Here is a 121,896-nt window from a genome sequence, read left to right on the forward strand (position 1 = left end):
ACAACGGGGAGTAGACCACACGAAAATAATCAGCAAAACATTCCACAATCTCACCAGGGTCAATCACATCCACACCGTTAGAATTCTGAATCACAGGGATAACACGATTCGCTGTCTCCTTCTTATCGAGCCAGGCAATCAGTTTACCCGCCTTATCCCCAACATCATACAATCTACCTTGCTGTTCTCTGTACATCGTTTTGGCGGCCTCCGTCACAAGGGATTTATAATCAAACTGTTTCAAGCTAAGGGCGTGGAGTTTGTCCCGGGTGACACCCGTGTCCAGGTCATCCTCTAAATCCAGTATTTCAGACTCCAGACTTTCGACCTCCCCATTCCTAGCTTTCTTAGTCTCTGCTATTAAAGATAGGGTTTGTCCACGAATAACAGCCTAAAGGCTTCCCACAGGGACACTGAGGACGAGACCGACCCCTCATTCTCCAGGAAGTAGTGGTCAAGCGACTTCATGAGGCTGGTGCGGGTCTTAGGGTTATGCAAGTGCCAGGGATTGATAGGGGCGACCCGCCCCGCAGAGTGCAGACCCATATCAAAAAGAAGCAACACAGGAGAATGATCCGAAATACCCTGGGCCAAATGGCTATCTTCCCCTATGTAGGAGGACTGGACAGCGGGCATAAGGAAATAATGTAGCCTGGAGAGACTGCCATGAGCACCGGAGTGAAAGGTGCAGTGACGTAGCGTTGGGTGCATTAACCTCCAGCAGTCCACCAGACCAAAAGTGTCCAGGAACCCACCAAGCCATGATTGAGACGCAGGAAGGTCCCTGGGGGGGTGACGATCCAAATCGCCGGAAAGTACCGAATTGAAGTCCCCACCCATAAGGAGAAGACCATCAGGGAGCCCCAGCATCATCCGACCAACATCCGAGAAAGTAGAGGTCTGGAGGCCTGGGGGTACATAAACAGTAACCAAGGAGAGAGTCTTGCCCTCCCACCTACCGGTGAGGGTGGCGTAACGCCCTCTGTCATCAAGAGTGACATTATCAATCTCAAAAGGGAGGGAAGACCGGACTAGAATACCAACCCCTCTAGAACCAGTGGTGAATCCGGAGTGTGCAACCAAACGGTAACCCCACCTGTTCATAGCGTGACACACATTGCCAACTAGGTGTGTCTCCTGCAGAAGTACCACATCCGGGGACAAACGCCGTAAATATTGCAGTACAACACCCCGTTTTATACGATCACCCAAACCATTGACGTTCCAAGATATGAGCTTCAGCCCACTACCCCCCATTCCCAAACATGCTGCATGGGGCTCCCCACGAAGAGTAGGACATCAGGAGCAGAGAAAGAACCAGTATGCCGCCTTGAGAAAGGAAAACACAAACACAAACACCCCTTCCCACCCCCCAACTAAAACCCGTTACAACTCCCCCCTCCCTGCACCCCTGCAGAAGACTAAAAAGCCACCCCAAAATGCAGTGCGCCTGTCGCCCTAACAATCCCATTCTACAAAAAGACCCCGGAGGAGGAAAGAGGCCCGTCCCCACCCGCCACCCAAAAGTGGACTACTACAGGGCAACATACACAAGAGAAATAGCACCCAGCTGAGCAAAGTCCAATGTTCAGAAATCAGGGACCGAAAAGTCACTTTTGCGTAGGCTCACCACCATCGGCACCGCCAGGGTGCTCCGTCCGATCGCCTCAGCCCGGCAGGGAATCCAACCAGTCACTCACACTGTCCGGTCGATCGAAAAAGAAGGTCCGTTCCTCATATTCCACTCGAAGCCTGGTAGGGAAAAGCATGGCGTACTTCAGGCCCAGCTCCCGGAGACGTCGCTTAACCCCGAGAAAACCCATCCTTTGTCTTTGCACAAGTTGGGTGAAGTCCGGGAAAAAGTTAACCGAGGAGTTTTCAAATTTCACCGGGCCATGCACTCTCGATGCCTGCAAAATCGCATCACGATCTCTAAAATGGAAAAGTCTCGCAATGATAGGCCTCGGAGGGGCGCCCGGCTTGGGTTGACCGCCCGGGACACGATGGCACGCTCCACAGCGAAGAATTTACTCAGGCCAGAAGGGGCAAGATGGGTGAGGATCAGATCTTCGACCAGGAGGTCCACCGAGTGAGTCTCGGGGTTTACCGGAACGCCAATGACGCGGATGTTATTGCGTCTTGCCCTGTTTTCATAATCCTCCAGCCGATGGGACATTTGGTCATTCACTGATTTCAAATTTCCAAGTTCGGTTTGGAGTTCCACCACATCGGCCGTGAGGCTGGAGGTCTTCAGATCCAATGATTTGACTTTTTCGTTTGTTTTAGACAAGTCGGCCCTGATCAGAGTGACATCTACGGCCACCGTGTCGATTTTATTAGCCAGGGCCTCATATTGCTGGCCGATGGTTTCCCTCATGGCGTCGATGGCGCCCACAATGTCCTGCAGGGACAGCTCAACAGGAACAGAAGGGTCGTCTCTTACGTCCTCCGGGGTACGACTGGAAAGCCCGGGGGAGCCTTTGGCTTGAGTATACCGGTCCATAACATTTGTCCGGACTGGTCCACCACGAAGAGACGTCTTAGTCTTCCGCCTCTTGGCGTCACCCCTGCCCGCCATACTGGAGACTGCTCACCGGAGGGGCCCACGAGACCTGGTGAAAATGGCCGCCGGCAATCCGGGTGCCAACACAAAACCACAAGGGCTGGCTCGTATGACCAAGAAAAAATCACAATGTGATCCAAAAGAGATGAAATGAGGAGGCAGTTCAGACACTAAGTTGGGGCTGGATTGGTCCCCAGCCAGGCGAAACGGTCTCTCAGTCAGACAATGCGGGGATCCGGAAACGAAACCGAAAGTAGAGATGCGGCCACCAAGGAGGCCCCACTGCCGTTGTTGTTCAACTCCGTCCCAGATCCGCAAGTAGCCAAGGCCCCGGCACAGCCTCCAGGTGGGCCTCGAAAGTTCAAAGTGCCGTAATTTTGGTTACCCAAGTCCGATTTCAATTCTGAGAAGAGTTATGGACTCAGTCGAGGTTCATCTTCAAAGAGCCGTCCAAGAAATCAGGATATCCTCAGGATAAATTGCGAGGAGTGGCGAGGGTCCGGGGAGCCCTGCGCTCACGCGACCATCTTGGATGCTCGCTAAGCTCCTCCTGTGCTACTAGGTTTTTAATACTTTTTACATTGTATATGTGTGGCTTAATTACTCTGTGCTTTTTAACAATTTCTTCTACCTACTCGCACTCGTACTTTACTTGATTCTGCTTGTCTAGACCTCCTTAGCTGCTCCGATTCACATCTCGCTTTTCCTCCAGTCCTGGCCCGCTGCGGCTAACACGCTGATTGTGCAGAGGGCTGGGACTACTATTGGGCTCCTCACTTCTACCCACACAGTTTCTGCTTCCTCAGCTGCGTTAGCGATCCAGTTTGCATCATAGGCATTAGCCTATATATTCCCTATGCAAACGGATGCGTGCAGCTGACAGCGGTAGGATTTAGTGTTTCCTGTCCTGCTACTAGGTTTGAATTCTTTTTAAATTGTATATGTGTGGCTGAATTACTCTGTGCTTTTTAACAGTTTCTCCTACCTACGCACAACTTGCACTTTACTTGATTCTGCTTGCCTACACCTCCTTAGCTGCCCCGATTCGCATCTCGCTTTTCCTCCAATCCTGGTTCGCCGCAGCTGTTACACCGATTGTGCAGAGGGATGGGGCTACTATCGGGCTCCTCACTTCCGCCAGCACAGTTTCCGTTTCCTCAGCTGCGTTAGCGATCCAGTTTGCATCATAGGCATTAGCCTATATATTCCCGATGCAGAAGGACGCACGTAGCGGGTATCAAAGGCAAGCCCATCTGTGCCCGTCAGCATCCTTGAGGCTTCCGGTGCCGGCCATGCTGCCCAGTTCAATTCCAGTGCGTTTCTTCCAATATATTACAATAGGGAAAAACTGCTTAGCCTTAGGCGGCTACCATTATGTCAGTGATCAGCGGCTGATCTGAGCTTTGAGGTAGACTTTCGCTCCTCAAAGAGGTCAGCCCCACCAACTCCATGGTTTAACCATATCCTCAGATCTAGCAAAAGAAATTGTAGAAAAAGGGAAGGGAAATGGCCTAAATCCTATCTACCTGAAGAAAGGAAGTTGTATAAAGACACCGTAAAAGCTCATTACATTCTCGTGAAGGCAGCCAAGAAAAACCTTTTTCAAATTTCAAACCAAGATAGAAAATGCCCAAAATAAGAGTAAGGAAATCTTTAGCATAGTTAAATCCTTTCCCACCCCGAAAGCCGGCACAAAGGAAGGGCCATGCATGGAAGAATGGTCTAAGCAAATAGCTCAATTCTTCCACCAAAAGATCTCCGTGATCCAAAAAGCCTTCACTAATGTCTCAGAGGAAGAACTGACCATTGACCTTAGTTTTAATGGCACATTTCACCTCTTGGATCCTCCATCTTTTACTAGCTTTCCCTGAGTTTCATCTTGAAGAGTCACTGACCCTTTTTCAAAGCATTAAGTCTGGCTCTCCTACCGACCCATGTCCAGCGAATATCCTGAACCTATTAGCTCCCACCATAAACCCCACGGTAAACCAGCTCTTTAATGCTTCCTTCTCCAGAGGCAACGTGCTGAAATTATGAAAGAATGCAAAGATTCTTCCACTGACAAAAAAGGCTAATGCCAAACCTATGGACCCCACCAACTACAGGCCCTCTCCAAAGTATTAGAGAAGGATGTAAACAATGCCCTCCAAAACCACAGTGAAGATGGGAAGCTCCTTCATGAATCCCAATCTGATTTTAGGGCTAACTACAGTACGGAGTCCGCTTTGCTGGAAGTTACTGCATTTCTCAAGGGTATGCTGGACCAGGGAGGCAAGGCTGTTCTGATACTGCCCGATCTGTTGGCAGCCTTTGATATGGTCCCACATGAGAGGCTCCTGGAGAAACTTCCTAACATTGGCCTGGGGGGGACATCCTTCTTGGCAAATAGATCACAGGACATTTGGCTCCCCTTCTCTCATCTCCGGTTCCGGCCATGAATGCACGTGTCCCTCAGGGCTCCATTCTCAGTCCTGTCCTTTTTAATATATATCTATCCCCCCTTGCATTTCTGGCAGAGGAAGAGGGTACCAAAATTGTTTCCTATGCTGATGACACTCAGCTGATTTTTACATGTGACAAAGGAACTGACTTTGACAGGACAATGATTAGGTCTTTCCTCACAAAGTTTTTTAACTGGCTTAAGATCAATCAGCTGAAGTGCAATCCTGTCAAAACTGAAGTTGTTTTCTTTGGTAATCCAGAAACGCCTGACTGGAGCTCTTGGTGACCAAAAGATCTGCCACCCCCGTGGTTCAAAAACTTAGGAATTGTCATAGACAAGACACTCCCCATGCACTTTCAATATCAAAATCTATTTGGCGCTTGCTTTGGCATACTCTGGATGCTAAAAAAATTCCTGCCACTGTTACCGCTGGAGAGCAGGAAGATCGTGGTGCAAGCTCTGAGGACATCAAAACTTGACTATGTCAACAGCTTGTACCTCGGTCTTCCCAAATCCCTTATCCAGTGCCTACAAGTGGTACAAAATGCGGCAGCCAGAGCCATCCTGAGACCTAAACCCAGATCTAGTGTAACCCATATTCTTAAGTCTCTACACTGGCTCCGCATAAAGGACCCGATCAACTTCAAAGCGATGATCATCTTCTTTAAAGCTTTCCACAGCTTAGGAGCCGGCTACCTAAATAAGTGCGTTAATCGCTACACAACATCTCGACCCCTAAGATCTTCCAATGCAAACCTTGCCATTGTGCCTAAAATATGCTGTGCCCGCACTAGAGGCAGATCCCTCGGCTTTCTAGTTGCAAAATTGTGGAATAGACTCCCTGAATCTCTGAAACTAACCACAGGCCTACTATTTCAGGGAGAACCTAAAAACCTTGCTTTTTAATAACTGATGGGTCTTTTATGCGCGTTTTCCTCCCGTCGCCACGCGCCAGGATAGTTAAGCATGAGTAGCTGCACGCTTTATTAAATACACTATTTCATTTCATTAGGTCCCTGACAGTGCAAAGAAACACTCGTCCAACTTCTAAGGGCCTTGTTTATGAGGCCTTGCTTCACTTTTATGCCGCTAGTACGTCCCTTTTTGTGACGCACCGGCAGCGTAAAAAATGTGCCATGTTGCGCCCTATTTACAAAGTGACGCATCTAGGCAGATGCGTCACTTTTTAAACCCCTGCACCACATTTTACCTGTGCCAGGTATAATGTATGCAGGGTGGGTGTTCCACGCAAAAAGCCTCATAGAAGTGGCGCATTGAAATCAATGAGAACTCAGTGCGCCACTTCTAGGACGCCATTGCGTCAATATCTTGCAATTGCCTCACAGCAGGTGTAAGACTGATGCAGCCCCTTTCACATGGGGCTTGCCCCATGTGAAAGGACACATTGCTGGAGTTGCGCCCATTTTTAGACACACCCCAGCAATGCATCACTTTTGCGCCTACAGATATGTCAGAAATACTGATGTATCTGTAACTCCTTGCAACATGATGCATCATACAGTAAATATGACGCATCCATCATATCGCAAGGAGGGCGCACTAAGAAGTGACGCATCCCTGTTTTCACACAGCGATGCATCACTTCTCATAAATAAGGCCCTAAGTATGTTTACATCTAATATACAGGGATAGTTATGTGTGTTTTCAGTATTGTAACACAGCAGCAGCTCACCAACATTACTGCAAATAATCTCTGTGACACCCTCCCATTTCTTATATGTTAGGCCTTGTTTTGATCTAAAAGAAACTTTTTTATGTAAGTTACATGAAACATCAACAAAACATTTCTCTGTAAAATGGCTGTACTTGACTCTCACACATCAGGTACATACAAAATAAATTAAAGGAAAACAGTAGTTAAAACAATCTGTTTAAGAAATATTAAAGGTCATTAGGGCAACACTCCGGAAAATGGAGCTGACCTTGTCAGGGGGCCCCCTGAAAGGCTGGGGCCCTGGGCCAGAGCCCACTTTGCCCATGCATTAAAACGTCTCTGAGTCACACTCCTGCACCACGCAGAACTCCATATCTACCTGATTTAGGAAAAAGATGAGTTAAGAACACAGCAGCAGTACTTTTAAACAGGTGATTGAGCCTGTAGGCCTCACTCCAGACACACAGGGTAAAAAGGTCCTGTTCACTACTACCGATCACTACACTGTATGCTGCCAGCCCTGCTCTTGTGCTGCTTCACTCCTGGTGAAGGCGGTAACCTTCCACCACTATGCAGGTAGCACTTGGCTGCCGCGGGCACAGGGCATTTCCCTGGTGGGTAGCCGGGGCCGGGCCGTTTTGGGCCCCTGGGGGGGCGATTTTCTTACACAGCCGTTTTTGCCACATAGCTGCAATATCGGCTGCTGTAACGAAATCGGCCGAAACCATACCTGGCAAACTGCTCAGCCGCACCCAAAACCCCCCCAGGGGCCGGCCAAGCACTTTGCCAAGGCCAGTTTTGGTTCCCAGTCCAGCCCTGCCATCCCGGGTTGATGCGATATGTTTTATGGCACCCAGTCGGCGCTGTAGCAGTAGCCCCACCTCCCAGCAGACAGGAGTCCAAAGCGGGCATCTAAAATGTGGAGGCAACACAATCTCCTACCTTGTCCTTTTGACCAGTTCACTGATATTTCATCAAGGGATAATGCTGGAAAATCCACCTACATGTTTCTTCCTCATCGCAGGACTTCAGCAGGTGCTTTCATCCAATAACACATTTAAATCAGATTCCTGAATCTTCATTAGAAGTCTTCCCGGCGGTCACTGTTGTCTTTAAGGCCAGCACTGCTGCGAACCAACAGGGTTTGTCTTAACATGGCCACTGGCCACAACGGCTCACATTTCGATCAAACAGTGTGGATGATAGTGACACTTTCGGTAGCAATCATTTTTTTCCTTTATTTTCCTATTTTAACCAGTGCACAAGTCCTATAAAAAGTGGGGAGATTAACCCAGCTAATCAGAATGCAAGTGGCATCACAACGCATGACATCACGGCGTGTGACATTGCGGCGCGTGACCTCACAGGGAGTGGCATCATAAGAAGTGACATCAGCTCTTAAGACCTCACATGTATGTTTAGAAGGCCTATCATGAGTACATTGGAGCACATTTCGAGTACACAGGGAAACCCTCCTGATTTAGGCAGATGATTCACAAATGCTGCCTTTTGTCAGCGTAAACTTCCTCTACCCATAGTGCTTTACAAGAAAAATAAATTCTTTCAAGGCCTCCTCAGGGGTAGTAAGCACTATATAAATTACATATATTTTGTGTAAATACAGGGAAAGACCAATGCATCTGACATTCTTACAGTGCATGCGTATCTCCTAAACAGGGACTGAACAAAGTGAAAAGCTGCCTCTCTTAAGTATGTGTGAAGTGCTAACAAGGTGTGAGCCTTTGTTTCCCCTCCGCTTCATTGGCATCTAGGGTTAAGGCTCCTGACTGCTCCCAGCCAAGAGACTGAACAAAAGGAGGCCCGATGACCTCTCCAATTGGCCCTTTGTTATGGCCCCAGCAGGAGTCCGAACTAAGGGGCTCAATATGATGGCGGGAGGATCGCCGGCCCAGCGGTGGCGATGCTCCCGCCATCACAATGTCACCGCCAAATTAGGATGGTGGTGGGAATCACATTGGTTCCGCGGCAGACGTAAAGTCCATCCACCATGGTCCCGCAAGGCGGCTCTTTTCCGCCCACCTTAAGGAACCCGGAACCAGGACATCATTGCGGCGGAGCCGTGCAGGCACCGCCATAGTGATTAGGATGAGCCCTTCCGCCTGTCTTTTTGCAGCAGATATCCCGCCACAAAAAAGACAGGTGGAGGCTTTGGGGGAATGTTGAGGGCCTCCTCTGTGGGGAGGGGGTGCACTGGGGGGTACCCATGCTACCCCCTACATTTACATGCAAAAGGTGGCAGGCACCCCGTGGTGCCTGCCATGTAGTGCATGGAAATGCACATCGTGGCATTTTCACATTGCAGACGGTGCTGCAGCCACATCACCTTTCGCAATGTGAAAAGGCCAGGATTCCAGTGTGGCGGGCGCATCCTAATTGGGCTGGTGGGACCGCCGCACGTCTGGCGGGCGGTCCCATCACCGTTATGTTGGCGTGCGGAATGATGTCCGCCCGCCATCATAATGAGCCCCAAAGAAAGCCCCTTCCCAGACTGCACGTTGTTGCGATCGAAAACAGACAACAACGTGCAGGCGCTGCTGAATGTATACAGGTGTTTGCAAGTTACACCGTGACAAATTCAGCCTATTTTTCAGCGGGGCTCAACTTCTTGGCAGGGTGGACAGCGTCTACCCTGTGAAAAAAGTGGGTCGACACCGTCAACCCGTGTGTACCCCAGACTCGTGCTCTGATTTTAATACACATTAGTAGGATAAGAGCAAAGATTTTACTGTTTTAGTACTTGCTTAACTCCGTAGAATGTAAATGTAAATGTATAGGCATTTATATAGCGCACTACTTACCCGTAGGGTCCCAAGGCGCTTCGACCGCTGCGAAACCCTTCCTGGCTTCCCTGAGAGATGGTCCCTTAATGGGTATCTCCAGGGTGAGACCAGGCATCCCCGGCGGTCTGGTGGGGCCGTTAGTGCAGATGAGGCAAGCTAAAGCCCAGAGTTGCCGAGTGTGATCGCTGATCAGAGTGGGCACCGAGGCGAGAGAATTATCGAGTCCGCTGACCCTAGTCCAGAAACCTGCCGCGCCGGGTTCTGTGATCGCTGATCAGAGTGGGCACCGAGGCGAGAGAATTATCGAGTCCGCTGACCCTGGTCCAGAAACCTGCCGCGCCGGGAATCGAACCCTGGTCCCGGGCCGTCCCTCTGCTCTCGGGTCTGCCGCCTCTAACCAGTGAGCCACACTACTTGTGAGAACAGCAAGCAATAACTGAAATGTGCACAACCTTATGCCCTGTGCAAAGGATCAACCACTATGCGGCACCACTTTTGAAGCGTTTAAAAATCTAATGAAAATAGAAAGATAGAACATTTGTTAAAAACTGCAAATTATAATGCAGCAGATGCGAATTTATATGGCAAATGCCGTATATTAAATAGGTGAAAACCGGCGCAGCAGCAGGGTCACATATTTACAGGGTCCCTCACTATCCAGTCCTTTTTCTGATATGGGCCTTTTTTTTGCATCATCTGAAAGGCACTAGTGGTCTCATTTGAGAAGTGCCCACAGGGGCGGCCCTTGCTCCAATCGCCCCCTTGGCGGGACGAAATATGAGGCCCTTGCTGATGAAAATGCGTCAGCGCGTCCTAATCACAGGTCAGCTGCGGCAGAGGGTGGGGGTTTACTGGGAAGGCAAGGGAAGGGCTGAATGGGTGCGAAAAATACATTGATTGCATAACGTTAAGAACGGTTGAAAGCACTTTAAACAAAACCGCTCGAGCCAAGGGAGGGGCTGAATGGGTGGTAAAAATACATTGATTGCAGCACATTAAGAACGGTTGAAAGCACTTTAAATAAAACCGTTTGAGATAAGGGAGGGGCTGAGTGGGTGCAAAAAATGCATCGATTGCAGCACAAAAAATGCATCGATTGCAGCACGTTAAGGACGTTTGAAAGCACTTTAAACAAAACCGCTTGAGACAAGGGAGGGGCTGAATGAGTGCGAAAAATGCATCGATTGCAGCACGTTAAGAATGTTTGAAAGCACTTTAAACAAAACCGCTCGAGCCAAGGGAGTGGCTGAATGGGTGGTAAAAATACATCGATTGCAGCACGTTAAGAACGGTTGAAAGCACTTTAAACAAAACCTCTTGAGACAAGGGAGGGGCTGAGTGGGTGCGAAAAATGCATCGATTGCAGCACGTTAAGAATGTTTGAAAGCACTTTAAACAAAACCGCTCGAGCCAAGGGAGTGGCTGAATGGGTGGTAAAAATACATCGATTGCAGCACGTTAAGAACGGTTGAAAGCACTTTAAACAAAACCTCTTGAGACAAGGGAGGGGCTGAGTGGGTGCGAAAAATGCATCGATTGCAGCACGTTAAGAATGTTTGAAAGCACTTTAAACAAAACCGCTCGAGCCAAGGGCGGGGCTGAATGGGTGCTAAAAATACATCGATTGCAGCACGTTAAGAAAACCGCTCGAGCCGAGGTAAGGGGCGTTGCTGGACTTTTATGCAAATAGTTCTATCTGCCCCTCTGAAGATGAGCGCCCAGCTCACCCGTGCAATGCCCTGCCATGCTCATGCCATGCCAAGAGCCAGCCATAGGTCCATAAGTAAACAATTGTGCAGAGATGATGTCTGTGCCCATCTTTTCACTTTATGCGCATTACAGGATGAATAGAAATAGCTTTCACTGATTGATGACTTTTGCACACGCTTTTCACACTAGGTCCTACCTCTAGGGAATTGTGATGACAGGAGAGTGCTCTGGGAGAGGCAAAAAGCCTGTTTTTGTGCTTGGTTTACAGTTATCACTGAAGAACTACTGAGGGGCGAAAACTGACCTGCTATGGTGTGCAGACGGTATTACAGCCATCAGTACCTCCAAACCGGGATCAGAGCTGCAGACTGGGTTCACTTTGTGACGGCACCGGAATAATACGCTTGATAAACGTGGTTTACAAAAAAGGAAATCCCAGGAATGGATCCATGTTTAGGGAATGAGGAGTGATCTGGATACCTTCAATGTCAAATATGTTTGTGGCAGTGATGCAGTTTCTGAATGGTACTGCTACTTGACTATTATTACAGCAAAGATGTCAAAGATGGCATGGGCATTCAGAAAGCACGCTACTGAAAGAGGCCAATAATGGAATGGGCATGCAGGGCACTTTGCATTGTTACCTAGGGTAATCATTCAAACGTGAGCAAGGGTTGGATAGGCAAGGAACAATTAATTATTATTCATGCTGTGAAAGTGATTTCTCTGTTGAGAGACCAAGGAATGTATCAGTCTTGCTGCCGCACTATTCCTTCCACTTCGAATATTTTCCCATCAGCCATTAAATAATAAGAGAACGTGAAGCCTGAATCTTCCTTGAACAAGTTATGCACCAGTCCCCGTCAGCCCAGCCCTCTATGATGATGTATTATTTTAAGAAACATGAAATATGACTGTAGGTAAAGGGATCCTACTCCCATCATGGCCGCTCATTGTCTCCCTGTACTTCTCAGAGGCCCAGAGATGTACCTTTACTTTCGTAATACTATTGGTGTCAAATGTATTAATAGAAACCTGTTGTGAAATAATTCAATTTACAGTTTTCTAAAGGATGCTCAAATAGGTATTTGTCTTTAGGTTTTTGCCAAGCGCTGTATTACCAGAAAGCATCATTGTCCTAAGAGGTAAATAAACGTGCTCCTCTTAAAAAGGTAAAGCAAGGCCTTTTGTGCTTCAGGAAAGTTCAGAAACTTGGTCTTACCCCAGTGGGTGGTTGCCATCACCGAGAAGGCCCAGCCACCTAGCACGGCTAGCCTCACCTTTGAGATTTGAAGGATACAGGGATTTCATGACTTGAGAGCTTGAGGGTGCTGGTACCTGGTTACCCGCAATCTGAGGGGAGCGTGCAAAAAAACATTTAAGGTTTTATGTACCAAGAATAAGGGGTTTGAAAATCATTCATTGCTTAACAGGGAGCTAGTGGAGTGAAGATAAGGCAGGAGTCGCATGGTCCTGTCTGGACGAACCTAACTCCATTCTGGCCCCAGAGGTTTGGACCAGCTGCACAGAATGAAGGCAACAATCTTTAAGACAGAGATACCGAGCCCCTGCAGTGGCCCAGCTGCGAAGAGATAAAAGGGTTCATGATCTGAACTTAATGAAAGGAGAAGAGCAAAGAATTAAAACAAGAGCTGGCTATTACTTTCATTTGTGTACTGGCTGTTAAAGCATTGCCCTTCTCAAGTGCCAATGTTCAGAGGGCCAGAAAATCTCCAGCTATATTTCCCGAACACACTATACTTATGCCCGAGATACCAAGAACCTAGCGCAACCTTTCTCCACATGTTCTGGAGCTATCTGACACTAATCTTATCGGAACACAATACACACCACACTGCGCTCAGTGACAGGGCTCGTAGATGCTGTAACATGGGAAGCCTGTGCATTAGGCATATTCAATCACCGTAAACTACACAAAGTAGAAACGCGATTTGCGGCTCTGGCTATCCTGCTAGCCCTAACAGAGCGTCGCCATGCACTGGAGAACTGGAGCGGGACCTCCTCTGGCTGCCAGGAGGGGAGCAGTTATAAAGTGGGGAGCATCGAAGGAAGATGCGTTACGATGTGAGGAAGTCCGAGGCATTCGGAAACGCCACATCTCCATGCAGTGGACAACACTGTTACACACCTTCAAGCATACCGCACCACACTCTTGAGTCCCTTCAGTTAACACCAAACTCCCCGCAAACCCCTCAGGAGGAATCTCATTCAGGGTGCGAGCAGCATGGCCATCTCATCACTCATAACACGCAGGGCACGATACAGGGCATATATGAGCACCAAGGCTAAAACCTTACCAATGCACACACTCCTGAGGCCTGTTTCATAGTAACATTAAACTAAAACTCTAAGCAATGCTCGTCTACATCTAGAACCATACATTTCTTCATACACAGTGTAACCCCAGTTTTGTTCCACTCCCCAGTTTAGTTATACTCCCCATTGCAGAATTGAGTCTTACACTCATCAATGTCAAATACTGCTGTAATATTTACGGTGAAGCGACATCCTTTATCATAGACCAAAACAAGATCAACTTTTTGGAGCAATATGGAAGACTAGAACAATGTCCACAGCTGACATGATGTATCCAAATGCATGTACAAGCTTCTATGTAAATTTCAATTGGTGACGATGTTGTCCTATCACATGTATGCAATAAAAACCAAATATAAAGAATATAATAAAAAAAGAGCGTCAGTTTGTGCCACCATTCCTGCGACACTTTATGATGGGCCCTCAGCATGGATCTTAGGAATGGTCTGGTCTGTCCGCTCCTTGTCTGGTGTGTTATGCGGCTCCTCTGGTGACTTATGATCATCAATTTCTGGTACCTTCATCTCAGGCATTGTTGGTGCAGCTCTACATGTTGTTTCGTTGATACATTCAGGGCATCCGGTCACAGTCTGTGGTCCAGTCCACTTAGAAGTAAGAGAAACATCTTTTATTTATTCTCACCATAACCATGATTCCAGAGTTTCTTTTGCAGTTCTTCCTCTCCCCCAGGCCTGAACCTTGGGGGTGGTATGGGGCATGCAGTTTCCACTCTGTTCCCAAACAGTCACATATCTTTTGCATAACTGCAGCCAAAAAGTCACCCCTCTATTGCTATTCATGCCCTAGTGGACCCCAAACCTTAGAGTGATGGCTATCATGAAGTGTACCACAATCGTGGCTGGTTCTCTTCCTTGTGGGAACTCCCCCACGTATTCTGGAAACACATCCACACACAACAGCAAAAATCAAAGTCATTCAATAGGAAGCAAATGCACCTTCACCCCACTCCCCCTTGTGCAATAATCAGTGGGTCTATGCTCAAGTCTTGTAAAGGAAGGGAACATACTGCGTGGGGCCACAGGCCTCTCATTCCGGTATACCCACAATCCCTCGTCATTCTGCTCACATCCAGCATCAATCCACGCTCTCTGCTCTTCTGCTGTAGCAGACCATTGTGCTTCCTTCACACCAGCTAGCAACAATTGTCTCTCAATGAGCTGAATTCTTGGAATGTTTTTATTCATTAAAGGCACCATCTGTACTGTTTGTAACATGCCCTCTCTTGCTGCAGTGTCAGCCATGGCGCTACCGCTGGCTATCATGGTATTAACTCCTGTGTGGGCTTCACATTTTCATTACTGCTATCCTGTTGGGTAGTAGTATCGCTTATAACAAGTGCTTTATTAAAGGGCCATTTTGAATGAAACGCCCGACTGCTGTTATGAAACCCCGATACTGCTACAGCTGGCCTAATTCATCGACAATTCCAAAGGCACAGCGTGGGTCAGTGTACATGTTAACCGTTTCCCCTCAGCTAGGATGCATGCTCTTGTTACCGCATACAGCTCAGCTTACTGGGCAGATGTACTAGATGGCAGAGGTGCACTTTCAACTATGGTGTCAACTGTTGTAATAAACAGTAATTACGGAGCAGGGTTTGCTATCAGTCTGCTGGAGAAACCATCAGTGTACGTCTCATCGTCTGCCTTTTCTAATGCTGTCTGCTGTAAATCTGGTCTTAGTGTGATGCAGTTTTCTACAATCTCAACACAGACATGCTTAGGGGTCTCATCAGAATAACCTATTGCAGGTAGCACTGTTGACAAATTAACAGATGTGTAACTTTTAAAGATGATCTTAGCTTTAACAAATTAAGTTGACCTCATAACCTCTGTGCCTGCCAGCAGAAAAATGTTGTGTTGCTCCAGATGACAACCACGGTACCTAATATGGCACCTACACAATACAAGTATAGGCCGAAACAATAGTAGTCGTCTTCGCCCCCATCACAGCTGCCAAAGCCCAGTCACTGCTGAAGGCAAAAGTCACATTGTAGTATCCCGCAGGTCTTTAAGAGCTGTGCCAGCACACCACTTGCAATGCCATTTTGCTCTGACACAGAGATAGAAGGACAGTTTGTAGTCAGGCAGCCCCAATGCTGGTACAGTACATAATGTCTCTTTCAGTTTCTTGAACAGTTTGCAAGTTCATTAGTCCATACAATGCTGTTGGGTGCATCTTTTAGCATACTCTGTCTCAACATGGCTTCATAGCATCTGCATTCAGGGATCCACTGGTGACAGTAGTTCATGATCCCCATTGAAGGAAGTAACCCGCTTAGGGCCACCCTGGTCACCACAGACCACCTCTCAGCCTTCCATACCAAACGAAGAGTCGGAGAAACAGTGGAGAATATACACCAATAACCATTTATTTGTATACGCTCAGAGCGGGGCTCCGTCTGCACAGTCTCGTAAGAATACTACAGAGTGAACTGAAGACCAGTAAGCATAAAGATGCATTATGTACACTGCATGGTTAGTTAAGAACACACCCACAGTAGAATTTTCCAAGCAGATGTGGATAGACAGCGAAAAACGAAAAAAAAGGTTTCTTCTCTCGTATCTTGCACAACACAGTACATATCAAGGCCGTTTCACCTCGGGCTGCGATCAAACTGCCAGACAGGTGGGAGAGGCCTTTATCTAGTGGGAAAGCTATGCACTGACACTAACAGTTCTTTGTTGCAGAAACGAAACTGAGCAAAGGGTATTTCTTGGAACTGGAAAAGATTAGTTTCATTATACATGGCATTACGTGAGCATCAACAAGCCTCATCTAACACCATGAAGGACATCAATCCTTTCTTGGTGGACGGGGGCTGCATGCCCTGAATCAATGTTATTCTGTCAGGTGCCCTGCTGCTTGTACCATGGGAAATCACATAACTCTGGGAAATCACCAGTTTTTAGGCAGCAGCTCTGGAATGCTGACCATGAGTCTTTTGTGTTCTCTCTCCCAGAGGTTGTTCAGGAGGGCTACAATATCTTTTTCACAGGCCGCAAGTGCTGGAGATGTCACAACAGTGCACTGCAAGACAACGCTACCTCCTTCCAGGTATAGGTGGTCCAAGTCTCTCTTTAGTGCCTGGGTATTCACCTTGGGAATCTCAGGGAAGGAAGTGTACTATGTATCTTTTAGGGTGAAGGCAAAGAGGTCCTCGCTTGTGGATGGACTTTAATGCTGAAAAAACAAAGAGGAGAGAAAAATACTCAACCTCTAGTCTACGGGTATAGATCAGGGTTGTCCAATATCTGTCCAAGAGGGCTTGATCATGCCAGATTTTTAGCATATCCACATTTAGATAACTGAGAGGACCTTATAAATCTGGCTTGGATCCGGCCCTCCAGGACCGGCATTGGTGAACCCTGGCATAGATGGTAATATTGTATTGGTGTCGGGCACAACAGGCTCTAAGACATCCACAAGTTCTTAAGGTAACTCTTTTATGCAGACACATGTTTTCAACAATCCACTCTCATTTTTTAAGTATCACTTTATGGAAAGGGCATTTATTCAACAACCCAGCCTCCTTTTTGTGTTTTTCCCAAACCTCTCAGTTTGCTAGTTCTAGAACCTTGTTTGGGAGGGAGAGGGAATGTGAGAGACAGGAGGGAGAGGGACGATGAGAGATTGGAGGGGGAGGGACGCTGATAGATGGGAGGGAGAGGGATGATGAGAGATGAGAGGGAGAGGGAGGATAAGAGGGACGAGGGACGAAGTGAGATGGAAGGGAGAGGGACGAAGAGAGATGGGAGTGAGAGAGACAGTGAGAGATGGGAGTGAGAGGGACGATGAGAGATGGGAGGGAGAGAGACGGTGAGAGATTGGAGGGAGAGAGACGATGAGAGATGGGAGGGAGAGGGACAATGAGAGATGGGAGGGAGAGGGACGATGAGAGATGAGAGGGGCAATGAAAGATGAGAGGGAGAGGGATGATGAGAGGGACGAAGTGAGATGGAAGGGAGAGGGACAAAGAGAGATGGGAGGGAGAGGGACGGTGAGAGATGGGAGGGAGAGAGACGATGAGAGATGGGAGGGAGAGGGACAATGAGAGATGGGAGGGAGAGGGACGATGAGAGATGAGAGGGGAAATGAAAGATGAGAGGGAGAGGGATTATGAGAGGGACGAAGTGAGATGGAAGGGAGAGGGACGAAGAGAGATGGGAGGGAGAGGGACGGTGAGAGATGGGAGGGAGAGAGACGATGAGAGATGGGAGGGAGAGGGCCTGTGAGGGTGGGAGAGGGAGAGGGACGATGAGAGATGGGAGGCAGAGGGACGATGAGGGACGGGGGGGAGAGGGACTGTTGGAGATGGGCAGGGGAGGGACAGTATGAGAGATGGGAGGGAGAGGCAAGTTGTAAGAAAAAGTTGTTATTCCATTCAAAATAGCTGTGGTACAGGGTATATTGAAGTAATTCTAGAAGATTGTTAGCTCTTGCTTAATGTTATGGTTGATTAAAAATGATTCTATTGCTTTTATACCTCTGTTGTGTGGAATTGATGTGTAAAGGGCACATACACGTCGATGGTACAATGCCGTACACAATGCCGAACTATACATGAAAATACCTCAGGACCCAACAGGAGAGTTTGCTAAATCGTGTCAACAAAGGGATCCATTCATGAACCAACGGGAAAGTATATAGACGCTGTTGCTCTCTTTGTTTTGCGCGCTGTCTCTCTTTGTGTTCCTCTCGCTCTCTCTTTGTGTCGCTCTCTCTTTGTTTCGCTCTTGCTCTGGCACTCTCGCTCTCTCTTTGTGTCGTCTTGCTCTGGCACTCTCGCTCTCTCTTTGTGTCGCTCTCGCTCTCTCTTTGTGTTGCTCTCGCTCTCTCTGTGTTGCTCTCGCTCTCTCTCTGTGTATCTCTCCTTGTCGCTCCAGCTCTTTGTGTTGCTTTCGCTCTCTCTTTGTGTTGCTCTTGCTCTCTCTGTGTTGCTCTCGCTCGTTCTCTGTGTATCTCTCCTTGTCGCTCCAGCTCTTTGTGTTGCTTTCGCTCTCTCTTTGTGTTGCTCTCGTTCTCTCTTTGTGTTGCTCTCTCTCTGTTGCTCTCCCTCTCTGTGTCGCTCTTGTTCTTTGTGTTGCTCTCGCTCTCTCTTTGTGTCTCTCTCGCTCTCTCTTTGTGTCGCTCTTGCTGTTGCTCTCGCTCTCTCTGTTGCTCTCGCTCTCTTTATTTTGCTCTCGCTTTCTTTCTGTTGCTCTCTCTCTCTCTTTGTATTGTTCTCTCTTTGTGTTTCTCCCTCTCTCTCTTTGTGTTGCTCTCGCTCTCTCTTTGTGTCGCTCTCGCTCTCTTTGTGTCACTCTCGCTCTGTTGCTCTGGCTCTCTCTGTGTTGCTCTCGCTCTCTTTATTTTGCTCTCGCTCTTTCTTTCTGTTGCTCTCTCTTTGTATTGTTCTCTCTTTGTGTTTCTCCCTCTCTCTCTTTGTGTTGCTCTCGCTCTCTCTTCCTTTCCTCCTCCACATTTTCCTTTTGATAGACAGCCGCGTCTGCAGAGTTGGCTCCTCCCCACCTCCGGGTGAGCGCCTGCACTTCTTTATCCCCATTTAAAGTGCTGAAACCTTTATTTGACAGATATAGTGACCCTCTTTACAGTAAAAGTAAACGTGCTCATGCAGGATGATTCCTTGTGTGTGCGCACCTGACACATGTCACAAAGATGCATTTTCATACTTCCCCTCAGTGTGAGGCGAGGGTACAAATCCTGTGAGTTTACATTTCCTCCTGAGGGCTGCGACCGTAGACAGACGGTTGAGGGGCTCTGTCTGGAGGTTTGGCATCAGCTGTGCAGATGTTTAAGGCTGCATTTATTTTACCTTCATCCTGGGAATCTGTACACAGTTTAATGATGTCACTGACATCATGGGATGTGGATAATGGTGGCAAGACACATTTTTGCCCCTCCTCCTTCAGTTGTGACTGATATGTTCATATGACCCATGCCTTAAAAACAGATAGCCCTACTCCCTCGTACCTCTCACAACGCCTGGACCTTCATCTCTCAATCCTCTTTATGTCCTCAGTCTGAAGTCCTAACCTCGTATGTACCTCTCACGACACCTGGACCGTCGTCTCTCAATCCTCTTTATGTGCTCAGTCTGAAGTCCTAACCTCGTATGTACCTCTCACGACGCCTGGACCGTCGTCTCTCAATCCTCTTTATGTGCTCAGTCTGAAATCCTAACCTCGTATGTACCTCTCACGACGCCTGGATCGTCATCTCTCAACCCTCTTTATGTCCTCAGTCTGAAGTCCTAACCTCGTATGTACCTCTCACGACGCCTGGACCTTCATCTCTGAACCCTCTTTATGTCCTCAGTCTGAAGTCCTAACCTCGTATGTACCTCTCACGACGCCTGGACCTTCATCTCTTACTCCTCTTCATGTCCTCAGTCTGAAGTCCTAATTTCATATGTACCTCTCACGACGCCCGGACCCTCATCTCTTACTCCTCTTCATGTCCTCAGTCTGAAGTCCTAATTTCATATGTACCTCTCTCGACGCCTGGACCATCATCTCTTACTCCTATTCATGTCCTCAGTCTGAAGTCCTGACCTTGCTGCCTCAGATGCAGCATCAATCAAAGAAGGGGTCAAGGCTGCCCAGGCAACGTACTATTCCGACAAAATCTTGGCAGCCAGAGCAAAGCCTAAAGAAATCTTTAACATAATAAAGCAATGCACTAATGTCCCCACTGCTCCCCCTCTAACCAAGACTAAAGAGCAATGTAATGAACTGGCGGAATTTTTTCACGACAAGGTGCTGAATATATACTCCACCTTTCCAGCTATGGCCCTGAACCATGAGGTGCCCGACCCGCCCAACTCGGTAAATTTCCCCTGCTCAGGCCTGTCCACTACCGCGCCGACTCTTGACCATTTCCCTCTCCTGGACCTTGTCACTTTAGATAAAGTGGCTCGCCAGGTGAAGTCGGGCTCCCCCCGTGACCCAGCCCCCACAGATATCCTGATGCAGGCAGGTGAAACCATCCTCCCTGTAGTGCTGGAACTGCTAAACTCATCTTTGGCCACTTGCACAGTTCCCACTGCCTGGAAGCAAGCCTCTGTACGGGCGCTCTTAAAAAAACCTAATTTGGACCCTGACGACTACTCCAACTATCGCCCCATCTCATTGCTCCCGTGGACTAGCAAGGTGCTGGAAAAGCACATAAATGCCCTCTTGGTCCAGTTTTTGGAGAATCACTCCCTACTGCACACCTCCCAGACAGGCTTTAGACCTGGCCACGGGACTGAAACCGCCTTGCTAGCAGTTACCGAAGAGTCTCGAAGAATACTGGATCAAGGAGGATCAGTGGCAGTGATCCTCCTTGATCTAAGTGCTGCCTTCGATACGGTCAGCCATGCTACTCTGCTGAACCGTCTCCAGAACATCGGAGTCTCGGGAAACGCACTAAGGTGGTTCAGTTCCTTCCTGGCTGATAGATCTTTCCAGATCATTGATGGGAACACAACATCTACCAGCAAGCCTCTTAGCTGTGGAGTTCCGCAGGGCTCATCTCTGAGCCCTGTACTGTTCAACGCATACATGAAACCACTGGCTGGGGTAGTAGAACCGTACGGCATCAAAATCGTGTCGTACGCCGACGACACCCAGCTAGTGGTTTCATTGGCCCAAGAGAACGGTTGGCAAGCCTCAGCCGGCCTGCTGAACTGCTTGGAGAGCGTGAGGGAATGGATGACCAACTCCTCCCTCAAACTGAACGGAGGAAAGACTGAACTTATGCTCCTGGGTCCAGCCTCACCACTATCTTTTTCTTCCTTGTGGCCCGCTGGCCTAGGGGCACCTCCTACCCCCAAGGACAGTGTCAAGAGCTTGGGAGTCTGGTTAGACCACAAACTCTCCTTCTCCACTCAGGCCACCAAGTTGTCTGCCACCTGTTTTGGACTATTAAGAACGCTGAGGAAGGTCTTGCCACTTCTACCTCTGGATGCCAAGAAGGTGGCGGTACAAGGCCTCATCCAGTCCCGTTTGGACTCAAACAACGCCCTATACCTAGGGGCGCCTGAGATGACTCTCCGAAAGCTACAGGTGGTACAAAACTGCGCAGCACGTACCATACTCCAAATCCCACGGTCTCAGTCCGTCAGACAGGGACTGAAAAGCCTACATTGGCTGCCTGTGAGACAGAGAGTGGCATTCAAGGCTCTGTGCATCACACATCGGGCCTTCTGGAAGACCGGATCAGCAATCAACGCCAGCCTTGTCACCCCCTACCACCCTAATAGGAACCTCCGGTCTACCGGTGCTTTTCTGGCAGCAGTACCCAGAGTAAAGAGAGCCAGGTCCGGGGGCAGGATGTTCTCGCTGAACGCCGCCAAGCTTTGGAATGCCCTCCCCCTTGCTCTTCGATCCACACCCGACCTGCTGTCATTCCGCAGGAAACTGAAAACTATACTATTTATGAAGCCCCTTGAGTTCCTCGTGTGCTCTGCCACGTCTCTGTCTATACTCAGCGCTTGGACGCCCCTGGGCAGCAACTGCGCTTAACAAATCGATAAATAAATAATAAAAATAAATCTGTAAACAGCCCACTCCAAAGTCCTTTGCGTTCAATCCCAAGTAAACCAATGATTTTCTCAATATTCCCAAAAGATTGGCTGCAGTCACTCTCTCACTGTCAGTAGGGTAAACAACCTCATCTCCTAAACACACGTGGGAACTGTAAAATGTGTCAAAAGTCCACCTGCCTCTGTCACAAGCCCAGTCTTCAACACACCCCATCTCCTGAGCCCTCTCTGATCTGTTTTGCAACGCCTCAGCCATATTTTCAGAAACATATCTTCCAGCCCCACCTCTTGTCTTTTTACACCTGGGCTATTCCTTGAGCCCACAATTCAGACACCATAAAAATATCCATAACAGGTAAAGGCTAAAAGATTTAAACTTCAAAATTGTTATAACAGCAAAACCCCAACACCCAGAGTAACCTCGTCAACAAGTGGAATGGAATCGTTTCCCATAGAATGGATTTCCTTCCATTCACTTTTGACCAACCCGCTAGTACTCATCTCAACAGTTCCCCAGCCGCTGGGTCATATCCCTAAAATAACTTCACATATAATGACAAACCTCCCTGGTTCCCAGCAATGTTAAGAGCTGATACGCTCCTGTCAATCAAAGATAATCAAAAATGCATGATGTCCTCGTTACTCAGTTCCGGACTTTATCACCCCCTTTCTTCCTACCTCAACCATATTTAAACTCCCACCAAGCCTTTCAGTGGGATCATCTAGTAGTTACTGATACAGAATGTTCGGCAAGATCCAGCATTCTCATTGCCCCAGTGACCAGATGTCCTGTGACAACTTGGTTGTCATCTCTTCCGTTTCCAGGGCGAAACTTCGAAAACTCTTCCACTGTGGACAAGATGAAGTATCAGCGATGTCATTGCTCGTTCCAGGAATATGATTTGCTCTAAAAGCAATATTGAAATACAGACAACGCTACAACCCTTCCACAAGAGCCACGAAACGCTCAAGTCCTTCGCATTCTGTTAAACAACTCAACCCCTGATATGTTATCCACGTTGAACGTTACTCTTCTGTTCATCAGTTTCACACAACACACCACCAAAGCAACTACCAGTGTAAAAGTCATTGTTCTGCCCCACCATCCATCCCAGAACAAGCCACAACCAGGGGCCTCTCTGCAAAAAACATGCTTACTCTGTTTAAATTCTCAATAACATGCTGGCATACATGCAGATCTGCACGAGGAGCAACTGCCATTCACCCTCTATGGTGCAGTAAATCCACCCCTGACATGACAAAGCCCAACCTTGTGTAAAACATTCTGCCAGCCATGACCACTCTGCATGCAAAACTGAGAGGCACCAACAAACATTTAACCTTATGGAGTGCCAACTTCCGCTCTTTGCACACCTCTTATACCAATAAAACAATCTATCGCACTTTGTCTCCTGGCAATCTCGCCTGCATCTTCTTTGTGACAATTCTGGAAAAAATCAATATAGTACTCAGTCCCTCTGTCTTTCTGGGGCTAAGGGCACCCCAAAAACCTCTGCCAAGTACTGAAAAATGCCTAACACTTCTCGGTAATTAAGTGAACCTCCTTCTCAACAAACAAGAAATCATCCATGAAAATTAGCCGATGACCAGTTCTTGTTGACAAACCACATTATAAGAAGGTGCTGAAAAATTCAAAAAGAGGACAAGAAATTGCACAACCCCTGGACAAAACTCCGTCTACATATATTGTCCCTTCAAATGACATCCCCAGCAAAGAAATCTCCACTATATGAACTGGCATTATGAGAAATGCTGACTTAAGGTAACATTTTACCTGTTTTAGTTTCAAATGTATTTTATTGGGGTTTCCAACAGGCAGAAACAAAGACATCGCAGCATATCGGAAAGGCAAGAGGCATATACAGCGGACGGGACAGACAAGCATGTCTTCCCTAAAATTGAGTAGTAAATTTAGACAAATACGCCTAACAGACAGTTTGACATCTTGGAAGCAAATGACCTGCGGTGCAATAAAATAACATAAGAAAGACAACAACAACCAGAAACTCCCATCCCACCCCCCCCTGATCCCCCCTCCCCCGCCCGTCCAGTGTGCCCTGTAGTGCCAGAAGGTCCGTCAACGGGCCAGAGAGGCCTAGAGCCCCTATTTGGGAAGTCACTGAGAATCACAGTTAACATCGGTAAAATGTAAAATCTTAAGGTATTTGGGACATGTGACTTCAATAAATTCCTTGGACAGGAGGGTCAGTAGTGGAAGCCATGTTTTTTTAAACCGGTGAGTGTCGCCTAAATGCGCTCCATCCCAAGCGTAAACCAAAGTTTATGGAGCCACCCCGTGTGTGTAGGGCTAGTTGTGGAACCCCACAATGATAGTATATGTTGCGTGGCTGCTTGCATGGCAATTCCCATCTGTCGACCCCTCAATGATTTTATGGGGAAGGTTAGTGCATTGGGGAGGCCTAGTAAAGCGTATGCTGGGAACCTCGGGACTTCAGTTTTAAAGGTGGAATCAATATCGTCCAGGACTATCTTCCAGTAGTCTCCGAGTATCGGGCAATCCCATAAGAGGTGGGTTAGAGTGCCCTTTTCCCCACAACCCCTCCAGCAAAGCTCACTACGCGCCGGGTTCCCTTTGTGTGGGCGAACTGGGGTGAGGTGCCAGTACATAGCCAATTTCACTGCAGCCTCTCTCGCTTTTGTGTTGCGTGTGGTGCGCGTAGCCCTATAGTAGACGTAACCCCATTCTTTATATGACAAGGCTCTACCCAATTCGGCCTCCCAGCGTTTCTGACTTGGTGTTTTCTCCGAAGTGTGTGGTGGTGTGAGCATGCTGTAGAGTTCTGATATAAGGTGTTTGTCCGAATCCTTAGTAAGTAACCATTTTTTAAAGGTCGACATGGGGCGACCCACCAGTGCCACGGTGTCCGGGGCAGTGAGCCAATGTCTTAGTTGAAAATATTGGAAAAGGTGAGGGTCCTGTATGTCGTACCCCTGCTTGATATCTGTGAAAGGAAGAAATCCCTGCGGATCGAAAAGGTCGCCCACAGCACGACATGCCGTGCCTCGCCATTGGAGGAATGCGCCTGCGCCATTGCCTGGAGGGAAATCCGGATTATCTAATATGGGAGTGAAAGGAGAGGGAAAGGTTGTTAAACCGTTTTTGAGCGCCACCCTGTCCCATATCTGCAAGGTTGTGCGTGTGATAGGAGATCTCAACATGTATCGTGGTCTGTGTTGCCGGGCGAGGAATGGAATCCGCCAAAGCGGCATCTGTGCCATAGCTCTGTCTTGGAAGAGCCATCTTTTCTCCGACTCAGGTCTGTACCATTCTACTAGGTAACGGAGTTGAGATGCCTGGAAATAGCGCATCAGATTGGGGACGCCAAGGCTGCCCTCATCCATGCTCCTGTAAGCCAGCTGTTTGTGGACCCGTGCTCGTTTCCCCTCCCAAACAAAGTTAAGCAGGGAGTCCTGTAAGTCTTTCAAAGTGCCAGCGGGGGGCATAACCGGAATGGTCTGGAAGAGATATAGGATACGAGGTAGTATAGACATTTTCACTGCTGCCAACCTCCCCAGCAGGGAAAGGGGCTGTTTAGACCACCGTGCCAGATCCGTCCGGATCTGGGTGGTGAGAGTCTTATAGTTGGTCGAGACCGTTAAGTCCGTTGAGGAGGTTAGGGTAATTCCCAAGTACGGAACCTGGGTAGCTAGCTGGAGACCGCTCCCGTGGCCAATGGCATGGGCTCGCGGGCATGCATTTTTACCCAACTGCAGTATCAAGGATTTGTCTATGTTAATTCGGAACCCTGAAACAGAGCTGAATGAGGCAAGTTGCTCCATAAAGGCTGGTATAGAGCTATTAGGCTGGTCCAGGGCAACTATGATGTCATCTGCATATAAACTGATTGTATGGGGTTCATGCCCGAAATTAACACCCTTAATTCTTGGGTTATCTTGGACCTACTGCACCAACGGCTCTATATACATGGCAAACAGAAGGGGGGAAAGGGGACACCCCTGTCTGGTGCCGCGTTGAATTTCGAATGGACTCGAGCGCAGGCCTCCCAGGCGGACCCCAGCTTGCGGATGATGGTAACAGCTTGCTATTCGAGCGCAGAAGCGGTCGCCTAGGCCAAAGCGACGCAGGACTTGTTGTAAGTAAGGACTTGTTGTAAGTAAGTCCAATTCACGCGATCGAACGCTTTCTCCGCGTCTACAGCAAGTAATGCGGAGTCCGAGGCCTGGAAATGCGACTTATCGATGAGGTGAAGCACCCTTTTGGTGTTATCGCTACATTGCCGGGTGGGCACAAAGCCTGACTGGTCGGGCTCTAAAAGTCCAGGAAGGCAAGGGCAAAGGCGCGCGGCAAGAATGCCCGTAAAAAGCTTTAAGTCAAGATTCAATAATGAGATAGGGCGAAAAGTGGAGCAGTGTGTAGGTTTCTTACCGGGTTTTGGAAGAACCACCAGCTCCGCGGCCAGCATGTCCGGAGGAATGGCGCCCAGACCCTCGAAAGAATTAAAAAGGCGGGTGAGCACTGGAGCCAACTGCCGGCCAAAAATTTTATAAAAGCCCGCCGAAAAGCCATCAGGTCCCGGGGATTTGAGTGGACGTAGACCGGATATAGCTGCCAGAACTTCATCCTGACGGATAGGGGCATCCAGGGCTTCCGCGTTATCCTTGGATATTTCGGTGAGGTGTGTCGTGGCCAAGTAGGCCCCAATGTCTTCAGAGGAAGTCTCCTCTTCACCATACAGCGAAGCATAGTAGGAACGGATTGCCTCTGCTATCAGGGTATCGTCAGCAAGTACCTCCCCATTGGCGCCCAAGAGACCGTTTTTTGCTCGCTGGGCCTTGGCCTTCAGAGCACTGGCGAGTAAGCGGCCTGTTCTATTGCCTCCGACATAATAAGTATGTCGAAGACGGAGAGCCGCGAATTCCGCCCTGTCGGTATCAAGGCTGGCAAGCTGGGCCCGCACTGCTTTTAGCTGCCTCCAAACGCGTGGAGTGCAAGTGCGGCTATGGACTCGCTCCAACTCCACTACGCGTGCCGTGAGATCGTCCCTTTTACTCTTGCGGTCTTTGGCCTCAGCCGCTGTTATGGCAATGAGTTCACCTCGAGTGACCGACTTCAGGGCGTCCCAGAGAGCTGTCATGGATATTCCGGGCGTGTCGTTGGTAGCTAAATAGTCAGTGATGCGCTCGCTAATTTGTCTAGTGACATCTGGTCGTTGCAATAGAGTTTCGCGTAGGCGCCACGGGCCCCTGGGCCCCTGGGCCCCTGGGTCGGTGGGCCGCGCGAGGTGTGAGTGACAGTTACACTGCATCATGGTCAGAGATGGCTGCTGGCACTATGGTGATCTCCTCAAGGTTCTTAAGTAATTCAGAAGAACCTATGAAGTGATCAAGTCTGGCATATGTGTGGTGCACGTGCGAGTAAAACGTGAACTGCGATGTGTTCGGGTGTTTAGCCCTCCAGAGGTCTACCAAACCCCTATCTTTCAGCCATTCACGACTATTGGGCGAAAGGGCACCAGTCCCTCCGTAGCGGTGTCCCGATCTGTCAGCCTGCGCGTCCAAGACGATGTTGAAATCCCCACCCAAGAGTAGGGGTGCATGTGGGGTCTGAAGCACCTCCGAGATCGCGCCTTGTAGGAAGGCTTCTTGTCCTGTGTTTGGGGCGTAAAGGGAGCCAATCGTAAGGTGTGTGTCACCTAACTGAAATGTATGCACCAAGAGGCGACCCTTGATCTCCCCCACCCTATTCCCTACCTTTCCCTGGAAGCTTCTAGATATTAAAATCGCTACCCCAGCAGTTTTCGTTGGGAGAGAGGAAAAGAACTGCTGTGGGAAGGCGCGGGAGCGCATTCTATGCCAGTCTTTCTGCAAGAGGTGTGTCTCTTGTAGCAGGCAGATATCTGCCCCCGAGTTTTCCAAGTAGGAAATAATAGCCCGACGTTTAATGGGGTTATTCAGCCCTTTCACGTTGAGGGTCAGTACCTTAAGGGTCACATCAGGCATGGTGCAGTGGGTTTATGGCACAGCTCAAAACAGGTGTCCCATATGTCACATCGCAGCAGCGCAGCAAATCTCAAGCCTTGACCCTCCCGGCAACCCTGCGGACTCATCATCAGACCCTGTATCCAAGCGAACGACAAACCTCTGAGTCGGCACAACGGTGACGTATCACCCCCATCAATGATATAACCGGACTGGCACACTGGTCCCCACCCTGGAACCTCCCCTAGCCCAACAAGCCCACCCACAACAACCCAAAACCACCATTGGCTGCATCGTTGCTTATGTAAGCGAAAATCATTGTGAGCGGAAGCCTTACAACTACCCCTACCCCCCAAACTCCCCCCTCCCAACCCCAACTCCCCGGAAATACATAGTCCCAGTCCTGTTAGTCCACACAGGGCCGTGGTAAAGAATACTGAAGGGGTCATCTCCGATGGCGGCCTCTCCGGTCCCCCCGCCCGACCCACCCACCGCATGAGCAGAGCAAATGCAATATGGAATCTCTCTTGTAGAAGTGCCTAACATTCTGGAGAAGAAGTTTCTTTGGTCACCTCCGCCAGTGCAGTCTCGCGTTCTCGGGAGATTACAGAGGCATCTGGCTTAAGTCGGTGGGGTGGTGATCGTTTGTAATTCACAGTCTGCCAACCCCCTCTAGATGTCCCTTGGGAGCTTCTGAACACCGGTTCAGTATCGACCTGGTCAAGACCCAAGATTGCACAGGTGTCCTTAAGTGACCGCAGCTGATGTAGCCGACCATTCCATTTAAATATGATCCAAAATGGGTGACCCCTTGAGTAAGGGATCTCCTTCTGCCTTAGGAAGTCCGTCACAGGTTTGAATTCTTTCCTCTTTTGGAGAGTGATGGAAGAAGGATCCTGGTAGAGAGCAATGGGGTGGCCTTGAAATTGAAGGGGCTGGGCTCTCCGAGCCTCTCTGAGAATCCTCTCTTTAAGGGGGAAATCCGGGAGGAACGCCAAAATGTCCGGTGGTGGGGCCGGAGCCCGACGGGGCAATCCAACCCTATGGGCCCTGTCGATTCGAATGGCAAAATTCGCAGGCTCCCCCAACACGCTCCTGAAGAGGGACTGCAAGTAGCCAGTGACATCAGCCCCCTCTTCCTTTTGAGGGACCCCCGTACCTGTATGTTATTGCGGCTGGAACGGTTCTCGAGGTCCTCCGTGTGGGCCTGGAGGTCCAGCTGCTGGTCAGTGAGGCGCAGGAATTCCTGCTGAATCTGCTCAATTTCGCTGCTTCTGGTCTGGTCTGCCTCCTCGATGGTAACCACGCGTTCCCCAAGGCCCTCCACATCACGTCGGAGCTCCCGGACCTCCCCGGCCACCTCTTGCTGCAAGGATCGGAAGTCTTCTCTAAGTGAGTTAAATAAAGTTTCTAGGAAAGACCTGGTGATTGGCACCTGGTCTTCTGTTGATACTGGCGGGGATTTTGCGTTCACCGTGGACGGGGGTCTTTGTTAGCTTTGTGCAGTGACTTGGCCAACATTTCAGGAAGCGTTTGGGATCCCCGCTTTCCTCTCTGCGCCGCCATTTCGTGGGCAGCCCCTGCAGAAGCGGATGGCAAGTCTCTGGGGTCCCGGGGGGATGTTGCAGTGCTGTAGCGTGTCACCAGGGGAGTCGCCGTGCAGGCGTAGGGTACCTCACCCTCTGCGTTTCTTATGCTGAGGCCGTAAGCCCCATCAACTGCCCACAGGCCCGCGAGGAGCGCGGCAAAGTCAGTTCTGCTGTGGCAGACCACAGGTCCCAGCCAGATGATGTATATCGGGGCTGAAGGCCACGGTCCCCAGTGCCCCACAGCAAGCAAGCAAGTCTCCGGTGGCACCCCAGACCCAAAGTGCAACCCAGCTCAAGGCTTATCTGCGGCCCCACACCGGGGGCTCGATTATGCCCCCCGAACTGCCCAACGCCTCCACCTCTACCCCAATTCTCCTCACCTCCGTCTGTTGGGCACCAGGAGCGGACTCCTGCATCAGGCCCGGGCTGCTTGCTCAGCGATGGCTGTACCGCCAGGCGTGGCTCGGCGTCGCTAGACTTCAGGGCCGTCTCGGACCTCGGTGGTGTCCAGCACGCCACCCGGCGCAGATCTCAACGGTCGTGGGGCCGTGCCGTCCCCCGCTCTCCAAGCAGGATCCCCTTCAGGTCCGTCGGGTGATTAGGGTGGCCGTCTTAAGCGCCGCGGATGTCCGGGCCGCAGGCCCGAAGCCGGGGCCTCGATTTGCAATCCCCTGCCCGGGTCCCCTCGATCTCCAGCCGGAGCGCTCAGGCTGTGCGGTGCCGCAATGGGGCTCATGGCGCAGGAACCGCAGAGGGGACTCGCCCTCCAACCCCGTCTTCCGAGCTAACCGTCAGATGGGTTGTGCTCGCCGGCACTGTCGGCGGGCTCTAGCTCGGCAGCGAGGCCGCCATTACAGGCAGTAGTGCAGCATCTCCTTTCGATTTACGCCTCCACAAGACGAGCAGACCGATGGCGCTGTTTCAGGGCCCCCTTTGTCGTCCGGCACCCCTCCCAGTGCTTTTGGCTTCCTGTGGGGAGAGATTCGGGCGTTTAGTGCGGCAAACGGCGGGATCGGGCAGGGAGACTCGGAAACCTGCGTCCGATCACGCCGCCATCATGGACACGTCCCCCATTTTACCTGTTTTGCCCAAAACTAATAGTATCAACGGATGCATCACACTGCTCTGTTGCATCTTCCCGAGTCTTGCATCCATTCACTTACGCCCCCTCTGGCCACGATAAATGGTGAATTAAACAATATTCCCCTGGGGTTTTCTTTGAAACTACCCCCAAAAGTGGCAGCATCAAATCTGGCAATAACCCCTCAAACCTGGACCTGCAATTCTTTCTTCCTCCACTTCTTTCTTTGGTTTCTCCTTCATCACGGACTAAAGCTGAACAGCACTGTTGTCGCGGGCCTTGATATCTCAATGGAAAACCACCACTGAACCCCCCTTTGAGTCTGATGGCCACTTCCCTCTCTGGATCATTTAAGGCTCAACCTGCTGCACCCGGTCCGGGACCACTCCTACTGTTCCACCACAATCAACAGCCCAAACATTGTGTAAGCAGGTGTCTCCACACACAGCCACAACATTCATACCAACAGCGGCAAAACTGGTGGAAGCACATTCCACAGTTAAATCCGTAACATGACATTTTTGGGACCACGGCTGTCCTCTTCCATAGCTTCCCACCCTCCACAAATGGGACAAGGCAGCAAGGGCTGGTATGAAATCGGCATACCACTTGATGCAAGTGCAGCTGGCACCGGTTGTGGTAAAGATGTGCAACACCCATTGGCAGCTTTTGTGATGGACTGATCACCTGTTTAGGTGCATTACTTCATGTCAGGATTCTAATACACTGGTAGAGCTGCCAGGGCTGGTTTTACAGAGGTCTCTGCAAGTTGGAATTGAGGGGATTGGCAGAGTTATGTGCGGATCCCTAGTTCATAAGGGCAAGAGTGTTTCGGGTCAGTTGTGAAGGAAGTTGAGGGATGTGTGTACCTAATATTTTTAAAATGATAAGATGCTAGGACAGGAATGCCCCCCGATAGTCACTGATGGTTTTTTGACTCACTGTCAGCCTTTCGTGCATTGACATGACACACAGATCGTTAAGGTCCGAGTGGGAAGGGGGGCACCCAAAGTGCAACCCTCCTGGATACAACTATCACCATCCTCTCACTCTGCTTCAAGAGACTGGCCCTGGTGGCAGCATCTCTGCTCTTGCCCCTTGTTAAATTTTCATTACTGCAGTAGGGTGGAGGTGGGGTAGAGTTCCTACACCAGCCTCAGCTTTGCTGCTGTGTCCTTGGGGGGTGTGGGGTATGGGGGTGGGGGTGTGGAGGGGACAGCTACTCTCATCTGGTGCAATTTAACTGGGCTGCCATGATCCTCAGGCCGGGGCACCTTGGCGCTAGCTTACACACCTGTTCTTCCATAGGGTCAAGCTGGGCGAGTCAGAAGCATGGTGTCCTCTTAATGCAGATCCCAAGGGCCCGGGTCACTTCAGTCCATCACAGGTGGTGGGAGCCGGACAACCCTCAGACGTGCAGCTCCTTCATCTGAGCAGACACTCGTCCTGTAGACCGACTGCTGGCAGTCTCTCTCTGTTTCCCACCACCCACCCTCTTTCTCTATCCCATTCTTTCTCCACTCTCTACCTCCTCCTCCTGTCTCTCTTACACTTCTCGATCTCTCGCTTTCTCTCTCCACTTCCTTCCTATCTCCCCCTTTCTTTCTCTCCACATTAGTGTATCTCACTCCCTTCTCTCTCTTTCTCCCTCTCCTTTCACTTCTACCACTTTCTCTCTTCTCTCCTATTCCCCTCCAATGTCACCACCCTCTTGCCCCATCTCTACCCATCACTTCTGCCACACTCTCTCTCTCGCCCCTCACCTGGACTGGAGACATGCGTCTGGGCACCAACGGGGATATGTGCTCAAGGTAGGGCCAAGGTGGAGTCAGCCTCGCTGCCCCAGGAGCTGTGTGTGAGCACGTGCACTATTGGAGGGGCGCCCCCTGACGAGTCCAGTGAGAACGCCCTCCAGTGAACTAGAATTAAGGGACAGTGTGAACTGAGACCTTGTAAGAAGGAACCACCACAGACATTGGCACCATTACAGTCCATAACTGGCACAGCCCATTCCAGAAGGAAAGGGGGGGGTTAACTACAGACCCAGAGAGAGCGAGCGGTGAGAGCCTGAGGACCAAGTCCTATTCAACCTTCTGTCATATTGTATAACTGTCCTACTGCATAACTGTCCTCATTCACAACTGTCCTACAGCACCTTCAATGCGCAAGCACAATACTGTTATATGCCTGGATGAGGCCTATGTAGCGAAGCTGCTCGTTTCTTACATTGTCCTTTTTTTCACAAACATTTCTGCCTGACCTTCTGCACATATTTGCGTGCACGGCAATGTTGGACTAGTTTCTCTGAAACTGCTTTGTTTACACATCTAGCTTCACACAACATTAACACAATGCCTCGAAATTCATGTACAAGGCCCTTCTACGCACTAAGTACAAATGTTGTTCTATCTTCATCCACTGGGGGACAGGACTGTCTACATGAGTGTCCCTATGGAGCACCCCCCAACCTCCAGAGTATCACTAGGTGCATCTGTCTGACCCCTCTATTTTTTGTGTACAGTCCTGAGTTGTGTGTTGGTGATTAAAGCACCTTTCATTTTTCGAGTAAAAGCACTGGCTGGACAATCATTTAACTGTATTCTGCTTTAGAGAGTTCTTGGTTTCTAACCTCGCACCTTCTCCTTGAGTAAGCCTTGGACAGCTCAACTTCACTACTCTGAGAGTCAAGGGGTGAGGGGTTCACTTGGTGCTCAGTCTTGGACCCCACGGTAAAGTGAACCCCCCGACACCAGTGGTAACAGGCTCTCTTTGTTATAGTTTGAGTCCAGTTACCCCAGATTGACACAGAGCTCCTGAAAAAAGTTCGACAATTGCAAGTATCTTAAATTGATCTGTTTAGTATGTTTCTGCAAAATGTTTTGCTGTTAATATGAATCTATCTTCTCAACAACAAATAGAGTTTTATAAGAAAATCTCTGAATACAAATAACTATGGTGCACGTAGTGCCCAACCAAACTGGGACATAGGTAGTCCTTTAAGAAGACCCATCACTCACCAACCTGGTTGGTGACATGCTTCATCATCGGGGTCCCACCCCGAAGGCCGAGTGCCAACAGGGTGTGCTACGACACCTGATTACAGTGGAGCGGGTATTTTTCTTTTATATGTACAGTGGAATGTTAACGTAAGTGGTTTAAAAAGTGTCCAAAGGTACTCGTAGGCTTTATTCTGGAGTGATTGGACACCAGATAAAAGTAAAGTGAGACACCTTTGTCTAGTTAGGTAGGCTTTGGTGTTACATAGACGTGTAATGTATTAAAAATTAGCGTCGTGTGTTATGTGTTTAAAAATGAGGTCTACATGTTTCAAATATGATAGTATTATAGGTTTTCGTCAGGACCATGTGGGTGAACTGGGTGGTACACACACGCTAAGGCGTGTCCAGTCCTCGATCACTATGTTGAATGGAACCACAAAATCGTGGTTCCCGAAAAGTGGGTTGTAAAAGTCTTCCTCCAGATTTTGGAAAAAAACCTGTGAATTTAAAAAAAAAAAAATGTATTATTTAGGAAGGGGGTTGGGACCACGTCAACAGTCGCTCACACGTGTCGCACGTACAGCATACAGAGTCGTGCTCTTAGCGGTAACATCTGAGTACAGTTGATCGTGAGGTGGATGTTACTAATTATATGTGCATCGTAGTTCGTGCACTATCAACTTGTGTTGATAGTGCATCGTAGTTCGTGCACTATCAACTTGATGAATGTCCAGGGCTCGGAGGTCCATTTCTCAGTGGAGTCAGCTGCAGCCATTGGTAACAGCAGGAAGGTTTATATTAATGATACAATACAGGACAATCATTGGAAAGTCAGAGAAGTCCCTGCCAGGTGTTTTACCTGTAACGTCTAGATCATGGGTCTTGCAGATGTGCCTCAACCTACTGAGCTACCTTATAAATGGACGTCATGACACTAAAGCTGAAAGAGAACATACTCAGCCCACGTCTTACTCAAGAGACAAGAATTACATCCAATCTCCATGAAGCAGAGACTCGGCTATTAGGAAGCAGAAACCCCTAAAGGGATGAAGAGGTGACGAGTGTTACACAATATTCCTGCTGTCCCAGGAGCAGCATTTAAAACTCGTAGCAAGATCATTCTGCTTGGCTTGACCTGGTGTCAAAACCTCACTCCAAGTGACCCGCCACCCAACCCCTGATGTTTTGTGTCATTATAAATTTTCATTTTCGGACATATGGTTTGTTGCTTTCTATTAACTACCTTTTTATCTCAGTCCCAGCATGCACTGGCGTCGGCTTGAAAGGCAGGTTTGCTTCCGGGGATCACACATGTAGCTGCTCTTCTTAAAGTTTCATAACAAAAATAGATTCTACTTTTAACCCAGGACGGCCTGTAAATACACAATAACATCTGGAAAAAATGTTGCAGACAAGTTAATTCTACCTAATATGTTTGCAGGACCTGGAAATGTTTGTGGAGTCATGAAAGCCCTGCAGGAGGCTATTGTGTTGTATTTGTGCTGGAATATAATCTTATTGCAAATTGTTTACAGAATCTGCATATGTTTGCACAACACACATTTCAAAAACAGTGGGTTGTGCAGCATGGCAGATGTTTCATAAGAAAACAACTTATACATGATGGTCTGTAATTGTGATGGAAGTGCAGTTTAGGAACTGCAATATTTAAAAATAGTTCTGTATTGTGATATATCTTCACTGGCCTCGTCATGCTCACGTTACAAAAATCCACAGAAAGAAGTTTTAAACCCTTGCAAAGAAATATCAGCTTGATTCACAAGTGATAGATTACAAAAGCATTAACATTTAAAGGTAAAAAGGAGAGACAAATAGATACCCATTTAGTAGATAATTTGTCCAAAGGGAAACTAGAACACCTGGATTAATTGCGGCTTCGCCGTGTAACCAAATTTTGTGATCCAAGACACATATTTGACGTCACCAATCGTCCATTTTCTTCCCTATCACATATGAAAGCACCTTCAAAACCGTGAGTTTAGAATACCAGCGCTACAAAAACCTATTGCGTTTGAATTAATGGATCGAAAGGACTCTGGGCAGAGCTGGCTTTAGAGTTCGGGGCGCCAGGTGTGACAATATTTTTTCGCGCCCCTCCGCCATGACCGCCATTTCCAAATATTCCCTCACCCCCACCTTCCAACAGTGGCACTCATCTCTACACAGCTCCTCTCTCACATGCATGTCTTTTGTTTTATAGCGCTATTCATGCCAACTCTAGGGTGTCAGAGCACTTTACACCAAACATACCTTATATAGAAGCAATGAATCTTAAATGTGTTAATAGGTCTATAGGAAATGTTACACAAACCAATGAGGATTACTGTTCTGTGATCTGCATGTACACGTTCATTGCAACCGGCATATTAACCCTCTGCGCTATTTTCTGATGAGCTGAAATTGTGACAAGACAAAACTTCCATCTCTCTCCAGCAGAAACATTAATCACCCGTGTCATCTTGACTTTTTATTGTTGCCTGAAACCTGCTGGACACACAAGGAAGCAGCAGGTGCTTTTAAAACCTAAAGTTATTTCTGCACACAGCGCCGCTCCCAGGTTAGCCCAGGTGCAGCTGCACCGGTCGCACAGTCCTAAAGCCGCCCTGAATCTGGGTTAGATACAGGGTGCACGTGACAACTGTCTTGCGTCTGAGGTCACTAATATTAGCCATGTAGCAGGTGCGGGGGCAGGACTGGTTTCTAAGTTCATGTTTAAAAACAATCACTTTCAATAAGTCCTTCTCAGCGCAGCGCTATAATGTGTATATTAATGTCAAAGCTCCACGTGTGAAAGAAATACACATTTTTGAAGTTTAAAGAGACTTTTTCATATGTTACATGATGTCTGGTGCATGATTCACACGGCAAACATTTCCTGCCCTTGTTTTAAAAAATGTACAAGGAAAAGAGATATGTAGCAGTCAGTTTCACGTGAGGCTTCTGGTTGTCATGGCAACAGGTGGGAGGGTCCTTGTGAAGAAGATTCTTTGGAATGTTGGTGTTTGAAGATTCTTTGGAATGTTGGTGATTAAACTGTAGATGACAGTTGAGGGGGAGGAGTGTGGGGTCTGCACATGTGGTCGTCGTTTCCAGTCACTGGAATTACTGCCCACCACCCCCTCTCCCAAGGGACTTATCCCCAAAGGGAGTGTTTTATTATTTAAAAGCGTCTCTGCTTGTGCCCCTGGTAACATTGTTATCACTGCAGGGGGGTGGGAGGGAAGGATGAGGGGCTGAAGATCCCTGCAGCTCTCACACCAGCCTCAGCTCCGCTCCTCCCCTGTAGGGGGGGAGGGAAGGATGAGGGGCAGACGCTCCCTGCAGCTCTCACTCCAGCCTCAGCTCCGCTTCTCCCCAGAGACGGAAGAACGGGAAGAGCCTCTCTGTGAAGGGGGCCTGCGGGTAGGAGTAGAGAAGCTCCATGGAGTCAGCATTGTACAGGGACAGCCGCCCCCCCTCGTAGTCCAGATACACCCCCAGCTTCAGGCGCTTCTCACAAGGGGACAGAGGGGTCTCAGGGGAGGTGAGAGCCCAGTACTGACCATCCAACCCCCGCACAGCCCAGACTCCCCCCTCAGGTGACCATGTGAAGCCTCCCTTCCTGTTCACAGACTCTGCTGCGACCCCCACATGCCACCCTCCCCCCTCCTGCAGCAGCTGCACCTCCCAGTAATGTCTGCCGGAGGTGAACCCCTTGCTCCCCAGCACACAGGGGTAGTAGGAGGTAAATCTCTTGGGGGTGTTCGGCAGGGGCTGTTCTGTGTCCGTCCGTCTCACTCGTTTCCCCCTCTCAGACAGGAAAAGCAGAGGATGAACCGTGTCAGGATCCAGAGTCACCATCACTGAAGAGAAGAGATTCACAATTATAGATTTAATGACACAAATAAAGGCTGTAATTACTGCTTCTGTTTTACATAGGATTAATTTACACCTGGAAGGAGCACACGGCGCGAGAGAGTGCGCGGCACTAGACTGCTCACTACACTAAAGCGCGCAGCACTAGACTGCTCACTACACTAAAGCGCGTGGTACTAGACTGCTCACTACACTAAAGTGCCAGCACTAGACCGCTCACTACACTAAAGCGCGCAGCACTAGACTGCTCACTACACTAAAGCGTGAGGCACTAGACTGCTCACTGTACAAAAGCGCGAGGCACTAGACTGATCACTACACTAAAGCGCACGGCACTAGACTGCTCACTGTACTAAAGCGCGAGGCACTAGACTGATCACTACACTAAAGCGCGCAGCACTAGACTGCTCACTATACTAAAACACACCAATACACAAAAACAGCACTAGACTGCTCACTACACTAAAACACACAGCACTAGACTGCTCACTACATGAAAACGCACAGCACTAGACTGCTCACTACATGAAAACGCACAGCACTAGACTGCTCACTACAGTAAAGCGAGCGGCACTAGACTGCTCACTACACTAAATCGAGCAGCACTAGCCTGCTAACTACACTGAAGCGAGCGGCACTAAACTGCTCACTACACTAAAGCGCACAGCACTAGACTGCTCACTACACTAAAGCACAAGACACACGACTGCGCACAACACGAAAACGCACAGCACTAGACTGCTCACTAACACAGCACTAGACTGCTCACTACACGAAAACCCACAGCACTAGACTGCTCACTACACAAAAACGCACAGCACTAGACTGCTCACTACAAGAAAACACACAGCACTAGAATGCTCCCTGCACGAAAACACACAGCACTAGACTGCTCACTACATGAAACGCAGTAGACTGCTCACTACATAAAAAAGTGCAACACTAGACTGCTCACTACACTAAAGCGAGGAGCACTTGACTGCTCACTACACTAAAGCGAGCAGCACTACACTGCTCACTACACGAAAATGCACAGCACTAGACTGCTCACTACATGAAAACGCACAGCACTAGACTGCTCACTACACTAAAGCACAAGACACACGACTGCTCACTACACTAAAACACACAGCACTAGACTGCTCACTACACGAAAACGCACAGCACTAGACTGCTCACTACACTAAAGCACAAGACACACGACTGCTCACTACACTAAAACACACAGCACTAGACTGCTCACTACACGAAAACGCACAGCACTAGACTGCTCACTACACTAAAATACACATCACTACACTAAAGCGCGCTGAACTAGACTGATCACTACACTAAAGCGCCAGGCATTAGACTGCTCACTACACTAAAGCGCACAGCACTAGACTGCTCACTACACTGAAGCGAGCGGCACTATACTGCTCACTACACTAAAGCGCACAGCACTAGACTGCTCACTACACTGAAGAGAGCGGCACTATACTGCTCACTACAATAAAACACAAGACTGCTCACTACACTAAAATGCACAGCACTAGACCGCTCACTACACACAAGCGCGCTGCACTAGAATGCTCACTACACTAAACCAGGTATTCATCTAGAGCACAAACTACACCGAACAGCACATTACACTACATAGGACATTCTACTACACACTACACTGCAACACGCAGCCCATACTACACCACACTATCGCACATAAGGCATACTACACTATCCCTCACAAGGCGTGCTACACTAGACCACACTACCATACATGAGGCATACTACATTACACTATATAGACAGGACATTCTACTACACACTACACTGCACCACACACCATACTAGACACAGACACTGCGCACACTGAACCACACCAAACACTGCACCAGATAGGGCACTGTACTAGTCAGTACACTGGACTAGATGGCACAGAGTGGTAGAGGTACTCCAAGGTATACAATACTAGCCAGTACACTGGATTGGATATTACAGAGTAGGAGAGCTAATTGAATATATATTCTACTAGTCCGTACACTGCATTAGATAGTACAGAGCAAGAGATCTACCAGAAGGTGTACTGTACTAGTCAGTACACTGTATTTAATGTGACAGACAAACAGAGCCACTCCGGGGCATACTGTACTAGTCAGTAGACTGCAATAGATAGCAAAGAGTAACATAATTAGTCCAAGGCATACTGTACTTGTCAGTACTGTATATTAAATGGTACAGAGTACCAGAGCTAATAGAAGGTATACAGTCCTAGTCAGTACATTGCATAAGATGGCACAGAGTGACAGAGGTACTCCAAGGTAGACAGTACTACTCAGTATAATCCATCAGATGGCACAGAGTGACAGAGCTGCTACAAGATATACTGCACTAGTTAGTACACTGTATTACATGGCACAGAGTACGAGCTACTAGAAGGTATACAGTACGAGTAAGTACACTGCATTAGATGGCTCAGTGGTACTAGAAGTGTACTGTACTACTCAATACACTCAATTAGATGGTACAGAATGACAGAGCTACTCCAGGGTATATAGTACTAGCCAGTACACTGCATTAGATGGTGCAGAGTAGAAAAGCTACTAGAAGGTATACAGTACTAGTCAGTACACTGAATTGGAGGGTACTGCGTGAAAGAGCTGCTGGAAGGTATACAGTACTAGTCAGTACACAGTATTAGATTGTACGGAGTGAGAGAGCTACTGGAAGGTATACAGTACTAGTTAGTACACTGCACTGGAGGGTACTGAGTGAAAGAGCTACTCCAAAGCATACAGTACTAGTCAGTACAGCGTATTAGATTGTACGGAGTGAGAGAGCTACTGGAAGGTATACAGTACTAGTTAGTGCACTGTGGTACAGAGTAAGAGAGCTATTACAAGGTATACAGTACTAGTCAGTACACTGCATGAGATGGCACAGAGTAACAGAGGTACTGAAGTCTAATGTACAAGTCAGTACAAGATGGTACAGAGTGACAGAGGTACTAGAAGGTATACATTATACATGTACTGCATTAGATGGTACAGAGTGACAGAGTGACTTAACTAGTCAGTACACCGCGTTAAATGCCACAGAGTAACAGAGCTATACCATGGTATACAGTAATACTCAGTACACTGCATTGGATGGGGAAGAGTAGAAGAGCTACAAGAAGGTGTAAATGCCAGTCAGTACATTGCATTAGGTGGTACAGAGTGAGAGAACAGGACCACTGACCATCCTGGTCAGTATCACTGCTCTCCCCTGCGCAGCTCCACCACTGAGGGACTGCCTTTGAGCCTGAACTCTGTGCAAGGCAGGTGTTTGAGGCCCTCGTCTACCCGCAGGCTCCTGCCTGCACCTCATCCCTGGTGGTCTAGTGGAAGAGCACTCTGCTCTTCTGCTATTCTGCTCGGTTTTCGGTGCCGGTTTCCCTCTTTCTGCTCTATCTGTTTTGCCCTTTCTCTTTTGCTCTTCTGTTTTGCCCTTTATCTTTTGCTCTTTCTGTTTTTGCTTTTCTCTCTCTTTGCTTCAGTTTTTGTCCCTTTTCCCACGCTCCCTGCCGCTGCTGCCCCACGGCTCCGCGGCCCCCCCCCCAGCGTATTACTCCTAGCTGACCACCCTCCCCCTACTTAATAGCGGCCGCTGCCACCGCGCAGACGTGGCACTGCTGGCACACCAAAGGCAAGCCCATCTTCTCCCGTTTGCGACCAACGCCAAGGCCCCTGGTCCCCCGACTTGCCGCCGGTATGACCCAAGCTCCCTCCATGCTCTTAACCCCAGATGCAGCAACAACTCCAAGCTCTCAATGCCAAGCAACACCCAGGGCCCGATCTCTTGCCGACAGTGCTACCGCATCTTCACCTAACTCCGGGCCCCAGCATCAGCCCCCTGCCCACCGGACACCGGAGCACACAAATCACTGAACTGCATCCCTATCAACCTGCTCTCACTGCACAGTCATGATATGGAAATCTGGGACCTCCTCAACACTCACACACCCGACGTCATAATACTCACAGAGACCTGGACCAACGCCAGCTTCACACCCGACCTCGCAACCGCCATCCCCGACAGATACAAGATCCTGAGAAAAGACCGCCACCAGCCCAGGAGGAGGTATCACCATCATCCACAAAAACTCCCTCCGCATAACAACCAGCAATCCGGACAACGCCTCGCCCACCATGGAACATTTCCATTTCCAGATCCAGACCAAACCCAAAACGACGCTCCATGGAACCCTGGACTACAGACCGCCTGGCCCCCTGCGCTCCGTTCACCAACATCATCGCTGATTGCATTGCACCCCACACCCCCTTTCCTCCACGGACTTCATGCTACTCGGAGACCTAAACTTCCACCTGGACAACCACGACGACCCCGACACCACCGCCCTCCTACAGAATCTCACCAACATATGACTGAAGCAACTTGTCTCTGGCCCCACTCACACAGCGGGACACACACTCTACCGAGTCTTCGCAGGAGGAAACAGCGTCTCCTTCATCCACACCACGGAGCTACTCTGGACTGACGACCACTGCATACATTTCTCCTTTAGCAAACCCACCACAAACAAGCACGCGTGCCGCATCTGTGGCAAGCAACATCCACTGATGGATCACCAACTGCGTCAACACACTCGCCCCCCTCCGGAAGACGTCAGGATGACGCAACAAGAAAGCAAGCTGGTTCACCACGGCACTCCAAGAATCCAAGCGCTCCTGCCAATGACTTGAAAAAACTGGGAGAAACAGCAAAACTACGGAAACATGCACAGCCTACAGATCAGCCACCACAGCACTCCCCCAAGTCATCAAAGCCACAAAGAAAAGTTTCCTCCAAGACAGAATCCTCACCAAACTCCACAAATCCAAAGAACTCTTCTCCATCATACAAGAATTTGCCAAACCAGGCAGTGAAATAACAGAAGTCCCAATCACCCAAGACCTCTGCAACAGACTCAGCTCCTTCTTTCACCTCAAGATAAAGACACTCCACGATAACTTTGAGGAACAATACCTCTGCACCACCTCAACTCCCACCCCCAGCAACACCACAGAACAGACCTCACATACCTGGACCCTGCTCACGTCAGAAGACACCTTAAAGATTATGAAGAGTACCCACATAGGGGCACCCTTAGACCCATGTCCGCCCCACATCTTCCACATGGCCACCACAGCCATCGTACCCGAGCTACGTCAAGCGGTCAACTGCTTCCTCGAGACTGCCACATTCCCCGATGAATAGAAGCACACTGAAGTCAACCCGCTCCTCAAGAAACCCTCCGCAGACCTGACAGACCATAAGAACTTCAGGCCCATCTCGCTGTTTCCATGTGTAGCAAAAGTCATCGAAAAGGCAGTCAACACCCAGCTAGAATGATTTATTGAAACCAACAATGTCCTAGACACTTCCCAATCTGGTTTACGCAGCCACCACAGCACCAAGATCACCTTCCTCAACGCCACTGATGGCATCTGCACCCTCTTCAACATTTACATGGTCCCCCCTCGCTACCATTGTCAGAAACCAAGGGCTCAACACGGGCTCCTAAGCTGATGACACCCAGCTCATCCTCTCCCTCATCAAAGAACCCAACATCACCAGTCAACACTTCCAAGATGGGATGAAAAGCCATCGTAACCTGGATGAAGAACAGCTGCCTGAAACTAAACTCAGAGACATCAGAAGTTCTCATCCTCTGCTCCACCCCCTGAAATTGGGATGACACCTGGTGGCCCCCTGCCATTGGAAACTCACCCACCCCACAGACCATGCACGTAACCTCGGCATCAGACTGGATTCATCACTCACAGTGATTCGCCAGATCAACACCGTCTCCTCACCCTGTTTCAACACCCTCCACATACTCTGCAAAACATCAAAACATTGAAACGGATCCCCTCCGAATCCAGAAAAGCGGTTGCACATGCCCTCATCACCTGCAGACTAGACTATGGCAACGGAAGCTCCAGACCATCCAGAACGCTGCAGCCAGGCTAATCCGCGACACCCCCAGGCACAACCACATCACCCAACACCTCCATCATCTACACTGGTTCCCCGTCGAAAGAAGGATAACTTTCAAGCTGCTCACGCATGTGTACAAGGCCCTCCACAACATCAGATCACAATATCTCAACAACCCTTTCTCCTTCCACGCCCCCAAGAGAAACCTCCGTTGAGCCAATCTCGCCCCCGCCGCCATCCCACGCTTCTACAGGACCAGAGCAGGAGGATGATCCTTCTCCTACTTCGCAGCCAAGACTTGGAACAAACTCCCCCTTCACCTCCGCCGGAGCCCGACACAACACCAATTCAGGAAAGACCTCAAGACCTGGCTCTTCGAATGACCCTAACGGAGCTGCTCATACCCACCCCCAGCCCCTTGAGACCCTAACAGGTGAGTAGTGCGTTTTACAAATCCCTGAATGATTGATTGTATAGTGTACTAGTCAGTACACTGCATTACATGGTACAGAGCAAGAGAGCTGCAAGATAGGGTACTGTACTAGTCATTGCACTGTATTAGATGATACAGAGTAACAGAGACCCTCTAAGGTACACTGGACTAGTCCGTACACTGCATTAGAAGATACAGAGCAACAGAGCTACTACTAGTGTGCTGTACTAGTCAGGACACTGCATTAAATGGCACAAAATGACAGAGCTATTAGAAGGTACACCGTACTAGTCAACACACTGCATTAGATGGCGCAGGGTAAGACAGGGACCAGAAGATATACAGTACTAGCCAGTACAGTGTCTTGGATAATACGGAGTAAGAGAGCTTAAAGAAGGTAAACTGTACTTGTTTGTGCACTGTATTAGGTAGTACAGAGCGAAAGATCTACCAGAAGTAGTACTGCACTAGTTAGTACACTGTATTGAATGTTACAGAACCACTCCAAGACTTACTGTACTATCAAGTACACTACTTTAGAGGGATCAGAGTAACAGAGCTACTCCGAAGGCATACTGTACTAGTCAGTACTGTATATTACACGGTACAGAGTACCAGAGCTAATTGAAGGTATGCAGTACTAGTCAGTACACTGAATAAGATGGCACAGAGTGACAGAGCTACTCCAAGGTAGAAAGTACTACTCAGTACACTGCATTAGATGGTGCAGAGTAAGAGAGGTACGAGAAGGTATACAGTACTAGTCAGTACAATTCATTAGATAGTTCCAAGGCATACTGTACTAGTCAGTACTCTATATTAGATGGTACCGAGCAAGAGAGCTACTATAAGGTATGAAGTACTAATCAGTACACTGCTTTAGATGGCACAGAGTGACAAAGCTACTCCAAGGTATACATTATTGCTCAATACCCTGCAATATATGGTACAGAGTGAGAAGGCTACCCCAGTGCATACAGTACTAGTCAGTACACTGCATTAGATGGCGCATAGTGAAATAGTTACTCCAAGGTATACTGTACCAGTCAGTAAAACTGCATTAGATAGTACAGAGTGACATAGCTACTCCAAGGTATATTGTACTGGTCAGTACACTGTATTAGATGGTACACAGTAGACACTCCAAGGTAAACTGTAGAAATAAGTATATTGCAATAGATCGTACAGAGTAACAGAGTCACTTCAAGGCATACTATACAAATTATTACTCTATATTAGATGATACAGAGCAAGAAAGATACTAGATAGTGTACAGTACTAGTCAGTAAATTGCATTTGATGGCACAGAGTGAGAGGGGTACTCCAAGGTATACAGCACTACTCAGTACACTGGTTAAGATGGGAGAGATTAACAGAGCTACTCCAAGGTAAATGCAAGAGCCAGTACACTTCATTAGATGACACTTAGTGACAGAGCTACTCCAAGGTATACAGTTCTACTCAGTACAGTGTGACAAAGCTACTCCAACATATACAGTACTAGTTAGTACACTGCAATAGATGGAACAGCGTGACATGCCTACTAGAAGGCTCCCTCAGCACAGTACTCAGGCCTGAGAGCTCCAGAATAAATCCAGAACGGGGCCCCCCATGTACCTTGCATGGGGGCCCCCTCAACTTTCGTTATGCCACTGGTTGCAGGTATGGCCAGTGCTACGGTAATCTCCGATATGCGCGGAAGAGGTTGGCACAAGACCGGTGCGGCTTGCTCCTTCGGAGGTCTGCACCTGTAGCGGACCGACCAACACGCCAGTGGCCCAGGAAAAAAAGACTCCCACTAATAGCCTGGCTGTGGCAAAGACTTGTGTGTGACTTTGTGCGTTCAAGTAACCATCGTGTGAGTATGTGGGGTGCGCAGTGCAATCTTTAAACCCCTGACAGCTTTGAAAGTGGAAAACCCGTGAAGGTACTCACCACATGACGGCTATTATATTTACTCCGTCAATTTATATACTCAGTATAGCGTGGTTGATAGTCCCACTATGCTCTCATGAAGAACAGGAGGGGCGCCAATAACTGCTCGGTGTAGACAAAAGTGTTCCAATCAGTTGACTTTAAACAAAAATGAAACCCACGCAAGCAGAGGCTACAACAGAACAAGAAGGGGATTTACTTCAATTATACCAGAGGTTCCAACTACCAGCCAAATAGTACAGGGGGAAATAGAGACAAAATTAGATTATTTAAAGAATCTAGTGGCTGCTTTACTTACACATCACAAAGATTCAAGTGGATTACAAAGCCCGTCCGTTTTCACCTGGATTTTCCGAAATAACACCCAAACCTCAAAACCTATCTCTAAAGGCTGTTACCTCCACAGAAATTAAAACTAAAAAACCTGCCTTCCAGTGGGAGGACTGGGCGAAAAGGAGCTTCCAAGCCATGGAGAGAAGGTAAACTCAGGTGTTGAGCTCATTGAAGTCATAATGACTTTATCCAGCTCAGACGGCAATATCCCTGAGGGACTGGTTCTTAATTCCAATGGGCCAATGGCGGCTGGATGTGTAATAGAGCCAAACATTGTCCAGACAAAGGGCAAGGTTAGGTAAGTGATAGTTGAGGTGCACCAACCATTTAATCCCAACGATAACAGCTTTAAGCCTCAAATTTCAGGCTTGGACGGCAAGGATCCTGTACAGGGAGCAAAACAGTAAATTACAAATGGCATTTCTCTAATAGGTGTGCCTAATTCTATGGCAGGACCGGAGGCTCAGATTATGCTTTTTCCTTCTTCGCTTTATTACAAAAAAAACACACAGCAGCCACAAAAGCACCAAAACAACTTTTCTTTCCAAGGTCCGGAAAAGAACAGTTCCAAAGTCCCCCCAAAAAACTTTCCAAGTATTGAACTACAAAGTCCATGACTCCACGGGCGCAAAACAGCCGAAGTCCTTCCTTAGTGTCCTTGAAGCCCAGATAGACGCTCCAACTCCACGGCTCTCCCTCTTTCTTCGCTGCTAGTCAGCCAGATAAGTCACGTTTCTTTCTTTCTCCGTGATTTTGTTTTGTGTGCCTCGCGGGGCTTGCTGTGTGTGCTGTGCTATATTCATAAGGTGTTGTTGGTTCCAAAATTGCTTGCTGTCTGGTTTTCCGTTTGCAGCTCCCCTGCGGCTGCGGAAGCGTTCTCGCTTCTTACGCGGCCGCCGCCCGTCTGGTGCCTCGGAGGCACGCTAGGGGGCTCCTCACGTCTCGAAGCTCCTGTAGCGCGCTTGCGTTAGTCTGCGAGGAACTCTGCAGGAGCAGAGTCACCGTGAGCCTTGCCCCGCTGCCACACTCTGAACGCCCTGGGTCGGGGTCTGTATTTGCCCGCATTTAGTTGTCATGCCCTGGCGGGGGTCTGTATTGCGGTGTGACCGCGTTGCCGCCTGAGGGCGTTCCTTTCTCTGACACGCAGCTAGGGTTGACGTGCGAGGTGGCAGTTAGGCCCTGTCACTGCGGTGAGGGCCTTGCGCGTTTGGGGGGGCGTGTCCTTCGATTTGCTGACTGTTGGCCACCCACATTCATCAGTCCTTTGGACTGCCCACATTGCCCGGTTGCATCTTGGGCGCCTGGTCTGCTTGGGAGGTGCTTGCGCCCTCTAGCACGCTCGTTAGTATTGCTGGGCCTATTCAGGACTCAGGGATGGAAAGCTCTTATGAGGAGGAAGAGGTGCATAAATGCCTCCCTTTTGATGCTGATTTCTATGACGCAGTGGATAGCTCTATCTACCGCTGTGTCAATGAAGTCGTGGGGCCCATGGAACAGCGGTTGACGGAACGCATTATTCAAGAGTGCGCAAAGCTCGGCCAAGCCCACCGGGCTGCTTCAGCGGTCCCCGAGACATCCTCTGCAGCCTCCTCCGCCCTCCAAGAAGGTTTGTGTGCAGGGCGGTACTGGGGAGGCGCAGGGAGTAGACAAGGACGCTTTTGAGCGGTTGCTTTCCGCTTTTCTGGCTAGGACGTCCTCCGCTCCCCCTGTACCTTCCTCGTCCGTAGGGCACGCTGAATCTTCCCCCCCCCCTCTTTCTCCAGCCCAGGATGGAGATTCGCCGGGGGACACAGATGACGACGAGAGGTCCTCGCGGTCCTGGAAGCCGGCCAGTTCTATTGTGACATTGCCTCAGGACGCTTCGGGTATGCTGGACCCTGATGAGATTGTCCATCCGCGGTCTGCTGCCTGGGTACCAGGGGACAAGGTGGCAAAGTTTATGGCTGGTCGCCTCCGCAAGCCACTTGCGAAGGAGGCGGGTGGGTGTTTGAGGGCTGAATGCCCTCGGCCGACTTTGGAGCATAAAGTGGCCTGTACGCCTGAATTACATTCTAAGATGGCGACGTTTCTAGGCAAATTTATTAAACAATCACGTAAAGCTATAGATCGGTCCTGGCGGTCCTGTCAGGACAAGTTGCTGGACGTTATCGGGCCCCTTACGAAGATTCTAGACATGGCTGAAGAGGCCAAGGTCACGGGTTCGGTCATCTCCCCGGAGGTTATGTCGAATTGGGCTCAGCGGGCGGTCGTGTTTGTGGGGAACGCAAATTGTGCAATCTCCACAGAGCGCCGTCACTCCTTTTTGATCAAGCTGGACCCGAAGCTTGGTGAACTGGCTTCGGCGGAGGCAGGTCCTGTGGCGGAGGGAGGTCTTTTCGGGGATCCCTTCGTCAAGGAGTTATGCAAATTTGTGTCCACATTTACGTCTCTGGACAAGGTGCAATTGAGTATAAAACGGGTGTTCCAGAGTCGTTTTTCCCAAGGGGCTGGGCGTGGGAGGGGCCGCTCGCCCTGCCCTGGTGGTCACCAGCAAAAGAACACCAACAAGGGGCAAGGTTGCGGTCGAGGGCAATATAATCACTCAGCTTCCTATACAGAGTTCTATCCCACCTGTGGCCAGCGTTTCAGGGGCTGAGGAGGCTTCAGAGCCAAATCCGGTGGCGGCAACAACGGTATGTGCGCTTCCTGCCGCGCATCTGCATATTGAGGGCGTCTCCAAGCCTTTCAGGTGGCTTGGCAGGCTCTGGCTTTCGATGCATGGGTCTTGCAGACCGTCTGTGGTTTTCACATCAACTTCTTCGACACTCCTCGTCAACCGTTTCCTCCGCATCCCATCGCGTTTTCAGAGGACGATGAGCGGGTGGTCGACGAGGAGGTGTCGCCTTCGAAAAGGGGCAATTTGTCGTTCCGAATTGCACCCTCACGGTTTCCTCAGCAATCTCTTTCTTGTGGACAAGACGGACGGTGCAGTCGTCCGGTGATCAACCTGAAGGAGTTCAATGGGTGGTTGGTCTACAGCAGAGGTCTTCAATCTGTGGGGCGCGACCCCCAGGGGGGTCGTGGAGTCCTGGGAAGGGGGTCGCAGATTCTGCCAGAGTGCAGTTCCTGGCGCCAGGCTGATGGAGGGTGCTCACGGAGGCCGCCTAATTCACACCGAGGTGTGAAACACATCAAAGCCTCATTAACAAGTAAAGGTCTTTTAAAGACCTGTGATAGTACTCTGGTGTGCCTTTGTGTGTGCCCAAGCTGTTTCAGCCGGGCTGACATACACGAGCTGGGGGGGGGGGGGGGTGCTGGGGGAGGAGGCTGTAGCCCTTTGAGTTCAATGGACTTAGCTGTGGGTTTATTTTTAGTTTTAACGTTTTATATAGCACTAGTTTAGTAGGTATCAGAGCGCTTTACAAATACACAGTAAACAGCAGAAGGACATTACAATTATTGGTTCAAGTCCCACGAGCCCTCATACCTGGCGCCTGTGCAGGAGAAATGTGGCTGAGAGTCTGTTCTTCACTGTGAAATGTTTTCACAGCTGGCTGCCCCCCCCCCCCCCCAAGCAGGGAGGCACAGGGATGCCCTGCCATGAGAGAGGAAGAAGGAAGACGAAGCAGAGAGATACTGACCCCCCATGAGAGATGCACAGACAAGGTGGGTGAATGAATGATGGGTGGATGGATGGATGAAAGGGTGGACGGATGAAGGATGTATGGATGGATGAAAGGGGCTGTATGGATGGACGGATGGAAGGATGAAAGGGTGGACGGATGTGTGAAAAGGTGGGTGGATGAATGATGAGTGGATGGATGTAAAGATGAAAGGGTGGATGGATGGATGAAGGATGGATGGATGTGTGAAAAGGTGGGTGAATGGATGGATGAAAGGGTGGATGGAAGGATGAAAGGGTAGTTTGGATGAGGGATGGATGTATGGATGGATAAAAGGTTGCATGGATTAATGATGGATGGATTTTTGAAAAGGTGGGTGGATGAGTGATGGGTGAATGGATGGATGTAAGGGTGGATGGATGTAGGATGGATGGAAGGATGGAAGGATGAAAGTGTGGGTGGATGGATGAAGGATGGATGTATGGATGGATAAAAGGTTGCATGGATGAATGATGGATGCATGGATGGATGTGTGAAAAGGTGGGGGATGAATGATGGATGGATGGATGAAGGATGGATGTATGGATGAAAGGGTGGATGGATAAATGGATGGAATAATGAAAGGGTGGATGGATGAAGGATGGATGTATGGATGGAAGGATGAAAGGGTGGATGGATGAAAGATGGATGTATGGATGGATAAAAGGTTGCATGGATGAATGATGGATGGATGGATGTGTGAAAAGGTGGGGGATGAATGATGGATGGGTGGGTGGATGGATGGATGAAAGGGTGGGTGGATGAAGGATGGGTGTATGGATGAAAGGGTGGATGGATATATGGATGGAATAATGAAAGGGTGGATGGATGAAGGATGAATGGAAGGATGAAAAGGTGGATGGATGAAGGATGGATGTATGGATGGATGGATAAAAGGTTGCATGGATGAATGATGGATGGATGTGTGAAAAGGTGGGTGGAAGAATGATGGGTGGATGGATGGACGGGTGGATAGGTAAAGGATGGATGTATGGATGGAAGGATGAAAGGGTGGATGGATGATGGATGTATGGATGGATAAAAGGTTTCACGGATGAATGATGGATGGATGGATGTGTGAAAAGGTGGGTGTGTGGATGGACGGGTGGATGGACGGGTGGATAGGTAAAGGATGGATGGAAGGATGAAAGGATGGATGAAGGATGGATGGAAGGATGAAAGGGTGGATGGATGAAGGATGGATGGATGTGTGGAAGTGTGGGTGGATGAATGATGGATAGATGGATGGATGTGATGAGGTCTAACAGGCGCATTTATGGTTGTCGATAGTTGTTTATGATGAGGAGTACCAGTTTCTAGAATCTTTTGTCGGAAGGGGGTCCTTACGCCTAAAAAGGTTTTACAAGGGGGTCTCAGCATCAAAAAGTTTGAAGACCTCTGGTCTACAGACATTTCAAGAGGTAAGGCATCCATCTGCTCAGAGATGTTCTTCTCCCAGGCGACTGGATGGTCCGCCTGGATTTGAAAGACGCTTACCTGGTCATTCCGATTTATCCTTTACATCGTAGGGTCCTTCAGTTCCGTTGGCGGGGTCAGGTCTTCGAGTTTACCGCTCTTCCGTTCGGCCTGGCCTCCGCCCCGTGGTGTTTCACCAAGGTTCTCCACCCAGTGGTAGAGTTCTTGTGGGGCCAAGGCATCCGTCTCATAGTCTATCTCGACGATATCCTGCTGATGGCCCAGTGCCCTTCAAGGTTAAATCTTCAGCTACAACAGACGGTCTCTCTTCTCCAGGACTTGGGGTTTGTGATCAACAGCCAAAAGTCCGTCCTGTGTCCGACCCAATCTCTGGTCTTTCTCGGTTTTGTCATAGACTCAGTGAAGGCCACATTGAGTTTGCCAGCCCGCAAGATGGCAATGATTCGGCACGAATTACGCCAAACCATTTCCAAACCCGGACTTCCCTCCGGCAGATTGCCAGGCTGGTAGGGCTTCTCTCGTCGTCCATCCAGGCAATCTTCCTGGGCCCCTGCATTACAGGGCGATGCAACGTCTGAAGGGCTATTATCTTCGGCGAGGCCTCTCCTACGACCAGTCTGTTCCTCTGTCGGTAGAAGCCAAGGAGGAGATGTCTTGGTGGTTGACTCACATGGAGGCTTGGAACGGACGAGCGATTTTCGGTTCAGTTCCCGACCTGGTTATAGAGTCCGATGCCAGCAAAGCGGGCTGGGGCGCCCGTTGCGGAGATTTCTCTACAGGCTGCGCGTGGTCGTTAGACGAGCAGTCTCTTCATATCAATTGTTTGGAACTCCTTGCGGGGTCCTTCGCTGTTCGGTGCTGGACCAAGGACCGAGTGATGTTATGTGTTCTTCTGAAAATGGACAACGTCTCGGTGGTCCGTTATGTCAACCATCTGGGGGGCACGCTCACTCGAGCGCTAGCGAATCTGGCAAAAGAGTTTTGGAAGTATTGCCTCTCTCACCATATTTCGGTCACGGCGGAACATTTGCCGGGGCAGGCCAATCAAGTAGCGGATTGGCACTCTCGTCACCTGAGGGATTCGAGTCTGTGGAGATTGGACAGGCAGGTGTTCCAGTGGTTAACCGATGTCTGGGGTCCTTTCTCAGTGGACCGGTTTGCATCTCGCCTGGACTTCCAGGTTCCCCGGTTCTTCAGTTGGAGGCTGGATCCGCTGGCGGAAACAACAGACGCTTTTCTCCAGCGCCGGAACATGGGTTTGCGTCCCCGCCGTTTCCAATGATTGTCACGGCTGCTGGCTCCTCGAGGTCGGAACGATGCTCAAAAGGGGTCCACCTCCTGACGTCCCTGTACTCTGACTAGTTACAACAACCAGAGCACCAAGGCAGTCAAGCGAGGGAAAGGTAGGGGTAGGAGCAAAAGAGGACATACGTTAGTACACACTCCTTAATATCCCTACTCTCCTGTACTGTTAATTCGGCTCAAAACAGTACCTGATAATAGCTCAGGAGAATGAACCCTTCCCTCTCTGATATCCTTCTCTCATTTGCTAAGAGAGAAGAGCGAGAATGGAGTTACTCTTAGCACAACATCCCATTGACCCCCATACTCATACACTTCCCAAAAACCATACGTACCATAAACACACTCACAAGTTCCTAAAAGAAATTCGGGTCCATCAAACTCTCAGTTCTCTGTGGACAAAATAACGTCTTCCTTTCTCATAAGGCTCCAACAAAGGTATATACTCGGGTAGTCAGTAATCCGCTACCCAAATGATTGGCAATAGAGCGTAGCTCCCCCTTAGACTCTGGTAAAACGGAATGGCAAGAAGAAGAAAGCAAAGGTAGCCTTACCGGCAGGTCCATAGAATTCAGAGCATTCTCTCGCTGCACTCACCGCAGTGCGATCGTTGCAAGCATCTGGATCATAAAAAGATATGAGTTCCAGAAGGGGACAATCCTGCGTCTCCTGACTCTCAGTTCCAAATCACAAAACAAGCCCTAGGAGCAGTCTGCTTGATGCGGCCTGGGAGGGGGCAATCCTGCGTCTCCCGACCAATTCTCAAGCAAGAGAAATTCCCAACACCAATTTACATCTGAATCAGCACTCAGCCGAGTGTTGAATCCATCCAATACTCGTGAGGACACGGAGGGGGCAATCCAGCATCTCCTTACGCCTCACCAGAACAACTTTGGCAATACCAGCCGGTAAAGCCTCCGGCGTGCTGACTCCTCTGAGCAAGCACGCAACTTCGCTTCGCAGCCGCGAAGCTGAAACATCCAACACAACGGCAACCAAGGAACTCCGCAGCGGCTCCGCGGGGACAGGGCGTCCGCAACCAGCAGACTCCCAAGGACAAATCACGTGCGAGGTTCTCAGCCTCTCACTGTGCTATATGCCTTCCTGGTCCGTCCCTCTTACCGCTAGGCAGTATGCGAGATGTAGTCCTCCCTATTTGTCCATTCGGCAGGCACATCCGTCAGACCCTGACAATGATTGTACGAGTGGCGGCCCAGTTGCGCCGGCAGAAGGCGTCGGTGGTGATGGTAACGCCGATTTGGAGAGCTCAAGTGTGATTTCCAGTTGTTCTGGAACTTTCTTGGGATTTTCCAATCCTACTCCCCCACTTTCCTCAGATTCTTCTGAATCCGAACGGAGACAGCCATCAGTTGGTGCTGCAAGGGTCTCTCCGCCTCATGGCATGGCGGCTTTCCGGCGACGTTGGTCGCTCCCAGGCCTTTCGGAACCAGCTGAGGTCCTTTTGTCCAGGTCCTCGGCGGATGCCACTTCCAAGAGATACAGTTCAGCATGGTCTAAGAGGGTACGTTGGTGTCTTCGACGGGGTCTGGATCCCCTGGTCGCGGGTGTCATTCCCGTCTTGAATTACCTGGCAGTTGGTTACGAACGGTATGGCGTACCGCTCAGTCAATGCCGTGCGGTCGGCTATCTCTGCAGCACATTGTCCAGTGGACGGGGCTCCGATTGGTGCACATCCCCTTGTGTGCAGGCTCCTACGAGGAGTCCGGTTATCCTTACCGCCGGGACCGCAGTGCTCTTTGCTGTGGGATGTCAACGTGGTGTTTGAATCTTTTCCCGTCTTGGCAGGCAAATAAATATTTATCGCTTAAATAGCTGTCGGCTAAGTTGGCTATGCTTTTGTGCCTGGTCTCTTGCCGGAGAGATGCGGATGTCCGCGCATTGGATAGTTCTGCACGGGTTTTTCCCCGGATGGGGTCACTTTAATGGTGGGACGTCAAACTAAGTCTTTGTCTCGGACAATTTCATAACCAGCCTTCTCAGACGTCCTGAAGTTGTGTGTGGTGCAGTGTCTCAAGGCCTATGAGGATATGACGCAAGACCTTCGCCCTCCGGGCGAAAGACAACTCTTGATTGCTCTGCGTAAGCCTCATAAAGCTGTGTCTTCACCCACTATTGCTAGGTGGGTACGTTGGGTCATGCAGGAGGCAGGCATTGATATGAAGCAGTTTGGTGCGCATTCTGCTAGAGGCGCCATGGCTTCTAAAGCTTTCACTCTTGGGGCGCGTCTGGAGGATTTGATGCGAGCGGCGGATTGGTCCTACGATTCCACTTTTAAGCGGTTTTATTTCAAACCGGTGGTGGATGTGGGGCGTTTGGTGGTAAGTAAGCTTTAAACGAGCATAATCTGAGCCTCCGGGCCTGCCATAGAATCAAAATTTGCCTAGCTATCATGACGGTAAGTTTCAATTCTATTAAGGACACGGAGGCGAGGATTATCCCTTCCGCGGCACTATAGGTGCGAACCCGCCCGTATGTGAGTAAGTAACTTCTTGGATTATTCCTTGACGTCACTGTACACTGTTTTGAGGATGTGCTGATTTGAATTCTTGCCGCAATTTCCGGTTTGGATTTTGATGCATGTTTTGCATGTTACAGGAAATGCTGGTGCGAAACAGGACCAATGAGGTTTTCGAGTAACAGGTCGAAGAAAGAGGGAGAGCAGTGGAGTTGGAGTGTCTATCTGGGCTTCAAGGGCACTAAGGAAGAACTTCGGCTGTTCTGCGCCTGTGGAGTAATGGACTTTGTAGTTCAATACTTGGATAGTTGTTTTTTAGGACTTTGGAACTGTTCTTTTCCGGACCTTGGAAAGAAAAGTTGTTTTGGTGCTTTTTTGGCTGCTGTGTGTTTTGTTTGTAATAAAGCGAAGAAGGAAAAAGCATAATCCTCGCCTCCGTGTCCTTAAGAGAATTGAAACTTACCGTCACGATAGCTTGGCAAATTTCGATTCACTCGCGTTTGGGAGGAAGACTTTAAATTGGATGAGACCTTTCCACTCACAGGTGGAGCTGTGTTGATACAGGAAGAAGGAATACCTCTGCTGCCCCCCCCCCCTATCACTGTCTTTAGACATCTCCCTACAAGCTGAAGTACTGGACAGCCACTACCCTTGTCGGGGAGGAAACAACAATACATGGGATATTTTGCTTAGTTCCTTTCAAACTGTCCTCGAAACCATAACATACCAGTCTATTAAGTCAGAGATCTAGGTGGACTTATTGAATACAATTGCTCTCTACATTTCTGCAGTTGATTAAAAAATTGGGGCATTAAATTCACTGGACCAGAGGGCACAAGTTGACACACAATATGTTCCTGCTTGTGTCTGCAGTCCAGTTTTAGGTAAACTGGCATTGCTCCTAAAAATTGTAGAATCTGTTTTGGACGACTCTAAGCTGCAGTTAAAGACAACTCCAAGAACAGTGTACATTACCACACCAACCGACAGTTGTGCTCCAAATAATAAAGTTCCTTGCCAAAGAAAAAAACACTATTAGGAAAGGTTACAGTGGAGCCGAGTAAAGTAATTTCGAAACAGAAGCGTAGTGGAGCGGAAATGTCGTTAACTAGCAGGTGCCGCATGAGAACTGAAAGCTGTGGTGTCTCTCTGCTTTGTCCATCTAACAAAACTATTATAGATCTGCTAAAGCCAGTAATCCATATTACCCATACTTTATTAAGGTCAAACCCACATCAAAAATACTTTCTTTGGCTACCAAAAGCCATAAAAGCACACAATTAAAACAGATAAAGACTAAGGACTATCAATACATTAACAAGCATTGGAAATGCAATAGATCTCGCATTAGGAAAGTTTGAGCTATTGGTCTTATAAATGATTTTTTTTTATTCATGTGTTGTTTTTTAAAATAGCTAAATTAATAGCTTTGTCATTTACAATGCCAATAGTTATAACTTTTGCAAATGTGACACCTATAGCATTTGTAATGCTACATGTTTTGTATTTACGTGACTTAGATGTATTGATATTACAAATAACAATGGCTTTTAATTTTTTACATAATTAATACTTAAATTTATTTAATTTGTAATGTCAATAGCTTAAACTTTTGTAAATAACTTTTGTGAAGATTATGTTCAGTGTTTTTTATTGTGACGAAAATCCAAGAACAGAAGTGAAATAGTAACATCTTTCTGTGATTTGTAATAAAGCTTGAAAACAGCTTGAAACATTGAAAGAACATATTTGAACCAGTGATGCTGTGGTGGTGCAGAGTGATACTGTGGTTGCGCTGAATGATGCTGTGGTTGCTCTGAGTGTTGCTGTGGTTGTGCTGAGTGATGCTGTGGTTGTGCTGAGTGATGCTGTGGTTGCGCTGAGTGATGCTGTAGTTGCGCTGAGTGATGCTGTGGTTGCGCTGAGCGATGCTGTGGTTACGCTGAGTGATGCTGTGGTTGCGCTGAGTGATGCTGTGGTTGCGCTGAGTGATGCTGTGGTTGCGCTGAGTGATGCTGTGGTTGCGCTGAGTGATGCTGTGGTGGTGCTGAGTGATGCTGTGGTGGTGCTGAGTGATGCTGTGGTGGTGCTGAGTGATGCTGGGGTGGCACTGAGTGATACTGGGGTGGCGCTGAGGATAATGTGGTGGTGCTGAGTGATGCTGGGGTAGCGCTGAGTGATGCTGGGGTAGAGCTGAGTGGTGCTGTGGTGGTGCGGGGTGATGCTGAGTGATGATGTGGTGATGGTCAGTGATGGTGAGTGGTGCTGAGTGATGCTGTGGTTGCGCTGAGTGATGCTGTGGTTGCGCTGAGTGATGCTGTGGTTGCGCTGAGTGATGCTGTGGTTGCGCTGAGTGATGCTGTAGTGGCACTGAGTGATGCTGGGGTGGCGCTGAGTGATCATGTGGTAGTGCTGAGTGATAATGTGGTGGTGCTGAGTGATGCTGGGGTAGCGCTGAGTGATGATGTAGTGATGCTGAGCGGGGCTGTGGTGGTGCGGGGTGATGCTGAGTGATGCTGTGGTGCTGCTGAGTGATGCTGTGGTGGTGCTGAGTGGTAGATGGGGAGAGGGAGAAAAAGGAGAGCAGGGAGAGGGTAAAGAGGGGTAGAGAGGAGAGAGAGAGACGGAGACGGGGAGAGAGGAGAGGGATGAGAGGGAAAGGGGGAGAGGGAAGTGAGGGAAAGGGAGAGAGGGAGAGAGGGGGAGGACGAGAGCGAAGGACGGAGGGGAGAGAGGGGAGGGAGAGAGGGAGAGAGAGAGAGAGGCGAGCAGATAGAGGGGGAGATGAGGAGAGGGAGAAAAAGGAGAGCAGGGGGAAGGTAAATAAAGGGAGAGAGGCGGAGAGAGGAGGGAGAGATTTCACTTGTATTTAGGATGTGTCCATACCGGAAGCGCAGCGGACGAGCGCAGCGGGCGCGCCGACTGCGCGCCTAAGGCAAGCCCGTCTGCGCCCGTCCGCGGCCGGACGGGGCCCGGGCCATGTCACTCTGCCCAAATTACTATGACCTTCACTCCCAGGGACCTGATTGCTCTACACTCTGTGAGGCCACTGGACACCACCAGCTCTATATGCCTGCAACAACTAGGTATCTATCAACCCCGGAGTACCTTTCCTGAGCTACAGTCCCTCCCGTCCCTTCTCACTTCCGAACCCTCAGTTCTTCCTGCTCCTCCTAAACCCCCACTCGCTCAGGTACCCGCCAATATGGAATTGGCGGTTATCTACCTTAATACTCGTTCACTTGTCAGACACCAACTTGACATCTTCCACCTCCTAGACTCGGACCGACCCGATATTCTTCTCCTAACCGAGACTTGGCTGACTGAGGACTCCTCCCCCGACATTCTAGCAGCCATCCCTCCAGGATATTATATACTCCATGCTAATAGGCTTGCCGGCAAACTAGGAGGCGGCGTAGCCGCCATTATCAATCTCTCCCTCAGGTTCACTTCCCTCTCCCTCCTTAACATCCCTCAGGTGGACTGTCTGGGAATTAGACTCGAATCTTCTGTCTCCCCTCTTACCTGTGTTCTGGTTTACCGTCCCCCACAATCTATGCCCAATTTGTATTCGAACTTTGGTGACCTGCTCTCCCAGCTCACCATCAACAATTCTAAACTCCTAGTCCTGGGAGACTTCAATTACTGGCCGTCAGACACCCATGAAAGCCCCCAATCCCTGGCTTTCACCGATCTTCTAACTGGGCTTAATGGTATCCAACACATTCATTTACCCACTCACTCCAAGGGCCACACCCTTGACCAGGTGTGGACCTATAACCTTGAAATCAAGTCGCTCACGATCTTACCTTGCCTCTGGTCCGACCACCATTTAATCTCTTTTCTCCTCCTGGTTCCTCCCCCGCCCCCTCGCAGCCGAGGCCCTTGCCTCCAAGCTCGCAACTGGAACAAAGCAGACCTTGACTTATTCCTCACCTCTTTATCATCCTCGGTTCCGGCCGCTCTTGGCCCCATTGACTTCCAAGAAGCTGCACTAGTCGACTGGCTAGAATATGCCAGCGACAAGGTTGCCCCTCTTAAACTAATAAGATCCAAGCGCCCCCACGACGCACATCGATGGTTTTCTGATAGCCTTAAAACCTTAAAACTAGGTCTCCGCCAGGCCGAGCGCCACTGGCGCAGAAACTACGACCCCGTAAAGAAATTACCCTTTCTAAAATTATTGGGAGAGTACAAACTAGCCATTTCCGCTGCAAAAACTGCCTACTTTTCCACCAAAATCCTTAACTCTGCGCAGAAATCTAAAGATATCTTTGCAATCGTAGACGAGCTCTCACACCCGGATAGGGTAACTCTCAAACCTCTTCCGTCTCAAGCACTCTGCGACTCCCTCAACTGTTTCTTTATAGAAAAAATTATTAAAATCAAAAATAGCATCTCCTCCACTCCCCCGGCTACACCATTAACTGAGGTTGCACCCCCTGTCAACCCTCATTCTTTGACTCAGTTCCCCCCGATATCAGAAGAAGTCTTCATCAGTCTGCTTAATAAAGTCTCCTCTGGCTCCCCCACAGACTGCTGCCCCCCCGCGATTCTCCGGGCTGCCTTTTCAGCTTGCCCTACCACTCCACTGGCCCTCCTGAACAACTCCCTTCTGCTCGGTGAGGTTCCCAGTCAGTTTAAGAACGCGGAAGTAGTACCCATCTTGAAGAAACCCAGCGCTGACCCTACGATCATGGCCAACTTCCGTCCCATTTCCCTCCTTCCCTACCTTAGTAAGGTACTTGAGTCATATGTCACCAGCATCCTCAGTTCCTTTGTTGAGGACTCCAACTTCCTGGACCCCCAACAGGCTGGGTTTAGACCAGCCCATTCAACTGAGGCGGTCATTCTCTCTGTTATGGAGGAACTCCGCAGAGGTGCTGACTCTAAAGCCAGCCAAGCCTTAATCCTCCTGGACTTGTCGGCAGCCTTTGACACGGTCGACCACTCCATCTTGGTCGACCGTGTCAAGGAGGCTGGTATTGGAGGGACGGCCCTTGATTGGGTTCGTTCCTTTTTGACGAACCGCCACCAATCTGTTCGAATTTCCCAATTCTCGGCGGACAGGATGAAACTCACCTGCGGAGTCCCGCAGGGCTCGTCTTTGTCTCCACTCCTTTTTAATTTATACCTTACCCCCCTGATCCGCTCCCTCCGGGGAAGGAATGTCACTGCATTTAATTATGCAGATGACATTCAGCTCATCTTCAACCTTGACTCGCAGGAAGCGGCCCAGGATTTCCAGTCCACCCTTTGCCATATCAGCGACTGGATGGGCGCTCACCACCTTAAGCTCAACCCCGACAAGACGGAGCTCGTTCTTGTCGGAGGCCCAGCCAATCCATGGAACTCCACCTTCTGGCCCCTCTCCCTTGGCCCCCCTCCTAGTCCCGCTGAAAAAGTAAAAAGCCTAGGGGTCTACATCTCACAAGATCTTTCCATGCATCATCAGATCAGCGCTACAGTATCCTCCTGCTTCCACCAGCTCAGAAAAATCCGGAAAATAGCTCACTTCCTGACCACTGAAGCTCTCACCCTGGCGCTGTTGGCGCTAGTCATCTCTCGGATCGACTACGCCAACGCCCTATACGCAGGCATTCCACAATATCAGATAAAGAGACTTCAGTTAATCCAGAATCAGGCCGCCCGTGTTATCCATCGTCAGCCAAAACATCACCACGTTCGTCCCCTCCTTAAAGCCCTTCATTGGCTTCCTGTGTCGGAGCGCTGCAAGTTCAAACTTGGCTGCCTAACTCATAAATCCCTGGCCGGTATTGGCCCCTCTTTCATCTCCTCTCTTCTTCATCCGTACGCACCCCCCAGACACCTCCGTTCCTCCCATCACGCCCTCCTCCAGACACCTAGGTACAGGCGTAAAAAGCACGGAGGTCTTAGATTCTCCTTCTTGGCCCCCTCACTCTGGAACTCCCTACCTTTAGACCTCAGACTCTCCTCTTCCTATCCTCACTTTCGCTCTCTCCTAAAAACTCACCTTTTCCGTGGTGTCTATACATAAAGTTCTTCTTTCTCCCCTCTTTGCCTCCTCCTGGGTTGGTGATCAGCGCCAAGAAACCGTCCGGTGAACGCAGCGCTATACAAATCCTTTTTACATTACATTACATTACATTACAGGGAGAGGGTGAGAGAGGAGAGAGGGAAATGAGCGAAAGTGAGAGATAGACGGAGAGAGGGAGAGTGAGAGAGTGAGAGTGAGGGGAGGGAGAGAGAGGGAGGACGAGAGGGAAGGAGGGAGAGGAGAGGGAGTGGAGTGAGAGAGGGAGAGAGGTAAAGAAAAATAGAAAACTGGGAAGCCCTGCTTCAAAAAGAGGCATACCTTATGTTTTACTTATTTGTAACACAATTCTGATATTGCCGACCACATTAAACATGTTAGGATGTTGTCAGAGCATGTGATTTCATAAGAGTTCCATCTATTAATTGGAGAACTTCAAATTGTCACCCTACATAAATCTAAATGAAACAAACGTATGTTCGACATGATATAGACTACCGATTTAAGGTGTGCATTGGCCACGCAGACAGGCAGTTAGGTGTCAATCGAAGAGAGGGCGCTACTGCACGCTTAAACAAAAGACTAATCTTAATACTGCCACATAAATCTGCAGCCGCATGTGACTTTATTGCACCAGCTAACCCATAAAAATCACACGTTGATTTACTAATACATGTACACATCTCTGTAAAACGTAATAACCCCATGTAAAACATGTTAGCCAAACTACTAACTTTAGTAAAACATATAATTCAGTGGATCTATAGAAGCATAACATGCACACCTGAAAGCAGAAGAAATCGGCAAGCAGCAATGTTGGCAATGCTAGTGCAAGAGAAATATGTATATGCAAGTCATCGCTCTGCTCTATTCTTAAATCTAAAGACCTAACTGTGTACAATATTTGGTCGAAGACGTTACTATAGGAGCAATGTGCCCGAGAAAGCATACATTTCCTCTTAGCTGCACAGCATTTGTAAGTAGTTGGCTCAAAGGATGGTAAAAGAGAAGCTACGCTTCCTAAGAAGCATTGCGTTTTAACCAGAACAAAAGTTTGCTATTACTGTAATAGGCGTAATTACAGATATTAACACGTTTGCCTCCTCTGCATGGTTTGAATGTGATTGCGACATACTGTTACTCATAGTCTTTTAATGTTACTCTTAATTGCACTGAAATTATTACAATGTTACACACAAGCAAATCGAAAGTTTGGTAGCTATGTGTAAACAACAACAGAATTAGCATGGGCAGAGTACATGGCTGTACGAAGGGTCACTACCTGCCGTAATCAGTGCATTTTAACACACTGCACTTTTGTTGCGCAGCGAATCTGACTGCATGCAAGTGTGCATGTAAAAGATGAATATGATCACAGCTAAGCTGCATAGGAATGCTAAGCAACGATAACAATTAACATGACAGGAAGTGCATGCGGCGTATAGAAATATGTAATGGCATTTTTAAAAAATATTAAAAGCGATTTTTCAATATGTTGAATTTTAAATGAATGCTAATAATGGCAATAGCTTAAACTTTCGTAAATAACTTGGGAAGATTATGTTCAGTGTATTTTATTGTGATGAAAATCCAAGAGCAGAGGTGAAATATTAACATCTTTTTGTGACATTTGTAATAAAGCTTGAAACATTGAGAGAACATATTAGAACCAGTTGTTGTTGAATGGTTGCACAGAGTGATGCTGTGGCCTTCAGTGGTGCGGAGTGATGCTGTGGCCTTCAGTGGTGCTGTGGCGTTGGAGGGTGGAGTCCGTAGTTGTAGTTGGAGGGTGGATTTGTAGGGTGGATTTTGATGTTGGAGTTGGAAGGTGGAGTGGATGGTGTTTTTGGAGGGTGGATTTGTAGTTGGAGGAAAGAGTTGGAGTGTGGATTTGGAGTGTTGAGTTGGAGTGTGTAGTTGGATGGTGGAGTTAGAGGGTGTAGTCGGAGGGTGTATTTGGAGGGTGTATTAGTGCTTGGATGGTGGATTTGGAGGGTAGAGTGGTGGTCGGGTAGAGTGGTGGCGCTAGAGTGTGGGCGCTAGAGTGTGGGCGCTAGAGTGTGGGCACTAGTGGTGGATAGGGTTGTGGTGGCGCATAGAGTGTTGATGGAGAGAGTGGTAGAGGTAGAAGGCTGTACTGTGTGTGAGAGAGAGTGTGTGTGTGTGAGAGTGAGAGAGAGTGAGTGTGTGAGAGAGAGAGTGTGTGTGTGTGTGTGAGAGAGAGAGTGTGTGTGAGAGAGTGAGTGTGAGAGAGAGTGTGTGTGAAAGTGAGTGTGTGTGAGAGAGTGTGTGTCGGTGTGAGAGAGAGAGAGAGAGAGAGAGAGAGAGAGAGACTGACTGTGCTTTGATGTGGGGGTGTATATGTTTGTTTTCTTGTGATTCCATATGTGTGTGGGGGCAGAAGTTTGGTATTTGGATGTTTTCTGAGAAGGGCTATTATCATGAGTGCTACGTACAAACAATGTACCAGAAATAGGAGAGGCCAGGAAGACTTACAAGACAGTCTTAACAAAAGTGAAAAAAGACTGGGCTGAAAATCGCTGGGGCGATGGATAGACGGATAATCTTCATTTGTAAAACGCAGGGTGTTTAGAAGCAAGCAAACTCCGTTTTACACCAAAAAAATTAACGTTTATATTTAGGGTTACTGATAAGGGATATTCTTGTACTTTAATGTATCTAACTTGTACACTCAATTTTTCGCCCTGTAATGTGTATCCAGCACTACAAGCTTTCTAAATTTCGATTAATAAAACTGCATTAATGCAGATCTTGAAAATCATTATTTGATTCGAGAAAGTGCAGCAAATGCAGAGTGAGGTGAGGACCTCCTTGTTGTAACTCTCAATTAAAACGAGCATCTGAGCTTTTCTAGGCTCTCCGCGCTCTGAAATATTTCGCATTTAGACACAAAAGTGAGGGCTTGAGGCTCGTTGTTGGGAAGAAGCATTAAGAATGGCTTCGCTGTAAGGAGTACTTCTGTTTCATAATCATCTGCAGTGCATTAGGGCAAGAGTGATGAAGGCACGCTTAAATATGTTTCCGCCGCCCAACATAATCCCTCGCATGTGCAAAGTCAATTGTGTATTTCAAAAGAGGAGCAGCCCATGGAAGGCGCTACAGTGCCTCGATGCGAAGAGTTGTATGAAGCACTACGATGCGCTATGTAACTGAAGATGATCAAATAAGGCAATCTGATCAAGCTATTCGCCCTCCGAACGCGCTTCGGCACCTCGTCAGTAATAGGAAGCGCTATATGAATCACTATGAAGCGCTATGTAATGGAGCATGATAAAATAAGACAATCTGATAGCGCTATTCATTTTGATAAAGCATGAGCTAACCAAGTTCCGAAGAAACGTATTAAACACAAATAAATTGTGATGGGTTAATCGAGGCTGGCAAAAATCTTCTGGGTGTCCTCTAGAAACCAGACTTTCAAATTCAGCATCATCCTGGGAGTGTGTGTCGGAGATGAGACCGAGGAGAAAGTGAGGCGGCGGGGAGAGGAAAACAAGAGTACATGCGACTGCAGAGACAGGCAAATAATAAGTGGAGATAGGCAAGACAGACAGGCATGGACGCGGCCATCAGCAGGCGAGCCGTAAAAAATAAAACGAGACACGGCCTGCCGGCCGTGAAAGTGAAAGTACGGCCGGCCGGCCGGCCGTGAATAATTAGGGGAGGAGCAGCCAGGAGAGAGCAGGAGCGGAGGCGCCAAGCTGGGGAACAGATGGCTGGCGATTTGATGATGTGCACGTGCATTTTAGCTCAATGCGCTTGCGCACTGACCTAAAAGTGCACGGGCACAGCATCAAATCGCCAGTCTAGTTAAACTCTGTTTAAGCCCCTATAGTCTTGCAAGCTCAATGCGCATGCGCATTGACAGGAGAGACCTAAAAAGGATAGAAATTGTATACATGTCCGTTACAAGGATCTCCATCATACACACGTTTCACATACAGCAATTAATCACTTCAAATTTAAGTATAACACATTGTGAAAATCATCCAAATATCACTGTTCTTAAAAACACAACAAATAAAATACCATAGCAATAAATGCTTAAGAAATATCCCCATGATTAAGTATTTAAAAGATGCTAAAAAAAAGAGTATATAATGTCATAAACTTATTTAAAAAGGCAATTATGCAATTACAGGGACATTTTATTCCTAGATCTCATTGCCCAAAAAAAAAAAAAAAAAAAAGAAAAGGAATATGCTACTTACCAGTATGCATCTGTTCTTGGCATGTAGGGCTGCTGACATTCATATCTGTGCATAGATTGCCGCCTAGTGTTGGGTCCGGATGATTGCACATTGTTGTCCTGGAAGAGTCTTCGAAGTATCGCGAGATAGGTGGCTCCTCCCCTGGACTACAGTGCGCATGGGCATCCTCTCCATCCATAGATTGTTTTTCGCCATTGTGGCAGAGATGGAGTGTAATACAGTAAGAGATGACCTTGCCTGAGAAGTAAATTGAGAGCTACAGCTGCGACAGGCCCCGGGGAGGAGGGCGGGCGATATGAATGTCAGCAGCCCTACATGCCAAGAACAGATGCATACTGGTAAGTAGCATATTCCGTTCAGGGCATGAGGGCTGCTGAATTCATATCTGTGCATAGAATAAATAGCAGTTACCTTCTTACCGGCGGGTGCCCGTGCCAGCTGCAGCAGTCTGAGAACAGCCTGTCCTACAGCATCTTGCTGCTTGGAGTGTACATCTACGCAGTAGTGTTTGGTAAATGTATGTATGGTGGACCATGTGGCTGCTCTACATATATCCTCTACCGGAATGTTACCCAGGAAAGCCATGGAAGCCCCTAACTTGCGTGTGGAATGCGCTTTAGGGGGAACTGTTAATGTGCGCTTAGCCTTTTGATAACAAATCTGGATGCATTTAACAATCCACCTGGCTATACCTGACTTGGAGATAGGGTTGCCCTTATGTTGTGGAGAGAAGGCAACAAACAGTTGTTTAGTTTTCCGAAAGTCTTTCGTTCTGTCGATGTAATACAGGAGAGCCCTTTTGACATCTAAGGTGTGCAGCGCCCTGTCTGCTACTGAATCTGGGTTTGGGAAGAAAACCGGCAGTTCAATGTTTTGATTAATGTGGAACTGCGAGACCACTTTTGGCATGAATTTGGGGTTGGTGCGAAGCACCACCCTATTAGCATGAATTTGTAGGTAGTCAAGTCAAGTCAAGTCATAACATTTATATAGCGCACTACATACCCAGAGGGTTTCAAGGCGCTAGGAAGGGGGGTAGGATTAATTGTCGAATATCCACGTTTTAAGCTGCTTTCTGAACGCTAGGTGATTCTGGGTGAGGCGAAGGTAAGCGGGGAGTGAGTTCCATGTTTTGGCAGCCAGGTAGGAGAAGGATCTGCCTCCCATGGTGGTCTTGTTGATGCGAGGTACAGTGGCGAAGGCTTGGCTGGAAGAGCGAAGTTGGCGGGAGGGGGTGTAAAAGGACAGTCGGGAGTTGAGGCACTCTGGTCCGGTGTCGTAGAGTGATTTGTGTGCGTGGGTAAGCAATCGGAAAGTAATCCTCTTATTGACGGGTAGCCAGTGGAGGTCTTTAAGGTGACCAGAGATGTGTTCGTTGCGTGGGATGTCTAATATGAGCCTGGCTGAGGCGTTTTGGATTCGTTGTAGTTTCTTCTGGAGTTTTGCGGTAGTACCTGCGTAAAGGGTGTTTCCGTAGTCCAGTCGGCTCGTGACCAGAGCGTGGGTGACTATTTTCCTTGTTTCGGAGGGGATCCAGCGAAACGTTTTTCTGAGCATGCGAAGAATGTTAAAGCAGGAAGAGGATACGGCGTTGACCTGTCTGTTCATTGATAGTGAAGAATCCAGGATGACGCCTAGGTTTCGTGCGTGGTCTGTCGGGATGGGTGCTTTTCCGAGGGCTTCCGGCCACCAAGAGTCGTCCCATGCGGAAGGGGATTTGCCTAGGATGAGGACTTCTGTTTTGTCTGAGTTTAGTTTCAGACGGCTTTGTTTCATCCATTCGGCGACTTCTTTCATTCCCTCGTGTAGGTTAGTTTTGGCGGTGCTGGGGTCCTTGGTGAGAGATAGGATCAGTTGAGTGTCATCCGCGTAAGAGATGATGTTGAGGTTGTGTTGGCGTGCGATGGCCGCGAGGGGGCTCATGTATACGTTGAAGAGGGTGGGACTGAGTGAGGATCCTTGTGGTACGCCGCAGATGATTTCTGAGGCCTCTGACTTGAATGGTGGGAGGCGGACTCTCTGGGTTCTTCCAGTGAGGAACCAGGTGATCCATTCCAGTGCCTTTCCTTGGATTCCGATGTTTCTGAGGCGTTGTAAAAGGGTGCTATGGCAGACTGTGTCGAAGGCTGCAGAGAGGTCGAGGAGGATGAGGGCGACTGTATCTCCATTGTCCAGTAGAGTTCGAATGTCGTCTGTTGCTGCGATGAGGGCGGTCTCAGTGCTGTGTTTGGCTCGGAAGCCAGATTGTGAGGAGTCGAGTGATTTGTTGGCTTCGAGGAAGGCGGCGAGCTGGTTGTTGACAGCTTTCTCGATGACTTTGGCCGGGAATGGGAGGAGCGAGATGGGGCGGTAGTTTTTGAGTTCGGTGGGGTCTGCTGTTGGTTTTTTCAGAAGGGCGGTGAGTTCAGCGTGTTTCCAGTCTTCTGGGAAGGTGGCGGAGTTGAAGGAGCAGTTGATGACGTCTCGGAGGTGTGGAGCTATGACGGAGTCTGCTTTGTTGAAGATGTGGTGAGGGCATGGGTCTGTGGGGGATCCAGAGTGGATGGAATTCATCAGGCGGATGGTGTCCTCAGTGGAGATTGGGTTCCAGGCGTTAAGGGTGTTAACGGGGGGAAGATGGTCAGCTGATGGTGGGGTGGGTTGGCTTCCGGGTTGGTTGTCAAAGCTGTTGTGGATGTCAGCAATCTTGTTGTGGAAAAAAGAGGCTAGGGAATCGCAGAGGGTTTGAGAGGGGGTGATGTCGTTGGAGTTGGCCGAGGGGTTGGAAAATTCCTTGACGATGTTGAAAAGTTCCTTGCTGTTGTGGGCGTTGTTGTCAAGTCGATCTTTGAATGCTGTTTTCTTGGCTTTTCGGATCAGTTGGTGGTGAGTACGGGTGGCGTTTTTGAAGGCGTCCTTGTTGCTGATGGATGGGTCTTTTTTCCAGGCCTTTTCTAAGGAGCGGCACAGTTTCTTGGACTTCTTGAGGTCGTCGTTGAACCATGAGGCCTTCTTGATGCCAAGTTTGTGTTGACGTTTTTTCAGTGGTGCTAAGTTGTCGGCGGTGTTGGATAACCAAAGGGTGAGGTTGGAGGCGGCTTCGTTGGCGTTAGAAGAGAGGGCTGGGGAGGTTTGAAGGAGCGATGTGGAGATCTGTTCTGTGGTGATTTTGTTCCAGTTTCTTTGCAGAGTTGGTTGGGGGTGGATGATGGGTTTCGGCTTGTTGTAGGTGAAGTGAACGCAGCTGTGGTCAGTCCAGAGGAGATCCGTAGTGTGGCTGAAGGAGATATGGTTGCTGGAGGTGAAGATGGGGTCGAGAGTGTGACCTGCGATGTGGGTGGGGGAAGTGACCAGTTGTTTAAGTCCGAGGTTGGCGAGGTTGTCCAAGATGGTGGAGGTGTTGCGGTCGTTGATCTTTTCGAGGTGGAAGTTGAGGTCTCCCAGAAGGATGTAGTCTTTGGAGGGGAGTGCGTGTGGAGTGATGAAGTCCGTGATGTCCTCACTAAATTGTGCGCGGGGTCCTGGTGGCCTGTAAAGGAGGGTGCCTCTGAGTGTGGTCTTGGGGTCGATGTGGATCTGGAAGTGAAGGTGTTCGGAGTTGGTGAGGTTGGCATCAGAGCTGGTTGAGATGCGGATAGTTTTCTTATGGACGATAGCGATTCCTCCTCCTGTATGGTCGGTGCGGTCCTTGCGTGTGATCTTATAGTCATCAGGGATAGCGATGGCGATGTCAGGGGCGGAGGAAGCGTTCATCCATGTTTCCGTTAGGAAGGCGACGTCAGGAGAGATGGTGTCAAGTAGGTTCCAAAGGTCAATGGCGTGCCTGTGGACCGAGCGGGTGTTGAGAAGGATGCATTTTAAGTGGTTGGGGTCGGGAATCTGTGGTGTGGTCGTGGCGGAGAAGTTGTCGGTGCCGCTAAATTTGCAGGAGAAGCAGGAGAACGGTCCATGGGTGCGTCCAGGAGCGGCTTGGACGCAGTTGGGGGCGCGATCGGGGTTAAGGGCTAGGAGGGTGGCGGCATCGTAGGTAATGCGGGGGGGCTGGGCAGCGCGAGGGGCAGGGGGTCTGGCGCTGGGCGCGGTCCAGGCGCGGACGGGCGTAGACGGGCTTACCTTTGGCGCACCTTCGGCGCGAATGGGGCGCGGTTGCTGCGCGTGAACGCTGCGCGCAAAAGCATCTGTCATATATGGATAGTGGAGGGGGAGGGGCGAGGGCGTCACAGCTGGGAGGCGGGTCGGGCACACGAGGAGGACAACAAATAAACAAAATGGAGGCGGGGGGAGGAGCAGAGCGGAGCGCTATTGGAAAACGCGCAGACAGTGTAAATAAAGAGCCGAATGAATTATTTCCTGTAGAGCAGCGCTATGATACCACGTTCAGCCGAGCAATTTAAATAAACAGCCAAATCAATTATTTCCTGCAGAGCAGCGCTATGATACCACGTTCAGCCGAGCAATTTGAATAAACAGCCAAATCAATTATTTCCTGCACAGCAGCGCTATGATCCCACGTTCAGCCGAGCAATTTGAATAAACAGCCAAATCAATTATTTCCTGCAGAGCAGCGCTACGATACCACGGAGCAGCCAGGAGCACAGGGAGCGACCACTCTATCCGTGAGGAGGAGCGAGTCACAGCTTGTACATCACAGCAGCGCTGTATTAACTTAGTGGGAGGGCGTCACAGCTGGGAGGCGGGTCGGGCACACGAGGAGGACAACAAATAAACAAAATGGAGGCGGGGGGAGGAGCAGAGCGGAGCGCTATTGGAAAACGCGCAGACAGTGTAAATAAAGAGCCAAATGAATTATTTCCTGTAGAGCAGCGCTATGATACCACGTTCAGCCGAGCAATTTAAATAAACAGCCAAATCAATTATTTCCTGCAGAGCAGCGCTATGATACCACGTTCAGCCGAGCAATTTGAATAAACAGCCAAATCAATTATTTCCTGCACAGCAGCGCTATGATACCACGTTCAGCCGAGCAATTTGAATAAACAGCCAAATGAATCGTGAGGGCTTGCAGTTCGCTGACCCTCCGCAGCGATGTGATGGCTATTAGAAAGGCCACTTTCCAAGTAAGAAACTGTATCTCACAGGAATGGAGAGGCTCAAAGGGGGGCCCCATGAGTCTGGTGAGAACGATATTCAGATTCCAGACTGGTGAAGGAGGGTGTCTAGGAGGGATTACCCGTTTGAGACCTTCTAAAAAGGCTTTGATGGCAGGCACTCTGAAAACCGAAAGGTGCTGCCTGTTTTGAAGATAAGCAGCTATGGCAGCTAAATGTATCCTGATGGAACTGTACGCTAGGTTGCATTGGTACAGATGCAACAGGTAACATATGATGTTTTGTGTAGAAGCGTCCAACGGATTAATGTCATTGTTGGAGCAGTAAATGACAAATCGTTTCCATTTGGCCGCATAGCACGCCCTGGTTGTGGGTCGTCTTGCCTCTTTGATAATGGACATACACTCAGGGGGCAAGTTCAGATATCCAAACTCTATGACCTCAGGAGCCAAATCGCTAGGCTCAACTGTTGGGGATCTGGGTGCTGAATGTCGCCATGGCTCTGAGTGAGGAGGCTGGGAGAGAGGCGCAGCCGCTGGTGAGGCACCACTAAAAGTTCCAGGAACGTGGTGTACCAGGCCTTTCGTGCCCACGTTGGAGCAACTAGGATGAGCGTCATGGAGTGCTGCCACAGTTTGCGCGCCACCAGTGGTATGAGCGGGGCTGGGGGAAAAGCGTACGCAAATCTGCCTGACCAGTTCATCCATATCGCATTGCCCTGAGACTGCGGGTGTGGGAACCTGGCGGCGAAGGTTGGGCATTTTGCGTTTTCGCTTGTGGCGAAGAGGTCGATATCTGGGTGACCCCACCGCTGGAAGTATGGGTGGAGAACTGACGGGTGGATCTCCCATTCGTGCATCTGATGACTGTGCCTGCTGAGCAGGTCCGCCATCTGGTTGTCGACACCCGGGAGATGCTCCGCCATGAGGAAGATGTTCCTCTGAATGGCCCACTTCCACATGCTCTGTGCTAGGTGAGATAGCTGCGGGGAGTGTGTGCCTCCCTGCTTCTGGATGTAATACATGGCAGTCATGTTGTCCGTCCGGATCAACACGACCTTGTTGCATAGGTGCAACTTGAACGCTTTTAGTGCCATGAAGATTGCCAGCAGCTCCAACACATTGATATGCATCTTCTGCTGTTGTGACGTCCAGAGTCCCTGCACCGTGAAATGGAGGACATGCGCTCCCCAACCCTGGAGAGATGCGTCCGTCGTTAGCACTATCTGTGGGACAGGCTCTTGGAACGGACGTCCCCTGCAAAGGTTTTGTGGATTCCACCAATGCAGAGAGTTGTAAGCACGACCGGTCACCAACACTAGGTCTTTTAGATGGCCATGAGCCTGGTTCCACTGTCGGGCCAAGCATTCTTGAAGGGGACGCATGTGCAGTCTCGCGTGTGGGACTATGAATATGCAGGATGCCATCATGCCGATCAGTTGCATGAACACCTGCGCTGGGAGGGATTGCTGAGGTTTGAACCTCCGAATGAGCAGCTGCATGCTGTTGACTCTGGCAGAGTTCGGCTGTGCTGTGGCCGTCAGAGTGTTTAGTGTTGCCCCTAGGTACTGTTGCACATGGGCTGGCTGCAGGTGAGACTTTGTGTAGTTGAGTGAGAACCCCAGACTGTGTAGGAGGTAAATCCTTCGCGACATGTGGCTGGCACACTGCCCGGCTGACTTGGCCTGAACCATCCAGTCGTCCAGGTAGGGATACACGTGAACACGTTGTCTGCGAAGGTGCGCTGCCACAGTCGCTAAGCACTTGGTAAACACTCTGGGGGCAGTGGTGACCCCGAAAGGCAGAACCTTGAATTGGTAATGCTGATTGTTGATGGTGAACCTGAGATATTTTTTGTGACTTGGGTGAATGGGAATGTGGAAGTATGCATCCTTGAGGTCCAGGGTGGCTAAGAAGTCGCCCTGACGGAGCAGCGGCAGGACTTGCTGTAGGGTTAACATATGAAAGTGCTCTGAGAGGATGTATTGGTTGAGGGGTCTGAGGTCTAAGATGGGACGCAGGGACCCATCCTTTTTTGGGATTAAGAAGTACAGAGAGTACACCCCTGTGCCTCGCTCTTCTGCAGGCACAAGTTCTATCGCTCCTTTTTGCAGCATGGAGAGTACTTCTTGCTGCAATAAGTGCGTGTGCTCTGCGGACATAGGACGGTGCCTTGGGGGTATGTTGGGGGGGTGGAGGTTAGTTCCAGACAATAGCCGTATCGGATACGTTGTCTCACCCACCTGTCTGTGGTAATGCCTTCCCAGACTGGCAGGAACTGCTGGAGTCTTCCCCCGACAGGTGTTAGATGGTCGGGGGCAGTGACAAGGAGTCACTGTTTGTTGGGAGCGGAGGATCTGGCGTTGTTATTGCCCGTCCTCTCCCTTTGGTGCTGTTCCCACGGTATCCACCCCTGGTGTTCTTCCTGTAGGTGGATTGCGTGTTTCCCTTGGTGTACTGGGAATGCTGTAGAGCTTGTCCTCTTGTGGCTCCCCTATTACCGGAGCGACGAAAGGAACTGCCTCGAAACTGCTGGGACTGCAGAGCTCCCATGGATTTTGCGGTCTCAGTGTCCTTCTTTATTTTTTCAAGTGTTGTGTCTACCTCGGGGCCAAATAGGTAATCCGGGTTAACCGTCTGGTTGAGCAGAGTTGTCTGGATCTCGGGCTTGAACCCTGAGATGCGTAGCCATGCATGGCGTCGTAGCATCACGCTAGTGTTAATAGCCCTTGCTGCTGTGTCTGCTGCGTCCAGTGCGCATTTGATGGACGCATTGGAGATCAATTTCCCCTCTTGTATAATCATCTCTGCTCCCTCTCTGTACATATCAGGCAGGTGTTGCATCAACTGTTCTAGTGTGTCGTAGTGTGCCCTGTCGTATCTAGCGAGCAGGGCCTGTGTATTTGCTATCCTCCAAATGTTGGCAGCCTGCGCCGCCACACGCTTTCCTGACGCCTCCAAAATCTTTGATTCCTTGTCCGGAGGGGGAGCGTCACCACTTGATTGTGAGTTAGCCCTCTTGCGGGCATTGGCCACCACGAGGGAGTCCAAGGGGAGCTGGCCTTTGATATAGGTGGGGTCCACTGGGGCAGGTCTGTATTTATTTTCAATCCGTGGGTTGATAACCCTAGCTTTTGTGGGTTCTCTGAAAATGTCCGCCGCATGCTCGAGGACCCCTTTAAGCATGGGTAGAGTTTTAGTGGAACGTTCAGAGGTGGAGAAAGTGTCAAACAAGAAATCCTCCTCTACCGGTTCGGCATGCATGTCGACGTCGTGGTGGTTGAGGGCTGCCCGTTCAATCAATGCATTAAAGGCCGCTGTGTCCTCAGTTGGCGATGTTTTAACGTTGTAGGACTGGGCATCAGGAGCGGTATGTGGATCATCAGGGTCATCACTTTGATCCACTGCCCCAGACCACTGATGTGGGTCATCTTGTTCAGTGTCTGCTTGGTAAGAGTAGGCCGCTTGACCATAGTCTGCACCCAAGTCCTCCTCGCTCTGTGCTGGAGAGTAGGACATCTGCTGCGAATAGTCCTGAACCTGTTCAAAAAGAACTGGAGAGGTGTCCGAGTCCATCTTACGTTTAAGGGGAATTTTGTAACCCGCTTGTGGATGGTAAGCCTGCCTGACTCCGAATCAATAAGAGTTTTGACTGGTTGTCGTAAGAGGGCTCGTGAAACACAACCCCTTCGCGGGTGGACTTCGAGGACACCGTCGACGTCGTCAAAGCTTCGGTGGCCTTATGGTGTTCGAGATGCTTTGCTCGAGCCATAGGCGGAAGACCAAACCTTATTGGTGTGGGGCCGACTGCTTTGGAGCTTGACGTAGTCGTCGATTCGAGGGGCTTCGGCGCCTGAGTCAGACGCTTGCTTGATTGTGCCGAATCGAGCTTCCGGCGTGTAGCGTTGCCAGCTTTGGGCGTTGACGACACAAGCTGTGCGGCTTTGGCTGTGGACTCGACTTGTTTTCCGAGCACAGTCTTGAGTCCCGATGTTTTAGGCTCGACACTCTTTTTCGACTGGAGGTCCTTGGCCTTGGCCTTGTCGCCATGTTTGGATGTTGACATCGGCGTCGATGCCGATGGCTTCGAGGTGACGTGCTTGCTGGTTGAGGCCTGCTTCGACGTCCCAGTCTTAGAGCCGGCCGTCCTCTTCGACGCCGAAGGATCGTCGACAGCCTTTGTGGGGGCTTGCGTCGACGTCGAACCGACCACCATCTTGAGCAGTTTTGGTTTCGATTTCGGCTCCACCTGTTTCGGTTTCGATTTCGGGGAATCGACCGATGGCTCCTTGGAAGGGGTATTAGCCTGGCTTTGGCGCGGGCTATAGACCGTGTGGAAGGATCTTGGCTAAGGCCCTTCGGCGATGCCTCGACCTGAGCCGGAGGGAGCGTAATGTCAGCTATAGGCACCGCAACTGCGGTTGGGCTCGGCTCCCCACTGGAGTCGTCATCAACGGCCCCGATGGCCCCTTCGTCGTCCCCTACCTCGACGACGTCTTGTTCGTGGACGTATTCTTCATGTTGTTCGTCCACCTCGAAGTTGGAGTCCTGCTCCGACGCCTGTTCCGACAGTTCCTCGGGAACCTCTTCTTCTTCTTCTTCCTCGTCGTGGAAGTCCTCTTCATCCCCGGCATCGAAGATGTTCGCGGGCTCAGGGGCCGACTGTTGCGCCGACTGCCTCGCCGCGCGTCGAAGTTTGAGAGTCTTCTTTGAGCGGAACTTCGAGCAGGCCAAACATTTATTGCACAATGGGTGCACATCTCTGTGGGCGTATTTTGAATTACAAACGGGGCACCATTTGAACAGGGTCCGTTCCATCGTCGATGTAGTCTGGGCCTGTGGTGTTGAAACGAAAATCAACTTTCGACGTCAGGTTGAAGAACTGGAAAGGGACAGGCACCGACCGAGACAATACCGACGCGTAGAAGGCCTTTTGGCCTTAGGATTAGAAAAAATACAAGTTTTCCGAACTGGAGTCGAGAAAGTACATCCGAACCCAATGGCGGAAAAAAACAATCTAAGGATGGAGAGGATGCCCATGTGCACTGTAGTCCAGGGGAGGAGCCACCTATCTCGTGATACTTCGAAGACTCTTCCAGGACAACAATGTGCAATCATCCGGACCCAACACTAGGCGGCGATCTATGCACAGATATGAATTCAGCAGCCCACATGCCTCGAACCTTGCAACCCCAAAGCACACCACAGGGGAGGGCCGCATTATAAAAAAATAACACAGCAGGCCTTACTTTAACAAAGTTTGCCTTTCTCAATAGCGGCAATATAAATGCTTTACAGAGTGGGGTATCAAATTCATAGAAAAAGATGAAATGTAAAGTGTCCTGTTCCGAAAAATTATAACAGGGGCACGACTTTAAGGTACCTGGCCGTGAAAACCCCTTGGGGAAGGCTAAAGACCAGGACACGTGATTCAGCCGGAATCTAGTTAAAACAAAACAATGTTGTACGTTTGTTACTAGTGACAAATAGGGCTGTGGCTGTGGGGTCAAACTGAGGATGACATACCTTCTCACCATGGGCTTGGCAAGTTTGAGGCCGTCCCTAATAATCTGCTTCCTAACCAAGAACTTCATTTTGATGTCCTTGATCGCTGCCGGTCGTAAAGATTTTGATTTACTATACATATCTGGACAGCCCAGCAGCAACAATTGCTCCCTGATGTATTTTAGCCACGAAATATGTAGGGCCCCATGAAGGGCAATGCAACCCATGATGACCATCTGATTCAGAGCGGAAGAAATACTTGACCAAATCCTCAACCAACACATCAGGGGTGCAGAGCAATATAATCCAAGAGGTACCCCAAACCAAGCTACTCATGTAAAATAAAGGCTGGGGTACTAGAGGGGAGAGCTAGGAGGCCGCGCAGACATTTGTTTTGGACCCCCTGGATGTCCCTCACATCCTTATGACCCCATACGTCACATCCATATGTCGCCATAGGGATACATTTCTCTTCAAAAACCTTGAGTAGGGCAGGTATTGGTTTCAACCCCAGTCTTTTGGCAAAATCCCAAACGGCCCGACTGCTCTTGTCAAAGTCTTCTTTTTTTAATTGCCTTCGCGCAGCTCAGGACCCATTATCGTCAAATAACATCTCCAAATACGGAAAAGTGGACACTTTCGACATTTCCACCTCTTCACAAAAAAACGATGTCTTAGTGGCCGTCTGACTGCCCATTGTCATTAAGCGCGATTTGGTAAAATTGGTCGCTAAATCAAGTGACTCCATAAAATCAATAAAAGTATTTAAAAGATTTTGGAGACCTATGGCGGTCCTTGCGAACAACACTGCGTCATCTGCACACAGTAATGCTGGGACCAATTTGGACCCAGCTCTTGGGATGTCATGAGCACTGCCTGTGAGGTGGTGTCTTAGTTTATTTATGTAAAGTGTGAACAATAGAGGTGCCATAATGCACCCCTGTGGTACCCCTCGCTTAACCTCCCAGCAATTTGTTAAACTACCCTCATCTTTAAATCTTACCGCCGCTGTTGTGTTATTATGGGCATAGTGTAAAAAGAATACCAGACTCTGTTTCATGCCCAATTCACCCAGAATCCGCCACAGTTTTGATCGATTTACTCGATCAAAGGCCGACCTTAGATCCATGTATCCCACGTGCAGTGTGTCCCTCTTCCCAATCACTGGGCTCAAGTTTATACATTGATCCAATGTGCCTCTCCCTTGCCTGAACCCATACAGCAAATCGCTAATGACATTAAAATTTTCTAGCCATAGTGATAGCTGCTTCAAAATCACCTTTCCCATAATTTTGGCAGCGGAATCCAAAAGTGAGATAGATCTGTAACAGGCCGGGCCATCCCTAGCGCCCTTTTTAAAAATTGGAATAATAGCCTTTGCCCACAGGTACCAACAGCATTAAATACCTGGACCAATATTGCAGCCCATACCAGAGTGTCTGTCTTATAAAGGTCAGCTGGTCCCCCTTCCGGGCCAGGGGCCTTTCCCCAGCTGTGCCAAGAATAGCTGCCTGGACTCAACAACATTAAAATGAAGTGGTTCTAACGGCGTGTTAGGCTCCCCCTCTGGTTCCAACCTCTCCAACTCACCATCACTATACATTCCCCCAAAAAACTCTACCCACTGGTCAGTAGCTACTATACAGCCTGTATTAGTGTTTCCAGTCTTCGAATAAAACGGGCTGTTCACCACCGCCCAGAACATCGTACTATCAGAGGATGTGCTTGCTTGACCAAGATCCTCCCAAGCCCTTTCCCTGATCGCTTTCTTCCTCTCCTGAGTGGCCTTCTTATAGTCTGCCCTGCATGCCCTGATCTTACTCACATTTCTGGGTTTTTGTTTAAGGGCCAGTGCTAAGTTATTATGGGTGGTAGAACAGGTACCATCAAACCATCTCATCGCTTTGGATCCGTTACCCTGATTGGGATAGTTAAGTTAGTGGCTATCTGATTGGTCAGTATTCCAAAGGCGTCTAATACCGCTCCATCCGACCCAGTGCTGTCCATACATATTGAAACCTTGGCTGTGCACTCCACGTACAACGTATCTAAAAACTGTTCAGGCACCACTTTCATCCAATTCAGTCTATGTGACTGGTCCTTAGTGCTAATATCACGGGTAGAGATACCCCTACTCTCTACCTTATAAAAGGCAGATGAGTATAACAGGTCAAGGGTAAGGGGTTTATAATCATTATAAGTACTCTAGGAAACATTCATACTACAGACCGCAGGAGCTAAAGATGCAGAAATCATTATAAAATCAATAATACTGGGGCATCCTCTATGGTTAAAAGTGGGAATAGGAGTATCCACCCCGTTTGCTCTAAACAATACAAATGATTTGCAGCAAGAAGCCCCTCTAAGAGTACGCCTGACTCTGTATGTTCAAAATGGGTAAAAATTAGACAGTCCCTAGAGGCCTTATTTAAAATACAGTTCAACTCGCACAAATGTGTATTAAAATCGCCCAGAATTAAGATCTGAGAATAAGTATGTTTCTGTTTTTTATATGCATCAAAGAAACCTTCCAAGGCAACTAAATGTTCTTTTGCAAAAAGTCTAGTAAAAGAATTCTAGAAGTTTATTACTAATAGCGGGTGGTGATCCTTACAAATCAGCTCTACTGCCAAAATATGGGGAGAATGACACAAAGTGACTCACTGAACAGTGATGATGCGGAAGTCATGACACTTAATGAGACTAGAACGCGACTGTTAGGGGACGGAGAGGGTGGGGGGGGGGAATGGGTGCCAAGGATTAGGGGCGGGATCATGCATTGCGAGAACGAAAAGGCAAAGCATGCGTTGTCGTGACGTGCGATCAAGGCGCCTGCGAGGTTTCAGCCTTTCCAATAGGAATGAACACATTGCCGTTGTAAATGCGTGCGATGTAACAGAGGGCGAAGTGTTGCCCATTGCGATGTATTCGGGGCGAGGTTAAAGCCCGCGATGTGTTGGTGCGCGATGTAGGATCATACATCCGTTGGGACCAAGGGGGTGATGTTCTTTGGTGTAGGGCATTCCAAGGCTGCCAAATAATTGCACTACAAGAGACATGGGGTACGACCTCCCCTTGCACGCCCCGACGTGGGGGGCACTGCATGCTTAACGTATGAGGTACAACCATCCAAGTGAAAGCCTTCACCTGTATCCCATGTCTCTTGTAGTGCAATTATTTGGCAGCCTTGGAATGCCCTACACCAAAGAACATCACCCCCTTGGTCCCAACGGATGTGGATGTATGATCCTACATCGCGCACCAACACATCGCGGGCTTTAACCTCGCCCCGAATACATCGCAAAGGGCAACACTTCGCCCTCTGTTACATCGCACGCATTTACAACGGCAATGTGTTCATTCCTATTGGAAAGGCTGAAACCTCGCAGGCGCCTTGATCGCACGTCACGACAACGCATGCTTTGCCTTTTCGTTCTCGCAATGCATGATCCCGCCCCTAATCCTTGGCACCCATTCCCCCCACCACCCTCTCCGTCCCCTAACAGTCGCGTTCTAGTCTCATTAAGTGTCATGACTTCCGCATCATCACTGTTCAGCACTGTGAAAGAATAAGCAGTATGCACTTAATATTCAGACAAAATAATGCCAGCCATCCACCATCCACCCATCCATGCACCCAACCATCATGCATCCATCCACCCACCCACTCACCACACACACATCATCATCCACCCATACACCCATCCATGCATCCATTCAGACACCCATCCATCCACATCCATCCACCCATCCATGCACCCATCCATCCGCCATCCATACATCCACCCCCCACCCAGCACTCGTCATGCATCCATCCAGACACCCATCCATTCATTCACCCGCCCTCCATTCATCCATCCACCCACTCACCACAAAATAATAAAAACATACCCTCTGGTTCTTAAATGTTGGCAACTGTTTGTTTAATATTTACATCTGCAACACATCTTGTTGACACGACATCTTGTTGATGTTGTTGACACGATATGTTTGAAGAAAATGGAACGTGACAGTCTGCTTTGTATATGTCTGCTTTGTATTTTAATTGTATCTTAATTGCTGGCACCTGTTTCTTAATTGACAGTGTGCAACGAAAAGGCCGTTTCTGTAGCCAGCATGCGATTAGCATCTTAACATCGGGCATCTTGCTTTGTATATCAATTGTCTATTCTATTAATTGCGGTCAATTGTATATTAATTGCGTTGTCAATTGTATATTAATTGTGTAGCCAGCATGCGATTAGCATCTTAACATCGGGTATCTTAACATCGCATGCGTGACAGTCTGCTTTGTAATGCGTTGTAATTTCATGCGATGTTAACGGCATCGCGCCGTTGTAGCATCCGTAGTAAAAGCCTGCGATCTCAACGATCCTGCGATGTAAAAGTCGCGGTGCGATAGCACCGCGATGTATTGACATCGATGTAATGGGTGTTTCCCGGTCCCAACGCCTTGTAAAATCCACGCGAGTACCCTCAAGCTGGCGGGAGCTATCATGGGGGATGTTACACTCGGGGCGGAAACAAAATCAGGCTTCTCAATTGGCATTATATTGCCCACTCCTATGGAGGGCAGCCTAGGATGCGAAGCACTAACAATTTCTGGGCAGATGACTGCTAGCAGATGGGGCAGGATCTGGGCTCACAAGTAGGGGGATAATATTGACACGCATATCGTGTGGTCTTAGCCCCAGCGGTTCTTCCTCAAGTGATGATGGTCAATCTACAGCATCCAGTCCCTGTAAGCTACGCAAGGGTTCATTCCTATTTGACAGGGTTAAGGTCGGACCAGAGCTCTCAGTTGATTTGGTCATTATAGATGCCTGCAGACATGGGCTTTTTGATGGAGGAAAATTAGTGGGCATGTAGCAGTACTGAGGGGGGGTCTATCCTAATCAGTGTTTTAGAGCTACCCTTGAGCTCACATTCCATCAAAGCATCAACTTTTATAGGATATCTCATATTGTCTATCACACAGTCACCCCAATATTTTTCCCCACGCTATGGCCCACCCAGCCCACTCTTCTAGCCACAATAATGTCCGAAGATATTCGATGGCCATTCACAATGTTAATGTTACACCAATGTGTATCCTTGTGTACCAAGTCCAGTGTAGTTTCTTTAGTACCCCTTGTAGTTGAAGGGACCCCCACCAAGACTACTGCCGAGGGTGCAGCCGCTGGGGGCGATCCATGATCTCATAACTATTCACCAAGGACTAGTTAGCACACTGCATTCAATGGTACGGTACAGAGTGACAGAGCTACTAGAAGGTATATTGCAGTAGTTAGTTCACTACATTAGAAGGTATACAGTACTAGTCAGTACACTGCATTAGATGATACAGAAAACAGAGTAAATCAAAGACATACTGTACTAGTTAATACTCTATATTAGATGATACTGAGTAAGAGCTACTATGAGGTATAAAGTACTAGTCAGTACACTATATTAGATGACACAGATGACAGGGCTACTCGAACGCATACAATACTAGTCAGTACACTGCATTAGATGATACAGAGAGACAAAGCTACTCCAAGGTATACAGTACTAGTCACATACTACACTGCATTGTAGGTGGATGCACTATGTCAGTGTACGTATATGTGTTAGGTTAGTGTAGGTGCATGCACTACGTCAGTGTAGGTGCATGCGCCAGGTCAGTGTAGGGCAGAGGTCTTCAATCTGTGGGGCGCGACCCCCAGGGGGGTCGTGGAGTCCTGGGAAGGGGGCCGCAGATTCTGACAGAGTGCAGTTCCTGGCGCCAGGCTGATGGAGGGTGCTCATGGAGGCCGCCTAATTCACACCGAGGTGTGAAACACATCAAAGCCTCATTAACAAGTAAAGGTCTTTTAAAGACCTGTGATAGTACTCGGGTGTGCCTTTGTGTGTGTCCAAGCTGTTTCAGCCGGGCTGACATACACGAGCTGGGGGGGTGGGGGGGGGGGAGGCTGTAGCCCTTTGAGTTCAATGGACTTAGCTGTGGGTTTATTTTTAGTTTTAACGTTTTATATAGCGCTAGTTTAGTAGGTATCAGAGCGCTTTACAAATACACAGTAAACAGCAGAAGGACATTACAATTATTGGTTCAAGTCCCACGAGCCCTCATACCTGGCGCCTGTGCAGGAGAAATGTGGCTGAGAGTCTGTTCTTCACGGTGAAATGTTTTCACAGCTGGCTGCCCCCCCCCCCCCCCCCCAAGCAGGGAGGCACAGGGATGCCCTGCCATGAGAGAGGAAGAAGGAAGACGAAGCAGAGAGATACTGACCCCCCATGAGAGATGCACAGACAAGGTGGGTGAATGAATGATGGGTGGATGGATGGATGAAAGGGTGGACGGATGAAGGATGTATGGATGGATGAAAGGGGCTGTATGGATGGACGGATGGAAGGATGAAAGGGTGGACGGATGTGTGAAAAGGTGGGTGGATGAATGATGAGTGGATGGATGTAAAGATGAAAGGGTGGATGGATGGATGAAGAATGGATGGATGTGTGAAAAGGTGGGTGAATGGATGGATGAAAGGGTGGATGGAAGGATGAAAGGGTAGTTTGGATGAGGGATGGATGTATGGATGGATAAAAGGTTGCATGGATTAATGATGGATGGATTTTTGAAAAGGTGGGTGGATGAGTGATGGGTGAATGGATGGATGTAAGGGTGGATGGATGTAGGATGGATGTAAGGATGGAAGGATGAAAGTGTGGGTGGATGGATGAAGGATGGATGTATGGATGGATAAAAGGTTGCATGGATGAATGATGGATGCATGGATGGATGTGTGAAAAGGTGGGGGATGAATGATGGATGGGTGGATGGATGGATGAAAGGGTGGGTGGATGAAGGATGGATGTATGGATGAAAGGGTGGATGGATATATGGATGGAATAATGAAAGGGTGGATGGATGAAGGATGGATGTATGGATGGAAGGATGAAAGGGTGGATGGATGAAAGATGGATGTATGGATGGATAAAAGGTTGCATGGATGAATGATGGATGGATGGATGTGTGAAAAGGTGGGGGATGAATGATGGATGGGTGGGTGGATGGATGGATGGGTGGGTGGATGAAGGATGGGTGTATGGATGAAAGGGTGGATGGATATATGGATGGAATAATGAAAGGGTGGATGGATGAAGGATGAATGGAAGGATGAAAAGGTGGATGGATGAAGGATGGATGTATGGATGGATGGATAAAAGGTTGCATGGATGAATGATGGATGGATGTGTGAAAAGGTGGGTGGAAGAATGATGGGTGGATGGATGGACGGGTGGATAGGTAAAGGATGGATGTATGGATGGAAGGATGAAAGGGTGGATGGATGATGGATGTATGGATGGATAAAAGGTTTCACGGATGAATGATGGATGGATGGATGTGTGAAAAGGTGGGTGTGTGGATGGACGGGTGGATGGACGGGTGGATAGGTAAAGGATGGATGTATGGATGGAAGGATGAAAGGATGGATGAAGGATGGATGTATGGATGGAAGGATGAAAGGGTGGATGGATGAAGGATGGATGGATGTGTGGAAGTGTGGGTGGATGAATGATGGATGGATGGATGGATGTGATGAGGTCTAACAGGCGCATTTATGGTTGTCGATAGTTGTTTATGATGAGGAGTACCAGTTTCTAGAATCTTTTGTCGGAAGGGGGTCCTTACGCCTAAAAAGGTTTTACAAGGGGATCTCAGCATCAAAAAGTTTGAAGACCTCTGGTGTAGGGGGATACAAAAGCGGATGATGGCCAGAGCGCTTGAGCAAATCAAACACTCACCCCCAGTCAACTGATCTGGGTTTAATCCATCACCATTCTTTAGCTCACTCTATCACCCCAGTTCAGACATGGCCATATGCAAATCAGTCTAACCCTGTGCCTCATGGGAACAGTCCATCCCGAACTGCCAAGCCATGCCTTCCCTGGACCGGAAACAGGCCTCCTGGGACCGGTTTCGGGTTCATAACCATCATCAGCCAGGATAGCTTGAACCCAGTGGCAAAGTGAGCAAGGGATTCACATCTGACCATACCATGCCAACTTAGGGCGAACAAAGCGATACAAAAGGTGATGATGGATGGAGCGTTTGAGCCTCGTTCAATCGGAATCGGAGCCGATAAATTGCCATCCTTGCCAAATCTTATCTGTGCGAAGTTAAATTCGTGCAGACGTTGTATAAGTTGTACAAGATATACCGGGCCCGCTGCTGCAGTAAAACAGACCATAGTTTTGACCTGGGCACCAGGTCAAAAGCTGACTTCAGGTCGACAAATATCAGGTACAAGCTAAGACCGTCTTCCAATGGAGTAGCTGAAGTCTTAGGACCTGATCTAAAGTAGACAACTTTTCCCTAAACCCTGCCTGGAGTGGAGAAAGAAGACTCTCCTCAACCATCCAGGATTGGAGTCTCAATAATAAGACTCGTGCAAAGATTTTTTGTGGGATGTCTATCAGACTAATTGGTCTGTAGTTGCTTGGCAATAGTGGGGAGCTCTTTTTGAAAATTGGAATTATTTCTGCCCCTTTCCAGCTTGTAGGAATTTTCATGCCTGACAAGATTGCATTAAAAATGACCTACAAATAAGGAGCCCAAATTTCTGGCTCACTCCTAAAGACCTCCCTAAGACTTTTGTCTAGACCAGAGGCCTTACCTGGGGGTAATCTCACTATTGCAGCCTTGACTTCCTGCAGAGTTATGTGGGGGCCTGTATATCAGGGCAATGATAATCAGTTTGGATCTCTGTGCTCTCTGTATCTTTGTATAAAGATTCAAAATGTGCCAGCCAGACCTCTTCTCCCACGGACGGTACATTAGCTTTTCCGGGCGCAGTGGTGGCCATGTTTACAATTCCCCAAAAAGATCTCATATCCCTTTCCCTGTTGGACAGGCCGCGTGAAAGGCCCGCTCCCTCCCCGCATGACAGGGCCCGGACGCCAGCTCCCCCTGTATCCCCAGAAAGAACCATCCCGGCAACCCACCGAGGCAACCCTCAACCCGTCCCCAACGGGACGCCTGCTCCCGAACACCCCAGTATCGGCTGGCCCGGGCCTCCGTCAGCACCATTGCCCCGGCCCCGCCGCCATCTTTGGACACTGCATCACGAGGCCGCGTGGCCTCGGCTCGACCCCAACCCTGGGCCTGGCCAGGCCCCGACATCGAGGCACCACCATCCACCCAGGAGGTGGAGAGACCACTTGGCAGGTCAATGGGAGAAAGGAGTGTCGATGGCTCTCCCCCGCCAGGTGTCGATCGCCCACGGCCTCCCCGGGCGCTGGCTCCACCCCCCTGCTGGGTGTCTGGACTCCCTCATCCCGGACCTCCCGACCTCCAAGCGCAAGGGTCCGGACATCAAAGGAGACCAGACCTATAACTGGGGCAGCTCTAGAGCAGGAAGGCAGTTGTATCCTGGAGTCGAGAGACACCTTGAAGAACTCATCCTTGACGGACTGCTGGCGCTGCCGCAGCCCTGCCTTGTGAGCCATCTTCGAAGCCTGCTGGCGCTGCCGCGGCCCTCTGCAACGTGCACCTTCGCCTTGGCCTGCTGGCGCTGCCGCGGCCCATCCTTGTGAACCATCGCTCCGGCCTGCTGGCGCTGCCGCGGCCCCTCTGCAACGTAAACCTTCATCCTAGCCTGCTGGCGCTGCCGCGGCCCTCCTCGTTGTAAAGCCTTCATCCTGGCCTGCTGGCGCTGCCGCGGCCCTCCTTGCCGAGAACTATCATCTTAGCCTGCTGGCGCTGCCGCGGCCCTCCTTGCCGAGAACTATCATCCTAGCCTGCTGGCGCTGCCGCGGCCCGACTTTGCAGACCCCTGAGCTCGAGGATTGTGAGCTCCTTCTGGTCGCCCCTGTACCGGACCGGTACCAAGACTGTCCCGCTACCCCTTACCCTACAGAGACTAGAATTGGGAGGATCCTCGTGTCCTGCCCCCCACTGTATCGTTGATAACCTTGCCTCAAGAACCTTATATAAAGAGTGCCGATCTCATCCTTGTGTGGTGTCCATTTGTGGGGGAGAAGTTACTTGTCTGTACGATCGCTGGAGACGGCCCTCACCGGAGGCCTCTCCCCCTGTGCTCGGCCGACCCTCTGGGTCCCCGTATAACATTCCCCAAGTGAAGTTTTTAGTAACTCCCAGTTCGCCATTTCCCACCTGTGCTTAGCTCCATGGACTACCCCTTTGTAGACCCTTCTATCAATTTTTATTTGGGAAGCGTCTTTTGATTTAATTGAGGCCACCAGTGAGCTTTTGGCTTTCCGGCATAGTGAGTTGTACCATGGATGTGGCACAGGTCTACTGGGTTTGATTGGTTTGCTTGGGAAAAAGAATTCTAGTGTTATTTTCTTTCTATTTTCTAGATTTTTCTCGATAGCCTCGTTTTCCATGCAATCCCGGTCAGGATTGCATAGAATTGAGGCTTCTAAGAGCACTTGTAGTAGTGTGTCATAGAGTGTGCTCATATTCTCCTGGGATTTGGCAAAGTTAACCCAACGTATACGCCTTCTACGGTTAGATAATATTTTCCCCTGGTCTTTGTAAGGATTGGTGCATTTTGCTGTAATGGAGGTAACAGAGTGAAGATCTACTACCAATGCATCGTGGTCACTATCGGTGCGGGGAAATATTTTAAAGTCTACCATCCTGTCCCAGTAGATAGTATTTAGCATGATGTAATCTAATATGAACCCACAATTTTTACTGTGAAATGTAAAGGCAGATGATGAGTCCGAATGAGATCTACCATTGCATGCTCTCAATGAATAATTTAAGGAGATGCAATTCATCTGGATTACCTGAGGTGTCCATTTAGTCACTAGAGGACAGCCTGATTCAGGGATTTTGAGGAGGGAATACTCCTCTGAAATAATATCACCTTCCATGCCCTTTAGGGGTTCATATTGACAATTGAAGTCCCCGCCTAATATGACCATATTGTTTGCTGGAGTAGAGGTTAAGACTGTATCCAGCTCCTCAAGAGTGGAAGACTCCTTTCCTCCCAGGGTGGATCTTGAATAAGCATTAATTAACGTGATAGGGTTATGCTCTGGAAACAGCAACTGTACGCACATTATATCTTTAGAAGAAGTTTCTATTTGAGATGCCGTACAGCTAAGATGAACACCCACCCATGTAGTTAGACCACCTGACGGTCTTCCTGCACCCGCATGAGTAGCCAGGATGTAGAAAGTAACTAACCCTTGCATGGTGACTTCATCTCTATCCCACCTCTCTTGTAGCATGCAGATACCATGATCTGCGATGAATACTCTCCGCTCTGGAACGTGCAGTTTGTTATTAATGCCTGCTACACTCCAGGACAAGATTTTTGTGGTGCCTCTGTTTGGTATACTCATATTAGGGGTTTCAATTACCTGGGGACACCTAATACCGGATCCTGGATTTGGGATTGTCTGCGCGACTTCAACCTCTGCACTACTCTGTACTAGAGAGCTATGGTAGTCGACTAACAGGAAAGACCCATCCCCTGTTGCGGTGCTGGGTCGGGAACCGCTCAAGTACTCTCTGCCCTGAGCTACCTCACTAGGGGAATGGGTTTTAATTACGCATACCCCAGTATCAGAATCTGCTGTGTTATCCTGGATCCTTTCCTGTATTGATACAGGGGCTACCAACTGTCAATCTACCCCCTCCAGAGAACTAAATCTGTTGGAGGTTGGTACATTGAAAGCATGTTGAGGTGTCCAGTATGGGTCATTGTTCAACGGGAGATGAGTGACCTCATGGGATCTCCACCTCGTGTGAGTGCCATGCTGGTATCCTGGAGCAGCGCTATAGGGGGGTAGAAGAAACCCAAGGGAAATAGTACAATGTGATCCTGGGGCTTCCCTATCACAGATGCTAAAGTTCTTTTGGTGACATCTGGGTTCCTGAAATTGATGACTATACAATCACCGTGTATATCTTTCTTACGCTGACCGATCCACCCCACCCGTCTAGTGGTTAGAATTTCATCTAGACTTTCATAATAAAAATCACTATGGTGTGTTAGCCAGTGTAAGCATTTATTTTTTAGACCTTCGTGGGATTCTGTCTGCCCCTTTTTTAACTCGGGAATCCCTGCCAGAATCGCCACGTATGGTGTTGAGGCAGGCAGTAAATTTATATTTGGGGGTTTAAGGAGTGGATCACCTTGTTCAAAGAGGCGACCGACAGCTGGTTGACTTTTCCCATTGGCCTTTGGAAGTTCCCCTGCACAGTCTGGTGCTATTTGTTTGGCCCTTTTTCCCTCCACTTGATTTATAGTAGGTTTATCTTGGCCTTTTTCAATATTACACCTATACTGATTGCTGCCGATAGTACTCTTCTGCTCGTACTATTAATGAGGTGATCTCTAACTGGGGAGTGTAGCATAATACCTGTAGTGTTAGTCTCTTGTTGAGGCGTAATGGTGATGTCAGCTCCCTTTGCAATTGTTAGTTTTAAACCCTCAAGACTTTCTAAAATGGGCTGCAGTTCCTCCTTGACAATGACTCTCAGCTGTGTACATGCACAGATGTGCATGTACACCTGAATTCGGTATTTTACCACACAATAGGATTGGGTGGTAAAATACCGACTCTTAAGGGCCTGTGGCACTCTGTGGAGTGCCACCTACATCTTGATTTACCGAATCGGTAAAATTACTGATTCAGTATTTTACAGAATTGGTAAATTTACTGATTCAGTATATTTACCGATTCTGTAAAATAATGGCCCCTACATCTCATTCACCAATTACCGGTCGGTAACGGCCGAATTCGGCCGTTACCGACCGGTAATTGGCGACCTACATCTGGCCCCAAATTAGGTGTGATCGACAATCTCCTTTCTGTTCTTTCTATTTCAGTGACTACTGCCCCTAATGCTTTTGCTAACATCCTGTCTATTGATGTCTGTTTCTGGGTGGGTGTATGTTGAGGTAATGTTTTTTTTTCTAGACCAACCTTTTTGCCCATCTTACTAGATTATAAAGTCAAACAAGGGAAGATAAAAAAGATTTAAAATCAAAATAATACAATGTCTATCTTGGGCACACGAGACTTGTGTATGACGGCAGAATTAGTCCAAGTCCGTATTTACATAAAATGGCCAGTTCTATCATGCAGATAGTAGTTTTAAAAGTCAGTTCATTATCAACAGTACCTTAGAGTCCAATTTGTCGACAATTACATGCAAGGGGGGTAGCCCGGCCCGGCCTCTTCTGGCCCCAGATGGCCCGCCCTTGACCCGGGCTTCTCCCGGCGCGTCCCGCGCGCGATCCCGCGGCGCGGGGGATGTGCTGCATCTTATGCGCCTCCTGGCACGACAAATGCGGGCGATTGGAGGTGCGGCGGCGGGAGGGAGACAAGCAGGCAGCGGAACTGGTGGTCAGGGAGGGCAGAGTGCAGTGGCCCACGAGGTAAGCCCCCCAAGGAGAGATGTTGCCCGCTCCACCGGGGCTGTGCTGCGTCTTATGCGCCTCCTGGCGCGAGAAATGCGGGCGGCGGCGGCTTCCGCCTCTGAGCAGTCTGGTGATTGTAGTATCTGGTACAGGTCCCCCTCCACACAGCGGCCGCTAGGGATTGGAGGTACGGTGGCGGGAGGGAGACAAGCAGGCAGCGGAACTGGTGGTCAGGGAGGGCAGAGTGCAGTGGCCCACAAGGTAAGCCCCCCAAGGAGAGATGTTGCCCATACCACCTGAACATTCCATGCCATGCCATTCCATAGCACACCACACCAATCCATGCCATCCCATTGAATACAAATTACCATTTAGTACCATCCCATCTCATCACATCCCATTCCGAACCATACCATCCCATATTATACCATGATCCCAGTAGTTCGGGCTGGACTGTTCCCATGAGGCACAGAGTCAAGGCTGATTTGCATATAGCCATTGTCTGACCTAGGGTGGTGTGGAGTGCAAAAAAACGATGGATATAGGCCCAAATCTTTGTACTGGGGTGAATGTAAGACATTGTTCTGCATTCTGTCCATCAACTGTGGTTTTTGCAATTTTCACCCCGAGTGGGCTGGGTATGCTCAGACGTGAGTCCCAGGCTCTCCACATCACTGGAGTCAAGCTATCCAGGCTGAAGAAAGCTGATAGCCAGAAACCAGTCCTTGGATGCTTGATTCCAGTCTAGGAAAGACATGGCTTGGTAGTTCGGGCTGGACTGTTCCCATGAGGCACAGGGTCAAGGCTGATTTGCATATAGCCATTGTCTGACCTAGGGTGGTGTGGAGTGCAAAGAAACAATGGATTTAGGCCCAGATCTTTGTACTGGGGTGAATGTAAGACATTGTTCTGCATTCTGTCCATCAACTGTGGTTTTGGAGTGATCCCAACCCATAGCACACCACACCATCCCATCCAATCATAACATTCAAAACCATACAATACCATCACATACACACTATCCCATCCCGTCCTATCACATACCATATGAATAGAACATTCCATATCATACCACACCAAACCATATCATGCCATACCACATGCTTTTCATGAACAGTAACATACAGCGCTAATCATCACAATGATATTTACCTTTATAAATCTTCACCATCTCTGGGCTCTGATTCTTCACATTTTTACACCTGTAATAACACACACATCTTTTTATTAAAGAGCAATGACAGCATCAGGAACAAAGGATGAACATCACAGAAGACCTGTATTTGAAATAATATTCAGTATTAAGAGCAGCGCCTGCGGACTAGAGCTCAGTGTGAGTTACTGTTCATACACAACAGTCAAAGCTTGAATGAAATTTCAAAGTACCTCTAATACATTATGACAGGATGTGGGTGTTCTAAGGCAGATAGCTCAGTGAGAGAAGCGTACTTCGTGTTATGCTATGGCGTGCCACACGCGAGTCTTCTAGGAGCTGTGGTTAGCTCAGTGAGAGGGGTGACTCACAGGTTACATCTGCTCCTGGTGGAGTCTTGAGTATATACTTATTTTATTTTAAAGGTTTTATATAGCGCTGGCTAGTCCCGGAGGTATCAGAGTGCTTTACATGAGCATCAGATCGTAGTTACAGGTTACATCGTTACAAAGGTTACACAGTTATTAGAGCATGGCAACATAGTTACTTGTAAGGTCAAGATAAAAAATAAGCACAAATACGAAAGGGGAAAAGCAAGCAAGGGGAAAGATTCAGGGGAGGGGGAAAGGAGCTGGGGAAGTAGATAGGTAATGAAGGCGGGAAAGAGGAGTGGAGTGTGAAGGACATCGCAAGGAAAGAGGAGGGGAAGGGCGATGGGGACACAAACCGGTAGACGAGTCAAAGCAACATCCAAAGTCCAGTAAGCTGTGATCCCAGATGAAGCGGTATCACTTCCCTATCTCTGTTGCGGGAGGCTCCCTTTATGCAGTGGACTCTCTCAGAGGGGTCTCTGAGACTCCAGGCCTACATACTGGATGCTTCCCAAAAAAGGGGAGAGGAAGTGCTTTGGCTAGGGGTGCCATACCATACCTCAGCTGTGAGTGGCTCCCTTGGCGCAGTGGACTCTCTCAGCGGGTTCGCTGAGACTCCAGAGTATAAATATTGGATCTTTCCCCAACAAGGGGAGAATTATTATTATTATTATTATTGGGACATTTGTAGAGCGCTGCGTTACGCACACCGGCGTGTCCACGCGCTGAGAAGGAGTGCTTAGTCAAAGGGCACAAAGGACAGGGGGCTAGGCAGACTAGCAGGTAAGGTGAGAGATTCAGGGGATAGAGGAAAGGAGCTAGGAGCTAGGGAGGTAGACAAAGGGAGAAAGAGTACTACATCGGAACAAATTTAATTAATGAGTTATTATATAGCGCTGGCTAGACCCGATGGAATCAGAGCGCTTTACATTAGGGACAATAATGTTGCAAATTACATCAGTTAAAAGTTACATAAGTATCAACAAAAGCATTTAAAGAACATAGGGGAACAAGGTGAATGGAGCAGGAAGGGTAAGGGGATAGGGTAAAGGGGTAGGAGGAAGACAGGATGTAGAGACGAGGGGAAACTAGTTACAAAAGATACCAGAAAAAGCTTTTTAGGAGCATAGAAGAAAAGGAAAATGGGGTGAGGAATGGAAAGGGGGTGAGGGCAAAAGGGGTAGTCCAAGGTCCGGCTGGGTAGGTGACGGCCGAGGGGGAATCCTCGGTCCATCTCCTCTTCAGCTATCAGCTAGGTCCACCGGGCATCGGTCAAATGGCTAGGTCTCAACAGAAAAACATTAAAGGGGAAGAGGGCGAGAAGAAGGGAGCGTAGAGGGGGAAGGGGGTGGGGTGAAAGGGTAGGAGGGGGAAACGACAGAGAGACGAAGGAAAGTCTGCCCAAAATCCGGCTGGGTAGGAGACGGCCGAGGGGAATCCACAATCCATCTCCTCTTCAGCTAACAGGTAGCTCCACCGGACATCGGACAAATAGCAGGGTCTCTGCGGTTGAGGGAAGGTTCAGAGTACATGTCCAGGAGGGAGAGCAGCATCAAGGTCAGGTGAGGGATGTGGTTAAGCTCAGGACGCTGACCAGTTCTATTGTCCGGGAGCATTAGAGCATCGAGGAGAGACCGACTAAGGCTGTCAACTTGAGGTCAGGCAGGGGGGTTGAGACATTGGTGTTAAGTTCAGTCGGTCCCCAAAATTCCCAAAGCATAGGGGGTGTAATCTATGCTGTGAAGCGGCAGGAGGACAGGGCCAGTGTCCGCATGTCTTTAGAGGGGGTGAGTGGCAGGTCTGGCGTGGCGTCTCCAGAGTCATTCTGCAATAATCAGGGAGCCCTCCCGTTCTGCAGCCCCATCGAGCATACAAGCTCCTCACGTACACAATTACATCAAAGAACAGGCACGGTAGCACATAAGGCGAGAACTCTATTCAGCATCAACCTCATAAGCCTAAATCTAGTAGACCACAACTCCTAAACATTACTTGCATTAGGAAATAAACTTAAGCTTAGTAACATAACCTGCAGTAGGGAATAAATCAAAATTAGACCACAGTAGAAAACATAAGACAGTAGGTAAAACCTAGTAAGCATAAAAGCACATCTATAAGCATAAATCAAAGTGCATAAATCCCACTACAAACATTATATTTCCTAGCGCCTATAATAAGTACACTAGGGCCTTGCGCCCTACAAACCTTAGTTCCCTGGGCCAACTGGCCATCTATAAGGGGCTCAAATGCCCTCTGTCCAAAAAGTCAGGGCGTGCTGCCAATGCAGCGACAGTCACGGGGGGGGGGGGGCACTTGGCGCAAACCTAAACGTGGCAGCTGCCCACTACTAGCTGGGAATCTTCAATGAAGGGCCTAAACGTTGCAGCTGGCACTAAATGCTGCGCAGCTGTGCAGGCCAAGGTAGGGATGGGAAAAATAATATATATCTACAAAATAATAATAAATACTTCTTTAACTGGAGTCCACGTGCATTCCTGCCAGCACCCACAACACAACACTGCCACACCCAACGCCTGCCAGTGTAAACCTGGTCACCATCCTCTAGAACCAAGATGTTGGGTTGCCTTAGTGGGATATATAAGGAAGATTTGAACCCAGACCCCTTAGTAATGAAAGGTTGGTTCCAAAACAAAAACTCCCACGTCTCACAGAACAGCAGATTTTAGGCCTTAGGGGAAGGATCACAGAGGGAGAGATAAGGGAACAGGTTATGAGGCTCAGTAATGGGAAAGCAGCAGAGCCAGACGGGATCCCATCTGAATTCTCTAAAAAATTGTTAACCTCTTTGGTCCCCTTCTGGGTATCTTATTTTAATGAAATCTCTCTGGAGAGCTGTTATATTCCACTCTCCTAGTTTGAGGCAAGTGTAGTTATGATCCTTAAGCCGGGTAAAGATGCTATGTTAGCGGATTCCTAAACACCTATATCGTTGTCGAAGTGTGACTACAAAATAATCATAGGAATCTTGGCTAAGAGGTTGTCAGATATCCTTCAAACCATTTCAATCAAAAGGGGTCTGTGCCTGACAGACAGCTGTATGAATTAACCCATCAAATTATCGCAGCAAATGATATGGGTGAGGCATTTAATCTCCTGTTTACACAATTGTAAGAATTGATGCTGCTAAAGCATTTGATAGGGTTATTTGGGTCTATCTTTGAGAGGTATTGCAGAATTTTGGTTGTAGGAGTAAAGTTAATGGAGTTGTACAAAATGTTATAGAAGGTGCCGGCAGCTAATTTACAGCTTCTTTTCAGGTATCCAGGGGAACTAGGCAGGGGTGGACTTTGTTGCCAATTCTGTTCTGTGTATATATTGAGCCCTTTTCCCAGATGATCAGTGGGATAAGACCATTCTTCCCTTTGAAGCTTCGGTGTTACCAACCAAAATATCACTGTATGCTGATAACATAGTTCTGTGTACATCGAACCCAGAGGTCTCTGTTCCACAGCTTGAGATGCATGCCAGAGATTTTGGGGGTCTGTCAGGGTATCTAATCAACAAGGGGAAGACCGAGATTATGACATGGGCTAAAGAGAAGGTAGGGCATCAAACTGGAACCCAGATTAGGTATCTAGGAATCAAGGTAACTCAGAGTTTGGAGGAAATACCGGACGTAAACCTAACTAAGGTATGCCATTGTTAATATGGAAAAAATTAATGATGATGTGAGAAACAATACATTCATTTATGCCAACAAAACTGCGTCCTTTTTAACGAATTTGCCCATTGTGAACTCCACATCAACCCGACTCGCAAATATATAGTCATGCAAGCACTGAGATCTAGGCCTGAGGTTATTGATTCACAGGTCACAGGTGGGATAGCATGTAGCCGGCCGACAAATGCATGGACAGGAACCTGTAGATCAATCCCACAGATAGGCGCAGCGACACTACAAGGGTCAGGGGAGATTGGCCCCAGTTAAGCACGAATGGCCAGAGATTGGCCCCAGGAAAACACGAATGGCTGGAGGCGGTACGCGTGCTCCTAAAACACCATGAATTCAGATGCCACATTAGTTAGAAACATATAGCCAATCAGAACACAGCAATCAGGTGCTCCTCATGCCAGACATCTGGACACGTTACCCACTGGCCGCATTGTGTCCATGCAAGGTCGAGGCCCACCTGTACTATCCATTAAAATTAATTTATGACTTTAGAGGCAGTAACTTATATTCCTCACCATACAAGGATCGACAGAAACATTTTTCTGCCAATAATGAACTTTCTATAAGACTGCTACAGATTGATTGAAATTTGACTCTGTGCCTGTAACTCTTCTTCCGGCCGCTATGTTTAATCGAACTAAATGTTCCTGTTTTGCCAAGTGCCTCTTGTCTCTTGTTTCTCAAAGATCTTTCATGTTCAAACAACACCATTATATAGATGCTTTCCTTCAAAGGTGGGGAAATCTGCCCCTCGGTATCTGTGGGAGAGTCGAACATCATTAAGATGCTGGTTATTCCTAAGGTGATCGTCTTGTTTAACACTAAACCACTTCCTTTCCCCATAAAGCTTTTGCAGATATCGCAGGGGAGGGTCGGAAGCTTCATATGGGCATCCAGGGGAGCCAGGATCTCCTGAATGAAACCCCGGAGGAGACTGAAGCGAGGGAGGGTCTGAAGCTTTATATGGGCATCCAGGGGAGCCGGGATCTCACGAAACAAGATCTGGAGGAGACTGAAGCAAGGGGGACTGGCTCTGCTGGATTTTCAAGCCTATTGTTATGCTTTCCAGTTCAAGAATTCCCGGCTCTTGGCTGGAGAGCTAGATAATTCTTACATGGGTCAATTTTATAGAGCTATGTTGAAGCATTTAGGCCTGAATATGATTTTTGTTTAAGCAACTCATCTTCAGGCAAAAGTGGAAGAGGAGCTATGAAGGCTGGAAGAGGCTGACATCATCGAGCGAGATTATGGGCCACTCCTTGGGTTTTCTCAACTGTTGTCACCCAGAAGCCCAAACAGCCAGGAGACGTGTGGCTGTGTGTGGCCATGCACCTCCTAAATCAGGCATGCCAAAGAGAACAACATATCCCGCCTACAGAGGATGGACCAATAAATGAGATCAAAGGAGCTAGCTTGTTCTCCAAAACAGATTTTAAGTCAGGGTATCGCCTGCTGATGCTCGACCCCACTTTTTGATATATCACGACCTTCTCCACACACCTGGGTCTGAGACTATACACAAGATTAAACTTTGGAATCTCCAGTGTCGCTGATGTTTTTGAGAACACCATCCAAGAAGTTCTAGATGGATTGACTGGAATAATTAACATCTGTGATGACATCTTGGTGCAGGCACACAATGTGACAGTCATTATTGAGTCCAAAAAGTCCTACAGGGCCTTCAAGCAGCCTCAGGCTAAACCCTGCAAGTGTGACTTTCTAAAGCAAGACATCAGTTTCTTCAAATAGAATTTTTCACCAGAAATGGTGTCTCCGAATCCCAACAAAGTCAAAGACAAGAAATCTGTACTCCCACCAACTTTCATGACAGGTGTAAGGCATTTCCTAGGCATGATGACATACCGTGGTAAGTTCACAAAGAACTTGACAGCCTTTACGGATCTAACCCAGGCACTTACAAAGACTGATGTCAAGCAATGGTCATAGAGGGTAGATAGTGATTTAACAGACCAAGGATGGGACACTGCTGATCTGCCGCTTCACAAGGCCCCGGACTCCTGCCTCACGACTCTCCCTGCTCCATTCAGGAACCAGAGCCAGTGCCGCCATAAGCGTCAGGGAACTAAAGTTCCCAGCAGCCCCCAGGAGGCGGGCTTGGCCCGTTTTCGCACCTCTGCAGCAGATTAATTCCTTCTGCGGCTCCCGCCTCGCGGGAGCTGTGCCGGCAGTGGCCGAACAAAGCCTAGGCAAAGGGTGAGCCCCTCCATGCCCGTCAGAAACAGGAGGAGGCTGGGTCACCCCTCTTACGCCCACAGTTTCAGTTACAGTGCTCTGTGGCCTTGTCCCCCATGACACCGTGCCCGGCGCTCTCCCCTCAGCCCAACCTGCACCAGACTCCCAGTAGTTACTGTCCAGCTGCACCCCTCTTGACCCTGGTAGCCTGGGCCGGCTGCACTTGACCTTGCAGTCTGGCTTCTTCCCCATCCCTTTCTCCCTGCCTTCCCGACCGATCCCTTGCCCCCAGGCTCTGCTGGGACCTCCCTTCTGCTGCCTGCAGCCCTGCGGCTCCCTACACCTCGCCTCCTGCGTTGCTCCCCGTCGTGCCTGCTATCTTCCCCTATGGGCACAATTGGCACCCTCCACCAGTAATCCAGTCCTCTGGCATAGAGACCACAGCGCACCCACGTGGCAGACGCGCAGAGTGGGTATGCCGTGCATGGACCTCGCTCTGCACTAGGTCTCCACCCACCATGGACTGCCTGTGCTTCACATCAAACGCACTTAGAGCCCTGCACTCCGGATGGCAGAACAACTGCTGCGCCCAGGCCTCACCCTGGACCACCGATGGCCCTTTCTCCTGCCAGAACTGCCGATTTACCTGCATCAGAAGAGAAACAACTGACACCACGTTCATCAGCCACAACAAGTCACTCACACTCAACAGCAGGGCCGTGGCCAATCCCTTCAGAGAGATCAACTGCCTGCTGAACAACGCACGCTCTCTTGGAAAAGACGCCACAGAAACCAGGAAAACCATCACCACCCCAGACACCGTCTTCATCACTGAGACCTGGCTGAACCCCGCATCAGCACCCAGTATTGCCACAGCCATACCAGACGGATGCAAGATCACGCAGCGAGACCGGACCAATAGAAACAGCAGCGGCACAGCCATAATGCACAAAGAGACTCTCAAATGTGCAACCACCACAGACAACACCACCCCCTTCATGGCGCACCTCAACTTCCAACTCCAAACGAACAGCAAACCCACGATCGGAGAAACCCTCGCCTACAGACCCCCGGGACTCTGCCCTCCCTTCTGCAACCCCATCTCCGACTTCATCGTTCCTATCACCATTGAGGTGAAACTATCTTCTTAGGAGACCTCAACTTTCACCTTGAAAACATTGATGACACCAACACGGCTGACATCCCAGAAAGTATGGCCAACCTCAAACTTGAGCAATTAGTAACCAACCCCACTCACATCGCAGGAGACACACTTGACCCTATCTTTACACCCACACTGAACAGCTCACCCGGACTGACCACCACTGCGTCCACTTCATCTTCTCAGAGCCGCTCAAAACCCCCACCTCCACTGCCAGCGAAACATGTCGTAGCCGGTCCAAAGCATCAGAACAACGCTGGATCAACACCCTCAACTTTCACCTACCCACCTCCACCTGGACATGGAATAAGCAGTGGAAAACTTCACGAACTGGATCACAGCAAGAGCTAATGAAGTCGCCCTGAGAAATCCTACAAACCCCAAGAAACAAACACAACACCCCCCAGGAGCTGAACTAGTACACGTTATGGAGCTGCCCCCGAATAGGAGTGTACTGGAATACGATAACCAGGATATTACACACATGCACAGGTCGAGCACTACCTTTTGTATACCTCCTGTATCAATTCAGGAGGACGCCTGCCACCAAAGTAGTGTCTAGGTTCCTAGACTTGGGGATAATAGTAGCTAAAAGGCTCCTAACTAGACGGTGGAAAGTGGTGGACCCACCACATGTACGGGCATGGCGTCATTCATTGTTCGCATGGCCAAGTCCGAAAGCATCTACATCAAGCGTGAAGAAACGTTAGGACTGCGCCGAGAACCCATAGCAGCATGTTGGGACAACCTCTTAAATGAGCTGCAACAGAGGGCGGTGACCCTGAGGATTCGCCTGGTCGAGACGTGGGCGAATAGATGTAGCGAATCATGCATACCGCTAACGGGCGTACCATGATATTCCATAGGTGTCCGCAGAATGTGAATAGGCATGGACACTACGCAAAGGGGACGTTGAGTAACATAGCAGCAAGGAAACATTACGCAAACATGCCCGAAGATGGAGAGATAAGTTACTACGGGCAGGTCGTTGTTTTGGTTGTTCTGGTTTATTCTGGATTCATCTGTTCATAAACCCAATGTGTCAGAACTGGAAGGACTCTTGCAGGGCACAGAAATGGAATGGAGACACTCCACAAGAAATTAAGATGTGGGGCAGTCTCTGCAGGTGAGGGAAGGTGGCTGAGAGGGCTAGGGTCAGCCTCCCTCCCCTCATCCCACAGGAATGGAGACGTGTGGAGTGACATCCTCGCCAATGGTGTGACCACGATGCAATAGTTGTAAACGATTGTCTCTTTATCTTATTTCAGAAATGAAAAATTACAATGATCTGATGCCCCCGAACCACACCTCATGTTTTCAATGAAATACGACAGGACGCTGAGCCGCTGATGTTTATTGTTTGAATCTGTATTGTTACCAAAAATGATACATAAAGACCGTTAAAAGAAAAGATTGAAATGAGGCTTTTGAAGACACACAAGGAAGTCTCGGAGGACTTGAAGAAGGATTTGGTGCCTGGAATGAGTGGTCAGTGACCTGGGCAGAGGTTTGAACATGGCTTTAATTACATTTCAATGCGGTTTGGAAGCACAGAAGGGATGTTTTGAAGACTGGCATCGTAGTTAGGAAATTTAGAATTAGTTTTTCCACAACTCTTAATTGAGGAAACCAGAGGGGAAGTTTCCAGAATGTGCATTAGTTTTCTGTGTGTACAGGGAACTCTTCTGAGGACTTCAGGTAGGTTTTATCTATAAACATATGTTTTGTGAGGACAGCAGCTAATTTCTGTAGCAATTATTTCAAGACTCAAAGAAGTTTTCTGATGACTCACAGGGATTTAGGAACATTTAAGAGCAGTTCCTGATGATACAAGGGAGTTTTCAGAGGACTTAAGTTTTCTGGGGAATCAAAGGTATTTTCTGAGGACTTAAAAGTTTTTTTGAGGATACAAAGTGATTTCATGAGGATCTGAAAGCTTCCTAGCACTTTGTGTTAGGTTAGTAGTGGCAGTTACACACTGCAGCAGTGAGACCTGCTCATTACACACCGAGAGGAGGATAATAAACCAGCCTTACCTGCTCAGGGTGCTTCTGACATCCTGCAAAACAGAGAAACAATCAAAGTAAAATCAGTGTCCAGAGAAGAAGTTAAAGTTATGGCAGTATTTTTAGGAGTGACAAACTTCGATCTATCTATGATTAGAAAACAGTGGCTGGGGCCACGTAACACAGCACATTCTGTGGCATTGCATGACCTGGCACAGAATGTGACATTCTGAATGAAGTCAAATGACATAGCAGAAACTGATATTCTGAATGGTAATGACACAGCACAGAGTCATTCTGAATAGATTCACAAAACACAGCACATTCTGATATTCTAGTGTCTCTTTGGTGTGCTGCAACGCCAGGATTACTGCGGAGCGGGATCGTGAGATAAGGGCGTGTTGAGTGTAATTCGTCGGGGTCCGGTTCGAGGGCGACGTAGGCATACTGAGGGTGCTAAGCGTCGAGGGCGGTGTGCCGAATACGCTTCCACCCCCCTCCTGAGACCCATGGTGTTTATTCCCAACACCAAATAAGTGCAGAAACGATAAGTAGAAGCCTCCTAAACCAGGAGTAATTAGGAATATTTTATTCATTCCTAATTTTTTGCACTTTTTTCACTTAATTTCTTATTTTCACTCTCACGCCCCTAGGTAAGGGTGGGCCTTAGCGTGCCCATACCGCCAGGGTTTTACCACACACAGTCCTGATGAATTGCCGGGTAAATTAACACCGTTTCGATGGCAAGAAACATGTCGACTCACTCTTAGGAACCCCCACTCAATTATAGTGGACTGTTTCCTCACATATTTTAGATCCTGAGTCTTTAGTGGTCACTTAATAAAGTTTCTGATACACTACTGACTATTTTAAATACCCCCAACACTCACTAAATCCCAATTACACTCAACACGCCCTTATCTCACGATCCCGCTCCGCAGTAATCCTGGCGTTGCAGCACACCAAAGAGACACTAGGTCTCTTTGGTGGAGCCCAATGATGAAGCATGTCATCACCAGGTGGTGAGTGAGGGCTTTCTTCAACAACTCAGTGTGGGTGTGTTTGTGCTCCCTAGAACGGCCTAGCCTGTCTGATAGACACTCTTTTTTTGATTTTTGATTACTGACCGGGGAACAAGAGTGTCTGCTTACTCTCCCTACCTCTCTCCTTACCTCTCTCCTTGTTATTCATACTTGAAGAATCCCCTGCAGGAGGAGGTATGTGCAGAAGGGATAGAAGAGTGCCGAGAAGGAGGTACAAGAAGAAGGGGCACTAGAAGAGTGCCCTGCAGGAGGAGGGACAAGAGGAAGGGGTACTAGAAGAGTGCCCTGCAAGAGGAGGTACGAACAGGAGGGGTTCTAGAAGAGGTCCCTGCAGGAGGAGGTACAAGCAGAAGGAGTACTAGAAGAGTACCCTGCAGGTGGATGTACAAGGAAGGGGTACTAGAAGAGTGCCCCGCAGGAGGAGGTACGAGCAGAAGGAGTACTAGAAGAGTGCCCCGCAGGAGGAGGTACGAGCAGAAGGAGTACTAGAAGAGTGCCCTGCAGGAGGAGGTACAAGGAAGGGGTACTAGAAGAATCCCCTGCAGGAGGAGGTATGAGCAGAAGGGGTACTAGAAGAGTGCCCTGCAGGAGGAGGTACAAGGAAGGGGTACTAGAAGAGTGCCCCGCAGGAGGAGGTACAAGGAAGGGGTACTAGAAGAGTGCCCCGCAGGAGGAGGTACGAGCAGAAGGAGTACTAGAAGAGTGCCCTGCAGGAGGAGGTACAAGGAAGGGGTACTAGAAGAATCCCCTGCAGGAGGAGGTATGAGCAGAAGGGGTACTAGAAGAGTGCCCTGCAGGAGGAGGTACAAGCAGAAGGGATAGAAGAGTGCCGAGAAGGAGGTACAAGAAGAAGGGGCACAAGAAGAGTGTCCTGCAGGAGGAGGGACAAGAAGAAGGGGTAATAGAAGAGTGCCCCGCGGGAGGAGGAGGTACAAGGAAGGGGTACTAGAAGAGTGCCCCGCAGGAGGAGGTACAAACAGGAGGGGTTCTAGAAGAGGTCCCTGCAGGAAGAGGTACAAGCAGAAGGAGTACTAGAAGAGTACCCTGCAGGTGGATGTAGAAGGAAGGGGTACTAGAAGAGTGCCCCGCAGGAGGAGGTACGAGCAGAAGGGGTACTAGAAGAGTGCCCTGCAAGAGGAGGTACAAACAGGAGGGGTTCTAGAAGAGGTCCCTGCAGGAGGATGTACAAGGAAGGGGTACTAGAAGAGTGCCCTGCCTGCTGGAGGAGGTACAAGGGGGGGGGGGCTACAAGGGTGCCCTTCTAGAGGAGGTACAAGAAGATGGAGTACTAGAAGAATCGCCTGCAGGAGGAGATACAAGGAGATGGGGTCCTAGAAGGGTGCCCTGCAGGAGGAGGTACATAGTAGGGGCACTAGAAGAATCGCCTGCAGGAGGAAGTACAAGAAGATGGGGTCCTAGAAGAATCGCCTGCAGGAGGAGGTACAAGAAGATGGGGTCCTAGAAGAATCCCCTGCAGGAGGAGGTACGAGCAGAAGGGGTACTAGAAGAGAGCCCCGCAGGAGGAGGTACAAGGAAGGGGTACTAGAAGAGTGCCCCACAGGATGAGGTACAAGGAAGGGGTACCAGAAGAATCCCCTGCAAGAGGAGGTATGAGCAGAAGGGATAGAAGAGTGCCGAGAAGGAGGTACAAGAAGAAGGGACACAAGAAGAGTGTCCCGCAGGAGGATGTACAAGGAACGGATACTAGAAGAGTACCCTGCAAGAGGAGGTACAAGAAGAAGGGGTCCTAGAAGTGTGCGCTGCAGGAGGAGGTACAAGGAAGAGGCACTAGAAGAATCCCCTGCAGGACAAGGTACAAGGAAGGTGTCCTACAATAGTGCCCTGCAGGATGAGGTACAAAGAAGGGGTACTAGAACAGCGCCCAGCAGGAGGAGGTACGAGCAGAAGGGAGACAGGAAGAGTGCCCTGCAGGGGAGGGAGGTACAGGCAGAAGGAGTACTAGAGGAGTCTGTGTAAGTGGAAGCCATCTAGGAAATGAGATCACAGCTGCCCGGGAAGAACAAAGACCTGTGACCTCCTCTTGTGCAGTTATAGACTTTTGAAGGATCTGCTTGTGTGAAGCTCCGGCCAGTTACTGGATTCATTCATCCCAACATGGGGTGAGCTGGTGGATTGAAGGGGCTGATATGGAGGGAGGCTCTCTGTCAGCCTGGGAGGGATGCTCTCTGTCACGCTGGGAGGGATGTTTTGGATGTTCTCTGTCACCATCATCTAGTGCCCTTTACATGGAGCTACTTCTCTGGAATCTTCTTGGCTGTAAACTAATCAACCTATCTGAGCAGAGCATCACTGTTAAAGTGACATCGCATGACCACAATAAAGAGGTTTATACCTCTAATCCCACCCTAAACCATATTGGTGAGGAATTTAGTTGCCGTTCAGGGTGTCAAGAAATACAGTCATAAATCACATTTCTTTTGCTGCTAGGCAGCAATTTGCAGACATTCATTTTGCACACTCCTTAATATAACCAAGGGCTACCCGTCATATTAAATTGTCACTAGTCTTCAAACGAAATAGTTTTCTATGGCAATCTCTATCTTTACCTGGGGTGACAAAAAAACAGTGAGCTGCCATTACCTATTCCAAATTCCTAGTTATAAAGCTGTTCATCCAAACAAGAGGTTTGGTGACCACCTACATCAAGAGAAAAGTAACCGCATTAGAAGAGAAATGTTTTCAAATTTCTTCGAAAAGGAGAAATTTGATTTCTTTCCAATTCTCTCAGGTGTTGTCTCTCATTAAGCGTTCCATTTCTATCTAACTTTAAACACATTTTGCTCCTTGGTCTTCATATATTATTTACTGTCACTGGAATTCCTTGGTGTAATGCATTCACCCTAATAGATAAAATGCATAAATATTTTGTATATAGATGGGTTATTAACTTGTATATCACGCTGTAACCGGTCCCTGTACATTTCACAGTTTGTACATTGAGTTGAGCTCAAAGCATCAAGTGGGAGAATGTAAATAATCCATGTCTGTATATCATGTGCGGCTCTCAGAGTGCGTGGGGTCACTGTGCATTGACCCAGCCAGGAGATCATATGTGTTCCGCTCATGCATTTAATAATGCACACAAAATATGAATATGTCACTTCCTTCTTCTGTTTTATTTCCCAAACAGTATCTCACCTTCAGGAGTTCCCACGCTGGCGCCTCACACTTCTTTTCTATCTCTGTTATCAGGGCCTTGAGAGAGGTGATTTGATTGGACAGTTTGGTGATATTTGCATTTTCTATCGTGGTCATTTTCTTCTCCATCTCCTCCAGTCTTCTGTGCAGTGCTTGCTCATTTTCTTTTAGAAGCTGCTGCAGCTTTTCAAACTCCGATTCAATTTTATTTTTCTCAATTCTTAGCTTGTTCTGTCAGAAGCAAAGAAAAGCTGGTTAGATAATAAAAAGCTTTCTACATCTTTAGAGTTGGAGTTCAGGAGGAAGGTGGTGGGGTCAAAAATCAGACCACTAATGTGCTTTTCCTCATTTCTGAACTGCAGCCTCTTACTACCTTCCCTTCTACCATCTTCTGTCCTTCTAACATTCCTGCCCTCCCCCTTCCCTGAGGCACCTCATGAACTGTAGAGAGGTCAGAATTCGTAAAGCTGCAGAGAAGCTCGTTCCATGGAGAGTGCAAGGAAGCGAACCCACTGCAGGCAGAGACACTCGATCCATGGAGCGAGTGCAAGGAAGAAAACCCACTGCAAGCAGGGACGTTCGATCAATGGAGCGAGTGCAAGGAAGAGAACCCACTGCAGGCAGGGACGCTCGATCCATGGAGCAAGTGCAAGGATGAGAACCCACTGCAGACAGAGACGCACGATCCATGGAGCGAGTGCAAGGAAGAGAATCCACTGCAGGCAGAGACGCTCGATCCATGGAGCGAGTGCAAGAAAGAGAACCCACTGCAGGCAGGGACACTCAATCAATGGAGCGAGTGCAAGGAAGATAATCCACTGCAGGCAGAGACGCTCGATCCATGGAGAGAGTGCAAGGAAGAGAACCTACTGGAGGCAGGGACGCTCGATCCATGGAACGAGTGCAAGGAAGAGAATCCACTGCAGGCAGAAACGCTCGATCCATGGAGAGAGTGCAAGGAAGAGAACCCACTGCAGGCAGGGACGCTCGATCCATGGAGCGAGTGCAAGGAAGAGAACCCACTGCAGGCAGGGACGCTCGATCCATGGAGCGAGTGTAAGGAAGAGAACACACTGCAGGCAGGGACGCTCGATCCATGGAGCGAGTGCAAGGAAGAGGACCCACCGCAGGCAGAGACACTCAAAGACCCAGATACGGCTGAAGTCAAAAGATGATGTAAAAGGTGGGCCAGGAAGTTTCATCCCATTTGGATGGAAGACATAAGATTTGGGGAGTGCGGGCTGCCCCTGTCCTGCCAGCACAATGGATGTGTTTGCCCAGATGGAGGCGCTGAAGGGGTGTCCTACAATGGCGCTCATTCAGAGTGAAGGGGAATCACTGATGTGGGAATTTTACATTCAAAATCATTAATTACCAGACAAATCAATGTTTCTGAAGGTAATTCAGGCATTTCTGTAAAAGATGAGTGAGGAGATTGGATAAACATCCTTTCCTATCCTAAGATATGAGGCTGTGAGTTATCATGTGAGGTATGTCACACTGTAGCTTAGAGCATGAGCCTGTGTGTTATCAGGTGAGGTATGTCACACTGTAGCTTAGATCAGGAGCCTGTGTGTTGTCAATTGAGGTATATCACACTATGGCTCACAGCTGGAGCCTGTCTGTTATCAGGTGAGGCATGTCTCGTCCCAGTAGGAATAGGAGGTTTCAGCAGTGGAGAGCGGTGCGTTTCTCTTGCGTCACCAAAAATTACTGGAGTCAGACATTTTATGGAGTCAGGTATGTCTCCACTGCTGGTAGGGGGTTGTGCTACTGTACGTGTCACTAGTTTACAGGTAGAGCGTTGTGCTCCTGTGATGTGACACCAGTCCTGGTAGTGTTGTGCTCTTGTATTGTGTCACTAGTCCCGGCAGAGGGTTGCACATCTTAGCTCTCTCCTTGGTAGAGGGTTGTGTCCTTGTATCGCCAGTGTTAATAAGGAATGTGTTCCTGTGTTGTGCAAAACTGTAATGTTATAGCTCCTTGAAGCCCAAAAGAGTACCTGTTTGGTGACCTGCAGTGGCGTGCCAAGCGTGCCCTCATAACCGAGATGACACTACTTCCTGTGTCCTAAGTTAGCCACCTAAAGTGGTGGAGGCAGCGTACCCAGTTTTGTGGAACATTAGTTATGACCAGACCTCTTTCTTGTGTCAGATGAAAGTACAATCTACTGTACTGCTTTGGTGTGAGCCCCAGACCCTTGCACTAACCTTCCATGTGCATGTCCAGTGCATGTAGGTACGGTGGATGTGCAGCACATGTGTGGTAATAGGAATCTCCAGGCCCAACTCATGAGGTCGCACACTGTATCGCACTCACTGCAGGGATCACCTAAACCTCATGTCCCTAGGTACGCATACACACCTGATCATGATCAGACCAGCGCACAAGATAGATACCCGTCAAATATAAATGGTAAATTACGGACAGTTGTTTTTGTTAATGTTAACAATACTTATGGTGATATATTTGCACGGTTAATATGATCTTGAGTTCCCACTGGGACATTGACAACGAACCACAATTCTATAGTATGTGTAATGCTGTTATTATATCCTTGTACCCCATCAATGTTCTATGTATATCTGTATGAAAGATATTATGTACACTCACTATTGTCAAGGATCTATGTACAAACCTCTGAAAAATCAGTAAATATTATTAAAACAAAAAAAGTGCACTAATTATTGATGAATAATGAGACTGTTGCAGGGAATCCTTGCAACGAGGCTTGAGCAGAACAGAGAATGCCCAAGGTCAGTGGCTGATGCTCAGCTGTGCCCATGTAATCTCTAGAATTAGAAATGCATTTGTCCTGAAGAAGGGAATGTACATGTCCTGAAACGTGTTAAGATTAGAGGGCATTTTGTTAGGATGAACTATTTGTGGGCTAAAACTCATCTACACAATGCTGGAGCTTCCATGCTCGCTTTATCACTTAGATGAACTCTGTTGGATGATCTGTGGTTCGAGGATGTATATACAATACCGTAGCAGGATTACATTGCTAAAACCTTGGTTTAGGAAGGGTCTTACACCAGTCTTGCTCAGTCTGATGGATGGATAGGTAACTCCAGATCCATACAGACACACACCCAGAGAGGTACACACTCATACAGATGTACACATTGATTTGCAGACTCACACACACACCTTGTACAAACTCACGGATGGATATCTTCGGTCCATGCATGCACAGACTCAGAGACACACATCCATACATATATATTCACTCCCAGATGGATATCTTCAGTCCATGCATGCATAGACACACATCCATACATATATACTGACACACAGATGCATATAAAATCTCACGGATGTATAACTCCAGACTTATGCACACATGTATTTGCACACTCACAAATGCCACCAGACCTTGTGATATACAAGCCCATAGGCAAGCATTCACATATGTAGGTACAAACTCACAGCCAATAAATCCAGACTAAAGCAAACACAACCCTCAAACATGCATGCATAAAGATAAGGACATGTTTTTGTATACTCTCGGGCTCCATATTTAGATATGAATATGCAGACACACACACATGCAGAATAAAAGGACAGATATAGGGACGCGCAAACATGCATGTACTCCCAAAGATAACTCCAGGACCATCCATACATGAACACATACTTAGACACGTACACCTAAGCGTGAACATGCTCAGATACTCCCAGACAGATATTGCCACACCACTGCACACATACTAACACACACCATGCACATGTGAGTATTAAGGTCAGAAGAGTAATACTTGATTTTATATTTTTCTAGGACGCGCCCTTGTCCGATTTCAGCGCCAATATCCAGGTGCAGTGACTCCGGTTAGAATATTTATTTGGTGGGGGACCATGACCCAGTCTGTAGTGTGAATCATCTGCCTCTGTGTGTCTTGTACTAAAGAGGCCACACAAATGACTGGGCACAGAGATATACAGACACACAGAACTCACTGCAGCCACTCACCCTCATGGTTTTATATTGATCCTCTTCCTTGAGTTTAGACTCCAGAAAATATACCTCCTGTTTCTTCAGGACAAGCAGCCACTCTTGAAGTTTCACCTGTAGGGATGAGAGTTCAACAAATAAAGATATGTAGAGTGTGGTCTTAATTGCAAAAAAAAGAGTCACTACAGTACCTGCCACACGTGCCCAGACTGTACTTACCAGTCATACATTAGTATTGCTAGTAGCAGCCACACAAAAGGGATTGTCAAGTCAGAGAATCTTATATAGCGCACATATCACCGGTAGGTCTCGTGGCGCATGCGGAGATTCCAGTGACTGAGGGTCATATTCAATTCCGTTATTTCTGATCAAGCAACCACGTTTTCAATTATTTGCGGAAACGCTGGTTATCCGCAATAGACAGAAGATGAAACAGCAGCTTGTTCCAGAGATGAGGGGCGAGAAAAGAAAAAGATCGACCCCCATTGCGTACGGTCCGGACTCCTAGTGGGGTAAGAAGAGATTTTGAACTGGACCTTAGTGTTCTTTCTGGCTGATATCTTTTGAGTTTTGTTCGCTAAATAACCAGGCCCAGTGCCATAGATACTTCTATGAGTTAGGCACAAGATTTTAAAATGACCTCTTGAAGCCAGTGGAGAAACCTCAGACTAGGGACTGAGGGAGATCTTGGAGGTAGATTTAGGATCAATCAGGCCGCAGTATTCTGCAAGATTTGCAGTTTAGAAAAGAGGTCTTCATTTAGGGAGGCTAATAAGGCATTCCCCCTAATCCATGCGGCTTACAATTAAGCCCTGGACCAGTGGCTTCCTGGCTTCAATAAGTAGACATTTAAAGATCTTACGTAGCTTCCGCAGGATTCCGTAACCAGTCCCCAGCACAAGATTGACATGATTTGTCATGGATAGGTTGTCAATCGTTATTCCAAGGTTGCAGACTGCTTGTTCTGGGGACGGGCATGGGCCCAATGCCCGAGGCCACCAGCTGCTAGACCAATACTCTTCGGCCCTGCCAAACAGAATAAACTATGTTTTACTGCTATTTAGCTGTAATTTGTTGTTGCCCATCCAGCTGTTAATGTAGGTCGGACAGTTTTTAAACCGGATCAATGTATTTGTAGGGTCAGGACCAAATGAGATCAACAGCTGAGTGTCATCAGCATATGACACTACCTCGAACCCATAAGACCTGATTATCCTGGCCAGCAGTGTTACACAAAGATTAAAAAGCATAGGGCTCAGGAGTGACCCCTGGGGAACTCCAATGCTTACTGGTCTGCTGCATGAGGCCAGGGAACCTAAATGCACAGTCGTGGGATGGTCCTTTAGATCATTTTTAAACCAGTCCGGAGCTTTCCCTCGGACCCCCATTATTAATCCTCTCTGTTAAATAAGACGTTTTAGCCTGTTTAATATTATTTAAATAGGTACGGTGGATTTCTGTATATTTGGTTCGATCTATAGTAGTTTTGGTTTTCCTCCAGCCGTTCGGCAGTTCTACTGGACAATTTCTCAGTTTTTATTAATTCTAATGTAAACCATGGAGATGCTTAGCCTTTAGTCTTGACCCTTGACATGGGTGCTACTGTGTTCAAAGCAAGAGTTATGGCCTCTTCAAAGGCCGTTGTTGCTTGATCTACATTATCTGTATGTAGTAAGGCTTGCGCATTAAAGTGGGTAGAAAAGGATGTAGGGGTGACTTTTCGCCAGGGCCTAATTAAGGCACAGTTATTATCCTGGCTAGTTATTGGAGCATCCAAATGAAAGCCACATTTTAGCAGATGATAATCCGACCAAAGTAGAAGTAGGGGTTGCTCAACTGTGAGTTTAGTGGAGTTGGTGAACTGTAAATCCAAGGTATGTCTGTCCTGATGGGTAAGACCTACTACCAATTGCTCCAGTCCTAATGTCTGTAGTTAAGTTACCAATTGGTCGGTATCGAAGTCCTGTGATAAATCTGCATGATAATTAAAATCTCCTATGAGAATGAAATTATTTGCGCCTAGAACATAAGGCGCAATGAATTCCAATAGAAGGTTTACAAAATTTGCTTTTTTGGCCTGGGGGCCTGTAAACTATAGCCCCTGTCCATATTACAGATGACTGGATCATAATTTTAAAAATAAGTATTTCTGCTTTGTGAGCACCAGCCCCAAGTATCACAGACAATGATGTCCCTTTTTAGGTCTCTCTGAGCCAACGCGCATGCGTTGCTCTGCGAGAGTTAAGTAAGGGGCTTTCAAAAGTGCTCCTAAAGGCTGCAGGCGGATGAGGTACAGTGCATGTGCGCCCGGCGCGCGCACCATTTGTCAGCCTGCAACCTCTGGGAGCACTTTCGCGGCCGCTTTGAAGTTCATCAATGTGCTCACCATTTGCTACCCCCTTCCTTATCCCACTTCCTGCTGGTTACTCTTGCCTCTCATCTGCTCCTTTTCTACGTTTTTCTATCCCCTCTGAGCCTCTTTTCACTTTTTTCTCTTACCTTTCGTTTGCTTTTTCGCCTTTCTGCAGCTCCGCTTTCCTGTGTACACAAATTACTCGATCAACGGATTCAAGATTTGCAGACAGTTACTTTTTTAGATTACATTGGACTGCAGAGTCTACTCGTACTGTGGACTGTGTTTAAAGTTATGGCTAGGAGTAACCAAAGGACGTGCAAAAACACCCACAAACTTGAAATCTTGCTAGTAGTCTAATCTATTGTGTGCACAGTTTTACATCCTGCAAAGCACATAACTACTGGTTCACGAAAGTGATATGCTTTGTTGGGATTGAACACCTCCCCTATGTCATTGGGTGTAGTGGATGGGATGGTTCCATGGGGAACAATTTGTGCACATTTGCCAAAGTTTCTCATGTGGATTGTCTATAAGGCTGAAAAATATGTAGCTAACCAGCAATGGGCAAGTCACGTGCACACGCACTCATTCCGAGGAGTATGAATGGAAAACTGCGATCATGGATGCACTTGCGTGCTCTTGGGTTGTTGTTTTTTGTGTGAATCAAAAAAATACTGGAAATCTGTACTGTTCCTATTGATAAAATGTTTAGTGTTTTTTACATTTACAAACTTTTAATAAACGGGTCCCTCTTTGCTTCTACCTTCAGTATAAACGGCAAATTCTACACTGGATTTAGGAATGTATGTATGTATGTATGTGTATGTCCATGGATTTGTTAACATGATGTTAGAGAAAATATTGCTAATCCGTGGCTGCTGCTACTTAGTTGTGAAATCTTTACTGCTTTGAATTGCCGGTTCGATACAAATGCATATTTGGGATGTTTTCAGCCTATTATGTTAACTTCTGAATGGTGGCTACAAAGCCCCGCAGCGCGGGGGATGGGGGCTCCAAGCGCCAGAAGCCCTCTCAGCACAGCACCCAGGCCTGAGAGCTTGAGTGCGTCCGGAGGGGGGCCTCTCAAAGTATTTTGCAGGGGGGGGTCCGCCCTCAAGTTTCATTACGCCACTGCTACAAACTGCTCTATAGTGCAGATTATGACCATGCCAATTTGTATATTAGGAGGTTGAAACACCAGCGCCACAGTCCGCGTGTAAAGAGCGGAGGAGACAGATTAAGTTAAATACTTATTTATTTAATAAGCAGTAAAAGACCCACTGGTGCTAGAGTAAAGGCATCTATTCAGATCAGCTCCAACCGCTTCTCTGAAGTAGAACCAAGACTCACAAACAATTGCATTCCATATTGCATACATAAGAATCTATGTGATGTAAGAGAACTACAATTCCAAAGAATAATAGAAGAAAACTCCAATAGACATAGAAGACATATACCACACCGCGCTACAGTAAAATGTCAGTGCTTCAAGGGGGTCCTGCTAAAACTGCATTTCGGATTAACATTCGATTCTCTTATTTACGCTTCATTTTAATGTCTGATTTGTTTTGCTTAAACAGTTCAGTTTGTATTTAGTTAGACTGTGTAACATAGCGCTTGAAAGGCTGCGCCCCTCACACTGACCGGTGTGAGTACTTACTGACCCAAGGGGACAGTGACAGCTCTGCTGCCAGTGACATCTACCAGCCTCTCTCACACAGTGTCTGCCCATCTCTCTCTCCCTCCCTCTCTAGCTGTTCATCTCTCTTATTCATCCTGTTTCCCGCTCGCTTTCTCTTACTCCCTCTCTTTTGGTCACTCTTTCTCTCTTTCACATAGTCTTGCTCCTGCGCACATGTGTGTCATGTGTGTCTTTCTTCCTCTCATCTTTCTTCTCTTCTGCTTTCTCTATTTTCTCTTTAACTCTTGTCTACTTTCTCGTTCTCACCTCTCTCTTCATTGCTATTTCTCATTCTTTCTTTTTTTCACTCTCCCACCCTCCATCCCTTCCTCTCTCCCTCCTTTCCACCTCCCTACTGCTCTCCCTCCCACCCTCTCTGTCCCTACCTCTCTGTCCCTTCCTCTCTCACTCTCTCCTTCCCTTCTCCTCTCCGTCTCTTTCTCTCTCCCTCACTTCTCGCTTCTAGCATTCAACTGCCTCGGATCGTGTGTTAAATATTTATAAGGTGAAAGCACGCACAAGTTGCAGTAAAGCGTGCCTTCTCCAGTGATTGAGATAGTATAAGAGGTTCCCACATTCCCTCTTCTCGTTTGATTAAACTGCAGGTACTGAATGTATCAATGAGGTGTGGGATCCCTTCATGTTAAATTGCATCTCTTTCCAAACTTCCAAACACCTCTGGCAAAACACCTTTAAGGTCCCAGAGGCGAAACCTATTGAATTTGAATTGAATTGAATTTAAAATATTTATAGAGCGCAACATTCACCTGGCGGTTTCTTGGCGCTGTGAAGGGAGGGTACCAGAGGAGAAAGATGACAACCACAAACTCAAAAAAAGTGGAAGCAGTTTTACAGAGAGAAAGCCTGCTTAAAAAGAAAAGTTTTAAGGTCTTTCCGGAAGGGAAGATAATGCGTGGCCGATCTTAGATAGTCAGGGAGAGAGTATTGGCTATGCCAATGCTTGTTTGTACCGGTTCTTGCCTAGAAGGATCAGAATCCCTGGTCCATGGAAACAAGCTTCCTCACTGGCACTTACTGCTCCTTGACATTGTGCACACATTATGCCCAAAGCATGGAAGCATTTAGACGTGACACTAGAGAAGAAAGGTTGTCCTAGAGACATTATCAAACATTCGAAAACAATACAGAACCAAGTGAAAATATCTAAGCTACCACGTTTTATAAACACAATAACTGTGTATGCAGCCCTGACAAAGCCACACTCCAACTGGTCGACAACACCCTCCTCCTTAACTACAAGAATGACCCCTGACCTCCTGGACCTCTCTGCAGCCTTCGACACAGGCCAACAGCTGGCCCTGATCAACGCACAAAAAACACGATGGGATTCTAAGACACTGTCTTGAAATGGTTCACATCCAACCTCACCAGCTGACACCAGTTTATGCAAATAGGTTCTATACAATCACAAGCATTCCCCGCCTCCTACGGAGTAACACAGGGCTCCATTGTAGTGGTTGCTTTAATTTACTCGTGCGCATCGCGCAGTGTGTCGCGCGATGTGCAGGGATTCACTTGTTATGATTTGATTGTACGGCCACTCGTGATGTGGTCGCATGCTGTATTGTTATTTGATTATACACCCTGGTGCGATGTGCTCGTTTGGTGGTTATCTCCAACGTATCTTCAGTCATCGTTGGGGTTGGCCACTAGAAGGAAGCATCACGCATCGGGTGGAGTTTAACTTTATAATTGGAAATAAAAGCCAATTATATCTCTACTACTTTTCCTGTGGATTCGTTATCATAACATTTTGGCGACGATCAGGAGTAAACTCCACAATACCCGCGCAATATTTTTATCAAATTTTCGATCATACCTTGCAAGTTTCATTGTGAAGTTCGACGTGAACGTTCTGATCATCAAGGTATGTCGATATTAATTTTATGTGCGATTGACTTTTAATGCAAGCGTCAGGATTGGCTTAGAATTCAAGCTTCAGGATTGGCCATTATTGACTGTTTTTTTTCTTCCATGTTCACGGATTGGTCATTAAAATCCTATGCTACCTCACAAATTTAAAGATTGGTCAAATCGTCTTTTAGCCCATCTTATGACTCAGCGCTGATTCGTCAGAAGATTTGAAAGGCGTTTCATACAATCTGTATGACGATCGGTTAATCCAGTGCATTAACCAACCACGCACATGTTTCCTTGGTGTTCGGAAACAATCATAGGTGCGTTATTCCATTTGGAGTTTCTTCATTACAGCGCATTTCTTCAGCGATGCGCACGCTTTCATAAAGAAAATCCACTACGGTAAATATTATTTATACCACATTGTTTCAGCGATGCGCACACTTTGAATACTTTAAATTACTATTTCTTCATTTTGAAATCTACACAGGTTTTGCTCAACGTTATATCGATGTCCAAACGGCGGGACTGCTAGTAGCAAGAAGGGAACCAGCGTGGACCGAACTACCTCTAACACTGAAGCCCAGGACTGAACTTGAAACATGGGCCGGAACTGAAATTTTGTCCCGCCGTTTGGACATCGATGTAACGTTGAGCAAAACCCGTGTAGATTCCCTTTGACTTATTAAGGAGCATAACCGAAGATATACGCTGTGACATTGTATTAAAATCTGAGTTCCTCGTACCTGGGACCAGTAACTACTTCATTTTTTCGAACTTCAACAAAGATTTAAGAGTAATCCTTCACGGACGTGAAAACACCAGTTCGGTTCGTCTGGACTATTATATCCAGCTACATCGTGTTGGACGAAACATTCCGGACACGTGATTTTGACATTAAAATTACAGATTTCTTTTGACGCCTTGAGAAAGTCGCGGAACGCGACGAAACACGTGTCGGCTGTGGCTGCGTCAATATTGGGACTAAGAAACATCTGTCAAGAATATTGTTGGCTGAACAGATTTCACTGGAAGAATTTTTGTATTAAAAACTTTAACTGGTTGTGCTCAACCAGTCTTTAAAACATCTGTTGTTGTGCACTGTCTAAATGTTAAAATTGATTAACATATAGGGGGGTTCCCGCTATATATATGCGATTACTGTTGGGTGGCACAGTATAAAGACATTGAGCACACAGACAAAGAGAAGAGATTCGAATTGACTCCCTTGCAAACATAGCTGAGGTGCTGGCTAAAATATACCACTGCCGCCACATTTACGCGCACACATAGCTCGTGCTCTCAGGCTGCCTCCTTGATGGGTTTCACAGAGGGCTTTGTGTTCCCTGAATTTCCACAGACAAACCCTGTGGTCTTCACTTGTAGTTGCAGAGAAACCACACACATACCTTGTGCTCCTTTGCAGCCTCCTCTATAGGACTTGCTGAGTGAGTTTTATGGTCGTTTGACTCCTGGCACACCAAACATATCATCCTCTGATCCTCTGCACAGAACAGCCTCAGTTTCTCGTCATGTTTCTCACACAGATTCTCCTCCGGGGGCTTCACGGGGGGCAGATGAAGCTGTTTTAACATTTCCACCATGTTCCCCAGTTGTCTGTTGGGTCGGAGGTTTTTCCCAGAAGATATTTCCCTGCACTGTGGACAGGGGAAGTTTCCATCTCTTCCCTCCCAGCTCTGGGTGATGCAGGAGCGGCAGAAGTTGTGTCCACAATCAATAATCATCACCGGATCCTTAAAATATTCCAGACAGATGGAACAAGTGGCCTCTTCCTTTAGGCTCCCGAGCTGAGCTGCTGCCGCCATGATGCAGAAATGCAGGAAGTGAAGGTAAGTTTCATTTCTCTCTCTTTGTGAAGTGGGTGTGTCTGTGGTGCGTCTGCCCCTCTCTGTGTGCAGTGGGTGTGTCTGTGCGTCTGTCCCCTCTCTGTGCGTCTGTCCCCCTGGCTGCGCTGGGACTTCCGGGTTCATGCTACAGTCACATGGCAGAGCACTGACTCCTCTGCTGCCTGTGCTTTATTTATAGGTTCGACACTTTCTCAGCTAAAATAAAGTCAACTTTGTTTTGTTTTGGGATTCTGTAAGTGCCATAAGCCGTCACCTAAATACGATTTTCTGTAAAATCTTTTTTTTTTAAATGTTGATTATAATAATTGTTTAAGAATTGCACAGACAGCTTTAAACTTTTTGGTCAATTTCTCACTGCATTTGCTATTTTAGGTTTATGTTTCAAAGCCTGTCAAATACCTTTTATTGCTGCATTTTTAACATGTGTTCCAGCCCTGCATACAAATACTAGCCAGGCCAGTAAATGACCTGGCCGTGTAAAGGTTCACTTGCTGAGGCCTTTACAGGAACTGTTTTATGTTTGAGGGAAGATTGTAACCTCTGCCTGTGATTAACTGTTCTCTTGACAACAAAATAGAGGAGGCAGGGATGCATAGGGGATCCGGAGGGGATCCAGAGGGGATCCGGAGGGGATCCGGAGGGGATCCAGAGGTGATCCAGAGGGGATCCAGAGGGGATCCGGAGGGGGTCCAGAGGGGATCGGATTTAATCAAAAGAGGACCCCCCTCGTGCGCTAGAAGAAGAAAGCTGATGATCAAAGGCCTGTAGGGTCGGTGCCCAATAATAAGGTCTCAACAGAAACAACAAACATGGACACCCCAGGCAGAGGGACAGAGACTCGCCCTATATTCATTGCACACCCACAATGGGGGCAGAACAGTAATCAAGAGGGGGGAGAGGAAGGGAGACCAAAACAGGGTGAGAAGAAGTGAGAGAAAGAGTGAGGAGAAGGAGGTGCATCTGCGCCAGTTACACAAGGAGAAAGACACTCAAAATGGGGAATAAACAAAAGGAAGAAAGACTAAAAGATGGAAACATTAAAGGGAAGAAGGAAGAACAGGAAAAAGGTATAAAATGTCCCATAGTTAAGCGTGAAAAATCTGTTTTTGCCTCCAGAGTATGAAGACAACATTAGCAAAGCAAGCATTGGTAAAACCAAGACAGGACACAAAAAGCTTGAGTGGACTCCATCTCCAGGTCAACTTGAAACAAATGAGCAGAAGTGCCTGCCTCTACAGCGTTGCAGCTTTAAGATTAGCTGCAGAGAAGTAAACACAGAGGTAGAAAGCCAGTGCTTTGCCCTCTTTCTCCTTGTTATCAAACAAACCCACAGCACAATACCCACGAACGCAGCTGGCGAGGTGCTGGGCGTGGACGAGAGAGAGTGTTCCGGCACTAGGTCAGTCTTTTCTGCAAGGAATGGTCACTGCCAAACAGTACATTGTATTCAGATTGCATTAATATAGCGCTTCGGACAGCCAGCGAGGCGCTAAAGCAGACCGAAGTTAGACTGGAAGTGAACAGGGCCACGTGCTGCACAAAGAGGGGGAGTTCATAAAAAGAGGGGCCAGAGTTGTTTGGGTTGAACAAGTTAGGAAAGAGGGGGGGGTCACTTTCCTCACCACTCACAATATACTTACTACCACCGGCAGCTCTCGCGGGACAGCGCGTGCTGCACCTGTTCAACACAGGGTACATCACAAGGCTGTTTTCAGTGCACACCCCCTCAAAAACACGAACCCCCGAAGAGGGCCCATGAAGAGCAGTGAGAGGCCATTTCTGTTTCTCTCTGTGTCACAGACACTTCTAACTGCTGCTTCTCGCTTGGTTCTGGTAAACGAGGTCTCCTGTCTATTTCCCAAGGAGGAATAATGTTTGCCCATTAGCAGGAGGTGGTGGTGGTATTTGCATGTGAAAAGAGGTCTGTGTCCTCTCAATCTCTGGGCTGTTTAACCCATTATTGCCTGCAGGAAGAAAGGCAGACAGGAAGGAGTTAAGGCGTATTTTGCATTTCACAAATCTACCAAGTGCCACTAAGACACAAGATGCCATCCCTGGCTTTTTAGTCAACAGAATGTTGCATTGTGGGTCTTGTAGTTTTGCTTTTAGAAGTTTCATTATGGACTCAAACCCCGCACTCAGGGTGCTGTTGGCTAAAATGACAGAATTGGCTATATGTCAACTATGTTTTAAAACTTTACAGTCATGTAGTCCTTTTTAAAAATCACTTGCTTTATATCTAAAACCAAAAGTAAACACTGCACATATATGTGCAAGGTTTCACTCACATCATACACTAAAACAAGCATTGGTAATGTGCAATGTTGTCTCCTATATTTAGTTGAAGGTTTAATGCCGAGCTTCACTTCACAAGAAAGGTACAACATAGACAGTCACAGCACAACCTTCGCAAAACACAAATACGTTACAGGCAAGTGGCAGTAGGAGAAGGAACATCACATGGATCTGTCACCCATGCAGGACAGGCACAACACAGAGAGCTAACACATTAACGAGGGAACAAGAGATGCTTAAAGACAGTGAAAAGGAGGCACTGTGAAGACAAGTAATTGCCAGCAGCACACTGTTTGGTTAAGCTGGGAAGCTGGGATTGAAACTAGGACTAGGGCCATATTATCAAGAACGGGCGATAACATTATCGCCACTTTAGTTGCAGGAAACTGCTGCTAAAGCGGCAAGAAGGGGCTTGATAATATGCCCTATAGAATTCCAATAGAAGCCCAGGTTTGATGTCGATAATCTGGCCCCAGGATAACATGGCCCAGGTTTCCTGATACAACAATGTGCAATCCAGATTCTGGGTGGATATCAACCTCTTTCCCCTTCAGCCCTGATTGCATTAGTTAGGGCATTCAGGTTGTGGGTGCTGCCAGGGTTCACACACTATGGGACCAGACCCAATCATTGGTATGGCGCATACCCATCAGGTGGTTACACCCAGGGCCCACCTGGTGTAAGATAAGTATTCTGAAAGTGTGATAGGTTTGTGCCAGAGGCAAGTACTTAAAATCCTAGGGTAAGAAAATCCTAAATTCTGGATTGGCGTGGATACAGGAAATGGAGTACTGTGTTACAGTGTCGTAGCTTGCCTTGAAAAAGCCCTTGGCCCGCTGGCCTTTTGGGTGAAACACATATCGGCTGTTCTTGTGTTCACTTGCATTTGAATAAAGAAGAAACTTCTATAAACACAGTACTCCATTTCCTGTATCCACAGCACCAATCCAGAATTTAGGATTTCCTTGCCTTACCATTTCAAGTACTTACCTCTGGCACAAACCTATCACACTTTCGGAATACTGATTTCATCAGTGACTCCCGGAAACAAATCTGTTTTTGTCTCCTATGAAAGGCCTTTATTACTGCTACATATGGAGCAACTTTATAGTCTATTAAACCATATATAAGAAAGGATTTAGTACAGTGCAGTTCTTGAACTGAATTATTTCAAGGTGCTTTTAAACATATGATCATTCAAAAGTAGGTAGATGGAAAAAAAGTAATTTCTCAAGGTCACACAGGTTGGCCAAGCTGGGAAGATGTGATTTAAGCCATTGTCTCTGGGTCACGGCCCCACTGCTAGTTTTGCCCAGGGACATATAAAAGGCTCTGACTGATTGGAGCATGTTAGGCAAGGGCATTCAACATATCCTGGTATTTATAAGATGGGGCAACAACAGTGAAAACCTCCTTTGGGAGAAACGAGGTTGTTGGTTGACTGGGGTGGGAGCCCTGGTCCAGCAATAGCCACAGTCCCTTTCTGGGTGAAGCACAAAAAGTCACTAAAGTAAGCTGTGCTTAACTTCGTGTAGCTTGGCACAAAAATCAGTCAAGCTTTACTTAGAGGCAATGTGGAAAATATTTATGTTGCACACAAACAATATTAAAGTGAAAACCCAAACGAAGAAAAGTCCTAAACCAGTTTATTAACATAGAAAATATTTTAAAAAATGATTTGACACCAAAATGACAAAATCCAGTCAGTGGAACCAGAGCTATTATTTTTTAATGTTTAAGGTTCAAAATAGCGCCTAAAAGATCAAAGGGCCAACTGTGGACTTACAGCAGCACGAGACCGAATCAAAGTAGGAAGTTAACGCCGACTGCGATGCAGTGTTGCTCAGATAAAGCAATTGGATTGGCCTGGTCAGCGCTTACCTTTTGACTTTAAAAACTTCTTGAAGAAAAATGCCTGAGAAGGTACATTTCAGCAGGGCAAGGCAGCAGGTGGTGTTTGAGGAGGAAGCGTCATCGTCAGATAGCCTTAGGTTGAAGCTGCAATGAAAATGTCTACGTTCGGACATGGTCGCCGAAATGGAAGTGAAAGATTTCTAGTGTGACGAATGGCTGTAGCCAAAGACAGTTACACGGATACCCCTGTGGCGCAGGATCGCTGAAACAAATTTGCTGCTGCGGAGAAGAACGCAGTGGGAGAAGCCGCTAAGTATATCCGACCAGCGATGCACCTCGGGTGGATAGGCAAGCAGTTTGGTCCCGGTCTCCTCCTAGTTGTCAGATCACTTTTTGGCCACATTTTGTACAAGTCCTCAGTTTTGACAATTGGCTGTCTGGGCACCTTTCACACCATAAACAAGGGTCCAGGACTGGTGGGACACCACTTGGGGGTTTAGGGCTCACTTAGGCTGGACCCAGGTGCAGGTTAAAGATGGTGGGAGCCTTTTATGTCCCTGTGGCTCTGAACAGGAGATTAGTAAATTAGCCCTTGGAGTCACTTCTCGTAGTCCTGGGTGCAAGTGAAGATGCGAGCTGACCAACAGGACTCACCTGTGAGTTTTCGACGCAGGCTCCAGGCAGCCAAGCACACTTTTCAGCTACAGCAGCAGTCTAGCATAGTGCACAGTAGCAGGCAGTCCTTGGAGAGTCCTCACGCAGATCCAGTAGTGAACTGAAGAGTGGGTCTGAAGGTCCTATTTTTAGGTCGAGCCTGAGCCAATGCACAAGCGCTGATCTGGCGATCTGTTGTGGGTATTGTACCGAGGAGAAGCCCCGCCCATATTTTTCATTGGCTTGTGTCTTTGTCCTTTGTAAATGCTGGCGTTTGATTCCTTAATAGGCTTGTTAGTCCCTCCTTAGTAGGGCCATGTCGTCATTTGTATCCTCCCATGGCTACTGGCCCCTTTACATGGTTGTTACACAATATGTGAACTTTTTCTTCATTGAGCCACTTTTATCGCACGCACACTTGAAGATACCTTGCTCCACCCTCGACTTCCTTGGCCCTCCTCTATCCCTCGTTTGGTTCTTTGTGCCCTCTGTGTGACTGCCCCTTTCCGTTGTCCCTCCTTCCTCCTATCCAGTTATCCTGTCTGTCCTCCATGGCCTCGCCTCTCTTCCTCAGCCCCTCCTCCTCCTCTCTACATCTGTGGACTGGGCTGTGATGGCGCCCGTCCGGCCCCGGCTGGTGGTTCCCTCTGCCCCCCCGTCACGGCCTGGCCTCTTCCTTTGCTCAAAACCACCGCAGAGCGTCATGTTTTTCCTGGTTATTGTGTGCAGGAGAGGTGAGCAGTGGGCGGCGGGGTGACGGACGGAGCAGGAGAGGTGCCACTGTTCGGGCAAAGCCTGGCCTAGTGTCCGAGGGAGGACAGCTGGCGGTCTCTGCAGAGGTAGGTGACTGCCTCCATGGAAGGACCGGCTCGGGCCTGAGGTACTGCCATCTGTTACAAGTGTAGTGACCCGGGGCCCCAGGTGTATGTCTGTACTGGAGTCTCGGTGTGCTGTCGAGTTGAGCAGTCACTTGGCGGGTCTCAGAGCACTCTGCTCCGAAGTCAAAGTCTACGTGTGCCCCTGTATCTGAAGGTTAGGTTTGCTTGTGCCCTCATTGGAAGTACTACTCTGTGCACTGCTATAATGTGACTTATTAATGCCAAAGCTTCACTGCTATAGCAATACATATTTTTGAATTTTGAAGTGACTTTATCATATTTTACATGATGTGTTACCTGATTTACATCGCAAACAGTTTCAGGGCTCGGCTCGTACATGGGCTCTAAAGTGAGGGGGCCTCCCTGCACGGTACTTAGGGGGCCCCCCT

The 121,896-nt window shown here is 48.4% G+C and overlaps 1 protein-coding gene across 1 annotated transcript; it reads right to left on the reverse strand.

Moving 5' to 3' along the window:
• Positions 1-36,208: 36,208 nt before the first annotated feature.
• On the reverse strand, positions 36,209-115,818 carry LOC147710142 (E3 ubiquitin-protein ligase TRIM39-like). The gene is made up of 6 exons (XM_086920834.1): positions 115,368-115,818; positions 108,062-108,157; positions 104,089-104,319; positions 99,917-99,939; positions 90,460-90,509; positions 36,209-37,591 (listed from the first exon to the last, which is right to left on the reverse strand). The coding sequence occupies exons 1-6, from the start codon at positions 115,782-115,784 to the stop codon at positions 37,077-37,079; spliced, it is 1,332 nt and encodes a 443-aa protein (XP_086776960.1). The 5' UTR covers positions 115,785-115,818; the 3' UTR covers positions 36,209-37,076.
• Positions 115,819-121,896: the final 6,078 nt, after the last annotated feature.

The sequence above is a fragment of the Lissotriton vulgaris genome, chromosome 5 (genome assembly GCF_964263255.1).
Source record: "Lissotriton vulgaris chromosome 5, aLisVul1.2, whole genome shotgun sequence".
NCBI classification, from domain to species: domain Eukaryota; kingdom Metazoa; phylum Chordata; class Amphibia; order Caudata; family Salamandridae; genus Lissotriton; species Lissotriton vulgaris.

What these genes read in the sequence shown, in the direction of transcription:
- LOC147710142 (XM_086920834.1), bottom strand. Translation starts at nt 115,784, where the DNA reads ATGGCGGCAGCAGCTCAGCTCGGGAGCCTAAAGGAAGAGGCCACTTGT. An exon ending in CAGCGTGGGAACTCCTGAAG is followed by an intron (nt 99,940 to 104,088) that starts GTGAGATACTGT and finishes TCTGTTTTGCAG; the next exon opens with GATGTCAGAAGCACCCTGAG. An exon ending in GTCAGAAGCACCCTGAGCAG is followed by an intron (nt 90,510 to 99,916) that starts GTAAGGCTGGTT and finishes GTGTTATTACAG; the next exon opens with GTGTAAAAATGTGAAGAATC.